Source organism: Haliotis asinina, chromosome 8 (assembly GCF_037392515.1).
Source record: "Haliotis asinina isolate JCU_RB_2024 chromosome 8, JCU_Hal_asi_v2, whole genome shotgun sequence".
In the NCBI taxonomy this organism is placed as follows: Eukaryota; Metazoa; Mollusca; class Gastropoda; order Lepetellida; family Haliotidae; genus Haliotis; species Haliotis asinina.
Genome location: NC_090287.1, coordinates 3,733,632 through 3,858,737, shown reverse-complemented (window position 1 = coordinate 3,858,737; position 125,106 = coordinate 3,733,632). Strand labels below are relative to the sequence as shown.

The following is a 125,106-nucleotide window of genomic DNA, read 5'->3' as shown; positions in this document are numbered from 1 at the left end:
AACCGACTTGACTATGGCGGGAGCAACTTGACTGTTTCTATCAATAGTCGACTTGGCTACGGTGGAAACATCTTGACTGTTTCTACCAATAGCCGACCTGACTACGGTGGAAACAACTTGACTGTTTCTACCAATAGCCGACTTGACTACGGTGGAAACATCTTGACTGTTTCTATCAATAGCCGACTTGACTACGGTGGAAACAATTTGACTGTTTCTACCAACAGCCGACCTGGCTATGACAGGAGCAACTTGACTGTTTCTACCAACGGCCGACCTGACTACGGTAGAAACAACTTGACTATTTCTACCAACAGCCGACCTGACTACGGTAGAAACAACTTGATTGTTTCTACCAACAGCCGACTTGACTATGGCAGGAGTATCTTGATTGTTTTTACCAACAGCCGACCTGACTATGGCAGGAGCAACTTGACTGTTTCTACCAATAGCCGACTTGACTATGGCAGGAGCAACTTGACTGTTTCTACCAATAGCCGACCTGACTACGGTAGAAACAACTTGACTATTTCTACCAACAGCCGACCTGGCTAGCTATGGCGGGAGCAACTTGACTGTTTCTACCAATAGCCGACCTGACTAGCTATGGCAGGAGCAACTTGGCTGTTTCTACCAACAGCCGACGTAACTATGACAAGAACATCTCGACTGTGCCTACAAACAGTCGACCTGACTGTGGGAGAAACAGTGAGATTGTATTGAATTATTCCTTGACACGAATACCACTCCAGCTGACCGGTTCCCACAGATACTCTTTTTCTGGGATTTAACACACCAGTCCAATACCGCTTTTCTGGTTATCCCATCGTAAAGTAGTATTAGGTATGTGCTCTAAAAGTACAATCTGGAATACCGCCGTATCTATGCGGAGGTCTTGTGTCGATTCATACATACAGAGAAAGACAGAAAGAAACAGTTTATTTCCGTATCACATCTATGAGCTGTGCATCTATAAACACTGGAGATAAAGTTTAAATGCGACGAGTAACACAATTCTGAAAATAAATTCATAAGTGAAACACAAATCCCATACCATAAAAATATTGTCAAGTCTTGTTGATAATTCTCGATGATTTAATTTATCATTCATTACTAAAGTGTTTCATTTGTAAATCATTCACATGTATATGCTTAAGCGAATTTAAAAACATATTCTGGCCATACAGGTAATAGAGATCCATATCTTAACATAGCTGACAGTGAATGTTTTCATTTATTACTGATTCAACAACATTTTGCATCTTGAATTGCCTGTAAGATCTGAAGCAATTGCCATGTAGCATTATTTACGTAATCCCGCAATTCTCTCGTCCATTTTTCATCATCACATTCAATATCACTGAAATTTCCGGGGTATCTGTATTTCATGCTTGGGTAAAGGTTAAATGTCTTTAAGGATGTTATTGAAATACAGTTATCCCGCACTCTCCGTAATCCAAAGATCATATATTCTTCTTTTTCAGTGAGACTGTCATGGAACAAAATGTATGGAATGGCAGTGTTAGATTTGGGAGAAATTTTGAGTGGGTCCAAATTGATGAAAATAATTTTTCTGGCCCCCCTCCAATGTTAAAAAGATGGGCAGATGTAAAATAGAGGGGGTCCTCACTGAATTTGTTGAGTCAAAACACTCCAAAACCCTCTGTTGAGCCAACACTGGAATGGGGATTGAAATAACATGTTGATACATCCCACTGGTGAAGCAACACCAAACCACGAGGGCTCAGCTGCACTAATTTCACACAGTCTGTTCACATTTAGTCTCACCGACGACAAAGATTTATAGCGGCTTTTCACCAAATATTTATTTGGTTTACACTGGATCAGTTCAGCGAGAAATGATAAGACAACAAGTATAATGGTTTCTTAATCCCCATGAAACATAATTTTTTGCCAAAAATATATTAACTTGGTTACTAATTAAATTGCATGATGTTATTATGTGCAGTGTTACTTGAAACCATTTTCTACATCGCTTCGATAACAAAGATTAAATGTGTTGTGTCATGTTATGGGTCCCACTGAGACAAATGAAGTCTCTACAGTATCCGGACCAGTCTGTGCAGCTCCCGAGGTAAGAAGCTGCCTCCAGCGTCACGTCTTCGACACTGGCATCCCTGAACCCCAGAACCAGACACCTGTTGGTGGAAGCTTGTTGCCAACAACGATATGGTCATCTTTACTGTTAGAACCAATCTACGATATTTGGTAGCCAGTTACAGCTACTACCAGTTGTAGGCATTCTACAGAACATAATTAAATACTGTTGCAAACTGATAGTAATGAAATAATATTGTTTTGTAGGAGATCTAGAAAATTCATGCTTACAGCGAAGTGCTGACACACTAAACGGAACTTCTTAAGATTTGTGGTATTCTGTGATAAATTATGAATAAACTATGATAGATTTATGAAGCAAACCCTCCAGGTATGAAGATGTGGGCCATCAACTCACACAGGCTAAGAGCATCTCGAACTTTCAAACATCAGAAATCATCTTTAAATTCTTCAGGAAATGTGAAGCGCAGTAACATAACAGCCTCTCAATCATGGGATTAACAAACTAATTAACTAATTGTTAACTAATTAACAAACCCTGTGCTTACAAATTCTGTGTCACAGATCGACATTCTTGGATTTGTGGAAACAAGGGAAATTATGGGCTAAGGGTCTATGATGAGTATTGATATTTCTGAAACAGGTTTCTCTGGTCTATTTACACACTTCTTGAAGTTCCATTTGGCCATATGTGCAGATCTATATTTGGTCAACTCTTAACATCCACTTAGTGATATATTTAATTCAACCAATAAAAAGGACGTGAACTGGGCTTAAAACCTTTAAACTTTCCTCAGTGCCGTGTGCTGTTAACATACACTGACTACGGATTAAACCGGTTATTTACGGTACCCAGCCTGGCAGTGGTTTAGTTCTCACCACTAGACCAAGTGAGCATCGGGAAGAAGAGACCCATGAGAAACTGGAATATGATGTGAATGAATTCCTTTACATATTTACCTAGTCTACGTACATTCCTATTGATGAAGATCCGAATTTCATCACTGATGATCACGTCATAGCACGTGCGCTTCATAGCACTATAGGCATCCTTATTGCAGAATGCGTATTTACGATTTAACGTATTGTTTTGTGGTCTATATAAGTTTATGCTGTCAATGTGTCACCTACAGAAGTGAGTGGAATACTTATTTAAAAAATGCATGGTCGTAATGCATCACCAGAACAGGGCGAATTTAATCAGTTTCTTTATATTTTTTGTCGAATTTATTGATGACAATTTGACAGAAACAACACTGGGCAGTAGGTATCTAATGCAGAAATATCTCACCATGAACACTGACGCAATATCAGTTATCGGTAAATGTGGGGCACCTGGTCACAGCGGAATACCGTTTGAATACGTCAAGGATGCGTCTTACATCTCTTGCACTGTATAAAAAATCCTTTCACTACTATTTTAACATGGGTAGATATCCAACAATGTCGACAGCATGTGTAAATTATACTGAATATATTACCTGTATTGTGAATTAAATGGCGGCGAATAGTTGGTTGTAGACAACCCTAATGATGTAGTATTTATAGAAAAAAATAGACTCGTGAAATATTAGCGATTTTGTTCCAATGGTTCAGTATTTGAAGGAGTCCGTTCCCATTAATACCTAGGGGTACATTTCTCCAGTTTAGAGTCCTGGCATGTTTCACAAAAGCACTCTCTGAAAACATGTAAAAATTAGTCTTACATTTAGATCTGATACTCTACCTATAACAGATTTTAGCATATATTTGATGGCAGAGTGCCGATCTGAAAAACAACCTCCATATACAGGGTCTCCATTCAGGGAGAGAAACTCCGGGTTTTAAAACAAAAGGAGAGGTGGGCCTACATTCATTAAGTCACTAAGAGTATTAAGTCATTAAGAGTATTAATGCCTTTATCTCAGTAATACTAACTATCAGCCCTTATAAAAAATCTACATATACTTTCAAAGTACTATGTGACCTTGCCAAATATTTCGAAATTTAGACATTTATTGTCACTCACCTATTCAAGGATCTTCAACTGTTTCACAATGGTTACTTTCACAGGAAAATGAGCATACTTTATAATATATACCTTATCGAACCTTACAAGTAACTGCAGAAATGTGACTAATACCCTTGACTTTTATTTAAGGCGATTCCAAGAATTCCACGATTTCATGACATGTACTTATAGAGTAAACCTTTGGTCACCTTACAGAAATGAACTCTCAACAAACGCTGGAAGTGCATTTGGAAGCTTATAACGACACCATCGGAGTTACCAGCCCATTTCGGAACAGCCACTTCAGGAACAAAAGGACCAGGACGCACAGACACAACTTCTTCAGCAGACTTATCCATCCATCATAGAGTCCATCCCTTTCATTCTGTCCTGATTTTCTGGTTTGCATGGGACACAGCGTGTTCTCCTGCACCGAGAAGATGGCATCCCGAGCCCCGGACCACTTCCCCGGACCTTCCAGCCTCCACTGAGGGGGAACCGCGGGTCCGAACACCATCTTGTACCAGAGCTTTGGGTCGGTGAAGAAAAGCCGACTCAGATTAGGCTTGCAGCCGATGAGAGAACAGATTTCGTCAACATACTGAATGAAATAAACTTGAAGCGAGTATCTTGCGGAGTCCACGTACCTTGATTTCAGGAATGTCTTCCGTTTTTCCAGCTCGGAAAGCATAACCGAAGGAGGAGGCAACTTTGCTCGACCAGTGAATACTCTTGAAGCTAGTCGTGCTTGAATCTCAAGAACGGGAGGAAGAGCTCCGAAGGGTTGGACCAAGCCAACCACTGCAAAGGTGTTTTGGCGAATATTTGGAGGGAAAATAAGTTTGTACAAGTGTGAGAAACGACCCTCCATTTTCACAATCGAACTATCAAGAAACGGGAAACTGTAGTTGTAACCTGTAGCCAAAATGACAACATCGATGTCCTTTATCTCTGTCCCGTCCTCAAATATGGCGCCGGTTTGGGTGAAGGTTTTGATGTCTGATTTTATGTTAATAGCTCCAACGAGAATTCTGTTTGGCAGATCGTCACTAATGGTTGAAGCGCCTTCTTCAAAACGGAAGTTTGGGGAAAGTCCGTAATCCCTGTGTCGGTAGCGGTAGTTGATTTGGTGGTAGATTAATGGGCGCAACAGACTTGCAGGAATGCATTCCATCCAACGCACGTTGTAAAACTGGTCAAACGGTTGACCAAACATGCCCGCTCTCTGTACAGTGTAGCATCCACGGCGAGTACTCATGTACACCTGGAAGTGGAAGAAGTGGAAAGTATTTACCTGTCATCATCACCTTACAAATATTAACTTTACAATTGTGCAGGACGAAATTGTTATACGTGTTTGAGACAGTGTGTCCAGAGGCATCCAAAGTTAATGCTCAAAACAGACGATATTCCGGTCATAAAGACTAGTACGTGACTATTCTGATTGAATACAATATGTAAAACAACTGCACATGACATTACCTTGAACTTGATATCTGGTAGGCTTTTCAACTTGATAGATTGGACCCAAACACTTGACGGTATAAACTTTCTCATATTACTTGCGACCTGCTGCCTATATCCATAACGTTAAGCGGTAAGGAAAATAACATATCTTCGCATAACTGGAGTACTGTTCACAGTATAGACACTTTGTGTTATAACTGGAATATTCACCGTTCTAATCAGGGACCGTCCTGAAATACTGACAATACTGAAATATTGTAATAATGTTCAAATTAGCAACGCCGTGCTAAAACTGCAATGCAGAAAAAAACTGTTCAAAGCGGTCTCAAATCAACGCTCTTTTTCCTATAACCTTGATGTATTGGCTACATAAACGTGAAAACAAAAGTTACGACTCGAAATTACAGCACAAGGCATGTTTACTCACATGTTCAGCGTGTCTACTCAATTCACAAGCGATATCACTTCCGGAGTTTCCAATCCCAACAACCAGAACTCGCTTATTTTCGAATCCACGGAAGTCTTTGTAGTCGTGAGTATGTAGAACCTGACCATTGAATTCTTTCAATCCTTCAAAGCGGGGAATGTTAGGTTCTGTCAGGTGCCCGTGACATACCATCACGAAGTCCACAGCCTCTCTTTCGGTCTTTCCTGTCCGTAAATCACGACTAATGATAACCCAACTTCCGGTTTCCTCAAAGTTATCTCCCTTTTCAACCTTCTCAACCAGTCGATTGAATTGGATGTACTCGCGGAGTTTGAAATGATTGGCATAGAGCTCTAGATACTTTTGAAAGTTAGATCTATGCATGAAGTTTGGAAACTCTTTGGGTATGGGGAAATCACTGTAACATGTCATCTCCTTGCTGGTGTTGATAACGCACGAACTGTAGACACTAGGGTAGCCATCTCGGGGTGTAGGGGAGTAATTCCACAGTCCTCCAATGCCGTCCGACTTCTCAAAACAGATGGGCAGCAGACCTTCGTCGAGGGACGTCTTAATGGCCGCGAGACCTGCTACCCCTCCACCTATCACTCCAACTGTTTTTGGCATGTCGGCTGCTGGATACAACTGGCAGTGTGTCCACTGTAAAGAAATGGTTCAGACTGACCTTCAACATGCTTCAACATTTTCGTTATCCACCTGTTATATGTTAGTGACCACAAATGAGTTGGGGTTCTCTTTTGTTTTACGCTTTCCTGTCGTTTTGTAGTGGTAAACTATGTATGTTGGAAACATAAAAAAACACCTGTTAAGACAGCACGTTTCAGGAAGCGAACTTAAGATTAGTCATCCTACCTAGATTTTCGACATTAACATTAGTGATTTCATATATGGGCGTCTGTGTGACAGAAGATTGTGGCTTGATAATGTGTTGTTCTAGGATTTCTAAAGACTGCTGACAATTTCCCGCTGCATGTTTTTTTCCTTATTGCTGAGCATTCCGTGTTGCATATTTTCCCCTCAAACTCATTAATCATAATAGTTTAGTTCTAGCAACCGTTTAATCTGGGGACATGCAGTTGTCAGGTGTCAGAACGACCTTTGATCCGACCAATCAGTGTTGCTTACTATATCGTTAAAGTAACAGTTAGCGTGTGCATTCTAATCATGCAACGTTGAAAGGGTTAACAGCTTGTATAAATGATAATCATATTAAAGGAAGCAAGCTTTCCATTGCTCGTGTGATATGCTTCCATGCAACATTAACGTTCTCAGGAACCTGGAGTGGTCGTGTTTCTGAGAATATTTGAGTTGCAACATGCTTATTCATGCTGCTGAGAATGTTTGTGTTGTCTATTTGTTCCTACGGGTGAGAATGTTGGTGTCGCAAGGTTCCGCTATAGTCTCAGAATGTTTGTGTGTACCTGATAGTGCTCGCTAGGTATATTATTGGACCAAACTTCTGAGAACAATTTCTGACTACACGGAACACATATTACTGTATTTATAAACATTTTGTTTTCATGTATACTATTTGTCGCCACGTGTTTGTTTGACACAGAACTATATTGGAAAACAGTAAATCACATTCTGAAGGGTCCTTGGTTTTTGTTGCTTCTAAACTGACGAGCAAAAGAAAGTGCACAAGTATAATCCCAAATTTGCCTACTAACAATATAGTAACGTTATTGGAGAACTTTGAAAGGCACTTTCGAAGTTGTATAGATGAAGGAAAACCACAATGTATGGATCACTTGCTCGATGACGGTGTTAGTACCTACACCGAAACGTTGCACCCACTGCCATAAAGAAGTTGTCTATCCATGCATGGAACTTGGCTTTCCTCCGTTATTGAAGAACACTGATTGTATAGAACGCAATCATGGTGTTTCACTTGCCAAAATGCAACCAAAAACGTGTACGTGTTTTGCACGATTTTTCGCAAAATTGTGATTATTTTCATATGCAAGAGCAATATTCGTACAGAGGGTATCAAAACTGTTTGCCGTGAAGACTGAACAATCACGTGACAAAAATCTCACTAGAAAATGCCCAGACTGACGTCAGACTCAACGAGAACGGGCCACAGGAATGACATAAATGGGTGCTTCCAACAGCCTTATTGCAAGGACAATGCGTTGCACAAGGCAAACCATAATTCGGCTGTTTAACCGTTTCAGTATAACCGGTCAGACATGTGATCGACCCAGAACTGAACGTCCCAGAGTCACAACCCAAAGAGGATCGCTGTCAGCGGGTTATTCACCTACGAACCCAGATGTTCACGGTGACGTCATGAGAAGCCAGATCATTGGGTCATCGCGCGAGCCTATTCAGGGTGACAAGACGACTTCGTGATGCTGGCATTTGGGCCCACTGAGCGCTGCGTTGAAGTGGCCTTGACCCTCCAGCATCGTAGAACCCTCTGCAGTGGTCATAACTACATCGCTGTTTGTTGCTACAATGCAACTTTGCTGACAACATGTCATGGAAATATGTTGTTAGCCAACGTGCTATTGAATCGAAAAGGGGTTTGAGTGGTATCTTTCGCGTTCTTCAAAGCATAATCCTTTCCATAAATTTTATACTAGACTATATTGCCAATCTTGAGTTTGGGATCTGAAAAATGGTGCTTAAACACTTTGAAACTGTAGAAAAGATACAAATAACATTATTTAAGGTTGGCTATGAAGACACCTGCATGCATATGTTCCAGTAGGTGAAAGCGGACACTATCCTGTATGTATAGGAGAAAACGTCTATTTATACTACTTGAAAATCTTGTTCAGAACAGTTGCTTGAAGTAAATGATTCTATTTATACTACTGAGTCTAAAACTTTTGAAATGAAGTGTATGCCCCATTCCTTCATATTTAGAAATCTGTACCAACTTGGAAACTGATGCATGCATGTACAGAAGTACAATTTGCACACTACAAGGACTGTACACAGGCATCGTCTCTCCTCCCCCATCCAGGTATAACGAGTACAGGAAGCACAATCTACACACTACAAAAGTTGTTCGAAAGTTCATCCTTATCTGAATATTGCGAGGCTCATGTACCACTATGCTCTGAGATTCAAGTACCACAATGTTGCAAGATTCTTGTACCACTACTATGAGACTCATGTACCACAATGTTGCTGAAAGCGTTAAACACGTCATGACAGATAGATTACTTTAAAACAAGAAATGTTGAAATTACACATTGATATATAATCTTACCTGAAATCAGAACTGACCCAAGTCTCTATATTCACTGGCACTGTTGCTTATATGCCAGTCCGAATTTATATAGGGAGGGAGGTACCAATGGCTATTTAATCTTGAAGTAATATTAACTGGTAGCAGGTGTGTGCCTGCAAACCCAGGTTATTGGAACGGTTCTATAGATGAACGATCATGCTTTATTAGGGGGTTGTATAACATCTGAATTAATCGGCACGAGGTAATTAAACGAATTCTGGCTACGCTTCGGATCATTCATTTTCAAGATTATTGTACGTTTATGGCACAGATTAATGAAAAGTCCGTTCATTTGGCAATTTGTTCAAGCAATCTGGACAACGTATGACGATATTTAGTCATGTGTTCGACTGAGTGATCACCATACTCTCGTGTTCTCCAAGGATGTGTAATAACACCAACATTGTTTTCTGTATTCATAAACGATTCAGCTGTTGAAATATAGCATCTGCACTGTGATGCCCACTTTGACAAGGATCAGTCGAGTATTATGATGAGTATGATAGAGTTAATGCCCTTGAAGCTATACTTGATGGGCACTACTTGCAGCAAATGTTGGGCTGTATGGCCTGCTTGTATTCACGTATTTGTCAGTATCAAGTAAACTGACCTAATTCATGAATAGGTAACTTAATTATACAGTGAAGGAAGTAGCTTTGTTAACATGTGTAAATGTTACGTAAATGGCGGTTTCGGTTATATCATTGTCACACTTCGTATGGTCGTGTGGCCAAGTCTATCTTTCCCTATGGGTATAAGCAGGCTTGGGTACAAAACGGTTTAGCTCTATCAGGGAGACTATGCTGTAGATTATCCCTGGCTCTATTAACGCTGTGCAGAACCGGGCGTGAAGTAATTTTAGCATTCGGTAGAAAAAGCCTCCAAAATTGGCTCTCCGTGGTCAAATGGGCTGGGCATCATCAGTTTCAAACAGAAAAAAATGATAATTTACGTTTCTAGCGTAGCTAATTAACACGGTGTTCCTTGTAGTCATTCTAGCATGATAAGTGCCATTTGCAAATGGCCAGTAGAATACCTCAGATTCTGGAATAATATTGTCTTGATAATTATTTTGATTTCATTTACCTGTCCACTATATATAACATGCCTGAGTTTAAACTGACAGAAACTTATCTTCAAACCTTCCTGACCAGGTACACGGGCTTTAGGACGACAAATCCAACTGTCCGCGGAAAACATTTCACATTCTAACATTGATATTGAGAAGAATTGATGCCTATATTTGTTTATTATCATACATATTGCCACAGAACAGTATGTGACAGCCCTTGAGATATATTGAAATGGGGTTACGTTTTGACAAGCCCAATTTGTTTGAAGAAATACACTTGCCAAAGCTGCGGAGATATACTTTTAGCGGTACGCCAATTTCTCTTTCGAGTCTTCCCATAGTGCATTTGCCAATATGTCAGCCTCCATGTAAATGCGTGAGTTTGAGTAATAATGTTTGTCAAGGAGGCTGAAATAGCTGTGTTGTTCGGTTACACTCCGTCCCGAGTGCAGGGTATGTATGTATCTGGTACCTGGAGTGTTATTTTCACAAAACACACGTTGTATTTAACTATAAAAACCGATCCTCGATCCACTCTGTGGCTGTTAAGTCATGGCCAGTGACTCCTTGTTGAGAATGAATCATTCAGTGTAGTGGGAGCGGCAAAGGCTAGTTGATCAGTGGGTAAGAGTTCCGCCCGTACCCCTCCTCCCAAAACATTAACTTACGAACTGTCACTCAAATTAATCACAAGGTATACCATCAATAATGTGTGTAAGGCATGAAAAACAATATATGACTTGCAATAACTGCCGTTCCCGAATTCAGCCTCGGGAATCGAACGGGTGTCCACATCTGTTGAGGTCAGCGTAACAACATCGCCATATGTAAGCTGTTTTCCATACAACTTATCAATACTCAAGAAAAGTACAACGTACCTCTACTGACCTCCCCAGTAAACGGAGCCAATGTCCTCTGCAATGTTTCTCGGTACTACAGCGATACATATACTTGCCCCTGTAGGTTCAGATGTAAACAACCTCCAGGGGCATGACTTGTGACACTCTTCTGCAGTGACAGTCTTTTCCTAAAAAAATAAGCTATAGCCCCAACAACACCTCATACCTAAATGCATTCAACAAGGGTGGTCAAAGATGGATAAGTATAAAAATGTAATAGTAGGAACTAAGAACAAAACTCACCAAGACAGGTGCTTCTTCGAACGACACCATGTTTTGCTGTGTGAGTTTCCATTCGCGAAATCACGAATGTGAGCCGAAAAATCTCCGAAGACGGCCGAGTGTGTTTCAAGTATTACCGACATTGCTTCCGATATGGCCGATGTGTTTCAGTTATTACCGCTAAATTGCCGATATGGTTGCAATTGTTTTGAGAGTGGGCTGCGTTTGTTTACATTTGAGATGCAATTCCTTCAAATTTGCTGTAATTCCTTCAATTACTTAGGGGGGCCGGAACTCGTATTCCAGCCAAGGCCTACATCACACCTTGGTATAGTGCGAAGTCATCTAGTTATATGCTGGACTAGTAGTTATTATGATATTGATAACAAATAAACACAATTTGAAGTTTAAATTCATCTAAGATTGATATAATCATAACTATTTCATTTTCTTGACTGCAATTTATGTTTCATAAATATACTTAGTCCCCAGTATAACTGTTTATTGGTCATTCCTTTTCAGATGGTGGTTCTGACACAGAACTGTTGGAATGTTTTTTAGATGGGAAATATGAAGATGTCCTGAAACATGGCATTGGTGAAAAACTTCTGAAGGAAAACCCTGGAAACAAGGACAGCTTGGTGGAAATAGTTTCACACAATGTAGAGACATTTCTTCTCAATTCAGACAGAGATAGAGATATTTTGTGAGTCATTATGCTCCACTTTTTGTTATATGATCATATACAGATAATAACACTATATCAGCCATTAGTTGATAATTGATCCCACTGATCACAAGATTGGCCATTGCATCTAAGATCACTGCAGACCATTCCCAGGTGAATCAATTAACTTTTGTAAAAAAGCCCAGAAGAGACACATATTAGCATGGAATCATGTATTTCTTGTGTCAAGTCTTGGATGACAGACACAATGCTTTTAACTTAATGCAGATAAAACTGAAGTAACAGTAATTTCTATTACTCACAGAAATGTTGCATATACACTCTTGTTTTTGGCCAGGAGTCCATTTCAATCTCTCAGTCTGTAAGAGGTCTTTGAATCTACCTTGACCCTTCCTAACCCACTGGATGCCAAGTTTTTATGCCCCCTCCATTTATCATGTTTATGGCTGGGAGCATATAGGGCAGTCTAAGTAAACTTATCCACACTTTTTTCGTTACACTCCACCACTGAGTCTAACAAAACCTTATGGGAGGTCGCGTCAGGTAACCTTTGAGATTGACAAATCAGAACAGTTGAATATTTGATTGGACTGTCATTGACTGCTCAAAGGTTACCAGACGCGACCTTCTACTAGGTTTTGTTAGACTCAGTGGTGTAGTGTAACGAAATACACTGAGATGAGGTTTATTTAGACTGCATATAGGGTTACCCTCCATGTCTCTCCATCTGTCCATACGATACAGGTTATGTACTCTATCCACTTCTCCATGAAAAAAGCGCTCTGTGGAATTCAATGAACTTGTACATGGGCTTTCTTGGGACTCTAATGGTATGCATCTCATTTTTTGTTTTGTGTGTTATTGTTATTTTTTGTAAGATTTGAACTTGATACATTTTGCTGAATTTATCTATGTTGATAGTGTAATAAGGGATGAAGACGGGATGTACGTTATCCACTTCTAAAAAACTACTTTATGGAATTCATTAGATTACACATGTGCTTAATAGGGACTCTAAAGGTATGCATCTCATATTTCAATTTTTACAGTTTATTTATTTTTCCAATGTCAAAGGCGTTTGTACTTACATTACTTTTGCTGAATTTCTTTCTGAATATAGCGCCCAACAGAATTGATTGAGGTTCTATGTGTGTTTCTTTTGGACTCTAAAGGTGTGCATCTCATACCTTGTTCATCCAATTTCTTAATTTTATCACTTCTACAGATATTTGAACTTAGTTGAATATGGTTCTATTCATTCTGTTCATCCCATACAACAGCTGATGTACTTTATCCACTTCTCCTCAAAAACCACTGCACAAAACTCATTTAGCTTACATACAGCTGTTACAGAGACTCTAAAAGTGTGCCTCTCATATTTTGTTTTTTCATTTTATAGTTTTTTTGTATGTTTAGAGACATTTGAACTCAGATAAATTTTGCGGAATTTCTCTCTAATGATAGTGAAATAGGGGATTAAGTCTATTCACTTCTCCACAAAAACCACTCAAGAGAATCGATCAAGCTTTTATACGTCTTTCATTGGGGCTCGAAAGGTGTGCATCTCATAGTTGCACAGGTGTTTATTGGACTTGTTTTGTAGACCAGACCACTCTTGCTCTTAGTGTAGGGAATGCTTCCTACAGCAGGTGGCGGGAATTTTGTCTTGTATTTTTTCTAGCACACATTTTCATAAGATCTGGAATGTGGACATTTTGTGATAATTGCACTCACATGATCCTGGATCTACCTGCACCTTTAATATTACACAGAATTGTAGAATACTAAATTTCTTATCTAATGGTATACATTCAAGTGCCAGTACAATTGAGCTTAGAGAATTACACACTGCAAATATTGTTAAAAATTTTGGTATGTATTGGAAAATAGTAAATTTCTCTGCTTGTTTTGTGCACTGATAAAAGCACTGTGCTATGATTTTTTTTATTTGGCATGTGTGGAAAGTGTGAGCAAAGAAAGTAAGCGTGATATCTGTGCGATATGAAATGGGTTAGCGTGCTTCTGCATAAAGTCATACGCTCAATCTCAAAAATAGCTCACAATAAATGTTGAATATGGATTTTCTTTTATCATGTGAAATGACATCAGAAAAAGACAATAACCCTGTTATGCTTAGAACTAGCTCAATGCATAATTTATATGGAAAAGAAATGACTATGTACTGCATGAGAAAGCATGTAATAGCGATTTGGATGTCCCTATCCATGATATAAATTAGTTCTCAGATTACCGTATTCTCTTCTTTGTGTTGATGTATTTTGACTAATCTTGCATCATTATCAACAGAGTACTAGTCATATCTTCTGTTATAATGAAGTTAATGAACTAACTGATGTCATTATTGTTTTATGTATTTTGCAATGTTTGAAAAAGACAGCATTGGTAAGCTGATTAGTATATATCTCACTTAATTTCCATTAATTGTATGGAAGTTCCCCACTGTGATATTGCTGGAATATTGCTAAATGTGGCATAAATATAAACTCACTCACTCACTGAAAGGTCTCTGTGTCAAAATTTAACAGTCATGAGACATGAAATGAATGATTTTACCACACAGATAGTGTCCTGAATGTGTCAACAATTAGACATATTGACTGTATGTCTTCTTGTGAGCAACATGCACATCTTTTGGGCATCAACTTTATGTACATGAAAAATAATGTTTCACACCACCCGAATACATTTTTAGGATAAGAATTATCTTTGTTTATGATTATGTAGCAATTTCTCTTTATAAGTATGCAATGTAAGATGCAAGAAGATAGGATTTTTGTTTGGAGCTACTAACTACAAGATATGGATGTAAGGTTTATCTAAATAAATAAATACATAATTCATAAATACATGGTTTATATATTTTTCAACAATATTTGTATAAATTTAGTTAGAGTTTCATATTCTGTCACCGCAATATTTTTTAAATTTAATCGAACATGAATTGATGATATTATCCACAAAAATGATAATGAATAATAAAATCTCTTAGACAATTGTGCAGCTAGTCAATCAATGTATGTCATTGTTTTGTTTGTGAAAGACATAATTCAGTGATCATGACAAGTCCTTTGAATCTGTGTGCATATACATTTCATGAAATGTATAAATTGTTTTCATTATCAGTTTTACTTATAAGGTTGAGTGAATTTGCTGTTCATTAACCTGTTCATATGAAACTGAAATATTAGTCCCAATGTACTTGATAGTGTACATCATAGGAACTAAAGTACATGTATCAGTTAGACATTTGACCTTCTAACACTTGTCTAAAGGTTGAAAATGTGGTGTACAACACTAAATGTGCCAATTTCTTACTTAAATATGATTCAAAGGAAGGGTAGGGTGATTATGTTTGATCTTGCTCAGCTGACCTTCACCTCAAAGAAATTGCCTAATATGTACAACAACATCGTCATATGACATCACTACATACGTTTTGCTGATGAGGGTAAACAGGATTTTGCGAGGACCCTGTGCATTGTTCTATTTGTTTAGCGCTTTCATTGTAAGCAAGAGAAAAAGTCAGCAACAGCTATAATTACTGTTGTTGTTTTCTGTGATTTTGTATCTGTCATGGCATCATGCTACACGGAAACTTTGACAACTTCTGATGAATTTAAGTCATTGCACTGTATCGATTTCTGATTTCCCATCTCTTGCTTCGATGCTCTTTCCATGCATGTCCGAAAGGTATTGCTGACTGGATGTCCCAGACATTCAGAAAATGCTACATAGTGTAAAATGGTTTTTGTTATACAATCCCAACAGGCACAGTCTTTCCAGCACAGTGTTCATTTTCACTTCCAATATCTTTTGTTTGATGTCATCTAGACATCGGGACAATTTGATTCAAATATGTATGGGGAATTCAATAATGTATTTGTCACATCTGATTATGAAATATATGTAATGAACTTGGCGTCTTAATACTAGCTTTTGCTAAACATGATTTTTGTAAACACTGTCCAGTATGGAGGATTTTGTTCTCTGGTGTTTGTGTTAGTGTATTTTCAAAAACACCCAACTGATTCTTGGACTTTAAATATATGAGTAGGTCTAAGTGTGAGTCATATAGGTCATCTGTGCATGTATGCAGGTAAGCCTGCTTGTCTGTGTAATGTCCATTGTTGTAACATACTCAAGTGCATTCAGGCCATTGTGAACAGAGCGTTTTTCCCTTTCTGAACTTTTCCTTTATTTTTTTATTTTTTACACATATTGACATCACTGTGTGTTACCATGGTTACAGACAGTTGGAGGTTCTGCTGGTGGGAGCATCATGCCTGCAGCTGTTTGTACAGAACAACTGGACGGGACCATTGACCGACACACAAGTGACCGAGTACCTCACCCCCTCTGTATGCCAGTCACATAAGGTGATGATTATGGCAGCGATGCTATGCTATCCTCATCATGTTATATCATATCATTTGTGAGCTATGCACATTTAATGCTAATTCTGGCCCAAATATTTTCTTTTGTTTCAAATATTTTCTTAGTTTACAGTTGCCTTATTCACCAGTTCACGCAGTTTTGAAGAAAGTGAACATGATTCAACACATGCATTGAAAGCTGCATATTTATTTTGAATCTATGATGAATGGGCTTTCTGAGAGTGTTAAATGTAAATTTCTGAAAAATATGCACATAGGTGAAATTCACTGTCGAATATTGTCTTTTGTCCATATTTGACTCTTTAATTTCTTCCTTTTACATTTTCATTCATGTCATCCTTTAACTTCAACATCTATAAGTGGCTGTTGAAAATTTTGTTCAGTTATCTTCATAAATAGCAGATTTTCCTTATCCTGACTCATGCTTATTATGCTTATCTCCGAAGATAGTGAAACACTTGAAATCCCTTGAAGCTACCTTCCTTTGAAGCGGGCATGCAGTACACTCACCCACAGGAAGCCTCCCTGTTTCCCATCACATCGCTCACATGTCCTGTGACTCTCTCCTCTATCGCCCGACGTGACTATTGTAGTCAACTTGAGTCCCTATATCCTTAATATCCTTTTATATTTTGGTCCTTTATGCAAAATGTAGCATTATGCAGCTTTGTTCTGTATTAATTATCGTTACAATATGAAATTATGGGTAAATGTACAGATTGTTAATATTGTTGAACATGTATTTCATCATGTGAGATTACGTTTTCACTGATGAAATTGTACACCTGGTGTAGGTTATATCTGTCTGCGGCTGTTCCATATAATTATGTCCTACTTGCACAGTTATTTGTTTTTCCAGTCTCCACACCATGGAAAGACATTATTTACACCCTAGATAGCAGTCTACAGTGGCATTCAGTTGTCTTCAAGAGGCAAGAGGTCTTCTCTGTTGTCACTAGCAAGTCTTACTACTGAAAGTCATTGGAAAGATAGAAACGATGATGATGCTGCAACTGACTTTTGTTGCAACCTGCTGGTCAGTAAGAGAATGGCTCCCAGTATTCACTGAGGAACTAGGACAACCATCACTGAGCCTCCCAGAATGGAAGAACCTACTTGTCCATCCACACAACAAACAAGCAATCAGATATCTTTCCAACTAGACATATGCATTGTATCTAAGCCTGCTTGAAACATCAAGGCTATTCCACTAGAGTGGCGAATTCAGTCACCTTAGGTCTATGTAGATCAACTCGCACCTTATATGATGATAGATGGATGTGATTTGAGACATACACCAAGCGGAAGCTCTTCACTGCATCGAAATCCACACATCTTTACATAGTGGACTACTTATGTCACCTACATCATACTAGAGGAATTAAAGATTCTACACTATCTACCTTCTTAGCAGCACTCAGCTTCGTCATCACTATGTGATTTTGGATCAAGCTGACAAAAGTGTTGGAATTACTCACCCTTGTACACTCGTTCAAGCTGGAACACCAAGAAAGTAGATTTAAGGCACCAGCTTTATACATGGATGTTGTACTCCAACATCTCACCGCAACGGCAGCATGGATGTCAGAAATACATGCTCTGGTCTTCAGTTCACACGATTTGACACCGATCTGTGTGAGATTGTGCACCAAGGACTGATATGGAATTTATTGCCAAAAATCAACTGCCTGAACAACCGGTACGACAATTCCGCATCCCGGCATTATTGACAGTCCTCATGCCACATGATACACAGGATTTATCATTATACTAAGTCAAAGCATTGAAAATATATCTTCAGCGAACCGAGTCAAGGGGACAAAGTTCAACCGCCTATTGATCCCACTATCTACTTAGACACTTACGGAAGTATCGTGCAACACTATCTCAGTATGGATGAGAGCCATTACACGAGCCTCCAATCCACAAGAAGTAAGAGCCTTGGCTTGAACAGCTGCTCTACATGAAAACAGCTTGCTTACCAATGATAATGGAGGGCTGGTTGTGGAGATCATCCAGCGTGTTTGCCAACCACCACCTACGAGACATCACCACTAAGGACATCACTGGCATTCACCAGTTTGGGCAACTTGTTGTACCACAACAACTAATGTTTCTACAGAGGCGCTGTGTTTCACTCACCTTCTTTTTATTGAGAGTGATGTTGACCCTGTACTTGTAAAGGAGACACTTGTACATAAGAAGGGTCGAACTCTATGATGAGGACATCATGAATAAAGAGTTGCTATCGATAGCTAGTTGTAGGAAGAAACTTGTGTATCTAAAATCTCACTCTTTATCACGTGACTTGTTGAGACCAAGACACTCTAGTGTAAAATGCACACCTCTTGAATAGAAAAGCATGAGTGATTATGACCCTGCAGTCATTATGAAGATACTTGTACATGAAGAAGAGTCACATCTGGTTTTGACTGGAAATCTTGACGTATGGTTGCATTAGATACTAGCGGGATGCCAGCTGTTCTATATATCCTCATGTTCCAGTCAATGAAAGCTTCAAGAGAAGACAAGATAGACTGGATGTGATGCCCCCTATCTCACGGATGAATATTGGAAGAACTGAACTGAACTGTCGCTGGAATGGGGGAAGTTCTGGACGTACTTTGGCAGTCAACAGAATCCAGCCTGGTCTGACTCACTACCATTTCCTTTGGATTTTGTAAGCATAATAAGCATGAGTCAGGATAAGGAAAAATATGTAATTTTCAGAATAAAATTTGATATTTTATACTTATGCTGACTCATGATGTCAAGCCCCCTCAACCGTCCCTCTCAGGCACGCTGAATTCCAAGTAATTCTCGCGTCAGGCTTATAGAATTATGCAGAGAGTGACAGGGCTGGTCATGTGACCAATGTAGCAGGAAACAGGGAGGCTCCCTGTGGGTGGGTGTATTGTACAGCCGGTTCAAAGAAAGGTAACTTCAATGGATTTCAAGTGTTCCACTATCTTCTGAGATACGTAAGCATAATAAGCATTAGTCAGGATCAGGAAAATCTGCTATTATATGAAAATAACTGAACAAAATTTTCAACAGTCATTGATAGATGTTGAAGTTATTGGATGACATGAAAACGTAAAAGGCAGAAATTAAAGAATCAAATACAGACAAAAGACAATATTCAACAGTGAATTTCACCTATGTGCATATGTTTGCATAATGGGAGGAGATAAACATAATAAGCATGAGTCAGGATACATATAAAATATCAGTGTTATTCAGAAAATTACATTTGTAGAGACATTTTTGTGTGACGTGCAGAATTTCTCTCTCTCTCTGATCAGGCACTCACGTGAATGAGTGCCCCCTTCTCAGGTAGTCACTTTTACATGTTTCGGGAGGCCGTCTCTCGTACATTTTATGTTGAGATAATGTATTGTCTGCTCGGCTGGTAGCTGTCTGTGCACAGAAGTGGGACTGCTGGGAAAAGGTTGTGGTGAAATACGGCACATGTGAGCATTGGGGCCGAGTCTGCATGAAGGAATGTTGAGAGTGTGTCATGTAAAATAAGAATAAAAATTGTCAGTGAAATCACTATGTTACATCCTCTACTGTTCACAGTGCTGCTGTACGACAGAGTACCAGCTGTAGTTGTTGTAATGTTTACAAGCAAGTTTTGCATAGAAGTGTCTCTTGAGCTAGCATGACAGTTTGATTAAGTAACAGCTTTCTGTCCACATGACCAGTGAGATTGTCTCCACTGTTTGACTCCAGGATCTGAGCAAATACAGTAAACATGATAAGCAGATAAAATGTTTCTTTCCATATGTTTTTTACAACAGAACATACATCTGTTTTGTTTCCAGGCCTTCATAGAGAACATACTGAATGATCTGAGTCTGGACGGTGCCCCAGTATACAGCCTGGCCAGACATATCACATATCTGTATCTGGCAAGAGTTATCTTCCTTTGTTGCCGTGACCTTTTGAAAAGTTTGCAGGTAAATAAATACACAGTATAATATTGCCACTGATAGAGAGCCATTGTTTTTTCTGAACATTGTAACTGTTTCTAACATTAAGATCATGGTTGTTTATTTATTTTGTCTATCTTTACTTACCTGTGTATGTTGTATGATCTGATGATGTGGGAATTCAGATTTCGTGGCTTGGTGGGTTGCATGTCATAGTGTTCAGTTTTGAAGTCACACATGTGGATGCCGTGACAGTAAGGGTAATTGATGTGGGTCAATGGGAAATGCGTTTACATTTTGATGATCAGTGAAAACAGTCGGGGATATGGAAATTGGTCATCTGATGAGTAGGTTTCCTGGCAGGTTTAAAATATGTAAGGTTCATGTATGGGTAAATGTAGAAATAGGAAAGTTCATGTGGGTACTTTTTTTCAGTGGTTTCTGCATGGTGTCACTCTGCTTATCAACAGATGAGTTGGAATTGACATTTGAAAACCATTTCAGTAAATTGTCCCCCCACTAATGGTCAAGTCCATTGTGTTCTGCTGTTGTCCACTTACCTTCATATGATTTACTGATACGAACAGTTATGGTGAATATGGCAAAATCTAAAGTGATTCATTTTGTTCTTCAGAAATAAAAACATTTGTAATCCAGAAATAATGCTATGTAACCAGGGGTTTACATGATACACAAATTTATGTGAAAACGGATATGGTAAATGCAGAAAAATATACCTTGTGACCACAGGGATGCACCAAAATATCCAAAGTACCAACTTTGGAACAAGAAATATGAAGTTCCTGAAATTTAAGTAGTTTGTAAATCTTGTTGTCCATCATGCTTCATGATTATACGTCATGCTCCTGAATTTAGTAACTAGGGGGTCTAGTGGACTGCTAGTTTTATAGGTCAAGGTAACAACCCATGTACACTGATCACTGAATTGGTTGACATCTTGTCTCTCAAGGTGGCAACACATAGGGCGACTGTAGCCGGCTGTAGTGGCCACTGCTTACCTTCACAATACAGTGACCAGAGTCTCAGGTGTTGTCATCGGATGGTGGAGTAGCCTAGTGGTTAAGGTATTCGCTCATCACACTGAAGACTCAGGTTTGAATCCCCACATGACTTAAGTACAATGTGTGAAGCCTATTTCTGGGTTTGAATCTCACCACACAACCCACTCAGAGACTTTCCTTGCAGACGTCTGACTGGTGGCTGATGAGGTACATCATAATTCATCAGGAACTGCTGGAGGAGAAGTCGCCCACTCTCAAGGCCATTGTCCTGGAAGTCATAGATGAAGGTCAGCTGTTCGTAACCTTTATAGTATAGGCATATGTTGAAAAAGTGTAATTCATCAGTTATAATTCAAAGTATAATTCAACAGTTCAAAGCAGCATTCTGTAGTGAGAAAGATGTTATGGCAGTGAACATCAACTGTTTGGAACTAGACACATTCCTCAGTAGGTTTGATCACAGGCAAACTGTAACGTAGATAAGGTTGCGCAACAGAGAGAAATGTCTAGTCTTTCTATGTGTGAGCAAAGGTTGACATCGGGCTTCCCCTGCTTTGGTTTGAAAAATATATTTTATATTAAAATAAAATATCAGCATAATTAAAGGTAAACACACATTTACTCACAGAGATGTACTGTCAGATTTCCAACCTCATGCTTAATTTCTTGCATAAAATACGCTTAATTCAGCATTTTAAGTGCAACTCATGAATTGTCAAATCATTCCTCACCTCCATTGCCCCTACCAGCTTCCAGTTCCTCTTGTGATTTCCTCATACATTGTTGCAAAGACATCATACTGGAGTAAAGCATCTCATCCATGATCCAGTCAGTTACAATCCCCTCAAGCATTGACTGGTTCTGTTGCAGTGTCCAAGAAGGAACCACTAATCACGAGTGAAGACAACAGGTGAGCTGAATACCCAGAGCTGTCTGCGTGGTTACAGGATATAAATCTCACTGTATGAGACCAGCAGACATGTTTTGTGTAACACTGTTCAAGTGTGAGCTGTTGATTTACTGTAGCTTACTAGTTCAGAAGTTACACATTTGTTAGCATAATGGCAGAGAGAAAGCATGTTCACATTGTCCTGCCTGACTGACTTAGCATGTACATTGAAGTAGGCTCCAGATTCAGTACCGATCTATCCGGTTTGTTTCCTGGTTCATATATGGTACGGCTTTCAGGGATGTGGCCATCTTGTTCCACCTGGAGGCTGGACATCTGTGTCACACGTTCTATGAGTACAAGAGGGCCACAACATGCTTCAGTGCTGCCCGGAAACTGTCTGGCTTGCAGGTGGAGCTGACAGGTATTTCCTTCTCTCATTTCCGGTCTGTGTGTGTTCTGCTGAAGATTTGATATAAACCCCTTTTGTCTGATTTGCATTACAGTCATTCCTTGCCATGATGTGCAGCCATGGATGACCTTATGCATTATGGGGCACTTTAAACAAAAAATCTTTAAAATTGTTCACTTTCATTTTTACATCACATAAGAGAATGAGACTTTCTTACTTTTCACACATATCTTTTGGACTTACATTATTAAGATAACAAGTATTTTGGCATGTCTAAAACTGCAAAATTGATTTCATAAATTGTTGGTGTGGAGTAGATATTTTTCTAATATTTGTACCTTAGATAGTTTATAAATCAAGCAGATTTTCTTTGGAGAAATTTATGCTTAAATTGCAATTGGCTCGTGGCTCATGTACTGGCTGTTAATTTGTTCCACTGATGTTAGGCAAATGTGCTTTTTGTTATGTAGGGTCACATAAACTTCTCTCTCTGGAGTCATAGTAACATCTCAGAGCTTATTGTTCCTTGATCTTTCTGTGAAGAGGATGAGTAATCATTCAGTGTATAAATGCAGAACTTGATACATTGTGTGATTCTGTGAAATAAGCCCTGTCCAACCGCCCGAGACAGGCTGGATTTCTGACGGAGGGTCTAGATTTACAACTAGTCAGTAGATGGTCTGGTAAAAAATATTAAGTGTTCCATACATCAGAATAAATGCATCATATCTTGCTGTCTGGTCTGGTTAGATCCATTTTGGACTGGTAGCATTTTAAAGTTACCAACCCTGATGTCTGGCAGGGTTTTTTTGCTTATTTCATGCACTGTTCATGTGAAAATACAAGGCTGAACTCTCTATCTATTTTGGGTTGTTCCAGGGGCACTGGGCAAAAGGACCAAGTTCCAGCAGGAGGCGAAGGCTCAACTGATGCTAAAGGTTATGCGGCCAGATACGGACAGTTCAACTGGAACATTTGAAAGCAAGACAAGTGAAATTATCATCCCGAAGGTAAATCATAATGATGACTTGTGAGAGTTGTTAGTACGGGACTGTGCATGATAAGCATGATAATGACTCATGAGAGAATTGAAAACACATCACACACATGGATCCTGTGGAGCATCACTTGGAGCAGTTAATCCTGTTAAGTATCCAGTGTCTTTGTAAATTTGACTCTAACTTTTAGTCATATATGTGATAGAGTTGTGTCCCTTTGGACTACCATAAATTAACGGGAGATGACTCTTCTTGTCACTGACAAGTCTCCAACAACCTGTTCTTGTTGTAGGAGTCAAGACTGTCCTTTAACCCAAGAAAAAAGTTATCTTATTGGAAACATGTACCTACTATAATAAATTATAAGAAAATCCAAAAAGATTCTGAAAATCCAAAACCCAATCAAGCCAGAATCCTGCAAATTTAGACAGAGGCTACCATTGAGTTAGACTTATTATTTTGTCATTCTTGATGATGCTGATATGAGATTGTTAGAAGGTTGAGTACTGACTGTCAGTGTTAACTGAAACCCCTCCGTGTACAGAACGTGGCTCTGGATGATGATACAGTGCTGGATGGTGTGCAGCTCTCGGAGACAGATCAGGAATTGTGTGTGCGCCTCTCACAACTAGACCAGGCTGTTGTCTTTGGAATCATGTGAGTACATATAGTTACAAGAATATTTTCTGTAATTTGTATTAGTATTGATTATGTTATAGTTTTATTATTGGGTCACAGTATTTAGAGTTTTGAGTGATAGTTACTATGGTCACATTTCGTATCACAGTAATAGTGTTTTAGCGGCAAGCCTTTAAGATAGTGCTTTTGAGTTTGACTAGGTTTGACTAAATTGCATTGTATTAGAATCCTCTATTGTGAATCTTTGTATCTTGCTCTTTGGTCAATACATATTACTGAATATTTTAGACTTGTCAGTGTTATAATTTGCTTGTTCCGAGGGGACTTCTTATACCTTTTGACAAATTTTTAGCCGTAACAGTAGTATGTCATGTGAAAGTTGTTCTCACAGTTTTTGTCTTTTGTCAAAGTGGTATGACAGCCGTCATGAGGTGAATTTCAAGTTGAATCACAGAAGAAGAAATTGCGTAACTAGTAGATCAGAAACAGAATTGTTTTTAAATAGGGCTGTCTCCATTCTGGTCACTTTCATTATGTTTAAAGTTTGATATGACAATTTGCTGTCACATTAATGTCAGTGCTTGTATTTATCCTGTGTGGATCCTGGCCATTTTGTGTTGTTCAAACATGTCATTGGTTTTCAGTTGCCAAAATTCATGCTTATGATGTTGATCAGTGGATTGTCCTGACTCAGTTATTTACAGACCACAGCGTGTGTATTTTGTTTATGCAGGGAGGACTACAAGAGGAAGATGGCCATTGAACGTCTTACTGAGGAGGAGATCCTGACGTACGTGGTTGTGAGTACAAGTCCACCTAGTAGATAATGAAGCCAGGATATTACCAGGGTACATGTAGGGTTTTCAACTTCATGGCAGTGGTAGGCAAACAGGTAAACATGTAGAGTGTGATGTGTGGTTCTGTGCTCCGAACACAGGTCACAATTCACTTGAGCAGCACTGGTCACAAAAGCCCTTTGATGGGTGACCATGTAGCAGATTGACTCTTGAGAGTTTCTAGGACTTCAACCGTGCCCCACATTCAAGCACATGTAACACATGTGGGCTCACTTTACACAAGTGACTTTCATTGACATTGTGTTGGTTCCAAACACTCCAGCGCCCTCTGTCATGACATTCAAGTGATGTCATGGAAAGTGTAGTTGTAGGACATTGATGATGCATTTTTCAGAATCTTTTAACATGGTAGTATTTGTTTTTAAGGGTATTATAGATCACATGACCTGCTGGTGCGTTGGTACAACGTGTCTGGCGCTCCGCTCTAAGCTCCAGTGGGACAGCCAGCGGAGGGTGGAGCGATCCATGAACCAGTATGAGGTAGGGCAGTCATCAGTCTCTCTGTGCTGTAGAATGTGCGTCCCAAGGTGAAGGTCTTGGTCCGATCATGGCCTCATACAAGGAGATGTTAAAAGATGGTGCTTGTATCTCCTTGGTAGAACACTGAAAAAGTATCCAGATTAGTCCATGTGTACCCCACCCCTAACCACCTACTCAGCCATATAAGTATGTATATTTAAGGATTGACTGTGTATTTCTATCGTTGCATTGAAGTATGAAACTAAAAACCAATGTGCAAACTGTTTGAATCCGCGTAGCCGATTCTGACAAAAGTTTGCACATTGTTTTTAGTTTCATAGTTCAATGCAACAAAAGAATTACATAGTCAATCCTTATAATTAAATTCAGCAACAAATACTATACCCTTTCAACAATATTTTCTTTAAACATAATCAAATTCATCGAAACAGATATCTTTCTTACCACCAATTAACATTTAGGGTGTAAGAATTCGGTAATGGCGTGACATGACTCGGGTGACTCATTTACATTAAATGACACGCCTACCAAACCATTAGCCAATCAGCATAGAGCACCCCCAAACAGCTGTCAATCAACCAAGCTAACATCGGTCGGCGAATCAGAGTGGAACAACTCAACGTCATGCGTCCCGGTATCTGCAAAGTTTCAAGTTCAAACGTTTGAATTACTACCTGTGAACTGAAAGAGACAGTTTGAAAAGTGAGAATTGGAAATGAAGCCCGATGATATGAAGCTAGTGGAACTGAGATTGTAGCATTTGCGCAAGTAGAAAGAGGGTGTGATGTGACTGGGACTGCGATGCCATGAACTGATGTTCTAACGTGCGCATGCTCTTGTCGAGGCATTGTAACGTTATTAACGTTCACGGATAATTTTGAGTTGTTTGTTAATATGAACCACAATGTATCACTTCAATGTTTACCCAAAGTTCATTAAGGTACCCGAGTACAAGGGAATTCCCTCGCTGTGTAAAGGTATTCCCCGACATTCCTCAGGTCCGAAAGTAGTCTGGTTCGGTGGGCGTGGCTTATTTTTTTCAGATTCATTGGGAAATGAACTCAAAAGAAATGTTCCCAGTTAACCAGTCAGAATGCCAGAATTTTAATGAACACAATAAAAATTTAATTATTGTTCTTTAAATGAAATAATCTACTGGAGAAGTAGGGTTTGTTGTAATCCCCAGTTTGCTGTGTAGTATTGTTAGGATGCCCTATATGTGGGTTCTTGTTATGAAGTCTGTATCTGAATGCTGTGAGTTCTTGATGTATAAATATAATACCATCCTTGCTGAAACTAAAGTCACAAACTTTTGTTTTTTATCATTGAATGTAAGGAATTAGTGAGTCAGACTGATCGACCCAACCCTCCAGTTAGTAGACGACAGAGTCTGTTCTACGCCTCCAAGATGCCAAGCATATGGCATCTTCAGGTAAGACTTTGAAGAAAAATTGTGTTTTTTAAGCAGAAAAGTAGAAAAAAAACAGAGACAATTATTCATTTAAGTTTCAACAATTATACATACACACATGCATAAAACATGGACAAATGGTACACCAAGAGTATACGGTATGACCAAGGTTGACCTACTGTCAATTCAGTAGCGCGCACGCACGCACGCACGCACGCACGCACGCACGCACGCACGCACGCACGCACGCACGCACGCACGCACGCACGCACGCACGCACGCACGCAAGCACGCACGCACGCACGCACGCACAATCTACAACACTTGCATACATATTGCGAAGTATATTACTAAATGAACATGTGAAACATAGGTATATAGCATATTTGCCATCTGATAATAACTAGGGACGTAGTATATCATGCAAGGCGGCATCATTGAAGTCGTTGATTCGAAGTATGTGTTCTGATAGGGAGGAATTATATCATGGAAGTATGTTGAAACTTTTTCATCACTGGGAAGTATATCATGGCTGTTAAGTAAGAGCATGTATGGTAGGGAGGAAGTATGTCATGGTTGTTAACTAGAAGTGTGTGTTGTAGTAGGGAAGTAGTATATCGTTGTTGTTAGCTGGAGGTGTGTGTTATAGTAGGGAAGTAGTATGCCATGGTTGTCACCCAGAGGTATGTGTTGTAGTAGGGAAGTAGAATATCATGGTTGTTAGCTGGAGGTGTGTGTTATAGTAGGGGAATAGTATATCATGGTTGTATGTGTTACAGTAGGGAGGAAGTATATCATGGTTGTTAACTGGTGGTATGTGTTATAGTAGGGAAGTAGTATATCATGGTTGTTAGCTGGAGGTATGTGTTGTAGTAGGGGTGTAGTATATCATGGTTGTTAGCTGGAGGTATGTGTTGTAGTAAGGAAGTAGTATATCATGGTTGTTAGCTGGAGGTGTGTGTTGTAGTAGGTGAGTAGTATATCATGGTTGTTAACTGGTGGTGTGTGTTGTAGTAGGGAGGAAGTATATCATGGTTGTTAACTGGTGGTATGTGTTATAGTAGGTAAGTAGTATATCATGGTTGTCACCAAGAGGTATGTGTTGTAGTAGGTAAGTAGTATATCATGGTTGTTAGCTGGAGATATGTGTTGTAGTAGGTAAGTAGTATATCATGGTTGTTAGCTGGAGGTATGTGTTGTAGTAGGGGTGTAGTATATCATGGTTGTTAGCTGGAGGTATGTGTTGTAGTAGGGGTGTAGTATATCATGGTTGTTAGCTGGAGGTATGTGTTGTAGTAGGGAAGTAGTATATCATGGTTGTTAGCTGGAGGTGTGTGTTGTAGTAGGTAAGTAGTATATCATGGTTGTTAGCTGGAGGTGTGTATAGTAGTAGGTAAGTAGTATATCATGGTTGTTAGCTGGAGGTATGTGTTGTAGTAGGGAGGAAGTATATCATGGTTGTTAACTGGTTTTATGTGTTGTAGTAGGGAAGTAGTAGTAACATGGTTGTCACCCAGAGGTATGTGTTGTAGTAGGGAAGTAGTAAATCATGGTTGTTAGCTGGAGGTATGTGTTGTAGTAGGGAAGTAGTAGTAACATGGTTGTCACCCAGAGGTATGTGTTGTAGTAGGGAAGTAGTAAATCATGGTTGTTAGCTGGAGGTATGTGTTGTAGTAGGGAAGTAGTAGTAACATGGTTGTCACCCAGAGGTATGTGTTGTAGTAGGGAAGTAGTATATCATGGTTGTTAGCTGGAGGTGTGTGTTGTAGTAGGGAAGTAGTATATCATGGTTGTTAGCTGGAGGTGTGTGTTGTAGTAGGTAAGTAGTATATCATGGTTGTTAGCTGGAGGTATGTGTTGTAGTAGGGAGGAAGTATATCATAGTTGTTAACTGGTTTTATGTGTTGTAGTAGGGAAGTAGTAGTAACATGGTTGTCACCCAGAGGTATGTGTTGTAGTAGGGAAGTAGTATATCATGGTTGTTAGCTGGAGGTGTGTGTTGTAGTAGGGAAGTAGTATATCATGGTTGTTAGCTGGAGGTGTGTGTTGTAGTAGGGAAGTAGTATATCATGGTTGTTAGCTGGAGGTATGTGTTGTAGTAGGTAAGTAGTATATCATGGTTGTTAGCTGGAGTTATGTGTTGTAGTAGGGGTGTAGTATATCATGGTTGTTAGCTGGAGGTATGTGTTGTAGTAGGGAAGTAGTATATCATGGTTGTTAGCTGGAGGTGTGTGTTGTAGTAGGTAAGTAGTATATCATGGTTGTTAGCTGGAGGTATGTGTTGTAGTAGGGAGGAAGTATATCATAGTTGTTAACTGGTTTTATGTGTTGTAGTAGGGAAGTAGTAGTAACATGGTTGTCACCAAGAGGTATGTGTTGTAGTAGGGAAGTAGTATATCATGGTTGTTAGCTGGAGGTATGTGTTGTAGTAGGGAAGTAGTATATCATGGTTGTTAGCTGGAGGTATGTGTTGTAGTAGGGGTGTAGTATATCATGGTTGTTAGCTGGAGGTGTGTATAGTAGTAGGGAAGTAGTATATCATGGTTGTTAGCTGGAGGTATGTGTTGTAGTAGGGAAGTAGTATATCATGGTTGTTAGCTGGAGGTATGTGTTGTAGTAGGGAAGTAGTATATCATGGTTGTTAGCTGGAGGTGTGTGTTGTAGTAGGTAAGTAGTATATCATGGTTGTTAGCTGGAGGTATGTGTTGTAGTAGGGAAGTAGTATATCATGGTTGTTAGCTGGAGGTGTGTGTTGTAGTAGGGAAGTAGTATATCATGGTTGTTAGCTGGAGGTATGTGTTGTAGTAGGGAAGTAGTATATCATGGTTGTTAGCTGGAGGTGTGTGTTGTAGTAGGGAAGTAGTATATCATGGTTGTTAGCTGGAGGTGTGTGTTGTAGTAGGTAAGTAGTATATCATGGTTGTTAGCTGGAGGTGTGTGTTGTAGTAGGTAAGTAGTATATCATGGTTGTTAGCTGGAGGTATGTGTTGTAGTAGGGGTGTAGTATATCATGGTTGTTAGCTGGAGGTATGTGTTGTAGTAGGGAAGTAGTATATCATAGTTGTTAGCTGGAGGTGTGTGTTGTAGTAGGGAAGTAGTATATCGTTGTTGTTAGCTGGAGGTGTGTGTTGTAGTAGGTAAGTAGTATATCATGGTTGTTAGCTGGAGGTGTGTGTTGTAGTAGGTAAGTAGTATATCATGGTTGTTAGCTGGAGGTGTGTGTTGTAGTAGGTAAGTAGTATATCATGGTTGTTAGCTGGAGGTGTGTGTTGTAGTAGGGAAGTAGTATATCATAGTTGTTAGCTGGAGGTGTGTATAGTAGTAGGTAAGTAGTATATCATGGTTGTTAGCTGGAGGTGTGTGTTGTAGTAGGGAAGTAGTATATCATAGTTGTTAGCTGGAGGTGTGTATAGTAGTAGGTAAGTAGTATATCATGGTTGTTAGCTGGAGGTGTGTGTTGTAGTAGGGAAGTAGTATATCATAGTTGTTAGCTGGAGGTGTGTGTTGTAGTAGGTAAGTAGTATATCATGGTTGTTAGCTGGAGGTGTGTGTTGTAGTAGGTAAGTAGTATATCATGGTTGTTAACTGGAGGTATGTGTTGTAGTAGGTAAGTAGTATATCATGGTTGTTAGCTGGAGGTATGTGTTGTAGTAGGTAAGTAGTATATCATGGTTGTTAGCTGGAGGTATGTGTTGTAGTAGGTAAGTAGTATATCATGGTTGTTAGCTGGAGGTATGTGTTGTAGTAGGGAAGTAGTATATCATAGTTGTTAGCTGGAGGTGTGTGTTGTAGTAGGGAAGTAGTATATCGTTGTTGTTAGCTGGAGGTGTGTGTTGTAGTAGGGAAGTAGTATATCATAGTTGTTAGCTGGAGGTGTGTGTTGTAGTAGGGAAGTAGTATATCATGGTTGTTAGCTGGAGGTGTGTATAGTAGTAGGGAAGTAGTATATCATAGTTGTTAGCTGGAGGTGTGTGTTGTAGTAGGGAAGTAGTATATCGTTGTTGTTAGCTGGAGGTGTGTGTTGTAGTAGGGAAGTAGTATATCATGGTTGTTAGCTGGAGGTGTGTGTTGTAGTAGGGAAGTAGTATATCATGGTTGTTAGCTGGAGGTGTGTATAGTAGTAGGTAAGTAGTATATCATGGTTGTTAGCTGGAGGTGTGTGTTGTAGTAAGTAAGTAGTATATCATGGTTGTTAGCTGGAGGTATGTGTTGTAGTAGGGGTGTAGTATATCATGGTTGTTAGCTGGAGGTATGTGTTGTAGTAGGGAAGTAGTATATCATGGTTGTTAGCTGGAGGTATGTGTTGTAGTAGGGAAGTAGTATATCATGGTTGTTAGCTGGAGGTATGTGTTGTAGTAGGGAAGTAGTATATCATGGTTGTTAGCTGGAGGTGTGTGTTGTAGTAGGTAAGTAGTATATCATGGTTGTTAGCTGGAGGTGTGTGTTGTAGTAGGGAAGTAGTATATCATGGTTGTTAGCTGGAGGTGTGTATAGTAGTAGGTAAGTAGTATATCATGGTTGTTAGCTGGAGGTGTGTGTTGTAGTAGGTAAGTAGTATATCATGGTTGTTAGCTGGAGGTATGTGTTGTAGTAGGGGTGTAGTATATCATGGTTGTTAGCTGGAGGTATGTGTTGTAGTAGGGAAGTAGTATATCATGGTTGTTAGCTGGAGGTATGTGTTGTAGTAGGGAAGTAGTATATCATGGTTGTTAGCTGGAGGTATGTGTTGTAGTAGGGAAGTAGTATATCATGGTTGTTAGCTGGAGGTGTGTGTTGTAGTAGGTAAGTAGTATATCATGGTTGTTAGCTGGAGGTGTGTGTTGTAGTAGGTAAGTAGTATATCATGGTTGTTAGCTGGAGGTGTGTGTTGTAGTAGGTAAGTAGTATATCATGGTTGTTAGCTGGAGGTATGTGTTGTAGTAGGGGTGTAGTATATCATAGTTGTTAGCTGGAGGTGTGTGTTGTAGTAGGTAAGTAGTATATCATGGTTGTTAGCTGGAGGTATGTGTTGTAGTAGGGAAGTAGTATATCATGGTTGTTAGCTGGAGGTATGTGTTGTAGTAGGGAAGTAGTATATCATGGTTGTTAGCTGGAGGTATGTGTTGTAGTAGGGAAGTAGTATATCATAGTTGTTAGCTGGAGGTGTGTGTTGTAGTAGGTAAGTAGTATATCATGGTTGTTAGCTGGAGGTATGTGTTGTAGTAGGGAAGTAGTATATCATGGTTGTTAGCTGGAGGTATGTGTTGTAGTAGGGAAGTAGTATATCATGGTTGTTAGCTGGAGGTATGTGTTGTAGTAGGGGTGTAGTATATCATAGTTGTTAGCTGGAGGTGTGTGTTGTAGTAGGTAAGTAGTATATCATGGTTGTTAGCTGGAGGTATGTGTTGTAGTAGGGAAGTAGTATATCATGGTTGTTAGCTGGAGGTATGTGTTGTAGTAGGGAAGTAGTATATCATGGTTGTTAGCTGGAGGTATGTGTTGTAGTAGGGAAGTAGTATATCATAGTTGTTAGCTGGAGGTATGTGTTGTAGTAGGGGTGTAGTATATCATGGTTGTTAGCTGGAGGTATGTGTTGTAGTAGGGGTGTAGTATATCATGGTTGTTAGCTGGAGGTATGTGTTGTAGTAGGGGTGTAGTATATCATGGTTGTTAGCTGGAGGTATGTGTTGTAGTAGGGGTGTAGTATATCATGGTTGTTAGCTGGAGGTATGTGTTGTAGTAGGGAAGTAGTATATCATGGTTGTTAGCTGGAGGTATGTGTTGTAGTAGGGGTGTAGTATATCATAGTTGTTAGCTGGAGGTGTGTGTTGTAGTAGGTAAGTAGTATATCATGGTTGTTAGCTGGAGGTATGTGTTGTAGTAGGGAAGTAGTATATCATGGTTGTTAGCTGGAGGTATGTGTTGTAGTAGGGGTGTAGTATATCATGGTTGTTAGCTGGAGGTATGTGTTGTAGTAGGTAAGTAGTATATCATGGTTGTTAGCTGGAGGTATGTGTTGTAGTAGGGAAGTAGTATATCATGGTTGTTAGCTGGAGGTATGTGTTGTAGTAGGGAAGTAGTATATCATGGTTGTCACCAAGAGGTATGTGTTGTAGTAGGGAAGTAGTATATCATAGTTGTTAGCTGGAGGTGTGTGTTGTAGTAGGTGAGTAGTATATCATGGTTGTTAGCTGGAGGTATGTGTTGTAGTAGGGAAGTAGTATATCATAGTTGTTAGCTGGAGGTATGTGTTGTAGTAGGGAAGTAGTATATCATGGTTGTTAGCTGGAGGTATGTGTTGTAGTAGGGGTGTAGTATATCATAGTTGTTAGCTGGAGGTGTGTGTTGTAGTAGGGAAGTAGTATATCATGGTTGTTAGCTGGAGGTGTGTATAGTAGTAGGTAAGTAGTATATCATGGTTGTTAGCTGGAGGTGTGTATAGTAGTAGGTAAGTAGTATATCATGGTTGTTAGCTGGAGGTGTGTGTTGTAGTAGGGAAGTAGTATATCATGGTTGTTAGCTGGAGGTATGTGTTGTAGTAGGTAAGTAGTATATCATGGTTGTTAGCTGGAGGTATGTGTTGTAGTAGGTAAGTAGTATATCATGGTTGTTAGCTGGAGGTGTGTGTTGTAGTAGGGAAGTAGTATATCATGGTTGTTAGCTGGAGGTGTGTGTTGTAGTAGGTAAGTAGTATATCATGGTTGTTAGCTGGAGGTGTGTGTTGTAGTAGGTAAGTAGTATATCATGGTTGTTAGCTGGAGGTATGTGTTGTAGTAGGGGTGTAGTATATCATGGTTGTTAGCTGGAGGTATGTGTTATAGTAAGGAAGTGGTATATGAATGTGTTATTGCAGAAGAACCTGGCAACTTTGTTGTTGTCCCTGGGTCTGGTAGGTGCGGGTCTGGAGATCTACGAGCGTCTACACATGTGGGAAGATGCCATCGCATGCTACCAGAAGATGGGGAAAGTGGAGAAGGTGAATAATTTTTACCGTAATTCACGACATTGTAATTATCTTTCATTTCAAGGGATGAATGCTGATGTACATGCAGTATAATTGTTTTGAATTTTCTAAACCTCATTAACATACACATCTTTTTTCTGGTACAAATGATCTAGAGATGTTCCTCATGCCTTATACATATTTAGTCCAATATTTAATGATTATACAGTACTTTCTCCTATTATTTGGTACAATTCAAAAACACTTGGTTAATACTCTTCATGTGCAATAACAGATATTCTTACTGTCATATTGAGACTGGTGTTGTTCACAGGCAGAGAGTCTGATACGAGAACAGCTAGAAGTGAAGGAGACCCCTAACCTGTACTGTTTCCTTGGTGACGTGACTCGGAATGTCGCCCACTACCACAAGGCCTGGGAATTGTCCAACCGGAGGAGTGCCCGTGCCATGCGATGTCTGGGATACCTTTACTTTGGCAAACAAGAAGTATGTACACATTTTGCACAACACTTTGATGACCTCACTTCCATGATCCTAGCACTGGGACTCGGATCACTTCCTGTTCTCAGTGATTGAAAATTTTGTTCAAATGACCCCACTGCTGTACTCTGTTACATGTAATGTATTGAAAGGTTTGTGAAGGTGTCCTTGTCTTGTTAGTTGAAAGTGTAGAGTTGTGGCCCCTGGATCTGTTCACCCAAGTGGAAAATGTTGATGACATTGATCTTTGACTATGAGCTGTTGTTTTTAATACATGAAGTGTGTTTTGCTTTGTGAGTGGAGTCCTCAAATTGTCTCGGAGGAAAGTACAAAATCCAAATCTATTGTTGACTGTCAGACCACCATTCTGTACATGAGGTAATGTTAATGACAGTGTCATTTACTGAAGGTCATATTTGATTTATGTAAATTGTGGGTGTTTTCTTTCGATCATATATGTATATAAGATCCTATCTCCTCTTGTTATTCTTTCAGTATGCACAGTCCATGGAATGCTTTGAGAAGTCCCTGGAAGTAAATGCACTACAGGTAGGAGGCATGTATGTATGGATGTGTGGGGTAGTCTTGTGGTTAAATCGTTTGCTTATCACCCTGAAGTCCTAGGTTAGATTCCCCACGTGGGCAGTCTGTGAAGCCCATTTCTGTTATTCCCCGCAGTGATATCGACGGATTATTGCTATAAGCAGTGTTTGAGTAAACCTTTTGTTTTCACCAGGTATGAGGGGACATCAATTTTTGGGGGGATGGGTGTGTGTGTTGTCATTCACATTGTACATGCTCAAAACCCAGAGATAGAGATGATGGCTAACAAGAGCATATCCAGATGTGTACTACTGTCAGAGTACCCATGTCATGCATTGTAGAGTCCGTTAGTATTTAATTTCACATATCATTGCTACTTACTGTCAGACTTTTGAATAAAAGATAATATATATGACTAGGAACTATTGTTGAGAGCATCTTGAGAGCAGCATTTGATGTCAGCTGACGTTTGGTGCTAAGGCATGTGGCAACATCTGATATCAAGTGTACATAGTGACCTTTTTGGTTTATTGATATAAATGTAGCTACTGTGTTAATACGTAATTTATCTGCTGTGTTGATGACTTCCAGATCCCAGTGTGGTTTACATATGGCTGTACCGCCATGACGGTAGAGAAATACGAAGAAGCAGCTGCAGCCTTCCGACGATGTGTGAACATTGAAGCCGATGTGAGTCATGTGTGTCAGTCTGTGAACATTGAAGCCGATGTGAGTCATGTGTGTCAGTCTGTGAATGTTTAAGCAGATGTGAGTCATATGTGTCAGTCTGTGAACATTGAAGCTTATGTGAGTTATGTGTGTGTGTCCATGGGTGAACATTGAAGCTGATGTGAGTCAAGTGTGTCAGTCTGTGAACATTGAAACCGATGTGAGTCAAGTATGTCAGTCTGTGAACAATGAAGCCGGTGTGAGTCATGTGTCGGTCTGTGAACATTGACGCCGATGTGAGTTTTGTGTGTCCATGGGTGAACATTGAAGCTGATGTGAGTCATGTGTGTCAGTCTGTGAACATTGAAGCCAATGTGAATCTTGTGTCAGTGCATGAACGTTTAATCCACTGTTGTGTGTTAGTGTGTCAACATTGAAGCCGATGTGAGTTATGCGTGTCAGTATGTGAATATTGAAGCTGATATGAGTCTTGTGTGTCAGTGGATGAACATTAAATCTGATGTGAATCGTGTGTCAGTGTGTGAACATTGAAGCCAATGTGAGTCATGTGTGTCTGTGTGAGCATATAAGCTGATGTGAGTCACATTTGTCAGTGTGTGAACATTAATGCCAGTATGAGTCCTGTTTGTCAGTGTGTGAACATTGAAGCCTATGTGAGTCATGTGGGCCAGTGTTTGAACGTTGAAGCCGATGTGAGTCACGGGGTGTCACAGTGTGAGCACTGAAGTCAATATGTCTATGTTGAACGTCTTGAGTGGCAGTTTTTGTCCATAATGAAACTGATGTGAATGTTGTCTCAAATATTTTCTTTCTTTCTTGATAGTGTTGTTATTCTTCTTTGGTATTCAAGTCGAGCCAACTTGTGGAGATATAGTTGAATAACAGTGTAGATACTAAAGTTTTAGTCCACAACTTTTATGTCCACATATGACTTCAAGAGTGACATTCACTCAAGTCTGTGGTATCAAGAACATGATGACTTTAGAATCTTGCATGGCATTTTATAAGTTAGGAAGTATAATACATGCAAACGTTTTGGACAACCTCTTTTGTTTCATAATTTTGACATTTCGATTGAAATTCCTCAATAGCGATCATGGTAACTTTGTTTAGCTGGAACATCTGCATAACAGGACCTTGTAGATATGATGGACAACATATACACCCCTACCCTGTTGCTGTACACACGAAAGGCAGATGAAGCAGAGTGTGCTCTGGTGCTGAACATTCACTGTTGTGGGGTTAAAAACAGGTTCTCATCAGCAAAATGCACAATGAAAATGAAAATTACCTGCATCCCTTTCACCTCATCTAAATGTTATATCTGACACACTGGTTTTATAATCTGGACTCCTGTTTGAATCCGCTGGAAGCAGCTGATTTTTCAACAAATTCAAATTCTTCAAAGTCTATGAAGTCACACAACTTCTCATGTTGCTTTCAGCTCAGTGCCATCAGCAACTATGAAGGGTTAACTTGATTGATAAAGTGTCTTTTTTCTGTTTTTTTTTTCAGAATTTTGAGGCATGGGGTAATCTTTCCAGCTGTTTGGTGAGAATGAAAAAACTGTAAGTGCCAAACTTCCTTATTTGCTGAACTTATTGATACTGTTGTCCATGTTATCCTATTCCTCTTTTATGCTGTGTACATGTAGTGTTTGGGGAGACGTTGATGTGTGCAGAGTTGACAAGAGCTCCTGGTTAGTCAGGTTATAACTGGATGTCACAACATTAAAGGTCACATGTAACCCCCAAAACAAAAATAATTTGCTGATTGTGAAAAATACAAATAAACAAAATTATAAGCTAACAATCAAGAAACAAGATTATATGCTTACAATCAAGAATTGAAAGTGCATTGTAAACAAAAGAAGAAATTGCTATCCAAAAACAATATATATAGATGTTGGATTTTGTAAATACATGCTCTCTGTATTTATGTTCTATCCAAACATCAAATACTGAGATAGTGAACTACAGTGTAGCTGGAAACGGTTGTTCATCCAAATACAAAGCAGACCTTGAAATTGACAATCTTAATTTGCACCGGTTTCCGTCCGATCCAGTCATCCGCAGAAAAAATACATGCAGTTTTCAGTTTTCAACATGTCAGTTTTCATGCTGAGCAATATTAAGCAGTGAAATTAGTATTTCTAATGCTCCACTTTCTTGCAAACTTGGTTTGCAAATCTGCATGTATAGGACCACAGTGTATTTATTACTGCAGACCCAAGATGTCTCTAATCACAAGAAACCTCTCTTAATCTCCAACTTTGTCCGTAGCAGTAATCCTTTTGCAACGCATCACTTACTGTGTTTTACACGTTGCCTTCCCAGTTCAAGCTGCACGAATCTAATCATTGCGCATACGTTGTAGGTGCAGCACAGCACTGCTGTTGAAGCCACTTTCCCCCCAGTGCTGGGGAAAAATTAGGTTTTTTACTGCGTTATTTTTCAACTTCTGAAAATGAATGTGCAGTTTTGATAATTTGATACTGTAAGTCCATACCAAGAGGAATCAGAATCTGCAAAGTTGTATTTTGTGTTGCATGTGACCTTTAACATAAAACATTGAAGACAAGTAATAAGTATCTTCCGTGAATACAAATCATCACTCAGTCCTTTGTTCCTGGCACAGGTGCAACTCAGTATTACAAGGTGCAACCTAGTTGTGAGTCGAACTTGCACAAGTCAATCCTTGAGAAATAAGTCGACAATAAATCTAACATTATAAGCATAAATATGTTTGCAGCTATAACGGGGTCGGGGATCAGCTGTGTCTCTGTGTTGCTATGGTTTCATGGCTACTACGTCATATGTTTATGTACACTATGTTGCGACTGAAATTTGGTTGGGGCTGGGTCTTTTTCTTTGGTTGCACCTAGTAAAAGTAGGTTAGAATCTCTAAAACTTAGCCGAGATGTAAGAGATATTGCAGTACCTATTGTTGCTGTCCGTAGTCTTGGTGTATCTCTTGGAAGGTCGGTGTCGTGGCAGAGCAGGTCTTGACTTGGTTCTCGTTCTGTGCTGAGAAGATTGGTCTCTGTGTGTACCCTGTCACTGTTCCTAGACTTATTACAAATTTGGTAACCAAAGTAAAGTTAATATTGACCTCTGAGACAGTTAGGAAAGAAAGAAGGAACTTGTGTATTTGCCATAGCTGCAGTGACATAAAGCAAACCCAGCTCCTACTGACACTCCTCCTTGTCAGTTGAACAGTGTTGGCTCAGTAGGTAAGTGACAGTAACCGACTGACAACTGAACTGAGCTCACTGAAACTGACTATAACGGGCTAGCAACCCAAGCGCAACATTTGAACTGGATTACATCGGATAACCTGACCAGACAAGAGGGACGACCCCACATAAGAGACTGACCAAGAAAAAGATGCAATTAACCGTTAAATACCTTAATACGTTATGCGCTTGGATGACCAGAGAACAGCAGAGCCTACATACTAGCTGAAGCAAGGGACATGCTTTAAAAAGGATTTAAAGGAGAAAAGATTGCAGCGCAAAGGATGAGTATTGCTGAAATAGGTTACATTTAAGAGCATTGCTACAAAAGATTGGTGTTTAGTGGGCTAATGCTAGAATATAAAATGCTGGATATAAAATAATTGACAAAATTATAAGATTTAGGTTATTTAATGAAATCGTTTATCTCATTAACATATGAGACAACTCTAAGATATGCACATTATATCTACATTACAACTATTTTCAAATTAACAATACAAAGTTGACTCTGCCACATATATTACCTGGAATGTTTCGTTCCATGTGTGTACATCATACAACACAATAGCTCTCAGTGTGCGACATCATCAGAGTTTGTGTTCTGCCATACTTTCACACCCTTCAATCTCAAAGTGTACGGCTGTTGGGCAATGGTTTACAGATGTCTAAAATGATGTAGAGCCTTAATGTGGAATGTTTAATTGAAGTCTTGCAACAAAGTTTTGTGAACATGGTTATAAAGGAAGTAGTATAGCATGATTTGCATATAAAACCCTTCAAGCCCACAGAACTTAAAGTATTTGATAGAATAATTGATATTGTTGGAGCCACTTATTAGGATACTTCCAGTTACAAAATATTACATGAAATGAACAGATATTTCAGTATGTTTAGCCACTTTCAGAGCACATTTTGCTTCTGTGGAAATCAAGGGCACATAATTGCAAGAGATAACTCTGGATGACGCAGTATAGTGCAGAATCTATAGGCTGATAATTGTGTCACAAGATACTATACCGATATACTAGTTTACCTGAAATATTCCACAAGTCTAGTCTGTCGCCACCTGATATTACAGAATTAGGCATTTGCCAGTGTCACAGTGTAGATTATATGAAGTCTATTGTTACAGTGTACAGATACTCCACCCCTGTGTACATGGTGTGTATACAGACTTAAGATTTTCCTATTTTCTTATTTCCAGACCTGCTGCATTTAAAGTTCTGAAGGATGCAATCAAATACAGCTTTGATAACTGGAGACTGTGGGACAATTATCTCACTGTAAGTCATAGTTTGGGATTGCCTCATAACTCCAATGTTATTCTATTCCAAGATCCGGGTGGTGGGGTAACCTATAGTTAAAGTGTTTGCTTGTTACACCAAAGACACAGGTTCCATTCCCATGGGAACAATGTGTGAAACCCATTTCTGGGGTCCCTTGCTGTGATATTGCTGGAACATTGCTAAAATCAGCATTAAACTAAACTCACTCACCATATCTTGAAGTATTTAACTTTTCATGGATGGTGCATGGCATTTTACATCCAGTATGTCAGCTGTAGGAAACAATATGCTAAATATGGTGGTAAAATATTATCAGAATGAGCCTGTATTGACCAGTCAATGAAACACAACTGAGTGGACAGCAACCACTGGTTGTTAGGGAGGAAACAAAGAACATGGAGTAACTATATGGTGTGTCACTATGTTACAGCTCATGAGGTGTGTTCTTTGTCCCCAGATCGGCACAGATATCGGAGAGTTTGAGGATGTTATTCATGCATACCACCGACTGCTGGACATCAAGCAGAAGTGGACAGATGTTCAGGTAGATGGTGAAAGTAAATACAGACTCTCAACCGCAAACACAATTTGAGAAGGATTTCTCAAAATAAGTTCGCATTTTCATATTGGAGATGTTTTTTAAACATCTGGTTTTTTTTCCATTTTGTGAAGGAGAAAATGACTGTCATGTAATATTTTCCGAACCTGTGAAGATCCAGATGATAAGTTTGTATTAAACATTGTGTGCTTGCTGTAACTGACTTGTGCTCATCATTAATGATTTGGCTGATGATGTTATAATATACCAACTGTGTGGATGATCTATGGTTAAGATGTCTGGTCCAGATTTGATGACTGCCACTGGAATATTGCACCATTAAATATCCAACACGCATATTGTCTGCCATCATGTCAGATCTCGTGATTTGATTGTGTGTGATGTATGTGGCATGTGTTTGGTGGAGCAATGTATTTTTTGATGCAAGTAATAGTTTCAACTGATTGTGTGAGCAATGTGTATAATCCTCACAGGACCCTTGGAGGAGTGTTTTACTGACCACAGGTGCTAAGACTGTTGTGTGTAGCAACATACTGGCATTGTGTGAAAACACTGTGGCACTGTGGTTTCATATACAGCAAGATGCCAGGTCTGTTGTTTCAGTGAATCATTGAAAAGTGATAATTCAAGTAAGTGAAACTGGAGTATTTTCAGGTTTTGAGAATCCTTGTCAAAGCAGTAACTGAAAACTTGAAGGATGCTTCAGACAGACCATCAGGTCGACTTCGCCCCAAACTGCAGGAGCTCTTTGGTCGAGTCTCAGCAGCAGTAAGTTGTTGTTGCTTGTGATTATAACAATTCTTACAACACATCAATTAGATAAATGTAATCATGAAAACAAGTTACACTTAACAAAGTATGTTTATTATCATATGCAGAAATGTGAGTTGACCTTGACCTATTTCTGCCTAGGTGACAACTGAGGCCGAAATCTGGCGTCTGTACAGCAAGCTTGTCAGCAGTGTGGATTGCCCAGATTCAACAACATCAGAGAGGGTAGGTGGACATTAAAATCAACCTTCTGCTAATCTCCTTGCTGTTAAACACTAAACATGCCATACAGGATGGACATGGCAGAACACATTCAAGAAATAGTGGATTGGTTGGACAATTGTTGCAGGATATTGGTTATTTTGTTTGAGTTCCCATTACTACTGTGTCCTCTACAAGACAGTGAGTTGTGTTACCTATGTGATCAAGAGTATTACATGCCACCCAAGTCTAAGCTGAGTTGTGTATCAGACATCCAAGCTGTCTATATACAGTATTGTATATAAGGGGTGTGTATTTACAATATTTTATGTAAGCTTTGTATTGAAAGTTTATTATGTTGTATTTGACCTCAGTTATGCAACCTCTGTGATGGAGACAAATTTTTCCTTGTCCTGACTCATGCTTATTATGCTTGTCTCCGTCTTCTATCTGAACATAGTGGAACACTTGAATCCCTTGAAGTTCCCTTAACTGAAGAAGACATAAAATGAACACTCACCCATGAGTAGCCTCCCTTTAGCCCATGCATTGATGCACAAATCGGTCACATGCGCAGCCATGCTTGTCATTCCTGATATGACACCATGTCCTTTTAGTTTTTGACCACATGTCATCTAAATTTCAGCTATATCCGATTTTTGGTCTGTATATATACACTATGTTGCAGAATTATTACCAGATTGTACATATTTGATATGTAGTTTGTCTTGTATTACATCATTGTATGTTTTCTAACCTTAGATGAAAACTAGGTTGTCTGCGGTTGATCCACATGTATATTGTCCTTCTTGCACTACGGTTTGCTCTTTCAGCTCACATTGTATCCTTTGAAAAAAAACAAAAAATGAAAAACTTAATTATTACAGAGGTCAACAATTGTGTTTGCTGTTCTGAGGTGTGCAAAGGATCATATTAGAAGGCATAGACAAGTCATGCCAGGCATAAAAAACTCGGATAAAAGAGTAATCATGTGTTAACTGCAGCTGATATTCATCGTTTTAGTGAATCATCTAATGGCTCCCAGGGGCAGTCCTCTACTACAGTGGTGACCTCTGTCTCTTCCAAGAAGAGATTGTCACCTACCGAACTGTTGTCATCCCAAGGCCATCATTGATGGGGAAGAAGGAAGACGATATCCCAAAAGATTTTGTCAAGCTCCCGTTGTGGTTGATCATAGAAGTCAAAGTCCAGTTGAAGCAGACATTATTGATGACCGCCAGATCCTCCTGACGGAGATTGTAGTCTTCAGTCAGACATCTCAGCCTGCTACAACTACTAGTGCGACAACTACAGTTTCTACACCTGTGGCAGAACTTGGCTGAAGACAAAACGTACAAGAACCCATAGTAGTGTCAACTCCCCTTCATCACAGTCATCAGTGCAGGATTCATCGCAGAACTTTGACACAGACCTTTTTATCTAACACTTCTCTGAGAAGATGATGCAGCAATGCTCGCTGAAGAGAAGGCTTCCACTCAACTTTGATGTGACTGGCCCTGCACGGCAGTGCTACAGCTACTTTGATGCACTTGGGCCAAGTTTACAGACCTCGAGAAGATCTTCATAATGACCTTCATGATATGAAGCTCAACAACGACTAGTTAAAGATGAAGGCCTGCACAAAGAAAAACGCAGAGATCTACACGCAAGTGCACAGTCCAAGGCTTCACTGCATGCCATGCCAGCAGTTTTCAGTCTGCCACAAACGCAAGCTCGGCCCAGGCAACCATGCAGGAAGAGTCGACTATCACCAGACGAACATACTGCAGGGTTTCTCCATATAGACATGGAACAAGTTGCTCCCCAGTCCCGTACAGACACAGAAGACATGATTAGTTATCACTGTCAGACCTGGAGGGTCGTCATGACCCTATGCACAGGGGTTATCATTGAGACTAATCACGAGCCGAGCTTGCGCGAAGACATTCAGACTCTTCGAGGGAAATCCAGCAAGGTTGTTGATTCCTATCATCAGGCTTCATTCAGCTGTCGCCCATGGATGCACGTATAATCTCTTGCAGAGGAGGACCTGCATGAACATTCACGTTCATTCATTGTGTCAACTACTAGAAGTCTGGAGGACGCCAGGAACATAGGTTTTGAATGCAGCAAGGATTACATGTGCAGGTTCCACAAAAGCAAGTGCAGTCACTGGGGGAGGTTCCACAAAATTACAGCCTCAGGAAGGTGTAGACAGCACCTTAGTGTTCTTGGAATGCTTCCAAAATATCATGTCAAGTTTCGGCCCTCATCCGAGTACTTCGTCCCAAATGTGTTCATGAAGCATGTTACAATGTAGATGTTGGCTGTGTTGAATCAATGTATGGCTGACAGAACAGGCGCAGATCTGAAACTGATGATGTTGAATAACATCTGAGAAAACACCAAAGTTGGATCCTCATCACACAGGCTGTTGCAAATGCCATGTTTGTACATGGAAGACAGATTACACGATGTTATCCCGCAAAAAGATGGTGTCAACTTCGCAAGATGGCAGCTACATACAGACCCTATTCATTTACATTGTTCCTGTACAGAGAACAAGAGGACAGTTTGGCTGTCCTCACCAGCCTAAGATCACACTAACAGTCTTTGATGTGTAGTTGTTGTGGTGAAGATATCAACTCTACAGTCACCTTTTTCTGCATTACAACACAATTTGGTTCTTCAAGAGGATTTTACGGCGCTTCAGTTAGACTGGTTTCTACAGTCACCCAGTGACAATGTTAAGGAATCTGAATATGATGGAAACACATTATTTTCAATAAAGAATGAAAACTGGAGAGAACAGACACAACAGACTCTTTTTACATCAATACTGTACGGTGAAGTTTTTATCATTCACTTCCATTCAGCCACCTATACACGTGTTCTCTTGTGTAAATCCTGGACAGGCCAGTTGAGACGGACAAGGCTGAGCTTTGGAGAAAAAAATCAGTGACTGCACAAGATTCCACAGTGATCCACTGATGTCATAGAGGTCTTCAGTGAGCAGATTAAATGTTATGTATCATGCATCTCTCCAATGTTGGGGCGGTCACCTCGACAACGATGTAGTTTTGGGGAAGTGGTGGAGACAAGATCAAGCTTTATACATCAATCTCTTAGAGATAAACACAGTGATCAACACAATACAACAGTGGTCAAGCCTTCTCAAGAACGCCAAGCTCAGAGTTCACACAGACAACTCCACAGTACCATTCTACATCAACAAACAGGGGTCAACTGGGCCACCAAGTTTGTTACAGCTCATGTTACCCCTCTACAGCTTCAATGACATGCTGAACATCTTCGTGAAGGCATGCCACATTCCAGGACCAAAGAATGTCATAGCAGACGTATCTATCATGACCACTACGGCTGACTCCAACAGAATGGATGCTACATCCAGAGGTGTTTCTCCAATGATAGACTTGTTTGGAACCAAGTTCATAAAACGGTTACAGACATTTGTGTCTCCAACATCGGATTCACAAGCCTGGGTTACGGGCAGTCAGCATACCATGGGAGGGACTCATTGTGTATGTGTTTCTGCCTCCAATACTACTACCACAAGCATTACAGAAAATCAAGCATACATTCCGACTGCAACCGACTGTGGTCGGGTGTGGTTTCCCGTCTTCCTACCAGATCTCAGAAATCCGGCCTTTAAAGTACCAGAATGGCCGAAACTGCTAATCCATGCAGCCAGCTCTTGGAAATTCTTCATTGTTCAAGCTACACGTTTGGAGTATGTTAAAGTTTGTTTGAGGCAATAAGGATATTCTGCCTGAGTGGCGAAGATTGTCATGTTCGCCTTACAAATGTCTACTCGATCACTATACAGTAAAAAGTAAAAGAGATTCAAGTTGTAAGCAAAGCGTAAGGGCTTTACCACAAGTAAAACATCTCATCCTCTAGTGGTTGACTTCTTGACATTTAGAAGGCTGTATGTTATCTACTTACATAGTGGCACGGAGTACAGTCATCACTATGAAAACTGGCATAAAGTTGCCTAAAGTACCAAAACTACCAGTTTTACTGCGTTCGTTCTATCATCAATAGAATTTCAAGGCTCCCGCATGGGATCTCAACGTAGTACTACAACGTCTCCTAAGTGACCCTTCTGAGGCACTAGATCAGACATCCATGCACCTACTATCACAGAAAACACTATTTTTGGTTGCCCTACCATCAGCTGTCCGGATGTCAAAAATACATCTGCTGGACAATGAAGTAAGAGCCCTAGTGTCCACGTTTGCTGTACATGGAAACTGCTTGATAACACAAATTATGGAGGGCTGCTTTTGGAAATCCGATACAGTGTTTGCCAACCACTACCCCAGAGGCATTGCTACTGTAGACGTCGGTGGCATTCACCAATTCAGTCCACTAGTTGTAGCACAACAACTAATGATTCCTGAGAAAAGGTGCTGAGAAAATTCTCACCCATGTTCTCTCATGACTTTTCAATGCCAAACACTCTGCAGAGTAATATGGTTGAGGGTCCATGCACATATCTCAGAACAGACTAGCATGAGTGATTGTATCTCTCTACTTGTGTACTAATACCGGAGGAGGGGATTGCATCTTCACTTGATGCATGCGTCAAACAATGAAGTTGCTGTAAGATAACTAGCAGGACACTAGTATATCTAAAACCACTTGAAGATGTCACAAGACACTTTCATTGACAAGTTTGTCAAGTGTGGTGCCCCAAGATACAGAACAATAGTTAAAAGTTTGCAAGTCTATAGTGCCGTTTTCAAGTTCCCATTACAGGACGTAAAATAAAAACATTTAAAATTGATATTTTATACTTAACCTGACTCATGAAGGCAGCCCTCCTATCCTCCCCTGTCTTGAAACTCTGATTTCACTGTAAATCTAGGTGTTTTCCTGTTTGATTTGGAGAGAGTGACAAAGTATGATTTGCGTGTCAATGCACAGGTAAACGGGAGGCTACTCTTGGGTGAGTGTTGATTTTTACATCCTCTTCAATGAAGGGAACTTCAAGTGATTCAAGTGTTCCACTATGTTTGAACAAATGAAGGTGACAAGCATAATAACCATGCGTCAGGATAAGTATCAAATATCAATTTTAATCAGAAAATTACATTATTGTTCTGGACCTCAGTTTATGTGACCTCTGTGTTGCAGGCTTTGCAGTACCTCCAGAAGGCTCATCGCTGTGTCATGCAGACCTCCGGGTGGGAGAAGGATGTGGATCAGTGTGTGATTGTAGCAGAGCAGTCTCAGCAACTAGCCACAGGTAACTATAGCAACTGGTCCTGCTCCTGATCATGTAACTATGGCAACTGCCTTGGCTCCCACGCATAAGGTAAGGTACTGTTGGTACTGTTGCTGCTTTGGTGAGCTGATAAGTCCAGGTACGTTATGGTAGGGGATGTCTTGTACCATGTGGTGTGACGTTTTTCGTAAGTAGATAGCCAGGTATTGCCATCTGTCACAGTTTTTACATATAGTTTTTTTTTTGTTTTCAGAACATCTCAAGTTTGCAGAGCATTGTCCACCATCACAAGCTATCAGCTCTTTGTCATCAGCCAAACTGATGCTGAAAAGCCTCCTGGTGAAGCTGAAGGTAGAAGCCTTTGTTTTGTATGTGTGACTTCAACCTGACTGCATGCTTGAAGTTGTAGCATTGCCGAACTGACTGGTGTATGTGTGTGAATGTAAAATGACTGTATGCTTGAGGTTGTAGCATTGCCGAACTGACTGGTGTATGTGTGTGAATGTAAAATGACTGTATGCTTGAGGTTGTAGCAGTGCCGAACTGACTGGTGTATGTGTGTGAATGTAAAATGACTGTATGCTTGAGGTTGTAGCATTGCCGAACTGACTGGTGTATGTGTGTGAATGTAAAATGACTGTATGCTTGAGGTTGTAGGTTGCCTGAATGAGTGCTGTATGTGTGTGACAGCAATATCACTTCATGGCATAGTTGTAGGGGTGACTGTACCACACTTTAGTACATGATTTGTCAATGTCTTGTTAGTTAATCCTCATCATCACCAGAAAATATTCATCCACAATAGCTGGACTGTACTTTGGGGTTGGCAGGAGATGACTGAAAGTTGCTGACTTGGCATATTTGTGTTCACTTCGCTATGGAAAGGGCTGGTTGCCCAACAGCATAAACTGGCAGTTTCTCTATCGATCCATAATTACTGCCTTGACATGTAATGGATATACTATCTGTCAAGATCTGGCCAGGTCACAACTACCCATCAAAAGTTGGTACTTGTTATTATCTTGGCTCCCATGCATGACTTCTATGTTCTGTTATCTATGGTGAAAATGACTAAGTGTTGTGGTATGTTAGAAGGTAGGGGTGGGTATTACAGAGATTTTTCATATTTTGATACAATGTGATGTGAAAGCATATATTGTGATATGTATTGCAATATATTGCAAGAATTTGTTTTTAAACAAATAACTACATATAGTCAAGCTAATCCTTGATTTATGAAGCACACGCAACAAAATCACTTTGCTTGATAAAGCTTTAATGCAAACCTTTAATCTTGACAAACTAAAAATTTAGGTAATATTAGGCCCATATGAAACAAGGAAAAAGAACATTTTAACATCAACACAGTGGTTACTAGTTTGAACTAGTTTCTTCACTCTCAAAAGGAAAACCCCTGAGATTTAAGACAGCAGTTTGACCTGGTCAGGACACATAAGAGATCACTGGTCATTTATGAATATATATTTAAAACATTTGGATTCAAAACACTGTGAAACACTTGAACAAAACTAAGAGAACAGCTGCAAACCAAAGTTAGCTGGACTTCCGTTGTGAAAAATGGAAATCTGCAAACATTTCCAAGCATTATGAAGTTTTCAGAATGCATGTCAAAATACCGTTTTTTGATCAGCATGTTGCAATGTATATTGTTTTTATGTCTGAATGAGTAAATACTGGTAAACTGGTTATGTTGTCCAGCCCAATTAGTAGGCCTTATGGACTTGGCATACATCTAGACTAGTACCAACAGGTACTATCACACATGCTATACAGAACAAATAATCTTAAATGTGACGTATGATTCAACCCAATTTCATCTTTCCTCATCCTCTTCTTATTGTCTAGTGCGTAGTGTGTGCGGACAGGATGGTCATAATTTCATTTTAAATTACTCCTTACTGATAATTTTGCAGCTTATGTTGTGTCATTTCAGCAGGCAAACACGGACCCTGTGACACTAACACTGGCCCCGAAGCTACAGACGCCTTACGATGACCTCAGTGCCAGTCTGGACACAATACTCAGCAGAATAGACGAGCTGAAGGGAACATGATGAAGGACTTCTGTTATATTGATTTTCTTATTAAAATGTCCAATGTATTCTGCTGTTGAGTTATTCTGACGAGTGAAGTACCCAAGATTTCTGATGCCCTGTTTAGTATTAGTGTTTACTAAGTACAAGCAGTAATGGGTACATAGAACACTACTGATTGGTAGAGGTAGATATCTCTAAGAAAACCCCTTTCATCAGCCAGTCAGAGACAAAAGAGTGTGCCTGATGAAGAAGCCATATCCTTTAAAACTGCTAATTGATCTTTTATTGACAAATAAAGATCTGGGTTAAAACTGGTTTTCAGCAACCCATGCTTGCCATAAGGGGCTCATGTCCTGACAGGCTCAGTAACTTGGTTGACTCAAGATATCATGTCCCATTTATGTAGATCAATGCGCATGCTGTTGATGACTGGATTGTTTGGTCCAGATGATTATTGTCGTATAGCTGGAATCTTGCTGGGATATTGCTGAGAGCGGCATTTAGTCAACAAAAACCACAAGAAGACTAAACGTACTACCACAGTTTGTGCTGATAGACTGTCATATTAGCTGACAGGTATGTTATTACTGTTTCAATCAGTAAAGTCACTATCAGTTTTCTGAAAATACTACTTTTATCCAAGCAAAGATACTATTTGGAGCTAAAAAAAGTTGACACCTGTGAAGATTTCTTGCATAGAGTATCATGCATTTGCTATTTGTGAGGACATCTCATGTTGAGGATTGCATTTGTATGGAAAATCTAAATGGCGCAATGTTGGTCTTCATGCCTGAGGAGTCAAGAATGGCCAGCTCCTCACTATCATCAGAGAAGCTGAAAATCATTGTAAGAAAATCACTGTACAGCATGGCAAATGTTTGGTGCCAGAAATCTATACTCGCACACCAAAGTAATGCAAGTCAAGTATAAAGAATATATGTATGTAATTTTCAACATTAAATACAAGAAATACAAAAACTGAGTGAAGACATTTCATAGGCTTCCAACGCTGATGACATCATTGAGTTTTTGATAGGTAAATGAGTTCACAAGAATGGATCTTGCTGCTGATGACTGGTAGTGAGCCTATCTTTTGAGAGGTGGTGACCACTTCAAAGAAGATCATCAGTGGTCTGTGTTGCGTTTTTATCGGTAGATCATGCTTATGTTTTCGTTGAAAGGACAGGCAATATCTAGGACAGACATTCTAATCTTGAAAAGTCCAGTATCCCAGTTGCTTTCAATTTGAGTTAAATGTGACATTGTTTAGAGAGGAGTAATGGACCCAACTTTTGTGCTGGTGGTGACAATTAAGACATGTCCAATTTCATGAGAAGTGTGTGCATGATACCCACATGTTCATTTTATAGTGTGGTCTGGTGATTCCTTCTGTTAATGTGTTTTTCTCAGCCCTTCCAAGATATAACACATATTATTGATAACACCATCTGGCTTCTCTATATGCCAAAAGCTCATATGACTTTTTGGTTTCGAGCTTGTTTCCTATTTAGAAAACAGTTTGTGTTTCTCATGCATTTGTGTATAGATTGTACATCTGAGACTTCGGCTTACCTCACACATTAACTTGACACACATGGTGTATATAGAATACTGTGTCCTGAAACCTAACCATCTCTCACTCAAGTTTTATCTACCAAATAAACATTGATATCAGTGGTTTTCGTTTAATCAGTGTGGGTTGTTACTGGCCCATTTTTGAACACTTCAAGTGGTAGTGAAATTCCTACATTTGCACATTCGCGCTGCCACCCCAGTCTGGCGAGTGAGTGAGTGAGTGAGTGTATTTTCATGCAGCACTCAGCAATATTCCAGCTATATGTCCGTGGTCTGTAAATGATTGAGTCTGGGTCAAGGGATAAACAGCATGAACGTCGATCTACGCCCCTACAGATTGATTGAATATTGCTTTACATTGCCTGTGTAAGCATACAGAATCAGTGACCTCCCAAGTACTATTACTGATTTAGCTGTCATCCCTTGGTTTACCTAGCCTGGAGTCCCACATTTACAGACCACCTTAATGTAGTTCGACATATAGACTCTGGTGTAATACTATCTTCAGGATAACTGTAATTACTGTTTGGTCCTTTTGAAGCAGTGGATTGTTATAAGAAAGAATTCTTGTAGATTCTCCCCTAAATGTCAGTACTTCAGTTAGGGTGAGTGAGTTAAGTTTTACACCCGTACAATACTCCAGTTCGGACCAGACAGTATAGTGATCAGCAGCACAAGCTTATATCTACGCAGTCGCGGTACGATGACGATGGCGTGTCAAGCAAGTCAGCCTGTCTGACCACCTGATCCCATTAGTCGTTACTACAAGCATATGGATCACAGAAGATCAATTCCAACCCAGATCTTAACGGATATGCTGTATTTAGACGGATATTTCAGTGTGGTCTTGTACTAGCTAGGGGCTATTGTGCCAGACTAAGTGACACACGTGTTTTCAAGTGTGCCAGTATTGGGAGTTGACCCCTGGTCAGTGTCTGGTTAAGTCACTGCTTCACTCATTGCATGGATCCAACAAGCTCGATGCTTTACGACCTGTTTGACATATTCTGGAGTATGTTTCATGATTGGGTCTCTCATGTAGTCAAGTTGATACAGGTCAATCCATCGTTCAGAAGTCCCCTTTTTCAGGCATGCTGTTGTATGTCAGTGGTGTAGAATAAGTATTATGATGATACTCACTGAAATCTTGTCCAGACCTCCATCTTGAATATTTCTGTGTACAAGAAACTGACGTTCATGGTTGCATCAAACGTATAGAAAATGTATGCAAAGAAGGTGAGCTACAGTACCTAAACTAACTCGAACAATAGCTATTGATCACTTCTTTCACTTAAATCTCTTTGCCTGTGTACACATTGTCCGTGCACCGAAGCACCAGCTGTTGCCGTAGAGGGAAGCTGGTCGGTGATACAACACAAATAATCAAACTGTCTCTGATGAGTGAGTTAAATTTAGAAGAGTGAATTGGTTAACTGTCATGGAGGGAACGGGCCCCTCCGAACCAGTGCAGTTGTGCTCATTGCAGTATTTCTCTGTCTGTACAACCGAGATGCCATAAGGCATACCAACCACGTGGCAACTTTAACCAGCTGACTATATCAAAATATTGATTTCCGGGTCCACGTCGGCTTTGAAAATATCTCAATCACCTGAGGCCTACGCCACTCAACACCACATGCGTCATGGAGTCACGTGATAATTTGTCGTCTGCGGTTGGACTTAATCGGCTGCTGGGACGTGTGGGCGTTTTATGAATGAACCTCTTCCTACAATGTTGTCATCGATGTGAGCGTATACTTGGATCATGTATGTTCAACACGCTGGGGATCAGGTATGGAGCGATATAATAATTTCAGGTGGATGCCAAACCTGGCGCACTATCACCGTTTGCTTGATGGGGATGAAATTCCTAACGGCAGAGAAGATGTCATCGCACCGTTATGCAGTGTCCCGAACTCTCCAAGCAATATTCACCGTCTTCCTGATGAGGTTCTTGCTCGGATTTTCGGCTACCTTCGCCCGATTGAAGACCGACTGCCATCCTTGGCTCTCGTATGCCATAAGTGGAGACACATCCTTTTAACATCCGGCTCTCTGTGGAGGTCCCTCCACATCGACCCATCACAATATTCGTACGGGCATTTCAGTCTTGTGTGCTGCATCTTTCGGTTGTACGGGTATCATGTTCAGAAACTTACTTGGCGGGAACATTCGCTGGTTTACGAAAGTGTCTTTTCACTGATACCTCGGCTTAGGAACTTGAAATATCTGAGACTGCCGATTCTATGGACCAGGGCTGTGGTGGAGAGTCTCCAGACACTAACAAACCTCGAACATGTTCAGATCAACGGTGGTTATGCCCTAAGCGATTCCGACTTGGAAAGAATCGGGATGTATTTCCCTCGACTACGTGAAGTTTCTATAAATGCCTGCTGGAGTATCTCAAGCCAAGGGGTCGAGAGGTTTATAGATTCGCTCCGCAATCTGGAAACTATTAAACTAAAGATCAACTCAGGACTGCCGCTAAACGACGTGAGGAGTGAACGCGCCATGAGGGAAGGGGGACGGATAGTTGTCAGTTTGACGGAACATGGCTACTCCAAGTTAATTGGTGTTTTGTGTCTTCATTTTGTGCCCGTAGAGATGGATCAGTTGTGGGACTCTGTGAACAGGATGAGCAACCTCAAGAAGCTGAGCATAAGTAACTGCGAGGTAAGCACATGTAGCACCATGTCGTGCATGCCTTGTATTGTTGCCTGAAGTCACTATAACATTTCCCTGATAGTATATAACCACTGTAAATCAACATTTTATTGATTGCAGCCAGTGGTTGGACCAATACATCGCTTGAACCAAATCAGAAATATTACTTGGTCCAGATGGGCATTTTCATATTATTTAGGGATACTGCAAGCGTTTAATTATCAGGTTTTGAAAAGTAAGCTTTGCAAGGATTGCAGTGTTGCTCTGATCAGTCCATTTGTGTAATTCTAAGCTCAATTTATTCTGACGAACGAATTGGTCTGTGAAACCAGTTTCGATTAAAAATTGGCACAGCTGCCTCATAGAGGTTGTTGAAATAGTGGAGTGCCAATACCCAGCTGTTGCTGGCTGCTTGAACTTCCACATATTAGAAGAATATTCGCAATAACCACAAGTATCACTAAATTCGTTAAACGTACATTGTTACCTTCCTTTTTAACGACTATAGACAAATCACCACACGTGTTGTCTTGGCGAAGGGTGATTTTGATGCACATATTGCCAATGTAATATTTCGTGTCCGTACTATGGTTATAGACATATAATAAAAATCGTTGATTTAACTGCTCTTAATTGGGGCACTATGGTCCTCGTATATAAGCCGTATATTAAAAGCAGAAATATCGCAGCACTCAAGGTATAGAGAGATTCAGTGTGGGACATCGATTGAGGGGGGTTGATGCATTGCTCGAACAGAGGTGGCGCCTGTTGAATTGCGTCACCTTGGCTCACACCACCCTTCAGTGCTGTAGCTGGTGACGTGTACAGGAGCTGACGCGATGATTACTTCAGTGAGGTTGTTCAATGATCGCTGATACACTTGCCTGGTTTCCGGGCAGTCTAAATGTTAACGGAAGGAGTGACATATGCAGGCATATCGTGGTGCTAGCACTGTCATGGCTGTAGTTGTTCAGGTATAGGTGAACCTGCCAGGAACTGTTGCAGCTACTCATGTATGTTTGAACTGTCTCAGTGACTGTCGGTCAGACTTATGGAGGAGCTTAGTGGAGCTGACGTAATGGCGTCTGTAGTGATGTACGTGTAGGCTTAGTGGAGCTGACGTCTTGACTGCTGAAGTGATGGACGTGTAGGCTTAGTGGAGCTGACGTCATGACTGCTGAAGTGATGGACGTGTAGGCTTAGTGGAGCTGACGTCTTGACTGCTGTAGTGATGGACGTGTAGGCTTATTGGAGCTGACGTCTTGACTGCTGTAGTGATGGACGTGTAGGCTTAGTGGAGCTGACGTCTTGACTGCTGAAGTGATGGACGTGTAGGCTTATTGGAGCTGACGTCTTGACTGCTGTAGTGATGGACGTGTAGGCTTAGTGGAGCTGACGTCATGACTGCTGAAGTGATGGACGTGTAGGCTTAGTGGAGCTGACGTCTTGACTGCTGTAGTGATGGACGTGTAGGCTTAGTGGAGCTGACGTCATGACTGCTGAAGTGATGGACGTGTAGGCTTATTGGAGCTGACGTCATGACTGCTGAAGTGATGGACGTGTAGGCTTAGTGAAGCTGACGTCATGATTGCTGTAGTGATGTACGTGTAGGCTTAGTGGAGCTGACGTAATGAGTGACCTCAGCAGCAATGGCTAGGTTAACGAGAGCTTGACGACCGTCTTAGACAGCGATACAACGCCTCCAACAGCAATGGCGACCGGCCATGTAGTGGTCGACCCCATGTAACAACACGTCGCAAGAACCGTCCTATCAGCACCTCTGGTTAACCTAACCATAGCTGCCGCGTTCATAAAACAAGTGAACTAATGCCATTCAAGCCGGCAATTTATACCTGAATGCATGCATGATGCCCGTGCATTTCGATTTCAATCTTGCCACACTTGCCACCAACAAAAACATTTTTAACCTCAATCTAAAAAAATACGTTATTGACAAACCAGGTTATACGACCACTATTCATGTTTTCCTCAAACCTGATTTCCGGTTTATTATTTAGACAATAGGTTCTAATACTCCATTGATACTTAAGAGTCATTTTCAATATTACGACGTTTCTTTTGCCTTTTAGTATATGTACAGAAGCCTTTCCCATAACAACGATATGTTAAAACATGACCGATTGTGAATCTGTGTGTGGAAGGGGCGCTTAATTATACTTGAAACTCAAATAGTCTAATTAATAGTTCATGTAACCCTCATGTGCTCGTTAGAGTTCGATGTCATGTCAGCAATATCAATAGTTCTGTACTAGGCAACCTTCCAAACCTGCACTGGCATGACCTATGCGGTCTGTGGGCCGCATACCTATTAGGAGCTGCTCCGTGGTAATATTGAATTTGCTGTCATGAAATCTCCCATGGCATTCCCTCTACACATGGTTATCTGCGAAGTTTGCTGCATTCCAGACTGTTGTGTGCAGGCCTTATCTCTGGCATATACCCGTGGTGACTTTTTGGTCCTCGGTACCTCCCATGCCAAGACCCTGTGTTAATCATGTCTTGCCTGTCTGATATAGTGGTATCGAGTCAAACTCACAGCTGCAACCTTGTCACCACTGGCTCCTCAGATGTGCAACTTTGAAGTGAAACAACATTCACTGCTGGTGGCATACCAGTTTATCTGCAGGTTGATGGAAGAGCTAAATGGTTGAAGTGTTCCTCTGGGTTTGACGTTTATACACTGCGTGAAGACCTTTTATAATGCAGACAGGCACCTTGATCCACACGCAACCAGTCTTTGTTTCAACTGTTCATATATGAACCAGAATTACGATCACCTAATCCAGATTTGGTCAGAGAGCTTGCCACACGATATAAATGGCACACGATTATCAAAGACTCTATCTATCCGTTCGCAAACTTGAGTGTCATTTAAACACGGAGTTTTAACCAATAAATAGATCTCTGGAACAGCCTCTTTGCTGCTGTACGTATTGCAGTAGTCTTCCTAGACTCCAAGACTAAACAACTAGTATGCCAATCGACTAACCCGTCATTCATTTCGTTTTCTATTGAATTCCACAGAAGAACTGAATGCTATATGAATACGTCAAGGCTGAATACACGTAGCATGCTACCAATTGGATGCAGTGGATCGATTCTCAGGACCATATTGTGAAAAATGTAGTTAATGTATTCATACAATTAACATGTCTACATCGATCCACGTGATGTTATCGGGTATAAGCGATGTTCGCGTACAACTAGTCCGCGAAAAAAGGCATACAAATCACACACGTCAAAGACGTAACGCCAACAGGTATCAAAGGCCCAATAAACTACGAATGTGAATGAATGGACAAGTAAGGGGTCAGTGAATGCTGAAAAATTACAGGTAAGCCAAATACAACAGATTGCATCAGGTTTCCGCCCAATCGATGCGGGCGGATTCGTTTAACGAAATGTGTTAGGAACAAAAGCTGTTTCCCAGTATACTACTGCATCAGTATTGAATGCACTGTGATATCAGCTGCAACATTCTACTCGGTTTGACGTCACACTCTACCAGCTGTTGCCGCAAGCCTAGCCATATGGCGTCTTTTGTAGCTACCACACTGGGCAGCAATAGAAACACACACATTAAACTGGGTTTGTGTGTGTTTAGTGCGGAACGTATACATAGTGCTTGGCGGTTGTTGGTGTGGACGTTGCCAGCTGTGTTATAGTTGTAACTTCTGATGAAGGGGCACTTGTCAGTTGTTCATTGGTGAATGTTCAGATCGACTGGATTCGGTGAGATGTCTCCACACCTGGTAAACATGGTAGACACATACACCCTGATGTCAGTGTATGTTGTTATTCGTGAACCTCCACCCTTGAAGATCCGTTGTAGAATTTATGTTCAGCAACTCAGCTTGTCGTGAAAGACGGCTAACGTGATCAGACTTGGTGATGTCATCTATCCCAAGTGTGATCATGATGTTAATCACTGAATTGTCTGGTCCAGACTTCAGAGTAAGACTTCAGACTTACTCACGGACCCTCGTCGTATAGCTTCGATATTGCCGAGAGATTCGTTAAACAGCAAACAAATAAATTAATGAACCCATCTATGACCACCCCTCAATCTACTCAAGTCGTTCGTATCTACATATTACCACCATGCTGAAAAGCTCATCCGTTGATTCTGCGTTTGCATAGCAACCAATGCTGGACGTAGGTTCCGTCAAGCGGACCATATACTGTGGATGATGGCAACGTTCACGACGACTTGAATCGTTGATCATGATCTGATTTTTAAAAAAAATAGGAAACAACTCAACATTCAAAAACTGTACGAGATATTCGTTTCTTGTCATAAGGTAATACTGAACGATTTGGCCACATTACAACCGATGGATAAGTGTGACAGCTAGAGTATAGCCGCCTGTTATCTTAATCGGACATGCCAACGGGTTCTATCATCCCCTAAGACAAGGCTACAAACGGGACAACAAAGGGTCTTCCCCGAATGTAACTGCCGAGTCACCATGGAGAGTGGAGATGACCCTGTCGCCCTTATGCCAACCGCTACCATAGCCAACCCCAGATAAATCTGTCATGACGTGTCAAGTTGTCACTGACTTGTCTCGACGTCGCCTGATTCGACCAGAGACCATAGAAGAAGTGCATGAGAATCAGGGGTCCGATGAAAACTGCTTTCCATCACCATCGTGTGGTAAGAGACCGGAACCAGTCTGGTCTACCCAGATGTAAATTTGTCTGTTGTATGTTGTCGTTACCCCGTGGCGTTGAACGTCGCCTGGTCGTGAGGCATCTGGAATATTGCTGAGTGTGGCACAAACAACAGACAAACACCTACGCTCATTCAGTTGAGATAACGTTTGTAAACAACTTTATGAACGGAGCTAACATCGATGAGGTCATGATTAGCGTATCAGCCAATTGTATGCTCAGCTTCGTCATATCACTTGGTATTATGGGACGCAGAGTTACGTGGGTGTATGCTTCATGTATTTGCTTAAACCACCAGATGCGTCGATGTGACCCAAGACCCGTGGATCTATTGTCGAAGTAGTAAACACACGGAGTTGATTCATATGCCACTGCTGTAATATTGGTGACTAGACCCACAACAAACACACACACACATCCAAACACATCCAAAAACCAGAGTGATACACCAACCAACAATAAACAGTATTCAGTAGTCTCGGATACCGAGTATGCTATAAATACCAAGCCAGAACATGTATCATTTTAAAAAGACATTTGAGAGGCTGAATATATAATAATGAATGGATATTCTTTCCTGTTATACTTTGTTTACTAAATGCTTTAGGTTTTTTTCGAAAATATACTTGTTTGAAACAGTCAAGGCATTCCGTATGGCAGACTGCAAGACCAGACTTCTGTTTTTGAAGACAAGATGTTCCGACCCAGTTTGGGACCCACGAATCTGTGTGACTCCTGTTTTGAAGTGTTACTCTACGCCTGGTGCATCTAATATCAAATTGACTATATGCTTTCAGTCAGGCGAAAACAAAGATTTTTTTGTTCATCCAATCTCTCCGGATTATTAATACTAATTAGTATTAATGACTCTAAAACACAATTATTACTAAAGACAAGGTTAAGTACATGAACAGACGTGATCAAATGCCAACCAGACCTCTGTAGATTCTTATACTGATCCTAATCCCAGCCCTACAGTATATCCTAACCCCATCACACATCCCAACGCCAGCCCTACAATATATCCTAACCCCATCACACATCCCAACGCCAGCCCTACAGTATACTGAATTCAAGATGAATGCTTCAAGTTATAAATTAGCTGGGTCATCAAATCCAAAGGTCACAAACCTTATAGCTAGTTATTTCAGTTTTGAACCCATGACAAGAGAGTGAACACAGTGAATATCGACATAACTAGTTAACAATAACAAACAAACAAAATTCAAAACATTCATTAACGAAGTTCGCTTTCAGCGGCTACTCAGAATATGTTACCTAACTGAAAAAAGCTCATTAATCCCTGAAAATCCTTACTGATAAAGATTTTCGTATGTATGAAACTAATGTCCCAGCACAAATGCAGAGGAGACCGCCACGCCCACAACGTTAAACGGTGCTACGTCAGCAGACGCTGAGGACAAGCACGTCATGTTGTTGGTATACTGCATCCACCGCAAGGGATGGTGACAGGTGGTGTGACTCCGCTTACCGTGTGACGGAAACATAACTGCAGCGTCATTCCGCCTACATACAATGTAGATACAGGCACAATATTGACGTCTTGTTCAGCGTTCGTTTGTATCAATTGCATGGCCTAAAGAATGTGATACTGAAAGCTGTCGTTTTGACAAATTATTTTATTCAAGCGTTTGGTTTCAGGGTCAAATGTGGGAGTTTGTTTTTATCGGATGTAGTAATGATCTCGGGGGCAGGCGTCATTTGGTTGAAACTATACAATACTGTAAGTTTGGGGTGACCTTATTATTTTGAATGCAAATACGTTATTCACTGTGATAAACTGCTGAAGCCAAGTGAAATTATATTCACATATGGTGTGAGGGTAGAACTAGTCTGCCCTAGGACCTTTTGTATCGGTTGTAGGTGGTTGACACTAACCTTTTAGGTTACTATGAGCTGCTGGGTGTGTCTAATGTTGCATTTTGTCAGTAGGGCCGTGATATTGCTGGAGTATTACTAAAATCTGCATGAAAACCATACCCACTCACTCCATAGGGGACCTTGGCCATAGCTGAAACTCATATTTATTTGGAAGTCTTGAAAGAAACTTTCGGGTATCCGACATTGAAGAACTGTAGTATATAGTAGCTATCAACGGCATGTTTCTTCCAGGGCTACCTAACAGTACATCGTAATTTCACATAAACGAGCAAGGTTCTTAATATTTTCCGTTAGCATTTAAAACTTCTGTATTTAGATATCTTCCATAACTTATGGCTAGGGTGATTGTTGATGATCCTGAATTATGCCGTCCCCATACCCCCAACCCCACCCCACCTCCCACTTCCAACCAACCTTCCAATACTCCTAAGCATAATGTTTAAATATTACAAAATTGCTGAACCCCCCTTGTACTTGAGTACAAAACTGATGACCCCCTACCGCCCCTCCCCCACCCACATTCCCCGATCAGAACGCATGACCCCTTAAAATCCTCATCACACACACACACACACACAGAGAGAGAGAGAGAGAGACAAAGAGAGAGAGAGAGAAAGAGAGAGAGTAGCCATAAATTATCCTACACAGACACCAGCTATATATTATGAACGTTCCCGACAGGTTTTAGTCGAAATTAATGATAGTTTATTTATGTCAAATTACGTTTCCCTTTCTAATGATGATCGTTTCTCCTTTTTAGCACCTGCATGGCATCCGGCTCGTGTCAAAGTCCCTTCAGAAGTTGTACCTCTTCAACCTGTGGAACGTCCTGTTCATCAGCGTGGACGGCAAGGACCTCCGTTACATCAACATCGACGACGGTTTGGAGACTATGGAACATCTGGAGCTGTACACCCCAAAACTCCGTCGCGCTCGCATCAACGGCAGCAACGTCATGAAAACAGTCAGCATCAAAAGCAACAAACTTTCCTTTCTGGAACTTTCTAACTGCGAAGAACTGGATATGCGTTCTTTGAGGGAAACTCTCAAATCGAACCCGTCCATTTTATGTCTTAAGATTGGATGTCTTTCGCAGGACAGTTTGCTGTTGGATGAACTAATTATCCCAAATCTGCATGAACTGTGTCTGTTATCGGACTTTGCGTGTGAGGCAATTCACATAAGAAGTCCCACTCTCCGTCTGTTCCACACAGAGGCAGAGAATGACATTATCACTCTCAATCACATCTACATCACTGCCAACCACATATGCAAGATAGCTCTAGTGGGGATGCCGGCCTTGAAGACAATGACTATTCAGTGTGTGAGTGTGGACTCTATAGAGCTGAACCTGTGTAGTGACGAACAGATCAATCTGGACTCCTGCGTCATCCATGCTATGGGCGCCATTGGATTCTTGAGACTTTTTGATTGCAAGCTCAATTTGCTATCAGTCAGTACCCCGGTGGCCGAAACAGTTGTTCTCTATCGCTGCCAGATGACCAACTATGTTCTCCAGATGGCGCTTAACGGCTGCCACAATATATCTCACCTCAACCTGGAAAAATGCAGGAGTATAACGCAGGTATCCGTGGATGCTCCACCCATGATGTTCCTCAATATGTTTGGGTGTCGAGAAGTACATCGTCTTGATCTGGACTGTCCACAGCTGTTAGCCCTTAACCTAGGTCAGTGTCCAAACGTACGATTGTTCCTAAAAGGTGTGGAACAAGACCTGTCCACGTGCTGTGACCAGCCGAAGATAGTCCGTCCCACGGAGTCCATCAGATGGAGTCATCACTTCCCGCCAATGCATATATGTGGATTGTGACCTGTGTTTAATGCAGCATTCCCGTGATCTCAAAATATTTACAAGTGATGTTTACTTTTAACAGTGTCCTGTTATGTACATAAATAGAACCAGGGAACTACCAAAACCGTAAAGACATGTATGCATGTTACATTGACAGAGTGCTGCGTTTATATTATAATGTTGGACATTATGCGAAGTGACTAATAGTGTTGAAGTGATACATTTTACTTAACAAAGTAATACCTTTACACATGCACTGTTGAAAACGTTCCTTAACATTTCTGAAAGTATGCAAATCAGTATGACTGGAAAATGCCATAGTGCGTCCGTGAAGACGTGTGGCAATTTACAGAAATGAATAGTTACGTTGGTTTTCTTCGTGTGCAGCAATCGAAATATTCTTATCAGAACATAGATGTAAGTATGTTGAACATGGACACATCTTTCCATAGCCGCACACGAGCTTCATGCCTGCCTCCAGTTCCTACCAACACAAGGTACGTACTTCAGATGCCTAGTCACTAACTGAAAACAGTAGTCAACTGATAATGTGGCATATACATGAGGTATGCACGATATTTACACTGTTTACTGATCTCACACACTAAGGTTACCAAAGGGATATATTGCCATATACAGACAATTCAAATAATCAACATTTAAATCATTGTTTAATACTCAGGCGCGAGACGATATCAAATTCGTGTCAATGTTATCGGTAGTTCACCGCGAATTCAGGGTAACTAAATGCTGACATATCTACAGGTGAACAACATGAAGCTACGGAACATTTATAAACGTTAGCAGGCGATACTTTTACTTGCCCAAAAGGTTTTAATAACCAAATTCAATTAATTAATAACAGGCATATAGGGATGCCTTAAACAGAACCAGATGTTATTGATGCCTTACATTAATCACCAAAGGATATCGATCTGCATCTCAAAACACATGTGTTATCAGTTGCCACTTGCAAGATCTCTGACACTCACCTCTCAGCCGTGATAAAAAAACAACATGAGTACAAGCTGTGTTCAAACAAGGCAACCACCGGGAAGTCCTTACAGGGCCGTCTATTTAGCCAGGTATGGTATTTCCTATGGGTACTGATGCCATCATATGAAACAGTGCACATTATGTATGTTCCGTGATACCAATGAATGTTTCAGCTGTTTCAGTATGACTAGAGCCGACAGTGTTTTCTAAATGGTGATTGGATGAGGAAGTCCTGCGACAAAGTTGCAATTATTCAATTTGGGATTGCTTTTATACCATGTTTACAGATACGAATGGATGTTTGCATTTTGTTCTGTGCGATGGCCATAAGTGTACATGTTTGTGCTTTAGCAGACTCGTCTTGCAGACGTAGGCTTACTCCACGTTGTCTCTTTCTGCTCAGGCGTCCAGCGATAAGACACCGTAGGTTGTCATGGTTTGAAGTGTTTAATCTTGTCACCCTACACTAACGCCTGACTTTAATCATGTCTGAGTTATAAAACATCGCACCTGATAAATTAATGACTTTTTATTACTTAAATCCTTCCCCACTTTGAAAACGATATTAACTTAAGGTACACCTGTCTTATTGCTTGCGCTTACGTTTTTTCACGGACAGTTATAAAATGTTAAATTTTAACTTTATCTTGTAATGTCGTTTTTCACTTAATTTCTTTATGGACTTTTCAGTCTTGGCATGTTTCTCACTTTCTCTGCACGTCTTCATTCCATGTGCATGAAGTTAAGGTAATCACCAACACAAACACTGACAGTTACTTTGATTATGACTGCATATCTGTTGATGGCGCGTATTGAATGTGTCGTTTCGCCTTGTGATAAAATCCTTTCTTGGATGTGATCTGTACAAATGTTCAACCATATATGTAGGTCACCTGGTGGCTTTAAGAATGTGTACCGGTGAAGCAACAGTTTAAAACATGAACAGTGTCTTCCAGACATATACTGTCTCATAATTTTATATACTCTACTGGCTGTATGATACCATTTACAGCTCATTGTTCTGGTTACATGTTGTGTAATGTAAGAGTAAACAAAACACAATAGTTTATTAAACCATGACGAATTCCGCAAATGTTTTGAAAAGGTTGACTACTCACCACCCATGATACTTTAAAACAGATGCAGTTTGGGCGATTCTGAGATCCGAGGGGGAAATAATCATAGAAAATATACGCATCATTGCTTGTATCATAGACAGATGTGAACAAACAGTGGTGATAGCATGCGTTTACTTGTCCCGTCTGTTGTGTCGTGCACAGACAGACACACACAGACAGACAGACACACACAGACAGACAGACACACACAGACAGACAGAGGTAACGCATGGGAAGGTCAAAATCTGAAAATTACATCGAACATGCAACATGATGCGTCACTGATGCGTTTCGAAATTTTCTCCACTTTTTATTCAAAACTTTGTTTTGGACGTTTTACGGAAGCCTTGGCTGTTGTAACCCTGATCATTTGCACAAGAGTTGTTTGGCGCTCTTCTGTGTCTCCTCTCAGAAACAGTATGCTTGAATGTCACTCAAATGTCTTGTGAAGTAGACACCAAACTGTGGAGCTGTTAGATCTGTAAGCAACCTAACTATAGGGAAAGTTAACCATTGAAAACCTGGAGTCATGCCTGAAGTAATGCGGATGGAATTGAGTGAATTCCAAGTTCAGGACGTTTGTGGATGATATCGTCTGTCGTTGGATGATATCGTCTGTTGTCTCCCGCAAGTTACTGGGAAATCACCGCGATGATGTGACGCCATTCGCTATTCTTCAGCCGAACGTAGTTCGACGCTATCAGCTTTGTGTGAACCGTTGACGTAGAAGCTAAGAAAACTTCGAGGGTTATGATTTAATATTTTAAGCAAATGCATTTAGTGGTATATTTTTCTCTAATCACACTAAATCCGTTTACTATAATGATGTCTATTTTCGTTTTCAAGTCGTGTATATTGATACTGTTTTTTCCTAGTTTGAACCTTGTTTGAAGGCTATGCAAATGCGAAAATATGACTACAAGTCCAGTATGCGGTTAGGTGCCATGAAGAGTTATGTATAGTGGGACCTGAATAATGCGGACCTCGTTAGACGGGAAACCCCGCCTTTCGGCCATAATTACACACACACACATTATAACAGGTCACCGTGACCTGGATCAGTGGTAATTCGGGCTCTTTGACTGCAACCAAAACAGCCAAGATGAAAGGGTTTCTGTGTATTTCTGATGTGGCAGTATTCACGCAATGTGTGATTGACATTTTTTGCATGTGTTTCATATTGTCACCTGTCACAAATGTGTCTGTTTTTACTTTAGTGGGACAGTATCTACAAATATGAATGTGGTTAAGATTCACAATTTATGTATGTGCCTTGTTCAGACTAAGTTCCAAAGCTGCTGGATTTTGTGTTTTGTATATATAATGGATATATGGTGTTGTTTGGTCGAAACAGATTTATTTTCTTAATCTTGTTGACTTGTATGCTTTGATGCGCACAAAATCTCTATTCAGGATACAAATAAATTCAGACTTTAAAGATCAGTGTTGTGTAATGATTATCTTAGAGTTGACTTTAGAGTGTACTACATAAGGGTGGACACTGTTATCTCGAACTCGAGGTACATGGCAAAACGTTCGACTCTGTGAAGTGTTCTAAGCATCAGGAGTGAGTGAGTATGGTTTTACACCGCTTTTAGCAATACTCTAGCAAATATCACGGCGGGGTACACCAGAAAGGGGCATGACATATTGTTTCCATGTGGGGAACTGAACCCGGGTCTTTGGTGTGAGGAGCGAACGCTCTAACCACTGGCCCCTCTGCATTAGGAAACAGTTAGGGAGTAGAGCAGAAGGGCACCCACTGTCCAGCTATTGTACACACATGTTGATGTGCGTGTTCACAGCACTACTGATCAAAACTGCATTTGCGTCTTTGTCAAAAATATGTTTGAGACAAATGAAACTGCAATACTTCATACTGAAAGGTCAGATAACGATACAAGCTATTGCTACCAGTTCGGCAAAACATATGATTCAATACAAGATAGTGTTAACTTTAGTGATGATTTGTCGAATAACTTTGATATATTTAATGGAATAACGAGGATAGCTTATTGGCTTTCGAGATGGCTTGCATAATATTCAGCAAGAATAATTTCTCGATCTATGCTGAATTTTCGGCGTTATCTGTATCTACAATAATCTACACTGGCGGGAAATATTATGAGTTACCATGTTTTCGCGAGTTTGATATGGAAATTTATAATGTGTCCGAGTTAAATATCCATATCAAACTCGCGAACACATAGTGACGAATTTATATCGACGAGCTCCTTAACTAAACACTTTAAATCTGGACTGAAAGAATGAGACAGTCAAACTAAATGGCGGCCGATTGTGTCTGTATACCATTTTTATAACCAATGTTTTGGTTCATACCACTGCATTCAGCACCAAAATTAAGCACAAAGGTAGCTGAAACTGCCATTTCCTGTATGTGTTTGAGCGGTCACGTCACCACGTGCAGACGTTCCACCTTAGAAACGGTTCACAAGCCTTGAAGACGACTCTCGCATTAGACTAAGTAGAGAGATTACTGTAGACGTGTCGATATCCTACAACAGGTAAACACATGGACACAGTGGAGTGAATGTGAGGATTGTTTTAGATACACTGCTATAGAAGTGCATTTGTGGACCAGCGAAGTTACAGCATTTCTGTCGCTGACCCCTCTCAGGTGGAAGGCAACGGTCGGTCATGATCGCCAATTGAAGTGTCGTTTGAGGTAGCTAGCGTCAAGACAGGGCGTGATGAAGATGGGAGAATAAAAAGATGAATTGTTCTAAATTTTTCACGATGGACTTGCCCCAAACGTTCTTTCTGGGAATCGCCAGTCCGTTGATAACACAAAGAGACAATGTGTGTACTCGACAATATTGTGACGGATAGTGGCACGGATAGAGTGATTTCTGTACACTGTGGATAGATTGCCACTCTTGCTTAAAGGTGACATTGGTTTCTGGAGAGTATTGACGCCAATGGAAAAGTTGCAACACCAAACTGTGTAGTGTTTGTATACAAACAATGTAAACAAGGGAAATAACTCTTGACATGTTGTTACTAGGGACGCGCGTGATCTTCTGCGTAATACCATTTTTATTAAATGAGTTAATGATTTGTTATCAAAACGAGCGACATAAAAATGGTATTTCACGGAAGCGAATTTCGTATTCTGTGTCTTATTCTCCAACACAAATCAATAGAAACTGCGGCTTCACTGCCTACAGTGTGAGGACTCCCATGAGTCACGTAGGGTCTAGTTCCGTTGTAACAGCGGCATTAGCATTGTGACGTCAAAACAGTGAATCATGGTGACGGCGTATATCTACTTGTGTAATATTGCTGTGAAAATATTACACTGCAGTATCTTCCACGGGAGAGTAATAAAGACAAAGATACCTAAGGCACATGACCGGTTTTGGCCAATGGGTAGCCGACATTGCTGTGCAAGTCGAGATAAAGGCGTATGCACTGTTACCAAGCTATTGCGTTGATTGCTCAATGTTTTGCAGTGTTCTGCTGTAGAATATCCAATTATTGCAAGCGCCGATGCAGAACTTGCACAAATATACAGAAATATCAATATAGTTGTTTTTATAAGATTTTTTGCGAACAGTCTGTGAGTAGTCTTAAGAGAACCTCTTTGCACTGTTAGTTCAAATGCATGCAAGAGTTATTTCCCTTACATCAATCACTTACCACAGTGTCCATTTAGCTTACGATCGTGAATGCCCCTTACATGTAATCTATGTGCATGTTAGTGTGTGTGACATCCTATGACATCCGGCTTACACGGCGCGATCCTCTGTCATCTGGCTTACACAGCGCCGTCCTCTGACATCTGGCTTACACGTCGCAGTCCTGACATCCGGCTTACACGTCGCAGTCCTGACATCCGGCTTACACGGCCTGGTGGGATGTACACACTAACAGTCGCGACAGTCCATGTGTTGATGCATCCCATTGTAACAGAAAACCACGGCATCTCGTAACAAGTATACTTTATTAAATCCACCAGATATAAGGGTAAATCGGGGCTGAAACGTTTGATCATTGAAGTCTACAGTTCACCACATCAGTGAATCACGAGATCTCAGTCAGTATACAAAACAAGACCAAAATTGATAAAACTTACAAATATGTGATTGTGTATTATAAAAAATGCTTATTTTGCTTGAGACCCATTCCATTGTTAAAAAATCCCCAAACAAAAGGGGTATATCTATGTTAGCGTTGGTGTATCACGAATAACACTGACATGGTGCTGTAGTCACTCTAGATCTGAGTTAACAGCCTGTACAGGTAAAATATACATTTATTATTACAATTAAACATATTCAGTTTTCTTTAAGATATTTAATAGAACAAACTAAATATCGATATCACAGATGGTGCTTGATCATAAACAGTACCATATAACTGTGAAGTAATCACATAATCACAGAATAGAGGAGCGTGACATTAACATATAAAACTATAAACAAGCGTATATTGCACCCTGGATATTGCTCCAAATGTAGGCCCTAATAAAAGCAGTTTATGTTCATACAGTCGACTGACTGGATCAGGTGGGCAGCCTGTTACCTCAACGGCGTGGTTGTTGTCTATAATGTCAACCAATGTTTGCCTCCACAAACGTTTCTGACTGCCATGCTGCTGCTGAATTATTGCACTCCCACAGTACATCCATACAACCACACTCTCACCCTCACCCATACTACACCGATCCCGCTACAACAAACTTCCCACCTGTTATATCAATATTTGTCACCTGTAATCCACAAACAAACCGGATGTGCTTATATGTATTTGTCAGAGGATTTCGTATCTTAATCATCAATACAAATAACGCTTGTGTCTAAAACATTTCATCCCATAGCCACTGAAACACACGTGGTCTTCCTCAGAAGTACAGATCAATAGTTTCTGCGTGGTAGGTTTGGCAACAAAAAATTAAAAGTTGAGTTTTAACAGTGCCTGTTGCTAGCAGGGACTGCAAGTGCAGACGGTCTTAGGCCCGGTTGTTCAAAACTTGGTTATTTTAACACTCGGTTAACTCTTAATGGTGAACATTCATTCACGAGAGGAAATACTTCTTCGTCCTGATCAGGTTATTTTACAAATCGCTCACTCTGATGAGGACACAAAGAAAGCAACGCTATCTCTCCAGACAAACACAAGGTGTCGTTCGTACGAGGTAATTACCTGTGACGTCATGGTTTGTATTGACTCATCACTTTATTGAGGTCTGTGAAATGGAATCAGCAGATGACGGGAATTTATTCCACACAGCATTTCTACCCTGGTAAGTATGTGGAATAATTAAAGCCACAAGTACCTCATATGTGGGTGTGGACGGATCACCATGTGATTAACTCTGGTAAACACTCGTAAACAATGGTAAAACATCCGACAAAACTGACTCCTTATTGAATGACTTCTATAAACTGGCTCAAACACACACAAACACCGAGACATAAAAGTACATAATCAATCTTTGTACATAATTATTTTAAACATATTAATATACAGGTGGCATGTGCGACTAGTTGTAATACATCATTAGCATACATCAAATCTGTAATATTGGTCTGGTACTATACAGGAATGTGAAAATATTTCTTGGACGGAAGTATATATCTGAGTGACTAGAAATAACGCTTGTGTTTCAGTTTTTCCTGTATGGGTTTAGATGATTTAATCGTTTCACCTCTTGACACCACGCGATAGTGTGAGGGTCAAAACCAGGAATGACCTGGGATAATGTTACAATACCAATCACTGCATTGTCTGGTCCATGATGGATTATTTATTTAGTGATCTGTGGTGTTAAAAATAATCAAACAAACGAAATATCATGATGCATGTACAATACTATACAACACACGCATGGCAAACAGATAAGCTTGTGTAGAAAGGTAATAATATAAAAGAAATACAATATAATTGTACATTTTGAAATCTTCTTTCAGTTCCTCTTCTGGGTTTGGAATGAGTTGTTTTAATGAATATAAGTTAAGTAATGTTTTAAAACAAGGAATATCTGTTTCTTCTCACTACACAACAGCTGCCCTGACTTCATCTTATTGACTCTAGGGGGCATCCCATAGTGCACAGGATACTGTTTCTGTCTCTTTTTTTTGACAGTGCCATTGTTACCAACTGGTATCAAATTGATATTTATTGCAGACAACCCAAGTGACGCAATTTTATCCAGTTGGTTAAAGGACACATCGACTCAAAATTTCACAAAACTCGAGTAATAGTTACATTTAACTAACTAAATAGTTAAAAGTCTTGCTTCTTACAGTCGTATGGTGGATGGATGTAACCCTACAATCTGCCATTATCAAAAAAAGATTGTTTATTGTTTCCGCTATACGCTTCTTCTGTCAGTACATATAATGGCGGTTTGATTTATAATATTTTAAACGAGGACTTACTTCCTCATTCCCACTGCAATAACCGACAGTCATACCATCAAGATTTTCATGTAAGTGAAATGCCCCAAAACTACATTACTGCCAGCGTAAAACTGACCCCTCACCACCAAATCCTCCAAAACCATCGGAACACATTACACAAGGACCATGTATGAAAAGCTAGAAAACGTAGAAACGTCATCACTCAGTACCATACTGTAGGAATACATCTTAGGTGCCTCATATAACAAATGCCTACAAATGCATTGAGTAACACAATATCAGCTATGAAGGGTTCTACCCTTCCGAAAAGACAGATATATTTTAACAAAACCGATGTCGTCATAGTGAGTAAAAGGTGGACATGAGTTATTCTTTTCACATGTGTATACATATGGATACTCCTCAAGGAGACTGGATACCATCTTGATTATATGTTACATATTTATCAGAAAAACATAACATTCGCTCTTAAATTTCTAATCGGGCGCATTTGTCATGAGCAGATAAAGTGTTACTTCATGCCGATACCTATGTGTGAAATGGAAATTTCGTGTTTGTTTAAGCTGTATAAAGGTTTAATGTTTCAACGGCATGAATCAGTTTCTGCCAGGATTGCTAGTTGACCTAGGTCTTTAAACAAAGGAACACTGTGGTAACCAGCGGGAGGACTGAAATTTCGACACGCTTATTGATGAGCTTATGTCCGTGCATCGAATATTAACGCTATATCTTGCCATAATCAGGCTGTTGAGCAATGGCGTCATCTGTCTAAATAAATATGTTTCTGTGAAACCGAAATGATTCATTTGCACTGTACAAATGATCTCATCAGAATTTCTCAATTTCTTCCAAAGGATGAAAGCCCTGACCCGAACATTTCTTACAGTCGATGTCAGTTTTCTTTTTGCCCCTAAATTGGTCCTTGATCCACGCATACAGGGGCGACAGTGAGCCAAAGTTGCCTTGAGGGCCACAAATGGCCAACAGAGGGGCGAACATTATCAGCGAATAGAACAAAGAAAAGCCAATGGTGCAGAACATGAAAATACCAAATTGCATGAAGAACAAAATAACTGCAAATAACATAAAAAGGGAGGCTCCCAAAGTTGTGCATGCTCCCGACAGGACTGATATTCCTACTGTTTCTAACATATCCCGTAGTCGCCCTTGTCTGTGTTCGTGGCGTGACAGATGATATCCTTCTGCCAGATGGACAACGTAGTCCACAGCAAGTCCCACGACCAGCGACAGATTCAGTGACTCCAACACCTGTAAATGATCAACCACTGATTGAATCAACCATCAAGCCATGCAAAGAAATAACCCCTGTCCCATTAAAAGCTTCTTTAAGAAGCGACGTTTCGGTTTACGTTCAATATCGGTTACCATTATTGATGTAACTAGTATGGGGGAAGAGGCGCATATTCAATTGTGAGGAAGTGTTTTTATTCTTGATTGTACTGAGTTGATGGTAAGCTGGATGTATGTAATAGCACTGATTACTTGTATCACCTGTATTGAGTTGATGGTAAGCTGGAGGTATGTTATAGCGTTTTTTACTTGTGTCACCTGTGCTGAGTTGACTCTATCGTCACAAAACGTTAAGTCATGTTGGAGGTTTAAGAACCATCGGATTTAGCTGGTGCATTGCTGTATGTCCGCAGCTTCTTCCTAAGCGACGGAAGTGTAACTGTACCTATATATTAAACCGTCTTACGTGACGTTTTTTGCCTCGCCTTTGTCTCTTCCAATGGATAGGCATATATCTTAAACAAAATGTGTAACATATGCTGTTTTTGTCTTACCCCCAGTTTCCATCCCGCCACTGGAATGATGCCGACGATGGTGACGGTCACACAGGTGATGGTGGCGGTGGCGAGGAACCCGAGGACGATGTTCCCGGTGGCGAAGGTGAGGATGATGAAGGCGAGACAGATGCCAATGATGATGCCCTTGACGGCGGAGTCAGCGAGGGTCTGCATAACAACGGACAAAATTCTATACTACTCTGAACAAGAAGAAAACCCATTTTGGACGGCTGCATGGTAAATCAGCGTTAGAAGAAACTTTCCAGTCTTCAGTAATTCTGTTGGCATAAATTGGAAATATCATCCATTATTTAACATCATCTTTCGTGTTACAATAATTCGTATCGTTTTGACAAAACAAAAGTGATACCTTTTGTACACGAAGCCAGTGCCACGCGTTGTTCCCCTCGGGGGTGCACTGAAACCCTCCACTCAGAGATGGGGGGAGCTTCGATATCTACAGAAACAAACGGGCCGTGTCATCATTAGTCACTGTTCACATGCGTCTGGCAAACATGTAGATTTCGGGTATTAAATAAAATAGGACATTCAGTAGCTCGATATTTTGATATTTCTAAATGAACATACAATATGGGTCTGTTAGATGTATTTTATAAACAAAGACATATTCCACTTTCCCATCAATCAGGAAGACATGTGCTTTTCAATGATGATGTCAGTTGAGATATTTAGTGTCGACACCGTTGGCCTATCATACTTGGTTCCTTTGGGCGTAAATAGCAGATAGTGAGAAAATTAATATAAATGACTCGTTGAGAATCAGTGATGACACGGGTTGTACTTGATAAATAATTAAATATGTCTTACGTATTCTGAGACAGCTATTTTTCCATATACGACTAGCAGTATTTTTGGGCTTGATACCAACTTCTCTGTGAGTCAATATATACTTTTAATTACCACACGCCGCATGGTAAATTCAAAACCCATGCTAATGTTTTGGTAATACTATACAATTACCACTCTATTTCACGTGTTTAACTTTAAAAAATGTTCCTTCCATTACAAGAAACAGCTGTCTTCAAACAATCGAACGATGTTGAACACGTTATACGGTCATACATTACTGAACTGTTATCGGGGCTGCGAGGTCTCCTTAATGAATGGCGTGACGACGACACGCGATTTTCCTGTCATTCCAGGCGATGCGGTTCCATACGCTGGCACATGTCTTGCTGAGATCAGGAAGTGATTGGCTACTCCCACCCATTGACTGTTGTATCCATGCTATTCCATTACTTATTTATGAACCTGATTGCTAAACCGATTACCTCTGATGTGGTGAAACTTTCCCATGCATCAATCACAGGGATCCCTTCTACGTAGCCAACCTTCCCATTCTGGAGGGTCGTGTGCACAACAATGGCGGCATACCTGAGTCTTGTCCCGTACAGAAGACCTGGGAGGCAATGACACCAACACGAGTCAACGTAATTATATTCTATCATCGTAGATACCAAGCACCATTTCATTAGTCATAGCTTGGGTCAGACAGTGACTTTACAACGCCAAGTCTCGTATCTCACACGACATTTCTCTCTCATTTCTATTTGAGTTGACGCCAGTCTAAACACCGCATGTTTACGATCGAAGTCGAAACGAAAATGTGTACAGGAATTGTTATCATCAGAGAATGAGGCTAAATCGAAATGTATTCTTCCGGCACAGCAACTCGGTCTGTGGCGATTTAACAAAAAACAAGTGCATCCCCTCGGAAGGCCTGTGTACATGCCTCCCACACACATCAGAAATGTGGACAGAAGCTTCTGATACTCATGAGACTTTTAAAATACGATATATTCCATGAAGAGTGCGAAATTGTCCTGTTTTCGATCACGTCGCCGTGATTTGGTGATGCACCTTTATAGTTTATATAGTAAGGGGGTTGGATAGTAAACCGGGATTTATCGATTTTTTGGACCCGCGCTGGGCGCCTGTGTGGTGGACGTGTAGTAAACTTATGTATACCATGTAATGTGATGTAATATCAACGTATTTTGTAGTTGTTGTTTGGGTATGTTTTCTATGATTTCGATATGTATACAGAAATGGGGTATGGGCTGTCAAGAGGTCCAAGGCGGTATAGTTCGCCCAACAAACCTCTTCCTTGCCCATGCCAGGATCTGTTGAGCATCGGTAAGAATCTGAGATTCGATCTGAATTTGTTCCGTTGTTTTCAGGCCCAAACCACACTGGTAAACATGAGAGAGCCCGATCCCAATGGGCTAAAACCTGAACAACTTTCAACCCGGAAACAACTAAAATACCGTTCGACGCGTTCAGTTCATCTATTGCTTCAACAAGACAGTGATCTTGAACATGTTTACAAACCCCAACTCACCTCACATCCTATTTTCCCCAAACAGTGTAATTAGATCATACTAAATCGGTACTTTATTTCTGTAAACACGTTCACGAAAACGACGATCAATGGTCCATGACGTCGCCCTGAATACACCCTACACAGTTACTAGGACCGTCCGATTCTCATTACTACACTACCACATTAAAGATTTCTTACAAGGGTCAATCTGCTGCCATAAGATTACTACCCCACATCCCTCTTCAACGCGCACCTGTTCAATAAACGCTAATGGGATATCCACGCATCTCAATGTATACAGCGTGTGAGTCAATAGGCATAAATAGTCTACGGTCTTTCAAGGGACCCAAGTCAATTATTCTCCTGTAGCAATGATCAGCCCTTCAGTCGCTTTGTATCAGGTAAAGAAAAACAGATTAGGACTTAAGGCGAAACCAGGGGAATGGTTTCGAAAACACCATATATACTTCATTGATTTGTACTAGTCGTTGCCTGCGAACAGTGAACACGTGGCCTCATCTCTGAGAAATCACTAGGAGTATCGTACGCGCCAGCAATAAAGGACCTACCTAGCAAATCCGATTTGTGTAAATGACATACCGGTAACGGTGGGAACAGATGTTTATCGTGTCACATATTTTCATTACAGAATATTTCACCATTTCCTAAAACATGTTAAAAGAAAGTATCCGGCCATTTAGGCCTGTGAGACACAAGTGTACTGTATCATATCCATGAATAAAATTGATGCACAGCAAAATACCATGATTGTGATGGACTATTTCCTAAGGTTAAGTACAGTGTTTAACCGTCTTTCATACATGTAAAAATCACGAAGTCTCACAACTGAAGCCTCGTACATTGAAGAGACTTCATCCATTCATCCAACGATTCCATATGTCATACCTGTCTTGTTGACGATCTGTCTAGTGTCCGAAGCGTCTCTGGAGAAGCCCATGTTGTCAGCGTAATTCTCGTACTGTTTGGAATACGTGCCATCGTAACCGTTGTTCAACCAGAACGACAGTCCAGTCTGTAACAACCATACACACGCCTTCAGCAAGACTGTTTCAATCTGAGAGAACTCGGCATAATACGTGGAAGTAATTAGAACCCTCATATGGACATGGCGTGACAGTCAGTGTCTACTTCACACAATCCCCTCCGGGAAGAGGAGCATCCCAAATAACTGAAAAAATCCAACTTGTGTTAATACTATGTTTTTAGAAAGCAGGGAGCTAACGCTATATAAAAAGCTTTATTCTGGCGCAAGGCGTAATACAAACACACGCACGCATGTCGTCACATGAGCCAAGTACTTTTATGTACGAGAGTAAACTCCATTTGATCTAAGCTAAGACAAGAACCATAAGGAATATCGTCATGTGAGGCCAGGCCGAAGTGGGCCCAGCTGAACTGATCGTCGGACAGCGATGGGCAGGTAATCTAGGGCGGTTACTGCTCAGTGAGAGCATGGATGTTTTACTCCGGTGACAATGAGAACACATCGACTACATGGCGCTTACCTCGAAGTACCTGTAGAAGTTGGTCATGTCCTGAGATGCGTCATACAGCTGTGGATTTCCCGCCATGAAGGCCGACATCGTGATCTCAGACAAGGGCAAGCCAGTTACATTTCCGGTGAATGTCTATGTGAGAGAAACAAATGGCTATAAATGAAAAGAAATATGCAAGAATCATTTCACACATCTGATCACAGCATTGTTGTATGTAACACTGACGTCAGTGATTGAAATAACGACAGTTAGATATTTCAGACTACTACTGAGGCACGTGACCAGGACTGAAGCATGATTGAGAGAGCAGAGAATGAGCTGAAAAATGTCGGCCAGCCTGCAACAATCTTCCTGATTCAATAGTTTCTGTTTGCCCAAATCAGAGCTTAATGCCTACCCTAGCCATTTGTAGCCTACATCACTTGGCTCGACTTTGGTTGAAAGGTGTTCCTAATCGAACCAGTTGTTGATTTTGTAGCCAACAGAGAAGTTCTAGGATGACATCGTGAGGAACAAAGAAGTTCTTGGATGATATTTTAATCAATAAAGGAATTCTTGGATGATATTGTGATGAACAATGAAGTTCTTGGATGATATTGGGAGGAATAAAGAAGTTGATGATATTGTGATGAACAAAGAAGTTCTTGGATGATATTATGAGGAACAAAGGAGATCTTGAATGGTATTGTGCCGAAGAAAGCCTTTCCTGGATGATACTGTAATCAATGAAGAACTTCTTTTATTGTGAGGAAACTCCAACGCAATCGCTACATACAACATGTGAGTGACGTCTGTCATCTAATCTAATAACATGCATAACATGAAGTCAGCTAGACGCGGATCAGTCTTACAAGTGAAACAAGCAAGTATAGTGTACTGGGGACCAACCAGACGGCTACATGCCCAGTCAAAAATGGCCATACCTGGCCTTCGTTTGTGGAGCGAGGCTGCAACTACAGCTATATCCGTGGCTTTAACTGACCCCAAACTCGATATATACATACGAGCATGTCTGTGTGGAAGTCCGTGATGAAGCAGTTGACGTCGGGGTAACCGCTGATGCTGTCAAGGCGTATCTTCAAGCTGGCAACCTCCGCGTCGGTCAGATTTCGGAGTCTGGCACACAGGGCCTGTGTAGAGATGACACGGGAGAATATAGAATTGCTTTCTCAGCTTGGGGTGATCGTTCTTTAAAGTACCAAGTACACATATACACAGTTGGTTCCGCATGGCAGACAAAGCGTACATGCCAATGGGGTGTCCTAAGAATGCTCTTACATCTTCACTCTAAGAGCATTTATGCTGCTATGTGATGGGTGATGTGTTTGAAGCATTATCTGATACTTACAAAGAGCGCATTCTGTGCTGGTTTAGGGTTGAGATCAAATCCTTCATCCCACACTGTTTTCCCTGAGCATTCGTAGTCCGTCTTGTGACATGACGCCCGGTCCTGCCCCTTTAGACCCCACACCAAGTAAACCTTTATGACTTTGTCCTGGACACTAGGCTTGAACGAGTTGAGGTTGCGATCAATTGCCTTGCCGTAATTGTGTGACTCTTTGTAAATCTTGATCTGGTTGTATGAAATGAAACCCGTAAGTAATACGTGGTAAGTGAGAGAGTGATTTCTTTTACGCCGCACTCAGCAATATTCCAGCCATATGGCGGCGGTCTGTAAATAATCGAGTCTGGACCAGACAATCCAGTGATCAACAAGCATGAGCATCGATCTGCGCAATTGGGTACCGATGACATGAGTCAACCAAGTCAGGGAGCCTTAACACCCCATCCCGTTAGTCTCCTCTTACGACAAGCATAGTCACCTTTATGGCAAGCATGGGTTATGATTCCAGGATGCAATTTTAGAAAGTGGTCAGATGGAACATATGCCATATTTGGAATTTCACTTTCTCAGTCAGGATGGGACTCAACCAAAAAAGTACTAGAATTTGTACTTTACTGAGAAAGTGAAATTCCAAATATAACATATGAAGCATGGGTTGCTGAAGACCTATTCTCTCCCGGACCTTCACGGGTCGTATACGTAGTTAACGGAGACATTTATCTACATATATATATTCCGGCGACTAACGGGATCGGGTGGTCAGGCTCCCTGACTTGGTTGCAATGGGAACCGATTTTATGTGTGTGTGTGTGTGTGTGTGTGTGTGTGTGTGTGTGTGTGTGTGTGTGTCTGTGTGTGTGTGTGTGTGTGTGTGTGTGTGTGTGTGTGTGTGTGTGTGTGTGTGTCTGTGTGTGTGTGTCTGTGTGTGTGTAGAATAGGCCTTCAGCAACCCATGCTTATATAACCAACTTAACAACGCCTCTCTAGTACTCACAGCCTCTTCCTCTGGTTTCAAAGTCGTCGCAAAGTAGATGAACACACTCAGTACGATTGCGCACAGTAGGACGAGGAAACATTTCATTATTTTATGACTAACGAAGGAAAAAAAGATGCCACGAAAAAACCGCACGATCGGGTGTTTCCGTTTTCCGTCTTTCAGATCGTGACTCGGCGATATTTCCCGCGTCTTCTTGCAGCAGCGGAAACACGGCCATGTCCAGTTCTCCCAATGTTTGTGGTGCATGACAACAACAGTTGGGAAGAAGGTGATGACGGAGATGTAGTTGACGAGGACCAAGATACCGGAGAAAAGGCCAAAAGAGGATACAGCTAACAGAGGAGATACGGCATTTACAAAGAAAGCGATCATGGTGGTTAGTGACGTCGCGAACATGGCTTTAGCTGCCCGTTTGTAGCAAGATGACACACGCTCTTCCAGTGTTGCGTGGTTCTCATGGGCCGTGGCTCTCCAGGTATCAAAGTAAACAAACACATCGTCGGCTCCGATACCCAGGATGATGAATATAGAGAGGACATGGAATATACCAAAGTACTGAAAATCCAACACTATTCTGTATATCAAATTTGCTCCAAGAAAACTTGTTAAAACACTGAGGACTGCTAAACCTGTGATGAGCAGGGACTGAGTCTGTATGAGCATGAAGAGAAATATGAATCCAAAACTTCCTCCAGCGAGAAGCAAGTCGAATATCACTTGTCGCTCAACGTCGTATGTGAAAAGACTTGTTGACGTGAAGATGAATGCCATTCCTCCAACACCCGTCTCCGTTTTGCTGTTCAACTTGCTGTGAAAGGTTTCTACCAGGAAATCCTGTCTTTTATCTTTGTCATCGTGTCCAAGGTAGATGATGGACCTTGTTATGGAGGAGGAGGCTACATTCTCCGTTGCATTTATCACGGCATCTTTTCCCAGGTGATATTGCAACATCTGGGCAGTGGTCGGATTGTTCATTGCAGCAGAGAGCGTTCCAACAATGTTGTCATAATTTACATCTGGTGTTATAGAAGGCAAACTTCCATCAAAGAACCTGATGATTGAGAAAGGTTTTTGACATTGTCCCGTTTCGAGTAATTTACAGAAGTTTCCATACTTTGGTTCCGAGACTAACTCGTTTTCCCAAGCTGCAATTGCTTGGAGATTGTCTTTAGTGAAAACATTACTACCTTCGTAGTACAACGTCAGCGTTTCAGTTGTCTCTGTTCTTTCTGTGGAGTACACGTCAACAGGCTGTGGTAGGATTATTGCATTGCTTTCCGCCAAGGAAAAGGCTTCTCCTCGCAGGTAAGTCGCATCTTCTGTCAGCGTCAGGGGGACCCCGGTAAAGCTCAGCGGGAACAAGTTGTATCCGCTTTGTACTAGAATTGCAGACACCACTATCAGCAATATATGTCCACCAAGAGTCAGGCCTGCAAATAGAAATACGTGCTTTAGTCCTTATATCTCTATTTGTACTTTCTTGTCGCTTTTTTATGGCGGTTTTGATTTCGACATTTTACAACTGAAAGGGAAGCCCAAGATCCCTTTTGGTGGTAACAAAATGAAAGTGAATGAGTGAGTTATATGGTGGCGGTCTGTAAATAATCGAGACTGTACCAGGCAATGCAGTGATCGACGGCATGAGCATAGATTTGCACAACTGGGACCTGATGACTCGTGTTAACCTAATCCGCAAGCCTGACTACCCAGTCCCGCCTCGTACAACGAACATGGTCGCCTTTTTTCGGCATGGGTTGCTAAAGGCCTCTATTCTACCTGGATCTTCACGAGTCGAGAAAATGAAAACATAATCAGGATGACAAATATTTTTCGCAATATATGCATAAACGGAAACAACACTGCACAGTCAATTTGCTTCCTGCAGTGTCTTATTAACGTCGATCTGCAGATGGACTTCATTATCCGTCCAGGTTTGGCAGTTTTACTTCTTCTTTTTTCTGTCATTTCCTGATTTTCCTAGCATGCAGAGTTTCGTGATAAAACTGATATATTTCAAAATATATTCACCATTCAGTCTTAGAGGTAGAAACATGAATGAATGGTAAAAACATCGTTATTGCCATCGGCAGGATGTATCAGCTGTCAACTGTCAGTGCATTATCAACCATTCTAAGATGAAAAGCAATTAGTTATTGTCGGTTTCTAATTGCATCTTTTTCCAATTGAGATAATAATAGTTTGTTTCCACAGTAACACCGTTCGGTCGTTTAGGACAAGATATTCAAAGAGGTGCTTTCGTGTCATAGACTGGCATTGGAATAAGGAAGATGACAAACATAGAAGGCCATTTGGTATTGTGTACATTTTGCGTATCTAAAGTATTTTTCAAGTGTGTAGACATGCTTAAGCAAAATGATGTTATTTCAAGCATTATATGTTAATAATGACATAGATTATCTACAGCGTATCAGCAGACTGTCGCCGTCCTTCAAGACATGAATCGATCATTTGACTGATGAATTACTGAAAATCTTCAAAAGCATTAAGTTCCTCAGTTTTGGATCAGAACAGGCTATAGGAAGGATTGGGAGGATTTCACGTTATAGTATGTGAAGCTTTTGGGGCATTTGGAAATGGGCATTTGGCAGCATTTTGAAGGAGGACTGTAAAGTTTTGACTTTCATCTCAGCGGTGTTTAACTATGTACACTGCGACCTGTACCTTCTACCAAGTCATGTTGGAACAAGAAAGAACACCAACTATATTGCAATTAGGCAGTTTTGATTATTTATTTTGATTATCACTTGTATTTGGAATTCATCAATAGCGTGGTCAATGATTTGCGTAAATAATGATTACCAAAACGATAAGAGAATCATAACAGTTAATGGTTACATTTAAATATATGATCGCAATTAATAGAAGGTACAACAAACCAAGCCAATGAACTACGACTAAAAGTAGACATAATATAAAAGGTAAGTGTTGTGACAGGGTATGGATTGAGTTTGTCACCGTTTGCTGTCAGCCGCGTAGATCGTATTCACACGTAAAAATGCCTAATCATATCGAATGCAGTTACTGTAGTATAGTATGACGTAAAGTGGTGAGGAAAGTCGGCTGGCAAACAGGGGAAATTGAGATTCAAACTCAGAACCACCAGGCCATGGTACAACAAATATTCTTATGCGACTTCATCGGCTGTACTATCTCGGGAAGGAGGCCGGGAAAAAGTACCATCAGTAAATGCATCTCTGAACTAGACGTAGCTTAAAGAAATGTTAAGGATGGTGTACATTTTACAGTGAAACGTCGTGACTCTTCGAGCGGCTTCCGGAGTACAGTCAATTCGGTAGATGACTTGATTAATAACTGGACGAGCTAATAAATCACTGAACACGGAACAGCGGCCGGACAAGCACATATAGGAATAACAATGTGTCCGAGTGTCTCCCTGTCACTTCCTACTTGGAGATAAAGATCAAGTGCATGGGGGCGTATTTCCGGTTACGGATACCGCAGGGTATGCGTAATAGTTGGTGGCGCCACGCGGAAGAACAGTACAGTAGAAATTATATAGACGTTGTTGAAGAAGTACAGCCCATTACAAATTATATAGACGTTGCTGAAGAAGTACAGCCCATTACAAATTATATAGACGTCGTTGAAGATGTACAGACCATTGCAAACCATACTAGTGCCCTGTAAGTCTTTGTCAAGTTTATATATATTCAGCATGAAACAAAACGTTGACCCAGAAAATAATGAAAATACTTCAATGAAACCTGAAGAAAAAACAATAAAGAAATGCTATACAATCAAATATTGAACATAACTAGGTTTACGAACAAGTACAAATCACTGCTGATTTCAATGGCAGAATACAATATAGTTATTTTCTTATAGCTTCTAGAAGGTTCCACACCATGCTTAATAATATTACTCTTCCGATTTTCGAGAAGATTCCAGATCACCCTTGACGTAAATGCATCCATATGTAGCAGCGTCCACGCCTCAGCCCCACATCTTACATTATATACTCACTCATTCCTGACAAATAATTGTTAAAACACAAAGTTATGAACCTATACTGAACTGATCGGAAACAATGTGAAATTACAGTTTTGAATAATACACCAGGCGATCATATAACAAAATACAGTCCCATACAAAACATAAAGTTGACAAAGACAGGAAGTCCCTCACAAACATGAGGGTAGTTATTGTCCATATGTAGATTGTAGGTTCTGACCCGAATACTCAAGTCACAGCATGACGTACTGGAATGTTCCTGATCTAAATCACGTGTGTGCAGATTTCTGTGTAGGAAGTCAGCAAACGTTGCTCTACTTGAATGATACGTGATTGAACTAATCGTATTTGAATGCATTTTCGCTGACTTTACTGCACTGTAGGTTGTCATGGATAGTTTTTATCGTTTTGTCACAAAACAGTGGCTATGTAAAACGTCAGTGCAAGAAGTAGCTGGTATCGACTATCTTTGGAAACAGATTCCATCTGAGTTACAGGACAAAATAACTGTTCAAATCATAGGACCACTGAAAGCCAGTGACGACACCACGTGTAAAGATAAGCATTTCATGAGACGACAGAAATGTAAGCCAGTAATTCATGAACCTAGACCTAGGTGTCCGTGTCAAAGTGGTGAGACCAGGTGATTAATGACGAACCAAGTGTAGGGCTTGGCACTCGAGATGTATGATAACTAGCAGTCAAGATAAATATAGGTGATCATGCGAGTGTTTTGGGATGGTTAATGTCCTGCAAGCCATGGCGAGCTAAATGCATAGTTTCTTTGAGTGACATGTTTAAAAGTTGTTGAATCAGATGAACAACTTCTTCTATAGCTGTCAACGATACAAGAATTAGTATCGAAACGTTGCTCCACCCGGATACAGGAAGTTGTTCACCCATACAGTTTGACTTATCTAAATACAACATATGCCATATTTGGGATTTCACATTCTTCTTAAAGTTCAAATTACAAAGTACAAATCAGCCGCGTGGGTGAGACGGCTGACTTTGTGTGCTGGCGATTAGGTGCGAGTTCGAATCCCGAATGGGACCCAACCCTAAAAAGTACTAGAATTTGTACTTCACTAAGAAAGTAAAATCCCAAATGTGAGACATGTTGCATTTGACCACTTTCTAAATGACATTGTGTAGTCTTATCTTAATACATAGCGTTTATTCCTAATGCAGGATATGAACACAGTGCCATTTTGAAAGCGTAACATATGCATGACATTTACGATATATGCTATTTTCTTGATTTATGTGGATATTCTTTCGACATCAAAGTGATATATGGTCCCTGGTGACATAAACTATGGTGTGTTTGATTTAGAAATAGAACGCTGTGTAAAAATTAAAATATCACTCGTTATAGTGCCAGGGATAATTTAGTAATGTATGATGTTTGTCCTATTTTGACTTATTTTATAAACTACCAGATAAAAAAAGTGCACGACACAAAGGAATATTTTTGTTTTACCTGCCCTGGAATTAACTACGATACTTGGTCACATCAGTGTTTTAAACTACGCTCAGTCTAAATATAACACCCAAATATTACATAACACATTGTTGGCACTGATCGTTTATTTCAATCTTTATGCGCATGTGTTTGTTGTATCCAGGTATAATGTACACCGAAAATTTTGGAATTTCGATCCTATTGATGTTAATCATACAATTTTGCGATGTTTACAACAATTGTCCGAAACTGGAATCTACATATTGTGTACCCCTGTTTCCATGCCGCAGTCACGACAAGCCAACACAAATTAGGAAGAACTATGAGTCCATATTTACTTCTGAATTAAAAGCTTTCAAGACAACACCTAATCAGCCTGATCAATGTGTTACGTTTAGGCGTGTTCCTATGCAACATCATCAATATGTAAAGAGTGTTGTGTTGGACGAACGTCTGCGCGTTGTCTCGAGTGGATCTTTTGTTGTAGAATCGACTGGAAGCGCTGTGTTCTCTGATGTCAGCAAGTGCTCGAAAACCTATGGAAGACCTTCAGTGCCATGGTATTTTGTAGTGAAGAACGATGGACTATTATATAAAACCAAGCAGAGGACGTATCATCATACCCACTACACTGTCCTATTTTAGCATTCTAATCAGGCACATGAATAAAACCTGTGTATGAAGCCGGGCCCTAGTGTATGGTTCAGATACTTCGATAGCTAGCGTATAATATAGGAACCTACTGTATGGTGCAGAACCCTGGTATATGATGCAGAACCCTGGAATATGATGCAGGGCCTTAGTGTATGATGCATGGCCCTAGTGCATAATGCTAGGCCCTAGTGCATGATGCAGCGCCCTAGAGTATGATGCAGCGCCCTAGCGTAAGATGCTGGGCCCTAGTTTTTAGATGCAGGGCCTTAGTGTATGATACAGGGCCCCAGAGTATGGTGGAGGGCCCTAGAACATGGTGCTGGGCCTTAGTGCATGATGCAGGGTCCTAGTGTATGATGGAGGGCCCCAGAGTATGATGCAGGGCCTTAATGTATGGTGCAATACACACGGAATCTCCTGGAGAAGAATCAAGAAACTGGGGACACAGTCTACCACGGAATCTCCAGGTGAGGCAATCAGATAAGTGGAGACACAGTCTACCGCGGAATCCCCAGGTGAGGCAATCAGCTAAGTGGAGACACAGTCTACCGCGGAATCCCCAGGTGAGGCAATCAGCTAAGTGGAGACACAGTCTACCGCGGAATCCCCAGGTGAGGCAATCAGATAAGTGGAGACACAGTCTACCGCGGAATCCCCAGGTGAGGCAATCAGCTAAGTGGAGACACAGTCTACCGCGGAATCCCCAGGTGAGGCAATCAGCTAAGTGGAGACAGTCTACCGCGGAATCCCCAGGTGAGGCAATCAGCTAAGTGGAGACACAGTCTACCGCGGAATCCCCAGGTGAGGCAATCAGCTAAGTGGAGACACAGTCTACCGCGGAATCCCCAGGTGAGGCAATCAGCTAAGTGGAGACACAGTCTACCGCGGAATCCCCAGGTGAGGCAATCAGATAAGTGGAGACACAGTCTACCGCGGAATCCCCAGGTGAGGCAATTAGCTAAGTGGAGACACAGTCTACCGCGGAATCCCCAGGTGAGGCAATCAGCTAAGTGGAGACACAGTCTACCGCGGAATCCCCAGGTGAGGCAATCAGATAAGTGGAGACACAGTCTACCAGGGAATAATATGGAGAAGAGTCAAGAAACTGGAGACACAGTCTACCGCGGAATCCCCAGGACAGAGAATCAAGAAAGCGGAGACACACTATACCATGGACTCCCAAGGTAGAGAGTAGCGTGAACACTGGACCAACACATAGATTGCGGCGTGTAACAAAGTTCACTAAGTTTACCCGAAAATCATTAATGCTGAATGAGTTGAACATTCATGCAGAGATATTCAGATTTTACCACTCCCACATATCCCCCAAACACAAATGCCAAGATGCATCGTGTCCAGCAAAGCGGCAGGTCTACGATACGACATTAACACAACATTACCGTGTCGTCAAAACAACATCATCATGACAGCTCGTACAGTGAAAGTTCCGTTAGGCGACGTACGACGCCAATTCGCTTTCGTTGAACAGTGTCATGGCGACGTGTGTAGTGCCTGCAACTGACACAGCTTCCCACTCAGGTAGTATATTGATTACACTAATCCACCTTTCTAAACAACCATACAACCTTTCCCTGACACCTCAGCTGTTCTGACCACACGTACCACTGGTTTGTTGAATGGATTAAATTTTGTGCATTCTTGCAGGAGCTGGAGCTGAACTGTATGATTAATTGTTTAAGTTAGACAGTATCATCGCATTAGCATCATAACCTTGCTCGCAATATTCGTGCAAGTAATAGAAAGGTCATACATCAAAATTTGTTCAAAATGACGATGTCTCAACTGACTCAACTTATAACCTTGTATACAGATATAGTTAGTGGTCTCTGTGAATAGACTGAATTGGGTTAACGCTGCTTTTAACAATATTTCAGTAATATTTATCACAACCTGTCAGTCTAATATGACAACACCCCCCCCCCCCCCACCCCACCCCCCACCCACCAAGTAATGCTGGTCCCAGACGTTCATGGTTTTGGTGAAACCCACCAGCCACTGTATCATGCTGATATATTAGAAACATAAATGGGGCGTTCTTTTTGGCTGAGCGCTCTTCTGTTATTTTCAATGTACACTGCCTACGAGCAATAACATGGCCGTGCTTTAAAAAAATCAGCATTTACACTGAGGTGTTTGGTAAGATAAGTAGGTTGTTCACTGGTTCCATGATGTACCCTTGATATTTGTTTATGTTCCCCTCGCCCTTCGGGCAAACCTATGTTCCCGCGTGATCAATGAACAACTTTTAACGGTTGTGCCAGAAACAGGAATAAGTATCAATAGTTCTGTATCAAGAATTAATGTCCTGACTCCTGGATTAGGCCAGAGCATTAGGTCCTTACACTGGTTAACAAACTATCCCTACATATAGTACTATGAAGACTGATGCATGGAACAGGAAGAAAGCATTGATTTTCCATATGTCATGTTCTCTCGCACATGTCGTTCTCCTAAGAAAATCATTACTTAACGAGTGTCCTCATCAATTATGTTGTTTGTGAAGCATTGCAATCACCAATGCATAACCGCCACATCTCTTATTGAATGTAGCTTTAAATAACAAATGTGAGGCAGTGTTATACGTTGTGCAGCAATGTTTCCACTGTTATGTACAAGTAGGTTCGGATTAGGGTGTACTAGATTTAGACTGATCTTGAAAGGACTTCCAGGACCCTAATTCCAGTACCATCTACCTTACAGAGTCTGCGACTACGAGATGTGATGGCTTCCCGTACCAAATCGCTGTCGTCACCAAACTGTCGACATTTAACAATGCAACCGTCAGCATAGCTTTCACCTCTCCGCCTGTACACTCTTGCCCTGCCATCTGAGCTGTGCAGTTGAATCTCAACTCATCAGTGACCAAACCACCTGGAACTGTTTGGGCCAAAGGCCAGGAATGGTCCGAGAAGTCAATCTGACAGTCTGAAATCGATTCCTTAAATGGGCCAGCCGTATGTGGTCGTCTTGCTAAAGTGACGCTCGCGTAGACGGCTTGTCCGAGTCAAATCCCTCGTGTTCCTCGTCTCTATAGAGATTTAATCGTGTTTCTATGGACACCAAAATATCTGGTCTCTTCATGTTAGGCCATTCCAGTTTCCACCATACCCATGATCTTGTTACGACGTACGCGAAGTTTAGATTGAAAGTGCTTTGCTACTTGTTTATTTAGCGTTATACTTATAGGGGTATAACTTTTGAGATAACTTTATTTATGCAATTTTATGTTGTGCACAGTTATTTTTTCCTGCGATGCATTATCTCGTAACGACCTTCGAAAAATCTAGGCCCAGGCTTGCTACAACTTTAAAATGGAAAAGAAATCCCTAAACAAACCAACACTTCCACTGGTGAAGAGACAATCCCTGACAGAAGGCAGTATAAGTCAGCCCGATTGTAAAAGGGACCAGTCGTTATCACGTACCTCGATTGTAGGAGGTATCTGCATTAGTATAAATGTCCTTGACTTATTCGGTACAATATCTTCGCTCGGAGCCTGAACAGAACACGCAAAAGTAGCAACCCAATCAAAATACACTCGGGAGCACAGAAAAATACTGTCGTAATTACTTCCGGAACGAAACGTTGCTGGCAAAGGTCAAGGTTATTTAACATATTGTAGTCAGGGTATAATACGCTAGATAATCGAAGATGTTATAACATGAATATAAACTCTTTATAACATCACATGAATTGTCTATCAACGGGCTGTTCGCCTACGTAACATGTATGGTAATGATACCTTTAAAAATATTGTAAATTGCAAGGTGCCACGGGCGTGATTTATACCCACTGATCACTACCAAGGCCAATGAAAGACTCAAAAACAGCGGATCCTGCCGAGGAAACGGACGGAACCTTTACTATCCTAGACTTCCCGCTTTTAGATAGCGGTTCCGATCTGTCATACCTACAAGTATAACATTGCCAGGTGTATCGCTGTATCTCCTCGTTAAGTGAAAACCAAACACACCACATGCCTTGATGTTCAAGAGACTGCACGACATTCGCATCGACGGAGCCCGGAAATGACGCAGATGTATGCCTCAGTACTTGGTCAGGCCCTGACAAATTACAGCTAATAGTCACAATAAACAGACAGACTACTGGTTATCAAGAAAAGCGTACTTTGACTGAATCTAGTTGAAATCCTGTATTTGTTTGGAAGAGGTATGTTTCTTGCTCAGAAACCATCGAATGCATCCGCGGCTCTGTCTCTTTCAAGAGAGTGGAATAACAATGATTAACAACACAGAAAAGTCAATATTACGTTGGGTCGATATTACAGGTTGCATAGCGGTCTCCCTCCAAGGGATCGTACAGTGATCTCTGTCTAAACCGGTGTACAGTGATCGCTGTCTAAACCGGTATACAGAGCTGACGGTCTAAATGGCTGTGCGGTGATCTCTGTCTAAACAGAGCGGTGTCCATCTGAAGGGTTGTAAAGTGATTGCTGTCTAAACCGACGTACGGTGATCTCCGTCTAACATGTATACAGCGATGTTCGTCTAAAGGGTTGCACAGTAGTCTCTGTCTAAACCGGTGTACACTGGGCCCGATTTACAGTTGTTTCTGTAAACCAGACAACGGAGTGCTCTGCCAAAGCGGTTGTACAGTGAGCTCTGTCTACACCATCATCATCAGGCAAAAATGCCAGTTCAGACTCAATGCCGAACTGTTCAGTTTGTCAAGTAGTATTGGGCCTTTACTATGAGATCTTTTGTCCCAGCAACACACAGCTTGTGTCGAGCTACGAACATAGTCATCGGAAGTCCGAATGAGTGGGTTTTAGTCAACTCATGAACATGGTTTTTCACTTACCAAACGCAAGCTTGTGTCTTCTAACGATGAATCTGCAAAATGCTATGGTTTTGACGGGTTTCAGTTCCGTCTGTGACGTGGTATCATTCTCCCGGTTTTCCCCTTCTCCTTCCATCTTCTTACTATTGAAATCTTTCTCTCCCCTAGAGTTTTCCTGGCCTAGCGTCACTTCGATTGTTTGAGGGGTAAAGTTGTCTCCCATGAGTCAATATGTCGATCTCGTTATCACAGGTTGAAATCTTAAAAGCTCTGTTTTCAGTTCCTGAAATAGGAAAATGAAGATGCTTTATCAAGAGCAAGTGGCCACATTATGCATAAACAAACCTCTCTTCCAAAGTACACAACTAAGTCCGTTGTAGAAGCGTGTTTCATAGCAAACGGGGTACTGGTGGACTGACTTACTGCACGAGAAACACGCTCATTCTTTCTTTGTCGTAAGAGGGGATTAACGGGATCCGGTGGTTGGACCCACTGTCTTCACTAACACATGGCATTGTATCCCAGCTGTCTAGGTAGATTTTCATGCTGTTAAGCACTGAATTGTCTGGTCCAGACTCGACTATTTACAGACCATATAGCTGGAACATGCTGAATGAAGCCTTTAACAAACGATGTTTGTCATGAATATTTTGTAAAATTGAATATATATTACTTGTTTGTTATATAATACAAAGATGACAAGTTACAAATTTAAGAGGACGGATGTACCATTCTAAGGACTAACTGAACATGTTATGGGTATGTGTAGCGTTGTTTGTGTCCTAAATGAAAGAGAGGCAGATGCACATCGATGTAAAACACGTTAATGGTTTCTGACTTTTGCGTGATGGTTCAGATTAATCGCGTGATAAGTTTGCTTTTCTGCACCAGTTGTCCGGGTTCCCACCCGACTGTTCCTGTTTCGCGCGTAAATCTGTGTCAACATATATCCTGCTGGTCGTGTGCAGTCAGCTAAACCGGGAAACACGTGTTGGGCATCAGATTTTATGTGTAATGAACAAAACCGTGAAATATTCGAAGATGCTATACATTTGGTGATAAAAGGTATAATTGATATACCTTTGTTATAAGAACATCAGCCGTAATGAACCTCATGATAGGGTTATATCTTTACGTAATAATAATGCAACATCATTATGTCATAACTGAGTTCCATCCTGATATTACATATATTTTTACGCCATAAAAGTATAATACCATCAGCCACCATTTCACATATTATGCACTTGTTAACACCCACTTATGATTGGACGTGTTGGACATGGAGTTCTGTGGCTATATAGAGAATATCACCCAAGTGTCTACTGATATCAATTATATCAACAAGAGTTGATAAAATTATGCATATCCCAGGCTTGTCGAGGATATTTTTAACTTTATCAACGAGTGTTGATATAACTGATGTCAGTGGACACAAGAGTGAGATTATATTTATCATCGAAAATAATTCTTCATCAGTTTTCAATGAAAAATATACACCACTCAACACAGTACTACCATTAGACTTGCAGTGCAGCGGTGTCATAGCATTGTGACGTCATCAAGTTCATAACGCCATGGCATTGTTATGGCATTGCACAAAATCAAATACCAACACGATATCTCCCAGGAGATATCGGTTGATCTCACACAAGCGATATCGCCTGTTGAACACAGTTTTGGATGATAAATAGTAAATGTGGGTGAAATATCAAGATACCCGATGCCGCAAAAACCTGATCTTTCAAGGAAATATAGTCCCCACTAAGTCATCTGTTACTTTGTTTACGGATCCGCCAAGATACTTGGTGCAGCAAGTATTCTGTTACTTTACGCATCTGCCAAGATAATTGATGCCCACAAGGTCAAGATATAACGAAGACATTCGCATGTCTCCACTCGTACATCAAGAAAGTTGTGATTTTGCTTACATATAACCATCTAGTAACTGAAACGCAAATTGATAAGTTAGGGCATTGCATTGGCAATGGATTTCCTGTAATAGATTAAACTTTATTGAGCATAGAATCCTTCAGCGCCTGCTGGTATGTTGTGCGTCAAACTAGTTCCTTGTGGAAGAAGTCATATCGGAAACGTTATGGAGAATGGACGCAAGGCACGTAATGTAACTATTACACTGAATGGTGCGTCCACTATCGCGTGGAGCCATTTCAACACTTTAACAACAGTAAGTCAAAGCGAGGAAAACATTTTCATCACATTTCATCAGTAAGGAAATGCAATACGCGTGTGATACGTTTCTCGTGCACCAAGGTACCAAGTTATTTCCTTCTTATCGATGTAATGCAAAATAACTTAACGTCAAATTATGGGTGCAAACGCTCGACGAATGTGAAAAGTGTGTTAGATCAGCGATGGAATATGTTTACCATGAAATCAATACAAAACTGATAATTTGAATCCCATTCAGGATCGATTTGGGTAGAAAAATCGACCACTGAACTAGTAATGTACCGGCAACCAGCATGATGGATAAAAGATTCAGTGGCTGTCATATGGTAACCTGGACACCACTAGACGCCATGGCCCCATTGATTCCTCGCTCTGTCACCTGCCTGTAGTGTTCTGTTCATAGTTGTGTGAGCGATGTAGTCTTGAAAGGCAATCTGCTTGTTCCTGCAGTCTTTCCTGACAAAGAGAGCTAGGGGCATTAATGATGCTACCGAAGGCAGTATCCAATAACACCGATCTTAAAGGCCATGTAGAGCAAAATGCGATTTCCTCTTTTATTGCTGGTAGGATATTAGACTATTTCTTGGCGAAAAATAAATATTAATGGAAGTAATTTGAATGATTATTGCAGTAGTATATATTATCATCTTTCTAATAATGTAGCGTAAGTAAAATGATAACATTTCAACTGTATGATCAGATGACGGATTAACCCTTCTAATGATGTTACTATCCAGGTGTCCTCTGTGTTAGTGAAAGATACACGGGTAACTATGTCGGTTAACTAACCAGCACTCATTCATCATGGTACATGTAGTCTCACAGCTGGGCGTGGCAGGCTACCAAAATACCATATCATACTTTGTTCTGTGTTTGAAATCCCCTCTGATGTTGACACTGTGAGTAATTAGATGTTGCTAACTAGTACCTTGACTACCATCCTGTTTGGCTACAATAAACCAATTAAAACCAGTGAATGCCTGTTATTGATTGACGCCCCAGGCAGACATGTAACATCAAAGGACGAGCCAACGGTAACGTCATGTACAACAATTCAGAGATCTGAGGCGGTTGTAACCAGGCTTTGTTAAATCCAAAATTTTCACCGCTCGTTGAACACTATTTTAACTCCAGTGGCGTTTTTCCATATGGGAAATAATTTCGTCTGTCCTTGTTCATAACATGCTATCTTATTTGCCCCCTTTTTTAAATAGATATTTTGGCGAAACATTATCAGGAATATCTGCTAACATAGATAGCTATGTTTAAAAACTTACACCAAGCCGCTGGGAGGGCATAACCAGACAAAATAGAACGTGTAAGTTATGCGACTCCCCCGCAGTAGCAATAATGATGATGAACTTCATTACTTATTGAGATGTAGTTACATCAAAGATAACAGACTAACTAGTATGTACAAAGAAAACAGCGAAATTGAAAATGCTATGATGTATGTTTACTAATAGTATCATATTTTATATGTTAGCTGTGCCCCATCTTGTCATATTCTATGTAATCCGATGATTTGTACTATTGTACCACCGCCGGGAGCCTGCAGGAGAATAAACAAGTTGAAGGGTAATCCTCCTGGAGGTCTTCCAGTTTATCATTAAAATTACCATGCGTCATACTTGTGATCAATGTGCCTTCTTCGATTTCGAAAAAGTAAAATCCATGTCACGATCATGCAGTAGATATTGATTCGTGTCTCGGGTCGACAGAAATGCAAAAATAGCTCCAGCTGTTATGCATCATTAATCAGGTGTAGCGATATAACCTTGTGCTTAAAGCCTACGCGCGTCTCACCGAAGACCCGGTTCGATTCCACACACGGGAGCAACATGTGAAGCCAATCTCTAGTGTCGTGTCATGATATTCCCGTGATATTGTTGGAATATTGCTAAAACCATAGAACCATACTCACTCACTCTCCACCATTAGTCAGTTAAAGTTGATGACCGACAGACCAGTCTATCAGACACCCGAATTGCATCCAGATTGCCACTGTTCTCACAACACAGACGCACCTTGTACTAAGCTCGATGTACAATATACAAAAACGGGCATAGCTGGTATTAAGCTCGGTTTACAATATGCAACACAGGCGCACCTACTCATCAAAGTACACAGTTGAGTCTCTTTGCAGCACCTGGTCCGCTCGTCGGTGGTGGAGTCCCGAATTCATCCGTCAGTACGTAACTCATTTACCATACCTTTGCTGGAAGATTTCATCAAAGTATATTTCGTACATTCACCTTGCGGATGCAATGCACTGTATGACTGACTCATTAGTCTGACATCAACATTAACTGACTAATGATAGTGAGTGAGTGGGTGATTATGGTTTTACGCCGCTTTTAGCAATGATCCATCAATATTACTGTGGGCTTGTGCGAGGGAGGAGACATATTCGCAGTTTAATCGCTATTCGTTTAATCACTGGACATGTCGTTAATATTCTCATTATTTTGCATATCATTAGGGAAAAGTAGCCTGATTATCAGATATTTATCGGTGCCATTCAACATGTTAACATGCTAATGTGTAAAGCAAACCTACCTGTCAAGGGTGACACAGATGGTTAACACATACTGAAATGCGGACGGATAGAGTTTTCTGTGTCTGTGGATTAATGCCACACTCATGAAGAGCACAGCTGCATGGCAGTGTATACTGAAACCTGAGTGAGACAGTCCTGTGGTTGATATCATGAGCAAAGGTCTACGCAGCTGAGACCCAATGGATTGCACCATCCAAAGCATTTATACTGAACAGTAAAAGAAACGGAACTCTTTTTTAGAACACATGAACATGTACGCATGATATATATCTATATCTATATCTATATCTATATCTATATCTATATTTATATCTATCTATCTAATATATATATTGCTTCTAGCAATATTCAATCATTGCACCTATGTGAGGATTGAAACCCGGGTCCTCGGCGTGACGAGCGAACGCTTGTATCACTAAGCTACCCCACGCCCGTATGCACACTAAACGTAGGTGTGAATGTGCGTGTGTGTATGTTTAGTGGGGGGGGGGGGGGGGGAGGGTGGATATGTCATGTATACGTATGTATACTGGTGATATACTGTAATACGACGTACTCACACATACCACCTGTCTAGGAACACCATGTAGAATGACATTGCGTAATGCGACTTAAAATGTACAAATCACATTCACCTAGTCATATTATAGTCGCAACATACATTTACAAAACGTCATTAAACTGGGTTCATTTTCTTCTTTCTAATATCCTTTTAGAAAGACTTAGGTCATCTATATGTAACATGTAATCAAGACCAAGAACTAATTTTCGTCTTGAAATGTACACTAATGAACAAATAGTTCCTTAACCATCGCCAAGCCATGAGGCACACTTATATGTCAGTCTAGCTGGCCGTGTTCGATATGTCACATAAGACAGGTAAGGGGTTTCACATAAAACCAGTTGCCAACATGAAGAAAGGAGACAATCAATATATATTCTTTAATACTCACTTTATACCGACAATAACGTTACATTACAACTCAGTTATAAGATAGCAAAGCCTAAATGTATATACAAAAACACAGATATACTTTTTACGACTTTCAATAACATTTGGATTACGACGGCTTGTCTCAGACAACACAATAAGGGTCGGGTGCTCAAAGACTGACCTCAATCCGTTTTTGTGTCCGTAACGAAAGGCACTTGCCACTTCCAAGCCCCATCCCCCCAGCTGCTATAATGAGTGTGATCATCGCGTTAAGTTGAACTAATTTCACTATTTCATCATATATAGAGAGAGAAGCCTTACCTTGTACTCAGCAGATATCCTCGATCTAATGACTAGGAAGGCGTCCTTGTTGTAATAATGAGCAATGGCACTCATCAATATTGTTAAATGTTTACCGCCGTTCTCTTGTTCCGTGTGCTGTTTGTTGCCTTGGTATTCCCGCAAACCGACATGACCCACACACTCTCCATTCTCAACACTCTCTGTTACTTATGCCCCGATCACTTCGATTATACAGCCTGCTGATACAATGCTGGCTTGTGGAATAGAGGCGTCGTCATGAGAACATGACGCTCCGAGGTTTTGAATGTGCACGGAACGACACAGACAGGTGAGTATTGATTTTTATTGTCATTAAATATAAATCTCGGGTAGATGGTATGAGTTGGGGGAACATACAGTCATAGCGACAGAGATCGATGCCGATGGGGGTGGTAGAGGACAAGAGACTGGTAATATTCTTCCTATGGAATCTTCCATTGCCTTGCGTAAAAATCACATGGATGAGAACACGACTTGCCGTCAACTGATTTTGACACTGCGTTCTGTTATTTGGCAAATGATTCAACTGATTACTGCCACAGTTAGAATTTGCCGGTTATCTGTTAACATTATTAATATCTCCATCTAGAGTCACTCTTGTTTATGTGCCTGGGTTTGCTTCCAGGTTTGTCTGCACCCATGCTGGGGGAAGGGGGTGTCACCAAGGGAGTATAGGCTGTTCTCCAACATTAAGCTGACGTCCCGTGAAATTATGTTAAAAGTGGCGGTATTCCGAATTCATACACATGGTCATGTGATGAGGTCATACTTTGTTCAAATCAGGTTAAGTTGTGGGAAGGGACTTTAATGGGCTTCAACTTATTTATAATGGGAAACACAGCGTTTGAGAATATACCTTTACTCCTTGATCAGGTGAATAGATGGTATGATGCAGCCACCTTATATGTGTACATGTAAGGACACCAACAGTAATAACTGTTTCCTTCGCTTCCAAGAGTGTCACTCTACAGATGATGGACATCAGTGTACCTCAAGCCCACCAACTACAACTCTGTCCACGCTCTAGCAGCTGCCGTTGCATTTCACTTGTCAGGAGCCTGTCCCCAGTGGTCGATTCACTTCCCAGACCAACTACGTCATTCGAGAGTATGAGCCAGGTAACAGTTACCACAACACTACCTATAGCTAGATGTCAACAGAACCCTAAGACAAAGGCACCTAGATGCCTTCTTTTACATCATTTGCGTGGTATGTGGCCTGTTAGGACGAGACAACTATTGAAAAACGTTGTAAGCTCCAGTTCTTTTTCCATGCTTTAAGAACAGATACTGGACTTTCGAAATATGCTAAGTGTGATTAGGCCTATTACTTATTGCCGTTGTCATATGGTCCCAAGTCTTGTATTGCCTTTTGTGATTGTCCAATTCACTGCCTTTCAGCATGCATGTGTTAATTATTCAATTGATCTTTTTCTTTCACAATACACTTGTTTACGTACTGATTCACGACTTCATTTTCCGTTTCAGCTTGGGAATCAACCATCGTGTTGATGAAGCTTTGTTTTTAATATGAACAGGCACAGGAATCCGACAGTGTAACGTATCGATACCCCGGGTGAATCAATAACATATAACCTATAGAAAAAAGAAGTGCGCACAGAACAAACACGGTAATGTTGAACAACAAACAGTTGTATTGTATATGCAGAAATCACAAAGCTATGGTGACTGAGTTGGGACATCGCTTTATCGCCCTGGAAAATATAGACATCGCAACAAACGACAGAACGACACGACATTGCGATACGGCGATACGATATAGCAATATCGCGACTCAGCTAGAAAACGAAAACAGCGACAATACGACACGAAATGGCGATATCACGACACTGAAAGGCGATAACAACACGATATGGCGATAACACAACACGATATGGCGATGACACGACACGATATGGCGATAACACGACACGAAAGCCACCATACAAAGCAGTACAAATTCACACAACGCTGACACGGCAGTATACTGACAACATACAGCGGGAATGGCAATAAAACCAGTCATACCCCTGCTGACCCAGCTCCACACACTGCAATAGCACCTGACCGGGTGTCTTGTGTTGTTGTTTGACGCCGAATAAAACAATATTCCTGATGTCTGAAGAAAGTCGAGTCTGGACCCCGCTGTCCTGGGAATGACGAGCATCGATCCAGGCAGCTGGAACACCATAACATGTATATCCGAGTCACTGAGCGCAACCAGCCGATCATTTAGGACCACGCTATGCCGCATGCACATTAGCAGCCATTCAGACAGACCGTATAAGGTCACTGTAGGTGATGTAGTACTCAATGCCGGCTTTGACGTCGGTTCATTGCAACGGTACAATGCAACGGTGAGTGAGTGAATACATCACCTGCACCATAGTGACTGCCTGTGTTGTTTGGTTGACAGGACTACCGTCCGGAGAGTGGTTCTACTGTTGCAGCAGTGATAAGTATAGCTGTAATAGACGACGTTAAACTTAATGGAGTGAAACACTATCTGATAGTAAAACATAGTGGGAATAAGTTCGATTACCAACTACAGATAGAAAAGGGATTAACTTAAGTGAGGGATGGGATATGGTAAATATATGCTATATCTCAGTTGAGCAAACAGTTACCTCTGCTAATTGATCAGCAGACTTGTGACAAAACATGTTCTATAATGAGACGGCATTGTATTATGACAAGCAACGATCACTAAAACTGATGAATTTACTTTCGTAATCTATAAGTCCTTTTTAAATATCAGCCCATTTATTCAATATTGTATTTTCCGTTGTCTGTAGTGGGCGCTTATCGACTCATTTAGTCGATCACTGATCAGAGTGTTTGCGCACTAAATCGGATTAATCCCAGATACAGTGTTTTCTAGTTTCTTGGGTTACCTATTTTTTTAACAGTAGTGGCTGACTGACATGTGTTTATACAACTGCGGCTTATTAAACCTGTTATCAGCCCAAACCCCTTGGCTTTCGTGGTTTCGTATCCCAGTTTGAGTTTTCTTCCGTTGACAGTAATTTCGTATTTCATTTTGTGGATTCTTGCGTTGTCCGTGGTTTCATATCGCAGAGTGTGGATTCTTGCGTTGTCCGTGGTTTCATATCACAGAGTGTGGATTCTTGCGTTGTCCGTGGTTTCACATCACATAGTGTGGATTCTTGCGTTGTCCGTGGTTTTGCATCACAGAGTGTGGATTCTTGCGTTGTCCGTGGTTTCACACCACAGTGTGTGTGTGTGTGTGTGTGTGTGTGTGTGTGTGTGTGTGTGTGTGTGTGTGTGTGTGTGTGTGTGTGTGTGTGTGTGTGTGTGTGTGTGTTGGGGGTAGGGGGAGGGGTTAGGCTTGAACTCAAAATGATGTACAAAAAGGAGTGGAGAAAAATTATACAATACACGTTGTCGAAACCAAAGTTGGTATGCGTTTTCAGGACATGAATGCCTTGACGGAGTTTTCAAACAGAAACTATGTTATGATTTTCTTACAGAGTTATGGCCCTTGTCATGCATTTCTTGATTAGTGCACGTTACCCCCAATGGGGACAGGTTTCCTCAGAAAGTGTTGTAGACAGTGAAACCAAATTTGGTCTTTGTTTTCAAGACATGAATATCATTGTGGATTTCAAAAACAAGAACCAAATAGAACAGAAAACTGTGGCGGGGATATTGACAACCATTGTTGTCTTTGTTCTGCATAAACAGTGTCCTCGATGGAGACTTTATGTCAGTAAACATGTTATAGCCCACTGTAGTTTGTTAGTCGTATGTTAAATATGCCATTGATTATTTCTGTTTTAGAGAGAAGGTTACATAAGTAATTTAGGATGATAACTAATGCTTCCGCCTTGTTTCCTCTGACAGAAAAAAACAACCACAAGTTGAGAAAAGTTTTAGAATCCACGCCAGTTCTTAGTTTTCGACATATATAACTCATGCTGATATTTGTTGATGCTTTGGCATGTTCTTTGCATATCAGTGACGACAAAAGCTAATGGCAGCACCACAGCATCCTTTGAACAACAGTATCAGATGATCACTGCTTCCCTTCAAACTGTTTCTCCCACATCACCATGGTGATATAACCGAAATACTGTTTCACACACACATTCACACAAACCCCCCCTCTGCATGCATTCTGCTTCTTTAATTATCTGTACAATGTTCTACTAACCAAGCTGAGAAATTGAAAACGAGATAAGCAGATATCACCATTATGCTTTAAAGATCACCAAATATCATAATTGTACGTGAAACAGACAGGAACAAAGTGTTGACTCCCTGCCACATTACGCAGTGTATCACCATGTTTGCTTATCCACAGTGACTGTGCAGAGAAGGTGCCAGCTTCACAAGCTAAAGACGACGTCACAGCAAAACAGCCCTGGGATGTCAGCCGTAAGATAGTGAATTTACCATCATCATAGAGTCATCAAGAAAGTTGCCAGTCATGATGCAGGAAACAGGACGGTTTCAGTGTATACTAATGTGATAGTAAACATACTTGCTGGCAGTACATCATGTGATCACTCTGCACCAACTGGATGTGGTTGGCAGTAAAGGACAGGACTGCTGTCCTTGTGACAGAGTAGGGATATAGTGATAGTGTGAAGAGCTTAGGGGAGGCTGTACTATTTAGCTTGATATCAGTTGCCACAAAGGGAGGATGTGTGTAACGTTGTGTATTCTTCTAAGGCTTGAACATCCTTGGTATACATTCCGATAAATGTCCACTGTACCCTGGATGCATCTGTGGCTTAGCCAGATGATTTATTACCCCCCTTTGCTCGCTCCACATTCATTCTCACAGTGGCCAATCAGCTAGGCCGCCGTTACAACAGAGCATGCCAGTGTCAACAAAAATCAGTGGTCGCAGTAATTTTGTACTCAGTTCAACTCAAAGTTTGGGAAATCATACAAAACTTTAGGAAAATATACTGAGTCAAGAAAGAAACTTTTCAAAATGTAATTTTTAAAAATAATGAACACTTTTTCTCTGATGATACATCTATGTATCCGAAATGGGATCCCTATCTTTCGACTCTAGAGAACCGTCAGCAAAACCGACTCAAACCCATCCATTCGTCGTGCAAATGACGTCAGTGGCAAATCAGGTTTTGCACGTGCAGTCGATAATGTGATCTTCGCATTTTCACGTGTTTGCATTGGCCTCAAGAATTAAAAAAGAACACTTTAAATGCCACGATTGTCAAATGTGCAACGTCAACGTGCCGTTGGCGTGTTGCAACAGGGAAGATCAGTTATTGACGTTACAAAAGCAATGAGATGCAGCCGTCGTACTGGCACCACTTCTGATCACCCAAGGTTGGGCCGTCCACGAGCAGAAGACCTTCAAATCGTCCTGCGTCACCATGTGACAGATTTCTGCCGGCTACACGAACCAGGGCTGAGATGTTTAGAGGTCGACTGTCCTCACAGACCATTCGAAATCGGTTGTGGGCGGCCAATCTTCATTCTCGACGTCAATATCGTGGGCCAATATTGACACCGTATCATTAACGTCAACGTCTGCTGTGGGCCCAACGTCATCTCCGACGGACCCAAAGAGACTGGAATCGAGTCGTCTTTAGCAATAAATCAAGGTTTACCGTCAACGTCATGGACTGGCCATCGAGGTCCCCTGACCATAATCCAATAGAGCACGTTTGGGATGCACTTGGGAGAAGCCTTCGTGGTCTTAGGAACCAACTTCAGAATTTGCAGGAACTTGGAACTGCCTTGCAATAGCAATGGCGCAGAATCCCCAACCACGTGTTCACAAGCATCAGGCAGTCGATGAGGAGACATTGTTTGGCAGTGGTAAATACGTGGAGCAGCCATACACAATATTGAACTGAGAAATTTCGAATTTTTATTCTTGTGACATGACATTCTGGATACCCATGTTTTGGAACTGCGATGTAGCCTAATGGAACTGATTCTGGCACTGTCAGTGTATCGAGTACATCAGACAGATCTCAGCAATGAAATAATAACAATTTAACCATCTTACCATCTCTTGTACTTTTATAGTGCCCTGGAGAAAGAATGTGAAGTTTCTTTTTTGACTCAGTATATATGTAATCCTTCTGATTTTGGTTGCCAAGTATAATGGTTTAGATAATTTAAGAAGCAAAAGTGAGCTGTACTTGGTACAGTCAACTTCCCAGCATAGAAACCTGATTGGACAAAAAGTCAGTCAAGAAAGGTAATAAATTCATCAAGCCATAGATGCATCCATGGTATAGTAGAGATTTACCAGAACGTATACCCCTTAGACCGAAACATCGAGGATGAGGCGTGATCAGTTTGTTGACAAGTTATGTCTAAAGTAGTTACTTTATCAGAGCAATTCAATTGCTTCCAAATTCTACTCTTATCTTGTATGGCTCAGTGATTCTGTTTGAATACCAGTTCTATGTGTTTTCAATGAGTGAGTGAGTGAGTTTAGTTTTACGTCGCACTCAGCAATATTCCAGCTTTATGGCGGCGGTCTGTAAATAATCGAGTCTGGACCAGACAATCCAGTGATCAACATCATGAGCATCGATCTGCGCAATTTGGAACCGATGACATGTGTCAACAAAGTCAGCGAGCCTGACCATCCGATCCCGTTAGTCTCCTCTTACGACAAGCACAGTCGCCTTTTATGGCAAGCATGGGTTGCTGAAGACCTATTCTACCCCGGGACCTTCACGAGTCCTATGTGTTTCCATACATGTGGAAGTTGTCACAAAACATATTGCAAGGTCTGATCCTATATTCCAACAGTATGTCAGCTGTTTATATACTATACTATATTACCATTTACCTTTGGTCTGTCACAATAGTTGTACCAGAGATCTTAAATCTCATTACCAGAGTACTGATGCAATAAGCACTCCTATTGCTCCTGACAGTAATCTTTAGTTTTACTGTCAGTGCAATATTAGAACTTATAAACAAGCAATTCATGAATGGACATGATTACTTCACACTTCCAGTTCTTGCAACTCATACATTTGGGTGTGTTGATCTTGAAAAAACAATCCAGATTGTGATTGAACAGTATACATTTCTGTCCTGTTCACAAATATGCACAAACATAGAAATTTATATCACTGCAATGTGCAAGTTCAAAAAGTAAACTTACTTTATGAAACTATGCTAGAGTGTGCCGCATGTTCAAAGAGAGACTTTCGTCAATGACTGCTGATTTTAGTTTTGCATGGAAAATATTTTCATGACAGTCAAGAACAGTAATTCACTGACCTCCGAGCTTCTGGTGTTTACGTAAATATATATCACATTGTCTGTTACACAGATTTCACAAAGCTGAAGTGTTGCATGTGTGTGTGTGTGTGTGCGCCTGTGTGTGTACAGACAACTATTCTTGCTATGTATGGAACATACAACTGATATGCTCTCACTGTGTATTTATTTATAATGAATCTTATTTCATATCTTTGCTGTATTTTTTTAAGTGTGTTTTATCGTTGATGTTTTGGAATGCAATGTTTGTAAACTAGGCGAAGATCACTTATCTCCCTTTGGCTCCCTCATTTTCCGCTGTAGTTACATACATGGTGTTTTGTCTACTGCTTACATAGTGAATGTTTTCCATTAAAAACTATATATGAGTATATGCTTTTAACATTTCTTACCTAGGTCACAATGATCAGTTTGTACTTTGATAAATTTAGATTGAGGTAGTTTAGTTTTCACCACCCTCAGCAGTATTCCAGCTATATGGCGGATATATTTGAGAAAAGCATTATGAGGCTAAAGTATGTTGTCAATTTCGCTGGTCAGCTTAGCAAAGTAGGGTTTTTTATAAAACGTGACTGTGATATCATGGAAGTGCAGTCAAGAATGGGCTTCCCACTCTGCGCGTACAGTGGGAGATGAAACCTTCAGTATGAGAGGCATATGCCTTCACTACTAAGTTGCCAATACCTTCAGTATGCGAGACATATGCCTTCACTACTAAGTTGCCAATACCTTCAGTATGAGAGGCATATGCCTTCGCTACTAAGTTGCAAATACCTTCAGTATGCGAGACATATGCCTTCGCTACTAAGTTGCCAATACCTTCGGTATGAGAGGCATATGCCCTCACTACTAAGTTGCCAATACCTTCAGTATGAGAGGCATATGCCTTCGCTACTAAGTTTCCAGTACCTTCAGTATGAGAGGCATATGCCTTCACTACTAAGTTGCCAATACCTTCGGTATGAGAGGCATATGCCCTCACTACTAAGTTGCCAATACCTTCGGTATGAGAGGCATATGCCCTCACTACTACGTTTCCAATACCTTCAGTATGAGAGGCATATGCCCTCACTACTAAGTTTCTAATACCTTCGGTATGAGAGGCATATGCCCTCACTACCAAGTTGCAAATACCTTCAGTATGAGAGACATATGCCCTCACTACCAAGCTGCAAATACCTTCACTATGAGAGACATATGCCCTCACTACTAAGTTGCCAATACCTCCGTTTCCTCAAGAAGGGATCTTCAGACATGGTTAGCTTTGACGTGCATACTTTGTTCTGGATGCGTAATGGTGAGCTTCATAATGGTCCATAGTTTAAGATGATGCAGTATCAGCAATGAACGACTTCTGTTTTGACTTTGATTGATTCACACTTTTGTACACTTTGTGAATGTTTAGCACTGGTTTGGTAATGAATATAGTTTAGTGTGATGAATTTCCTGTATACTGTCCTGTAAATATGATGCTACTAGACAAGGCGATAAAGCTACAAGGAATAAAGTTCGTAATACAAGATATACATCGCACAATTTGTCATCGTGATTCTGACTGACTTTTTGGCGACACCTGTAGGAAGAAATATCACTTGATATACACTATGACCAAAGGAAACAGCGCATGTTCCAATATCTGGAAAACATTTCTGGCAACTAGTTACTGAAATTGAAGGTCAAAGTGATGGCTATTTGAGTGATTATTATCAGGTGTTTAAGGAAACTAGACTTTGCTTCATAGTTGTGTGTTTCCCCAAACCAGAAGTCATTGCATCATATGTTAAACGTTTTAACACGCTTTCTCAGTAACGTACACATTTTAGTGCTTTGGAGAGGGGTGGGGGCACACAAACTCATTGGTCTAACTCCCTCCGTCAGAACATATTTACAACCACTGCAGCATCAGGTTTCCTTGGAAAAATAAACTAACACTACGTGTTTAATTTTCATTATGGCTACAAACACAGACGAGGGTAACATAAACCTGCCTTTTGAATAGTGGACTATCCGGGTTCTCATTTGCACACTCCCTAGTGTATACAAGAATCGTGACCAATGAGATATTACTTTCGATGTCTTATTGTTAGGTATTTCGCTTGGAGTAACAGGATATTCACAAAGGCAATGAAAATATAAGTGGAAGTCCGAACATTTGGTACAAACTCTGTTGTGAATGCATAATGACATTTATAAAGTGGAAATGCACCAAATGTTATACTTACCGTTACACTCATTTACTTTTACTAACCTACAGATTCTAGAACTTTCGTTTTAGGTTGACCCCATCTGCAAATCGAAATCCCTCTCAGCCAGGCACCGGCCCGGCACCTGGCACAGAAAGTCCATAAAATGGAAGGTGGACTACTAGTAGTCCAGGTATGTACCTTCTGACAAGTGTCATTTGACACGGCTCCCATTGCTGAAACTGTGAGTATACAATGCTTATTAGAAAGTAGTCAGATGCAACATATGTTAAACACAGTGAAGCTGCTACAATTGGCCAGGGATGGGTCAGCATGGCTCATCTTCTTCCAGGGTTGTGTATACCAAAGTTTAGATGGAAGTACATTTACAGTTGTTTTCACAGGCACTTGATGTTGCATCTGATTTACACTGAACTTTCTTGGGAACCTTTTCACATTTATTTAGTACTACTGTTGTTTATAGAAGTGGGGTGGATACTTTATTCATGGGAGTGTTTTGTTTATCTTTAGTACAATAACTAATACAAATTTTCTGTCATTAGTGTTGCATATTTATTTCTGACAATATTTTCTATGGCTTGCTGTTCAGGTGAATATTCCTGAAAGAAGGTATGTACTGTAATGAAGAAGTGGGTGTTCGATTAAATAAAAGAAACACATGTAATATCACTCGTATTTAATGTGAAGCGTAACATGTATCATATTTGGGATTACACTTTGTCAGTTACATCAGGGAGACTATATACACATTGTTGTAGATTATCCCTGGTTAAATACAGATTCGAGCACATCTGTTGGGTTGAGTCCCATCCGGGATTTGAACCCGCACCCACAGAGTCAGGCATTTTGTCACCAGCACACACTCAGTTGCCTAACCCGCATTGCAGTACTTTCCATGGTTGGCGCTATGGCGCAACATTTCACAGCTTGTAGGACCTAGAGTAGCTGAATATTGACATATTGGTGCCACACAGTCTTAGTATTTTGATGTCTCTTTATGTCTCTGTATATCAAAGACGTATCATGGATATGTCAGTTTGGTGGCTCAGACTCAGCTCGAGACATGTCAATCAATTCTGCTACCATTTACTTGAAGTGAGAAATGGGAATTGAATCAGGACGATTGCCTCCTTGCTTTGACAGTCTATCCTGAAAGCAAGCTATCAAACTGCAACATGGAACAACTGTCAGGAAGCTGAAAATTCAAGTCTACGGGCACCAAATGCCATGGATGTGTGGAAGAAAATGGTCACAGAGATTTGCTGGATGACAGGATCGCCAGATGCTGTTCTTGAGTTCAATTCTTTAAAGAGCAGAACAGTCTGTAAACTTCCAAGTTGTCAATGCCTTAACAAGAGATTGAACTACACTGTCACATATCAGAATCAGACTTGTAGCAACGTGATATGTTTATGGTGCAGAGCAGTGTCCGTCACTACATAATTTAAGGAACTTGAAGGTGCTCTGAAACTTTGAAATTAAATAGCTGGCTTCACAATCAATGAAAGAAGTATTTGGAAACGTCCTTTGAATGTACACCCTTGACTGTTACAAAATCAGTAGTAAATGATATTTTAGGTATTCAAATAAGACAACTTGATCTTGATTTAATCTTTTGAATCATATTAACACCATTCTACCTACCTTTTTCAGCCTCACTCTCAGCTTAAGCTACTAAACCGACATGGATATTATACCATTTATAAATGTAGAAACCAAAACCACTTCAAAAACGTAAAAGTGTTTGGTCTCTCTGAGTGGTACCGAAATATTGTCTGGCTCATTGCCTACTATCCCATCAGGATCCCCGTGTGAAGCATGGAAGCCGTAAGATGTTTCTTGTACGTCATGAGAGTTCACCCCGTGAGGATTCCGTTAGCATGGATTTCCTGGTCATAGTTTCTCATGAATCTGTGTTTCTTTGTGTAACAGATACCCACTGTCGTCTGCTTTTGGCAGTCGTTGAGAATACCATGCTGTACTGGGGCATGCCAAACACCCGTGCTTCTCAGTGGGAACAATACACGTCATCAGGTAAGTGAAGCAATGTCTGGTAAATATGTCTGTTTTCTATATTCAAGGACTCTCAGTTAACTTATTGTACTTATTATTATTCCTCGACGATCACAAAGTCAGTTGCTGGATATTCTGATTTGTAGTATTCCCAGAAATTATCGAGAGAGGTGTTTCTAAAACAATTATCTAAATCATTGAAGTTGTACTTAAATAATGTGTTCAAATATGTAGGTGCATTGCTCAACAGTACTTATCACAGTAGTGCAAGCGCCAAGGTACACTACTCAACAGTACTTATCAAAGTAGTGCAAGCGCCTAGGTACACTACTCAACAGTACTTATCAAAGTAGTGCATGCGCATAGGTACACTACTCAACAGTACTTATCAAAGTAGTGCATGCGCCTAGGTACACTACTCAACAGTACTTATCAAAGTAGTGCAAGCGCCTAGGTACACTACTCAACAGTACTTTTCAAAGTAGTGCATGCGCCTAGGTACACTACTCAACAGTACTTATCAAAGTAGTGCATGCGCCTAGGTACACTACTCAACAGTACTTATCAAAGTAGTGCAAGCGCCTAGGTACACTACTCAACAGTACTTATCAAAGTAGTGCAAGCGCCTAGGTACACTACTCAACAGTACTTATCAAAGTAGTGCATGCGCCTAGGTACACTACTCAACAGTACTTATGAAGGTAGTGCATGCGCCTAGGTACACTACTCAACAGTACTTATCAAAGTAGTGCATGCGCCTAGGTACACCGTGTGTTATTCAGTCGTTATCATGCCGAAAATTCCAATTACTTTCATACAGTGTTCGGGCCTTTGGAAGGAGGTGGTCGTTTAATTATAAGATGTCAACTTATCGTTCCTTTGTCAAATTTCCGGTGGATATACGCAATGGTGTCATTCCACATGATGACCCGACATGTGAAATTTCGGGATATGGCGTTTGTAGGTAGGTTTTGCGATATCTTTTGTCGACACTTTCACACAATTCGGGGAAAAGACAGAGAGACCTTTCTTCAGAAAAGAAAACGTTATCCCAGTCCTGATTTTCGTGAACCCTACTCCAGTTTAACCGTCTTTCTTTTTGTGCATCTTTCATCAATGGTCAGGGGATTCCCCGCTTTTTAACCCAAATCTTTAGAATTCTTGTCTAAGGGTTTCATACCCGCATACTTCCTCTATTAATACTCTCAATCCCATCGCTTTCCAATTTTAAACTGCTCACAATCTGACCCAGTCACCTTCCCTCAGACAAACAACAACAATCATGAGAAATGCTTTTGAATATATCAGCAGTAGTTATCCTACCTAACCACATATATTTCACTCTTGAATTTGTTAGCAAAGGTTATGCATCGTGTATCCTTCTAAAGGTCTCTCAAACTAAAACGAAAATCCACCAGATCGCTTGGCAACAGTTTCTGTGGCATTCATTGTACATAAGATAACATTCACAAAGGGAAAAATGGCCGATACAAGTAAATGAAACAAACATAAACAGTCTTTAACAATCAAGCACATATAAACAGTTGAATGCTCATATGACACATGATAACAGTGAAGTACACAAATATACATAAAGAAATACCAAACTATGCAGTAAAGTAATATATATATGGTGCTTCCTCAAGTGACACTTGTTCATTCGAGCATGTCATTGCGACCTACTGCTGGAGCTGATAAAGAAGTATATCTTTCCCTGTCATTCGTAATATTAATACAAGATTAATAGTCACGTGATTTATCCCACCGGGTAAACATTTTCTGCTGCTTGAACAGAGGCAAGTTTGAACTCACTTGCAAGTGGTGAGCCGACATGTGCGTCGTTTGTGGGACAGGACTGAAGTCTTGGAAAAACTCAGGGGTCAAGCTGCCAGACACGGTCACCCATCCAAGTAGTCTCCATATCAATTGTTGCTTAACTGTAACTGATCTGTGATCTGAACTCTACGTACATGAACCCACACCACGGCATAAACGATGTTATGTTGACTCTTTCTTGTTACTTCGTGTTTGAGGGTCTGAGAGTTGTTTTTTGCAACAATATCGTTTGAAGAAGACAACCACGTCCCCTTGATCACCACTTGGACCTACAACACCGAGGACGGTGATGAAAAATCCCAATGAAAACAAAAGAGAAAATCCGATCGTACAAAACATAAAAATTCCAAACTGAAAGAAAAACTGGATTTCCGAAAACAGCATGAAGAAAGAAGCCCCGAGAGTAGTGCATGCTCCCGAAAATACAGGTACTCCCATGAATTCGAGAGCCTCGCGGACACGTGATTTCCGGTCTCTACTTTTCGATAGGTGGTATCCTTCCGCTAAGTGTACAATATAGTCCACAGCTAGTCCAACGACAAGACACATGTTGAGCGACACTAGAACCTGTAAAGACAAACATCTTATATAACGCATTTCTTTCATTCATCAAAGTTCTTCCTACGTGATTTTACATGATTTCATTTCTGGTCAATTGCGATAACTATTTGTCAATTTACGCCATGATTGTGTTACAAATATGAGCTAGGCTACTATACGTCATCCAATTTATGTACCCCAAGTTTCCATCCGGCAAGAGGTACCACGCCTATGACACATACAGTGACACATCCAATGGATACAGTTGCTAGGAAACCAAGAATGATGTTTTGGGTGGCCAGCGTCAGTACAGGGAGTGCCGTGCTGAGTCCGATACCGATGCCAAGCACAGCGTTGTCAGCAAGCGCCTAGATATAGACAATTAGAAGCATCAAACTGTTTATCTACATTTCTTGTGCTGTGAGTGCATTTTCAGTCAGATTTTTCTCTTGATGCATTTTGTCGTGTCTAAAAAAAACAAAATAAAAGAAAAAAAAAAACCAAAACAGTAGCTGAAAGCGTGACCAGCGATTGATGCTACCGAAGAAGATGAAAGACTGTCAGACTGATCAAAGACTGAGGACATTCGATTCCGTTAAATCAACTCTGATAATAATGAGGTATTTCCACTTTCGAAATCCGCAATCTCATTAATTATACTGTTTGCTTCCAGTGATGATATTAAATCTGACATTACATATATAATTAATCTGATTTTTTCATGGACACCCATATAAAGCGTACCTTCTGCACGTACAGCCAGTGCCAAAATATCCTCGTTGTCTGGAAACCTCCCTGTAGACTCGCAGGCATCTTGCTCAGCTAGGGAAACAGGAAGAGGTCATTCACGATATTCAAGTCACCTCTCTATGGATCAGTAATATATTATTCCTTAGATAATGAAACATGCAAGTGTGATTATATCTCTATTAATACATATTACATTATTTTACATTTTTGCCACAGTTTTTCTCCAATTTCAGTAATTCTTTTTGTTGTCGTTTTTGTACGGACCCTCTGATCCAAAGTCGGACGCCTTGTTCACATGACCAAAGAGGTTAACTCCGTCACAAGGTCTCAAGGTTTGGCAAGGTAAGGATGTCATCTGTGGGATGACTCCACGCCCTGCTACAGTTTAATGACGCAATCCACAATGTTGAAGCATCGATATACGCAACTGGGATACAATGACACTTGCAAGTCAAGTCAGCGAGTCTGACCACCAGATCCCGTAGGTTGCATCGTGCGACAAGCATAGGTTGTTGAAGGCTAATTCTCAGCCCTATCTGCACGGACTTGCTAAACATAGCACTAAACCATCGCCCGGTTCCACAGGCGAAGGAAGCGCACGGACAAATCATCAAAATACACACAGAACAAGAGGACTCTGCCCAATGGCCATGCCTCCACCAAGACTATTACAAACGGTCTAACTTTGTTTCCTTAGTGACGTTTGCAGTATTCTAGCTATATGACGAGGGTCCTTAAATATGCATGAACTGGACAAATCAAGTTACAGATATCATGAAAATGATGAAAATATCATGATAATATCATGATAAAGTCTGATAGAGTTCAAATCCTTGAAGGAAATTTAGAAGTGGAACTACGAAATGTCGTGTTATTCACAATAAAGAAGTTGGCATCCATAAATTTTGCTTTTCCTATCTGATAAATGTGTCCTGAGGAATGAGTTGCTGTTGTTTTGAACCTTTATATGCAGGGTTCGGTATTAGAGATTAAAAGATGAAGGAGCGTATTTCTTCCTCTATCTTATCTGCCCCTCCCAAACATTTAACGCCCCAGCTTCCAACCATCCACGACCCTTGGTATAGTAGTAAATATTATCAAAACTATCATGTTGTCAAGTAAAACTCCAACACACACTCTTTAAGAGAGGTCCGGGATGTACTTTCCTTGTACCTACATGTATGAGCATTATATGTAGTTCTGCATACCTGTCGTGTCATGAAGTCTTCCCATCGCTTCACAACCGGAAGTCCGTCTGTGTAACTGAGCGATTGACCAATCAATGTCGTGTTTATCTGAACGGCCAAGTATTTGATCCGGTTGCCCACAGTGCTAACTGAAATACACATTCACTGCAATGGAAAAGCTGACTGAAATTCGCGTTCACTACAGTGGAGCCGCTGACTGTGTTCGAAATAAGCCCAATGCTAGAAAAAATGATAATTGGTCATATTACCTTCATGTTTATAAAATGTGTCTTCTAACACATCAGGTTATCACGCCATTTATTATACTTAGTAAAAATGTGTTGCCATGAATTATGTCTAGTTTGTGCTCAGATGAACTCACATTTCTGAAAGATTTGCTCATTTATTCCATTATCAGTTGTCATTGGGTAGAAAAGGCCCATGTGTCATTACACCTCGACCTTGGTCACATCATAAGGTCACATATGTGTCGTGTTTTACAAAAAAACATGTACAATGACCAACAACTTTTGTCAACTACAGCTTCACACAAACCTGGTGTGGTCCTTTGACTGAATGTGTCCTTGACCTCACCGAAGAGGGAATTATACTTAATATAGTCATCAGTTAGTCTCATTTTGAAGCCATCGAACAGCCAATACGTGAGTGGTATCTGAAATATACAATGGTGTATGGCAACATGGCTCCAGCATAGGAATGTGGGTCATGTATGGCAATATGGCTCCTGTAAAGGAGTATGGGTCTTGGATGGGAATATGACTTCTGCCTGTATAGAAATGTGGTTCTTATATGGCAATGTGACTCATTATAGGAATGTACTTCTTGTATGGGCATATGGCTTATATATTGCAATATGGCCCCTGGACAAGAATGTGGATCTTGTATGGGAATGTGGGTCTTGGGAATATGGCTCCTGGAAGGGAATATGACACCTGTATAGGAATATGGCACCATTCTTCGCCATTTACGTAGCTTTTGCGTTTTAAAACTGAAATGGCTCGTCACTTCAATTGTTTGTTAGGTACCTTTTAGAAAGGTTATTCATTATACCAATGTGGCACCAATGACAATCACCTTTGCGTAAAGAAAGAATACATTTGAATGACGTTTCGCAATGAACAAACCTCGGTTGCTGCAAGTCTACAAAACATCCACGACTGACTTTCAGAAGACGTGGACAAGTGTATTGCATTGTGGTCGCATGGGTCGCAGTATCGCAGTACGATGACACACAGAAAGATGACACAGATACAGATCTTTTCAATCGCTAAAGATGAATATGGATTAACTGACCTATATCTACCTCTCCTAACAGAGAAACACTTATAGAATGGAACAGATCTGACATGGTGAGGAAGTTAAGAAATACAGTCAATACATCGCTATAATTATTTTGTTTAATCTAGTGTTGTACTCACATCCAGATATCGATCAAAAGAGCTGTTGAAGGTCATGCTGTAGTTTCTTGATTTTGCCGATATAAATGCCGATGTTTTCGACCAGTTCCAAGGCAGGTCTAGAGGCAACCTGCCTGCATCCGGGTCAGTCTAAAATATCGGAGTGCAAGATAGTGAATGGGGTAATGTAATACACAATATTGTTGTTGGTATTTAACGTATCCTGCAAGATCGCCGAGGAAGCAAATGTTATTAAAGGTAGTGTAGCAAGTCAGTAAATTTTCTTTAAGGCGACGATCGTATGAATAAATGCTGGAAACGGGGGCCAAGGTTTTGTATGGAGACAAAAGGTCGAGTTTTAAACAAAACACAAGCCAAACTAAAAAGCAAAACATTCGATACAGTCATAGTATTCGAGCAATGTTTATGTTATCGTGGCCTGCGGATAGTCGACTAAAGACTACATATACCAATGTCAGAAAGCGATGTCACGCTATCATGGTACAGTGACACGCCATCTGCGTAATTGGCAGCCTTTCCTGACATACAGATGCCGGGCGTTATAGGATATGGGTATTTCCCTTAGTGGTGCCAGGATCCGATTCCAAGATTCCAAGACGCGCCCTGATACGGATATCCGATTTATCCTTATCGTGCTCATGGGCAACTTATGCAACCTACACATGCAGTTCGGGCACTCTTTCCCGGCTAAGTTTCAGGTTACTCCCAAAGTACTGACACACCTGCAGGAATGCCTCCATGTTTCGGGTGAAGCAAGCCACCTCCATCTCTCCCGTGACTGTGTCTCGTCGGATTTTATAGGCAGCAACATCTTCTTTCGTGAAGTTGTAGATTTCATCACACAGACCCTTTACACAATACGTTTTTCAATTACCGTTTGACAAACAGTAAAATCCTGTTAATACGGGCGGGTAATCCTCTGTCCACATTAACAAATGACTGTCTTCACTGGTACGGAGACCTCTTTTTGTAACTATTACATTTTTATCCCATATTAGTTGCAACTTAGTATACAATTTGGGAAAAGCTAATTCGTCTCCAACACTCTTAACTCCAATCCATGCGAGTAAAAAAATGATTTTTTTAAATATACATGAATGGGGGCATGAGTTCATAGTGATGATACCGGGTGTAAGCAATCACAACATTACCTTCAAAGCTAGTTGAGCTTGTGGAATACTGGCATCAAACCTTTCATCAAAAACCTGAGTGCCCTCGCATTTCACAGCAGAGAAGTGGCATCCACTCAGGTCCCTTTCCTTCAAGCCCCAGACCAAGTACAAGGTGATAAACCGCTCCAGTTCGTTGGGCACAAAGGAGTACAGGTTTCTATCAATCGCTTTGGAATAGTGGTGGGACTTTTTATAAAGCTGCAACTATACAGGAAAGAACACTATACACTATACTGAAAACAGCGATTTAGTTTCTCACAGTGTTTGGTTTGCTTTGGTTGTTGTTTAACGCCACACTCAACAAATATTCCAGCAATCTGTAAATAATCGAGTCTGGCCCAGACTAACCAGTGATCAACACCATAATCATCGATCTACACAAATGGAATACCGCGACATGTGTCAACAAAGTCAGCGAACCTGATCATTCGATCCCGTTAGTCGCCTCTTACGAAGTACAGCTTTACTGAAAACAGTATTATCTTTACTATAAACCTTGGAATTACCCACGAGAGTATGATCATATTTTCACATTAAGAAATAATGCACTTCTAAGAATCAGTGAATAAAATCATGTGATTACCTGTTCATTTTCCGCCTTTATAAGAGACGTCTGGTAACCCAGAAAGCCAACCAAAGTCAGAAATATGCATAAAATAATCCACTTTGCAAACTTGTGAGTAACAATCTTGAAATGGTAATCCCGAAAATACCTTAACAAAAGAGGTTTCTTCTTTTTCTTCCCAAATTGTGGTGCGTCTTCATTCGTCTCTTTCCCAAATGTACAGCAACAACAGCTGTATTTTTCAAAGTGTTTGTGATACACCACGACCACAGTTGGGAAGAACGTGATGACAGATATGTAGTTTACCAGTACTAAGATCCCGGAAAACACACCGAAAGACTTGGTGGCAAGGATGGGTGATACAGCGCTAGCTATAAAGGCCAACATAGTTGTCAGTGAAGTTATCAGCATACTCAGAGCGGACTTCCTGTACGCATCAGAGAGTCTATGAGCTAAAGATGGATACGTGTTGAACGCTGTTGCCCTCCAAGCATCATAAAAAACAAACAAATCATCAGCTCCAATTCCCAATATAATGAAAATAGCCAGGATGTGAAAGAAGCCAAAATACCGATAATCAAGTACTATTCTGTAGATAAGATTTGTGCCCATGAAACTGGACATGATACTGTAGATGGCGAAGCTGGTGATCCATAGTGACCTTGTGTGATAGCACATGAATGCCCCGATGAAAAGCATGCTCCCAATCGCAAGCATCAAGTCCAGAATTGCCTGATCCTTGACATCCGCGATCATCATATGGTAGTTGTAGTATAAGAACTCAAACTGCGATGTTCTGCGGCGGTAGGCTTCTAACGCCGGTTTCATGCTGCTGGAGAGGTACTTCTTCAGTGCTTCCCTCGAGGCAGAGGCGCCTTTTCCTTGTAAGGGAAAGCCCAACAGTACCAAGGATCTCGTTACTTGTGCCCACACCCGCGTCTGCGTAACCTCATGGCTGAGAGCTAACGTGTACTCAAACACGCTCTTCGTTGCATTGTTGATGGAGGCCTCATGTAAAACCGCTGGTATGTTGTCAAAATTAGGGTCACTGAAAACAGGATCAACAGCCGCATATGTTCCATCGAAAAAACGTAAAGCTGAGATCGGCTTCAAACATCTGTCTGTTCCCGCGATCTTCTCCAGTTGGCAATATCTGTCAAAATCCCGAACTTGCTGCATACCATCCTCTATTTCTTTCATCTTTACCAAATGTGTTTTGTCAAATATATTTCCACCTATTGTTTCATAGATCATTTCAACGCTTTCCCCAAGTCGATATCGATATTTGGGGACAGAGGACGATGAGCTAAGTAACCTTCTGACCAAGCCTCGGTATGAGTTTCTGTACCGGAAGGCGAGGTCACGCTTCAACCAGGGCTGGTCACGGAGCTGGAGAGGGAGGGTTTCAAAGTTCGTGGGGAAGAGGTCGTAACCAGAAGCTACCAGAATCCCCGTTGCCACTGTCATGAGTAGGTGTCCAGATAACATCAGCACTGAAATAACGACAATAATGATATCAATAATGAGGATGATTCCCAAACGTGGAAGACAATGGAAATGCTCAAACTGTGATGAAGATGGTAATGCTAATAGAGGTAGAAAAAGATTGAGATCCACACGAGTGGAAGAAGAAGTCGGAAACAAAATAAGATTTCGAACATTTAAAGGCAAATGAATAAATTATCCCTAGAAATCGACATGGATAATGTCAGTTGTTCACTCATCATTTCAACTGACCAGCTACCATTGTTCGGGAAGTCCAAGGAAGCGAGGCTCACTCGATCGTGTTTACTCCTTGACTATGTATCATTCATCTATACGCAGAGAGTGTGACTTTGGGACATCATTAGCAAACACGAAGTGCCACCACCAGAAAGAGATTCCTCTGAAGAGATGAACGTGACATCGATATTATTATACATACAGAAAGACCGTAGGGGATATCTCGCCACAAGCTTGCAGAAGAAGAAAGGATTAGACGTATCGCCATCCTCGCCAGTGCTGCCATCTTTGTCGTTTTTGTGTTTTACTGGCCAAACAAATTCGCTCTGCGCGTTGCCGTTGACGTCATATTTGCCAGCCGTGAAGATACGGTAGTCCAACGGGAAGACTGACGTCATTCTGGTGAACTGGAAGACAGACAAAACCCGCTTGTTATAGAAATTTCCCTTAGAAAAACATCGTTGTCGTAGCGTTACACATCACAGGTTTTCAGCTCTTACGGGGCTACCCAGTACAAAACATTTATAACTCTTAACATACTTTGGTAACTTGACTGTTCAAAGCAAAACTAAATTCTACATAACTGTGAACTCAGCACGAAGCACGGATGGCACGGATTCAGTAACATCTGTCGGCCTACTTACGAGCAGCCCCCACCCTCAGTAATATATGTCCAACGCCCCATTCTACACTTCATAATCGACCCGTCCCTTTCAGGTGTTGAAAACTGACATACACGTGCACGATCTGGCTCGACAGAAAGGGCCTCATGGGTGTCTAATAAGCAATCCACTATCATAGAAGGTGTCATAACTTTATGTTTCAAATAGTTGGAAAGTTAGCAAATATGTTCTAAGCAAAACTTTTTGCAACTTGAACTACCAGTACTGGGTCTACAAAGATCACTCCGAACACTTGACGATTGTAACAAAGACTCAGTTGTAACATTTGAACATGATCCATACGCCTTAGTGCCAAGGTGTTGAACACTAGTAAGTCATGACAAACAGTCTCCACTCATTCTGTTTCCGACTGTAGGGTATGTAAGAATCATTTCCCGCAGGATTTGTGTTTTGAAAGGTTTTACACACGTATTTAAACGAAGTGTAAAACGAATTCCAATTCCAGGTCCACATTCTGTCTTGCTTTTCATGGAAAAAAGAGAAACTGACTGCCACCAGAATATACTCAGTGTGGGTATTATAGAATAAAGACATGTAAAGGCTCGTCTGCGAAGCCAAACGCTCACCAGTAAGGAGCGAGTGTGCTCGTCTGCGAAGCCAAACGCTCACCAGTAAGGAGCGAGTGTGTCAAATCCCGATGGATAACCAACAATGTTTGCCATTAGTACCTGTTACGTGGGCATGGACAGGGTCCTCATAAAAACATGAATGTGATACAGAGGTAATTGTTTAAAAACATCTACAATCCAGATATGTCATACCTGAACTGTGACGTGTCCTACCTGTCTGCGAAGGGCGATACTGGTCCTCCTTATGGAACCTCCTTTATCATTCAGTCCAGTCTACACTATAACTGATCAGAGCGCTGTCACTTAGTCACAACATACCACGTCCTATACTGTACATTGTGCGTGTACCGTCACTGGGCTTCTCGTATATTTTTGATAAGAATGTAGATGGCAGTCGGCCAAAACACTACCATTTCTTTCTTCAACCTTTCCTTCATGAGTATTGTTTAGTAGTTGAAAAGAAAAAGACAAGTATGTTTTACTTACTGACAACATACTCTGTGCATATCAATCAATATTGAAAACCTTTTAATTTGTATTTCTGCCTCACTTTGCATACTTATCTTACATAATCCATTTGTTGGCCGTAAATGGAATTATTATATTATATTCATGACGAGCTCACTCACCCACCCAAAGTACACGCATGACCATTACAGTATACAGTTTGTGTAAATGTGCGCATATAGTCAGTGATCTCAGGAGCTGTCAAACTAGGAACGCTTCTCTGTTTACCGTTGACATAGTTCTTTCGTCCACCTAATCTCTCCTTGTGCGACTCATGGGACCCCCTCCCTCTGTCTCCACTCAACCCCGAGATACTAAGGCCAATGTACACAGGCCGCGCTACAGAGCGTAATGAATAGGTGTAATACGTATGGATCAACCAATCAATAACGTCCCATTGAAATCCCCAGGACCGATATCTCTCTCTCATACATTCTTATTGTAGAGTAGTTTATTGTGTGTACTCTTTCACCTTATTTTAAAAGGTGTGGTGATTGATACACATGTAACCGTCTTTAAGCCTCGAGTCACATGTTTGGCACACTGTTTGGTCCGTTGTAACGTAGTTAGCATAAGCTTCACAGAATGTATTGCAAATGAATTGATATTAAAGTTTATTGTAAGTCCCACATAAAGTATTTCATTTCAAGAAAACTCATGAGGCATTTGGGTGTGTGAGCATTTCTCTGTGGTTTAACCGGAGGTATTCAATGGTAGGATAGGTTCCACAGAACCCTTGCTTGTCACGACAGAGTGAGTTTAGTTCAACGCTGCTTCGAGCAGTATTTCAGGTGCAGTAAACACGGTGCAGTATATCACGGTGCAGTATTTCAGGTGCAGTATATCACGGTGCAATATTTCAGGTGCAGTACATCAAGGTGCAGTATATCACGGTGCAGTATATAGCGGTACCAGTTGATTCCACAAAATCAGCAGTTTGTTGATGACTACCTCAGAAATCAGCGATCACAGGAACAGACTAACATAAAAACATCTGCAAAATCCGGATTCGAACCCACCATCGGGAGATCGTGGAGTAGCTAAGGCAGGCAACTGTGAATGGCGCAGTGCGACGCTTGATGTGTACATACCTATACGTACGGTAACTTCTAGGGGGAAGTGTTAGTTCCCAGTTACAGAGACTGGCCAAATGAAGTCATGCGGATCATGTATTATTACCCACGTGGTACTTCGTAAAGATGTTTCATAGCAAAGTCTTATGACACATATGTGGCATAACCACTTCGAGTGATTTGATTGGCTAATACGTGAACTTTGACATTACTGGTACTACTTTCATCACTCATTCCATTGTCAACGCTTTCATATATTGTTGGTGCGTTGACTGGGTATCGGTCATGGTGCATTAGCTCAGGAGTAAGATGAACATTACGTTGACGAAGACAAATGAATACGTAGATGAAGACGAAGGCATAATTTAGTTCGAATTTCTTTAGTCCGTTTCATAAGACATGACACATAAATGAGGTGAGCGGACTTCCAGCTCAACCCCCGGGCCTTTCCTGCGGGCGACATAACCTTGCTCGCGGTCGTTCCTACACAGACAGTCGGAATATCGGACTCCGCACTCACATTCAGTATATCTGTGACCACACACAGACACACACAGACACACACACACACACACACACACACACACACACACACACACACACACACACACACACACACACACACACACAGATACACAAACACATGCAGCTTTTAACAGCAGTGGACAAGCAAAGATTCAACAATGGACAAGTAGAGAAACAATAGCACTTCCCTGTACAGCTGATGTGATGACAGACACAGCCAAGGGGATAACCAATAATGGCCATAAATGTCATATACAGTAATAAATGAAAGTGACAAAGAGGAACAGGGTAGCTGACAAAACAATGTACTCTGCTGTAGTGATAAAGATTAAGAATGCAGATTGAATAATAATAACTAAATATCATACGGCCTGGCTACGTAGGTTTTGATCTTTGGATATTTTTGGACATGGCTGTCCTGAAGTAGACACTATAACACCATTAATGATTTTCATTCAAACGTTTTCACAACTGAGAGCATGTAAAACGAAAACACTTCTATGGAATTAGATAAAATTTATTTCATTTAGTGTGGTTACTAGCATTATTTTCAAAAATAGAATAACACATTCAGTCAACTTCCTGTAATAAAAACGGAAATAAAACAATCTATAAAAATAAGTAAACAAATACGTCTAGTAGGTCGCTCATGAGTGTAAACAAATATGGCGTCGCCCGTTGAAGTTATTGATTTCGTCCGGACAATTGGTTGGAAGAGGTGTGAATGTTATCAAGAGATTGAATACCTTCTGCGTGTATGTTGTCAGGACTGCACTGTAACACACAACATCAAAAGACGAGCGGCGCTCTTGTATCTCTCTCACTCGCTAAAGCTCGTGACAAACCAAATTTATTTCACTCGGGACATAAACTTGATATCAAAGGGGTTTTGTAACCTATTTATTATCCACGTTCTATAAGAAAATGAAAATATCGTTAAAATAAAGCAATATTTTGCTCGCTAAAGCTCGAGACAAACCAAAATTATTTCACTCGGGATATAAACTTGATATAGGTTCTTAAACGAGCTTCCGTTTTCATAAGTCTGTAAAGATGTATTTCATTTCACACGACATATCTTGTCTGTACTTCGAGGTACATCCAAGGCAGCAAGATCTTATATAAACTCTGACAATTGAGCCTTTTCTCAGATGCCAACTGGTCCAACCTAATATGTGTGTTACCTAAAACATCATAATCGTGAACATTTCTGAGAGCCGTATAATAAAGTTAATGGTCAAGGTCATGTGACTAGAAGTGCACGTGGCAGTGTTTTAATGTGACCAGAGGCTGGTTACCTCCTTGTAACATTGGTTGTATGCTCTACCGAACTGGAAATCTTTGACGTTAATCAGGCCTACCATTACAAACGGTGAACAAATCATCAAAACTGATCTCATATACACCAAAACAGAACTCATATACACCAAAACAGAACAAGAATCACCAGAAACTGCCACAATATCCTCTAAAACCGAAACAAACTCACTGTAAGGGAAAAATAATCGTCTGAAATGGAAACAAAACTCGCGTATCAACAACGCCCGTGAACGGTCACCGAGCGCACAAAACGACTGTCACATCATCCAAAAACGGCAACATCTGCAGACATCTGCAGCAGCGTCCTTATGTACTGAGATAATTAGAAACACATGGTGAAGTGATACCCATGACTGAGCACCACCCTCAGTCGGTGTTACTGTTAGCGTACTGATAAATCTCTCTGACCAGTACCCAACATCGATTATACGCTCTGTAACGGAAATTGCTTAAAGGTACATGCAACGTAAAACACAACTTTGCAGATTCTGATACCTTTCGGTATGCACTTACCGAAACAAATCATAAAAAATGCCAATTCAACCTATAAAGTTGAAAAAAACGCGATGAAAAAAAGCCCGCGAAATCGGAGTTCAAACGTTTCAATAAATTCCCCCCAGCGCTGGGGGGAAAACTGGTTTCAATAGCTGTGCTGCGCTGCGTCCATAACACAGACCGATGTGTTCACACTGACAAGAACGGGCAGGTCCCTAATTTTAGTGCTCACAGAGTTAACCGACTGATCATAACTAAATAAATTGCATTATCTACACTTTCATTAAAAATGATTACAATGTATTAACGGTTCCCGGTGTACATTACGTCTGTAAATGTGGAAACAAGAACACACTTGGACGGATCTGTGTTCCATTCGGAATACAGGTATTATCCTATACGGACGTTTTCTCAATTTTCAGTTAGCCGACGGAATATACTGTAGACCTATTTTGTTTCTTTCTCTTGGGTAGACTACAGAAACGTCTTGTGATTGCTATTAGCTCATAACTACGCAGTTTCAAAAATTATTGAAAGCTTACTACCTGGCAGCATTTATGTTGCTCCTACGTTTTCAGTTTTGCTTTTTGCTGTCAGATTCTTTATACATTGCACACACTGAGTTATGTTAATCATTTTGGTATCTCAATATCATGGAATTTGATGTGTACTTATTAATCTACCAAAGCACCGAAACGTATCATCTCTATGCTTTACTGCTATTGTGTGAAACTGTACACTCAAAGCCAAAAGAAAGTGACCCGCTTTATTTTTGACATGTGAAATTAATTCAAAATTGTTGAAAGTTATTTACGATAGTTTAAACAATAGTTGCCAAAACACTTCAGTAATGTTGTCCCTAGCAAAAAATGACTTCAACTTAAACAGTCGTGAAGTTTGTGCAAATGGTGAAATACACGTTGTAAAAGAAAAAAAAACTGACACTACGCTGGAGAAAAGGAGGCATTGAATGATTACTGGTGTAACAAAGGCGTTGTGAAACAGGAAAATGGTTTAGATATGCCTAGACTTCAGAACAGCATGAAAGAGTCATAGGAATAATGAGCATGGGAGTCTCTGGCGCTCATGTCGCAAGAACGTTAGGTTGTCACAGACATACCATCAATAGTCATACTAAACCTTTCAGTGAGACTAGCAGGACTACTGACCGACTAAACAATACAACCCTAAACGTTTACTATGGAGTTCACCAGTATTGTTGAAAACATTTGGAAACATGTAACGTTGTTTTTTGGTACCAGTGTCATTTATTTAAAATCCGTTTCTAACTTCATGTTGTCCATTTATTTAAATTTTGCTTAAATATTTCTTCGTATTTAATGTTGAAATAACCTCCATGTGTTTAGCATGTGGCCTTACCTTAAACTGTGTTTATTTTCATTAAGATTTGTAGCACTGACCACTTTCTTTTGGCCTTGAGTGCACCTTCGTACAGAATTTTCAGAAAATAGAAACTGAAAATTACTAGATAAATGGAAAATTAAATTGGATAAAGAATCCAGACAATCATTGTTTATATTCCTGTTTTAAATTATCAGTGTGGAGATCATGTTACTAAAATAAAAAGAACTGAAGGATATGGGCTTCGCTCGTGGTTACAGTGTTCGTCAAAAACCGATGTTTGAGTCCAAAATAGGCACAAAGATATTAATTTCAGTCAAATAAAAGAGACAAGGTAATTTCGAAGATTCACGGGCTAACAACATATATATTGGGGCAAGAGGTGCGGGAAGCATCTTCAGTTATAGAATTACATTCCACAACGTCAGATGAAAGTTTAAATGACAAGCATATCTATTGGTACCTTGGCAAGGCCTGTCCTTGCACAACGCGGTATAACCAGGGTGCAGTGATCACTACCTCAGGTGCCAAAATCAGCCATCCCTTTCCTTTGTAGTATTTTCTTACAGTCTGACTGGTATGGAAAGAGTTGGGGGGAAACACGTGCAAATTAATAGTCACCTGAGACAATCCTTCAAAAAACATGTACATTTAGCCATCACCTATCCATAAGTGCAGCCAAAGCCTTACGCAAAGGCCATAATTTGACAGCTGAAGCCTGTCAAAGGAAATAACCCTTGTGTTTTGAAACGATGCCTTAATCTTAGTCACGATGAAGTGTATGTTGCCATGCATTTGCTAGTCGCTCTCACAGTCCCTGAAGCACATTCTTTTTCCTACTGCCAAACCCTATCTGCAAAGCTAAAGCTAAAAAATAACCTGGTCTTGTCCTTTTTGATAAAGCCAATGAAATTATATCATTGAATTTTCTGTCCCTTTTGACAGCAACGTGATTGGTAAGATTCAGGAAAAGCATGATAAATATGCGGACATCGCCTTTGAAATGTCTCACTTGCATCCCAAGTACACTGTCGTCAGGCTCCCCATTGTTCTCGGTGCCCTTGGTTTGCATCTTCTGGATGCATCTTCTCTTGGCGCAGATCAGGAGAGTGCCCGGGTTCTCCACTGGGAGCACAGCCCTTCTGACAATCTGGGTAATGCAGAAGGCTGCATTGTTGGGGAGCCTCCATATTCTCCGGAAAGTTCTTGGTGGGTTCGACTAGGCAGTGTTTCCTGGGAGACGTCCCATTCACTGTCTGGGCTGCGTGATAAATACGGGGCAAAAAACTACCGGGCAAAAAATATTTATCACCAAAAAACAGTAACGTATATGAGATTTCTGATAACTGATGTATTGACAGAAATCATTTTCTGATAATTTGAATGAAAATTCATTGTCGTATCATTTTGTAATCTCCGCAATACACGAAGAAAGAGTCAAGGGGTCCAAATTAAAAATTACACAAATCACTGTGCTTTCAAAAAGGCCATAAAGAGTCATTTGATGGCATAGAAGCGAGTGTGACCCCCCTGGGCGTCAATACACGCCAACACATGCCTCTTCATTGGCGTCGTCAGACGGCGGATAACGTCAACAGGAATCCTGTTCCATAGGTTCATTAGAGTCTGTTCCCGTCGGTTCACTGGAGGTGGGACATGATGTCTCAACGGACGTTCAAGGTGATCCCACAGATATTCAATGGGGTTCATGTCTGCAGAACACGCTGGCCAAGGCAATACGTTGACGTTAACATTGTTCAGGTGCTGTTGAACAATCCTGGCGGTGTGAGGCCTTGCATTGTCATGCTGCAAGGGCTGTTTCTTTCATTTCACGCTGTGTATTTGGAAAAGAACCCAATACCATGGCCTGCAGGAAGACTACCAGACCCGAGATGACATCAACCGCTTTGTCCGACGATGTGCCGTCTTGCCTCTCATTCCAGTCAATGAGGTAAGTGGAGAACATATAAAATGAACAATGAACTGAAGTAGAGAACAAAGTAAAATGCAACAAAGACAAAGTACAGTACAATATAAAGGACAAAGTAATGACTGATAATATGACATACTGTATTACATTTTCAGGTCGAGAACCTTTGGATTGAAATCATTGCCAACAAGCCCGATGATGCGCGATGCACCAGTCTTGCAGACTACGTGACCAGCCAGTGGATAGAGGGGCGTCTGCATACCCACCCATGGAACCACCACGACACCACAGGACCACGAAACCAACAATCACCTTGAAGGATATCACAGTCGTCTGAACAAGATTGTGAAGAAGGCCCATCCCAACCTCTTTGAGGCAATCACCTTCATAAAGTCCATTCAGATGTCGACTGAATCCAAACTAAAGCAGTACCGGACTGGAAAGAAAACACCCTCAAAGAAGAAGAAATATGTGAAGTTGAAGGAGACCCTCCACAACCTAAAATAACAATGAAATTTCCCTAATGGACTATGCAGATTCTGCATCTTTTAACTTGAAATTGTGTTAATATATGTCATTGCATGAGAAATGAAATTAATGTAAATATAATAAAATGTAATGTAAATAAACACATGTCTCGAATTGGACTTCCTTAT

The 125,106-nt window shown here is 40.7% G+C and overlaps 5 protein-coding genes across 5 annotated transcripts; 2 read left to right on the top strand and 3 right to left on the bottom strand.

Moving 5' to 3' along the window:
- Window positions 1-4,325: 4,325 nt before the first annotated feature.
- Window positions 4,326-6,590, bottom strand: LOC137294703 (flavin-containing monooxygenase 5-like). The gene is made up of 2 exons (XM_067825778.1): window positions 5,964-6,590; window positions 4,326-5,333 (listed from the first exon to the last, which is right to left on the bottom strand). The coding sequence occupies exons 1-2, from the start codon at window positions 6,588-6,590 to the stop codon at window positions 4,326-4,328; spliced, it is 1,635 nt and encodes a 544-aa protein (XP_067681879.1).
- A 4,025-nt stretch (window positions 6,591-10,615) lies between these two features.
- Window positions 10,616-49,253, top strand: LOC137294734 (tetratricopeptide repeat protein 27-like). Its single transcript, XM_067825824.1, has 24 exons — window positions 10,616-10,753; window positions 11,944-12,127; window positions 16,380-16,506; window positions 20,352-20,486; window positions 21,666-21,768; window positions 22,352-22,391; window positions 22,670-22,794; window positions 23,662-23,792; window positions 24,325-24,437; window positions 25,153-25,219; window positions 25,643-25,756; window positions 27,093-27,188; window positions 34,000-34,122; window positions 34,424-34,597; window positions 35,087-35,140; window positions 35,726-35,824; window positions 37,340-37,392; window positions 40,267-40,345; window positions 40,806-40,892; window positions 41,562-41,675; window positions 41,820-41,903; window positions 47,040-47,151; window positions 47,384-47,481; window positions 49,085-49,253. The coding sequence occupies exons 1-24, from the start codon at window positions 10,693-10,695 to the stop codon at window positions 49,202-49,204; spliced, it is 2,493 nt and encodes an 830-aa protein (XP_067681925.1). The 5' UTR covers window positions 10,616-10,692; the 3' UTR covers window positions 49,205-49,253.
- Window positions 49,254-52,555: 3,302 nt separating this feature from the next.
- On the top strand, window positions 52,556-63,471 carry LOC137294323 (uncharacterized). Its single transcript, XM_067825321.1, has 2 exons — window positions 52,556-53,434; window positions 60,783-63,471. The coding sequence occupies exons 1-2, from the start codon at window positions 52,556-52,558 to the stop codon at window positions 61,851-61,853; spliced, it is 1,950 nt and encodes a 649-aa protein (XP_067681422.1). The 3' UTR covers window positions 61,854-63,471.
- Window positions 63,472-67,896: 4,425 nt separating this feature from the next.
- On the bottom strand, window positions 67,897-95,533 carry LOC137294969 (protein dispatched homolog 1-like). Its single transcript, XM_067826203.1, has 11 exons — window positions 95,288-95,533; window positions 89,301-89,562; window positions 78,344-79,776; window positions 77,353-77,577; window positions 77,009-77,134; window positions 76,014-76,136; window positions 75,394-75,520; window positions 73,436-73,563; window positions 72,514-72,600; window positions 72,141-72,311; window positions 67,897-71,604 (listed from the first exon to the last, which is right to left on the bottom strand). Exons 2-11 carry the CDS (start codon window positions 89,500-89,502, stop codon window positions 71,164-71,166), a joined length of 3,063 nt encoding a protein of 1,020 aa, XP_067682304.1. The 5' UTR covers window positions 89,503-89,562; window positions 95,288-95,533; the 3' UTR covers window positions 67,897-71,163.
- A 12,530-nt stretch (window positions 95,534-108,063) lies between these two features.
- On the bottom strand, window positions 108,064-117,520 carry LOC137294886 (protein dispatched homolog 1-like). Its single transcript, XM_067826030.1, has 11 exons — window positions 117,452-117,520; window positions 116,189-116,393; window positions 114,283-115,757; window positions 113,679-113,903; window positions 113,250-113,375; window positions 112,528-112,656; window positions 111,644-111,761; window positions 111,110-111,237; window positions 109,896-109,973; window positions 109,349-109,519; window positions 108,064-109,178 (listed from the first exon to the last, which is right to left on the bottom strand). Exons 2-11 carry the CDS (start codon window positions 116,382-116,384, stop codon window positions 108,774-108,776), a joined length of 3,051 nt encoding a protein of 1,016 aa, XP_067682131.1. The 5' UTR covers window positions 116,385-116,393; window positions 117,452-117,520; the 3' UTR covers window positions 108,064-108,773.
- Between the last annotated feature and the right edge of the window lie 7,586 nt (window positions 117,521-125,106).

Excerpts from the sequence above, each read along its gene's own strand:
- LOC137294734 (XM_067825824.1), top strand. The coding sequence starts at position 10,693 with ATGTTTGTCAAGGAGGCTGAAATAGCTGTGTTGTTCGGTTACACTCCG. Across the intron at positions 20,487-21,665 it reads ACCTTTTGAAAAGTTTGCAG|ACGTCTGACTGGTGGCTGAT; the intron begins GTAAATAAATAC and ends CTTTCCTTGCAG. Across the intron at positions 35,825-37,339 it reads GTGTGAACATTGAAGCCGAT|AATTTTGAGGCATGGGGTAA; the intron begins GTGAGTCATGTG and ends TTTTTTTTTCAG.
- LOC137294703 (XM_067825778.1), bottom strand. The coding sequence starts at position 6,590 with ATGCCAAAAACAGTTGGAGTGATAGGTGGAGGGGTAGCAGGTCTCGCG. Across the intron at positions 5,334-5,963 it reads TGAGTAGACACGCTGAACAT|GTGTACATGAGTACTCGCCG; the intron begins GTGAGTAAACAT and ends TTCCACTTCCAG.
- LOC137294886 (XM_067826030.1), bottom strand. The coding sequence starts at position 116,384 with ATGACGTCAGTCTTCCCGTTGGACTACCGTATCTTCACGGCTGGCAAA. Across the intron at positions 109,974-111,109 it reads AAGACTTCATGACACGACAG|CTGAGCAAGATGCCTGCGAG; the intron begins GTATGCAGAACT and ends CTGTTTCCCTAG. Across the intron at positions 109,520-109,895 it reads ACTGGCTGTACGTGCAGAAG|GCGCTTGCTGACAACGCTGT; the intron begins GTACGCTTTATA and ends GTCTATATCTAG.
- LOC137294323 (XM_067825321.1), top strand. The coding sequence starts at position 52,556 with ATGGAGCGATATAATAATTTCAGGTGGATGCCAAACCTGGCGCACTAT. Across the intron at positions 53,435-60,782 it reads TGAGCATAAGTAACTGCGAG|CACCTGCATGGCATCCGGCT; the intron begins GTAAGCACATGT and ends TCTCCTTTTTAG.
- LOC137294969 (XM_067826203.1), bottom strand. The coding sequence starts at position 89,502 with ATGGGAGACAACTTTACCCCTCAAACAATCGAAGTGACGCTAGGCCAG. Across the intron at positions 77,578-78,343 it reads TGAAACCAGAGGAAGAGGCT|ATCAAGATTTACAAAGAGTC; the intron begins GTGAGTACTAGA and ends TCATACAACCAG. Across the intron at positions 72,601-73,435 it reads AAAGTTTCACCACATCAGAG|ATATCGAAGCTCCCCCCATC; the intron begins GTAATCGGTTTA and ends TTGTTTCTGTAG.